Genomic DNA, 139094 nt, shown 5'->3' on the forward strand with positions numbered 1-139094 from the left:
AGGGCAAGCCCACACTGCTTTCATGCAGCTCCCCTTACGGATGCCAGACATGGAAGCCCACCTCTCTCTGCAGGGCAGAAGGATCATGTGAGCAAAGGGAGGGGAGTTTTCCTGCCACTGGTAAGATGGAGATTCAATAGGACTAATCGACTGTACATTTTACTGACAGTGTGTTCCCAGACAAGTGCATTAAGCAGGGAATTAAGCAGTGGCCACCCGAATAACAGACTTACTGGAGCCATTAAGAGGGGCACATGGCTAACAGATTGATTGTGCTGCTATCCCCTGACCCCGCCCCTACAGTGTTATGGTGGCTAGGCGCGTTCAGAAACTGGTGGGGGAGCTGGGCCCAGGAGAAAGCACCTCGTGTTTGTTACAGTGCCCAGGGGTCTGCTAAGGCCTGTCGCTGGGGCAGGTGGGAGAGGGCGCTTTAGAGGAGTCTAGCAGGAGCCAACCCCTCCCGCTCGCACAGTAAGGCAGCCCACAGAGCAGGTAACACAAAGTCCATTTGGTTTTTATTTCTAACCCAAATATTGCAAATATACAGAAAAATCCCAGTACAAAGTCATTCCCTAGCCCTGACTTCTCTCACCAACAGACGCTGGTCCAATAAAAGATCCCCTCCCCCCCTTGTCTCTCTAGTACAGTTATACCCCAGCCACACCCCTTCATCCCGTCCCCTGGACCCGCCCTTGGCCTGGACCCCTCAGATACTCTACATGGCAGGGCAGGGGCTCTGGCTTTAGTTACGTGGTGACATATCCTGGGCAGGGCACGTGGCACAGCATCCCTGTGTTGATCTGCCCTGCAGGCACGCTAGTAAGCCAAGGGTATTGGGGAAGCATTGGTGCTCAATGCCACGCGATAGCAGCCCCAGGGCAGTGCTCAGGCAGCCACCATTCTGCAGGGACCGGGATGCAGCAGCATCAGCGTTCTTTGCTCAGGGAGAGGAGGGCTGCCGTTGCACGGCCCAGGTCCATGGGGAAATGCACCGTTGCTCACCAGAACAATGACATTTGTCTCTCCCCAGGGATGCGTTGACCCCCTTGGTGCGCGAGCTTCCTGGGGGGCAGATGCTCTACCGTGTGCAGAGCGAACATCAAGGCTGCTGGGTTTGGGGGCAGGAAATGGGGCAGAGGGTGTGCAAAAGAGACCCACGGTTTACCAGCTTCCTCGACAGCCTGTAAACGAGGATTTGCCTTCAGAACAGGCTGGTATCAAGAGCCTGAGAAAGTGTAGCCAGTTTTACATTCATGCATCTGACCGTCCCATCCCCCAAATGCTCTGCTGCTGTTTCCCATCACAGGCTGCCGTCTGGAGCTCCAGTGACCGCTCTAGGATTAAGAGCCGTGGACGTCTGATTCTGCCCCAGATGGCTGTGCTGTGCAGTGCTTGAGACAGTCTGCAGGAGACTCCCAGAGACAGAGCAGCCGCCTTTCATTTATTCTTCAGCCTCTGGTCCCAGCTGGTGAGGAATGTGGACCCGGAGCTTCTCCTGGCGCTTTGGCCAGCTGCGGCTATTTGGCTGCTAGTCAAATTCTAAAGGAAAGCTCCTCAAAAGCTCATTCTTTAAAAAGAAATTTTGCTAAACCAAGTCTGGGAACCAGAAACTCTCCAGGCAAACAGGCTAAGCTACTTCATTCCTATTCTACATGACCAGCTGCGTAAACACCTGCTGGATACTGAGGGGACCAGGGTAGAGTTTGGCAATGTGTTGCCTAGGAAAAGGCACCCAGATCTGCCTTCACCACCAAGCAGCCTCTATCTTAGCCAGATCACATTCGCTCCCTTGCAATAGGCTACTCCAAAACAGCACAGCTTCGGAGAGCAGCTTTCCAGCTGTATCTGGGGAAACTGCGCCTTCTAGTGGCCACAGGAACAGCATGGCTCTTCCTGTACATTTTTAAAGGAAAGCCCCAGTGTAACAGGGGTTCGGTAGCTACAGCCAGATTTTTGTGAAGGTATTTAAGGGCTGCTCCACTCCTTGTTGCAAAACTTAACTGACTTAGGAGCCTAAGTCCTAGTGTCTTTCAGTGAGACTCGGGAGCCTAAGGGTATGTCTACACTGCAATGTAAGCCCAGGGTTCGAACTCAGGCTCAAGCCTAACCCCCCACCCCTTTCGTCTACACACAAATCATACTAACACAGGATTTGGACCCAGCGATCCAGGATCCCACAGGGTTGAGCATATGAGCCTGAGTCAAGCCAGGACCCAGGGTTCAAGCCCTATTGCTTTGCAGTGTAGATGCAGCTCCACGGGGCTCACACTCTGGGAGTCTGCAGAAAGCACCCACCATCCTGTGGGCCAAATTTCAGGGTTCAAGACTTCCGAACGTAGGGTTACAGATGAGTGTAGATGCTCAAGCCCTACGTCTGCCGGCTCGAGTTCCGCTAACCCAGGCAGTGTAGACAGAGCCCAAGCACTCTTGAAAATGACATTATGCTCCTAAGTCAGCTGGTGCTGCAACACTGAGCCCTGACAAGGCTGGGACTTAGCAACGTTAAGAGTCACAATAAATGGGTTTAAAGTGTCAAAGAAGAGTTAAGTCAAGGGGAAGCTGCTAATGGGACAGTGAGATGGACAATTCCAGGCAAGCCGTCTCAGATCAAATAAGCCAAGTTTGAAAAATACCAGTTCTTGAGACTTCTGTCTCCCGCGTGCCTGGGGTTGAACTGTGTTCCTTGCATCTTGGCCTACGCTGGTGCCTAACAACACACCGGACGAATGGCAGCCCGCTAGGACCCAGCCCTGGAGAACAAACACCAGTTATATCTGAAAAAAGAAGAACAGGAGTACTTGTGGCACCTTAGAGACTAACAAATTTATTAGAGCATAAGCTTTCGTGGACTACAGCCCACTTCTTCGGATGCATATAGAATGGAACATATATTGAGGAGATATATATACACACATACAGAGAGCATAAACAGGTGGGAGTTGTCTTACCAACTCTGAGAGGCCAATTAATTAAGAGAAAAAAGTTTTTTTTCCCCCTGAAAAAAGTTTTTTTTCTCTTAATTAATTGGCCTCTCAGAGTTGGTAAGACAACTCCCACCTGTTTATGCTCTCTGTATGTGTGTATATATATCTCCTCAATATATGTTCCATTCTATAAGCATCCGAAGAAGTGGGCTGTAGTCCACGAAAGCTTATGCTCTAATAAATTTGTTAGTCTCTAAGGTGCCACTAGTACTCCTGTTCTTCTTTTTGCGGATACAGACTAACACGGCTGCTACTCTGAAACCAGTTATATCTGAGAGACTGTTCTGTATGTTCACTTTTTATCACCCAGTCCTCCAAGTGCAAAGGCCAGCCAGGCATTGGCCTAGACACCCCCTCCGCAATCAGCAGGGCAGCATCTATTGCAGAGGACAACTAGACATTTAAAAAGGGACATGGACACATTGCAGTGTACTCAGCCGAGGGGAAATGCGCCTAGAGCAGCAGCTTACTGCTGTTTGTCAGGCGATATCACACTCAAAGGTGTTACCACTGGGAAGGGTGGGGCACTGAGGATCCTGGCCACATCAACAGCAGCTCTAGGAGCTACCAAGCAGCTGGTCTCCTATTGCTTTAGGGGGGAAAACAGGTGGATGTTCGAAAACTAGGAGCCTCTCTCTTCTGCCCCCTTAAGCGAAGCCATGGGCTCTTCGCCAGAGCACTGACATTTCCACCTGGAACATGCTTCTCACCATCCCGAAGAACACACCAAGAAGCAGGAGATTTATTCCTACTGAGTTTTCTGTTGCACTTATTCCTAGAACTAAAAATAACCCCTTTCCCTCCCCTCCTGCTGCTGCTGCCGGTGTTTGCAGACATGGTGCTTTCCCAGTTCAGTGCTTTGGTTCCACAAGGGCCAGTCCCAGCAGTTACTTCTGGCGCAGAGATGAACTCCACTTGATGCGCCGCGCTGGTTCCATCCAATCACTTCTCCTACGATGAAATCAAAGGCACTCCCCGCTCCTCCGTTTTAGCCCGTGGCCCTGCAGAGTGCTGGCTAAGCGACATGCCGTCCTGGCGGGGGCCCCGAGGCCTGCCCATGCTAGGTGAAGTGGTGGGGATAGGCCAGCGCCACCAGCAGCTTCGCCCAGCCGAGGTCATGCCAAGGCAGAGATGAGCCCCCCGAGGGGTGACGCTGGAGTTAAGAGCCTTCTCTCTGCAGCAGGGTGAATTGCACCTTCGTCATGATTAGTGCTCAGTGAAATGCTGGTTCCACCTTCCTATTTAGTCTTCCTTAAAAAACAACCAGCTGGAAAGAAATCTCATTAAAATAAAGTTAAATTACGCCCACGTCCCCCACTCCCCGGCCTCTGGGCCACCAGGTCGCTGCAGCAGCTCCCTGTCTCCTCCCCAGGTCAGCAGCGCTGCTGGCTCTGGACAATCTCAAGGGAAGTGACAGGAGCGTGGAGTCCCTCGGAAAGGGGTCAGGCAGCCACTGCGGAGAAACGTGGGCTGGAGGAGGCGTTTGCTGTTCTGCAGATCTGTGGCAGCGTCCAAACCCACTTGTCCAGTGCCAGCAAGCAGCGACGTGCCCCTACTCCAGGAGGTCCTGAGGAGAGAACATGAGTGCTCACCCTTCAGGGCAGACAGCGCCAGAGCCTCCCCCATCTCGGTCAGATCCCAGCCCAGGATCACTCCCCTCCTGCCCTGGGAATGGGAGAGAACGGGACACCACACCTGCTGCCGTCCCCCCATGCTCAGGAAGCCATGGGGCCACTGGGAACTCAGCACTACGTGAAGGTCTCAGCCTGTGTGATAGCTAGGATGATGGTGCCACCAGGACAGCACAAGCCCACTCCTCTGCCTAACAGCCCCAGGACTGAAGTCCTGTTATCGACAAGACAGGCCCCACCGCAGTGCAAGCTTCTCATATGCGCCATGCGGTTCCTGGCCCAGAAGGCTAAGTACATGGGGGTGGGGGCAGTGTCCGGGGCTCAGCCTGCTGGCACAGGGGGCCTGCTGCACTATTCTCTCAGACAGACCACCTAGGAACGGGACTGGGACTGACTTATTTCACGGAGGCCATTCAGCCCACGCGGGAGTGACTTTCAGAGACGCTTGGGAACTAGTCCGCCCCGCCAAGGCTGAGTGGGAGACCCAAGATCAAGTGTTCTCCAAGCCGCTGAAGACATTCCAGGCCTGTTTGCAGCTCACCAGCTGCCCCATTCAGAACCCACTGGCCTGCCCACCCGCCCCCCAAAGGCTCCTTCGGCTGGAGCTGCTCCCCGGCCCGGCTCAGGGCCTTCATTCTGCAAGCAGGCCAACCCCGGAAGTTCAGCCCCGACCGGCCTGGCCTTCTGCAGCTTGGGGATGACACTGAGTGGGAGGCAGGTTCTCCAGCGCCAGCCCTACTCTCCCTTTGCTGGTGGCTGTGGTCTGCACTCCACTAGGACTGCTCAAACAAAGGAGCAGTTTCAGATGGCCCTGACATTCAGTCCCCTCCCAGCACGGGAGCAGCAGCCATTCTTAACCCCATCCTTCCAGCATCCAACTCAAGCTCTGGTTCCCCAGGACACCGAGGAGGACATGCCATTCTCAGGTGCTGCTCTCTGCTGCATCTGCATCACCCTCCAATCACCTACCTCGTCAGAATCGTCATGGTAGCCCCCTTTATTAGCAGGGCTGGCTGCATCCAGAGCTTCAACCCCTTCCACCCCGTTCGCCTCTGCGTGCTGCTGCAGGACGGAATAGCGATGGACCAGGAACCTGGGGGTGGAGCAGACATGGGAGTCAGGGACATGCCACGCTGTCTATTGCACCTCTGGCATGTCAAACAGCAAGACCTTCTAATGCCCTAGGAGCTTGGGAAGGACGGCAGCCAGCGCTGGGGGAAGACTTCCAGATCTTTAAGATGCCCCGTACTATGCAGTGGAATTTACATTGTGCCTCTTTATATAACCTTGTGGTGGGTCTACCCACGTGTGACCTCTGTTTTCATGAAACTTTGTATCAAAGCCTCATATAGAAACCTTGTACTGGTGAGCCTTGGTATATGGAGACTTTGTATCAAAGCCTCATGTAGAAACTTTGCATTGCCCTTGATATAATATTATAGCCCCTAAGGACAGAATAAGATAGAAGAAAAATGTCTTTTTGCTAGCAGTAGAACAAGATTCCCCCGACTCTTAATCAATTGCCCTGTTGAATGAATGAAGTGTGGATGAGCAAGGCATGGAAGGCAGCACCTCCAGACAGCCTCAACCATTGGAGAGGGGCTGGGAGCCAGACCCAAGGACAATAAAACGTGTCAAGTGGGCTCATTAAAGACAAGCAGACATACTGACGGGTTAGAAGCAAGCACCTTCTTTTGGAAACACCCTCTTTGCAGCATTGGGACAACCCCCAGAAGGAAGCAGCACAAAGGACCAATGGACAGAGACACAGATTTTGAATCTGGTACAGATTTGCATGAGAGGGAAGCTGCTATAAAAGTGAGGTGTCTTGCAGAGGACCCCGGTTCTCGTCTTGTCAACATGGGAGCATGGATCCGGATCGGCAGAAGCCCAGCTCCATCCCCCTCCCCCATCTAACTCACCTGGCCAGTGCAGTTAAGGGGAGCAACTAATTGGTAACAACAAGACGGAGTGTGCTTGTGTGTGTGTGTGTGTGTGTGCGTGCGCACATGAGTGTAATATATATCATATGCATATAATACAGTGTTAATGAATACATGTATTACTAATAAATGTGGCGTTTTGCCTTATTCCCCTTGAAAAGATCCTGTGCAGTACTTTAAGTACAACACCATACTATGCAGTGGAATGGTTAGTGACTGTGGGGAGGATACAGGAGCTGCTAACCATCAATGACCTTCACTTAACTGAGCTGGGAGATTTCACAGCCATGTCAGGATATGCCTATGCCGCAGTCTGAGCAACACGAGCAGGTGCCCGGGATCTCGGACAGCCTGTGCTGAAGCTGTGCCACTGGGCTACACTGCTACTTTTGGCCAGGGTGCTGCACGTACACCTTAGATTGCAGCATGGACGTATCTGCTGAGGGGGCAGAAAACCTAACTGGCTTCAAGCCTGACCTTGATAAGTTTATAGAGGGGATGGTGCAATGAGACGGCCTACGATGGCATGTGGCCAAGCAGCGACAGCCAGTAGCAAAAATCCCAGTGACGGAACACTAGATGGGAAGGGCTCCAAGTTACTACAGAGAATTCCTTCCCAGGTGTCTGGCTGCTGGGTCTTGCCCACATGCTCAGGGTCTAGCTAATCACCAGATTTCGGGTTGGGAGGGAATTTTCCCCCAGCTCAGATTGGCAGAGACCCTGGGGTTTTTTCACCTTCCTCTGCAGCATGGGGCACGGGTCACTTGCAGGTTTAAACTAGTGTCAATGGTGGATTCTCTGTAACTTGATGGCTTTAAAGCATGATTTGAACACGTCAGTAACTCAGCCAGAGGTTAGGGGTCTGTTACAGGAGTGGCTGGGTGAGGTTTTGTGGCCTGTGACATGCAGGAGGTCAGACTAGATGATCACGATGGCCCCTTCTGGCCTTAAAATCTATGAGATGTGTAATACTTCAGCCAGAGCGACTGCGTGTGAAACCCCTCCCAAACCTCACCTGCCCCCACAGACGTATTTCTTAATGATCAGGACTCCAGCTATGATGGTGAGGAGCATCACGCCCACGACAGCCAGGATTATGGGAGCAGAGCTGGAGGCAGAGGACTGCAGAGAGAGAGAGAGAGAGAGAAAGGAAGCTTTGCTACATCCACAAAACATGAAATTTAAACCAAGACTGCTCCAGTTCCTGGCAGTTGTACAAGAACCTCACAGCCCAAGGATCCCAAGCACTTCACGCCCTGGTATTGGCTGGCTCCCCACACGTTTGCTATCACCTACCAGCTGGCTGGGGGTCAACAAGTTGCTTGTGCATTTCCTCTTCAGGTCCGTCACCTCACGGCTCGGACTCTTCCCACCGCTACATTTGTCTCCCGGGATCTTACGATACCTGGAATGTCAGGGAAGAAAGCGCCTGCAGGGCCTGATGATCAGGAGGGAGCTTCCCAGGCCAGCTCAGAGATTGCCTGGCCATTCCTGGAGATATCAAACCCCCCACCCCCACCCTGGGAGGGGCAGAAAGTGTGCAGAGCAATGTGGTTTCCTAGCCAGGATCCAAAAGCTACGCCCAGACCTGCTGGGAGATCTCCAGCCGCATCCTGCCAGGGGGCCAGAGGAACGGCCTCCTAAAGCTGGGTAGGCTCCCTTGAGGTCTGGCTCCATGATCAACTGCCCCCACAAACAGCACAGGGCCAGCAGCAGGGGTATCCACATCCATTCTGTGTGCCCAGCACTGGCCTCCAAGGACCAGAAGGGCAGTTTCCCACTTGAGTATGCTACAGCAGCACTTGTCCCAAAGCCATGGGGCAAAGCTGAGAAGTACCATCACTGCCCAGAGGGGAAATTGGTGACACAGCCTGGCACAGAACCCAGGTCCTCCTAATTCCCACCCTGTAGCCCTACCCACTGGTAGCAGCAAGATCTATCCCCCTGCTCCCAGGAGTCCCTGCCATGCTGCTCCTGCCCCTATCTGGGGCCAGTGTTTGCTGAGCGAATCCCTGTTAAAAAAAACACTTTACCCTCTAGTCGTCAGCAGCTCCTGCCTGCCATAGAGACAGAACTCCAGGTCATGGCCCTTCAGCTCCGGCTGCTCCACGCAGACAGACTGGTTTTCAGGGCGGAAATAGCCAAAATCGCTGCAGTGCAAGGATAAAAAGCAGAGACGGGTGTGAGAGACACACTGAGTGATGGCTCAGGGGTGAACTTCACCTAGCCCGCTAGAGCGCTATCACACAGACAGTCCTGGACCACCTGACGTGGACTCTTCTAGCCAAGCGGATACATGCTGTGCTAGGCTGTAGGTCAGATCTTGGCACGCCCACTTGCACCGTAGGGAAGTCAGTGTCTGGTTAGCGGTCCCCCCACCCCCTAGTTACAGCATGGCACCATGTGTGGTGCACTCTGAGCAGGTCTGCCTTCACCAGGCACTAGGAGTGGGATCCCTGACTCGCTGGGTGATGCTCTGAGCCGGTATGACAAACCCTACATGCCTACCGGGCTAGATGATCCACGCAAGCGGGTCCTACGCAAAGGCAGCTCCTATGCCACCACCTGAGCCCCAGACGAGAGTGCCACCTGATGCAGTGCCACTCTAGTAACCTTAGCAGATAGATATCACCCCTTGCCCAACTATGCCAGACCCCTCGCCATGCAAGGGGAGCAAGCCTTTGCTTGCCATACCAGAGGTAGTCCTCCAGCGTGCACGGGCAGACAGATGGCTGCTTCATCGTCACGTAATCCCGGCCATTCTGACAGACAGATGACTTGCGGAGACGCAGGTACTGCTCCTTATAGCCCAGAACACAGCCATCAGTGCGGCTGCCAGGCTCGCTGGAGTGAGCCAGCCAGATAGTATAGTCTTTGTCCTCACCTACGAGAGGAGAAAGGTGATCAGACTCCAGGCACAAGACGATGTAATTGAGAAGACAGGAACTGACCCTAGGCAACAGCTGCCAACCCCAGAGCTACAGGTCATGGGGCTGAAAACAAGAAAAGGAGTGTGGCCATTGCAGCCCAATCGCCTACAGAATCGGGCACAATGAAGCAGGACAGTCTGCCCGCCCACAGGAGAGGCAGTAATGGGTAATACCTGGGGGCACTGGGAGAAGGGGGAGGGATTTTACACCACCTGCTCTAGCCAGCATCAACCACATTCCTTTCCATCAATGCTAAACTCTGCCCTGAAAAACCCTAGCAACACCCGCAGGGCTTTGACTGCCCGGTGGAGTCATTTGCTGCCAGTGGGCTCCTCTCATTTACACAACCCTCAGGACAACTAAGTCCCCAAGATGTTACCATGGCAGTGTCCAGCAGAGGCTCTCAGTGGGGCTGTGCAGCATCCTTGCAGCTTGGGAACCAGGGGTCTGGGCCTTGCCCGAGGTCATACGACAACTTGCCCAGCCGCCTGCTCTAACCACTAGCAAGAGGCGGGCCCATTAGAACAAAGCCCCCTACATGTTCTCCACACTAAGCTGACACCCAAGGCTGTGCCCAGACTCCTGGGGCTCAGCACAGCTTTGGTCACGCTTCGGGAGTGAAGGCTTTTACTGAAGGAGGGCAGCGCAGAAGTGGGTGAAGAGCAAGTTCCGTTGTATGCTGCCCCTGCATTCTCAGCCACTAATTGCATCACGGAAGTGGTCGGGGTGAAGCTGGAGGTGCTAGTCACTGGTAATTGGGGCTTTTGATCCCGGGGGAGGTGTGGGAGCAGTTTGGGAGGGCAGATTAAGCACACTGCCTCAATGTTCCTGCAGTGACTAGCCGTACAGTGGTTAATGCAGGGGGAGGGATAGCTCAGTGGTTTGAGCATTGGCCTGCTAAACCCAGGGTTGTGAGTTCAATCCTTGAGGGGGCCATTTAGGGATCTGGGGCAAAAAATCTGTCTGGGGATTGGTCCTGCTTTGAGCAGAGGGTTGGACTAGATGACCTCCTGAGGTCCCTTCCAACCCTGATATTCTATGATTCTAATGACGACACTTCCAGCAGTCAGCTGTAGGTTCCAGTGTTCACACCCAGAGCTAGTCTCATGGCTGTTTGCAGACTCAAGCAGACACTGCAGAATTCCACACTCTGTTCACGGGTTTTGCCACAGAAACAAAAAGCTCTAAATGACCGCTCTGTGCTGGAGCACAATTCTACAGCAAGGGAGTCACAGCACAGGCACTGCCCCATCTGTAGCAGCAGCCTATGTTGGGGCTGCACAAGGAGCTTTTTAGCTATCTACAAACCAAAAGGGACATCCAGGAAATGGGGGGAGGGGCATGTCACTAAGGAGTAGACATGGGAATAGCACGAGTGTGTAGGGACAAAAATCAGGAAAACCCAGGCAAGGAAGAAGTTAAAACTGGCAAGAAACATTAGCGACAACAAGGAAGGTTCTACAAATACGTCAGACTAAAAAGACAGATCGGGGATAGTGTGGTCCCACTGCTCAATGGAGCTGGTAACAGATGATAAGAAGGCAGAGCTGCTCAATGCCTATTTTGCTTCAGTCTTCTCACAAAAAAATAACATGTGACCGGACAACTAACAAAGTTATGACAGACCACAAAGGGGAAGGGCTGCAGATTGGGATAAGTAAAGAACACGTCCGAGATCTTCTGACCAATTTGCATGAATTCAAGTCAGCAGGGCCGGATGCTATTCATCCCCACGGCGGTGAAGGAATTAGCTGAAGAAATCGCAGAGCCAATGGCAATAGTATTTGTAAACTCATGGATGACAGGAGAGGCCCCAGAAGACTGGAGAAGGGCGAACATTGTGCCCATCTTTTAAAAGGGGGAAAAGAAGGAACTGGGGAACTATAGATCAGTCAGCCTGACTTCGATACCTGGGAAGCTACTAGAGCAACGTATAAAACATTCCATTTCCAAATACCTGGAGGATGAAGAGGTGATCACTAGCAGCCAGCCTGGGTTTACCAAAAACAAATCATGCCAAACCAGCTTGATTTCCTTCTTTGACAGGATAACTGGTTTGGTGGATGGGGTAGTGCGGTGGACATAATATACCTGGACTTCACCAAGGATTTTGACAAGTCCCACGTGACATTCTGAGAGGTAAGCTGGAGAAATGTGGGCTTGATGGAATTACTATTAAGTGGATACATAATTGGTTAAAAGAACGGCAAACAAAGAGTAACTATTAATGGAATGATGTCAGATTGGAGGGAGGTCTCAAGTGGGGTTCCACAGGGATCTGTTTTGGGTCCGGTGTTGTTTAAACATCTTTTTTATTAATGACCTAGATGTAGGAATAGATCAAGTTTGCAGATAATACAAAACTGGCGGGGGGTGGGGGTGAAGAGAGAGAGACAAGGGGGGTTGCAAACACTTTGGAGGATAGAACTAAAATTCAGAGGGAATGTGATAAATTGGAGAACAAGGTTATAGACAACAAAATGAAATTCACCAAAGACATATGTGAGGTGCTACACTTAGGAAAGAAAAAAAAAATGCACAGATACAGAATGGGGGATAACCGGCTTGGCAGCAGCATTGCTGAGAAGGCTCTGGGAGCTATGGTGAATCACAACCTCAACACGAGTCAGCAATGTGATGCTGTCGCAAAAAAAGCAAATGCAATTTTAGGTTGCATTAACAGAGGTATAGCATGCAAGTCATGGGAGGCGATAGTCCCCATGCACTGCATCCGAGGGTGCTAAAGGAGTTGGCGGATGTGATTGCAGAGCCATTGGCCATTAGCTTTGAAAACTCATGGTGATTGGGGGAGGTCCCAGATGACTGGAAAAAGGCTAATGTAGTGCCCATCTTTAAAAAAGGGAAGGAGGAGGATCCGGGGAACTACAGGCCAGTCAGCCTCACCTCAGTCCCTGGAAAAATCATGGAGCAGGTCCTCAAGGAATCAATTCTGAAGCACTTCGAGGAGAGGAAAGTGATCAGGAACAGTCAGCATGGATTCACCAAGGGCAAGTCATGCCTGACTAACCTAATTGCCTTCTATGACAAAATAACTGGCTCTGTGGATGAGCGGAAAGCAGTGGACGTATTATTCCTTGACTTTAGCAAAGCTTTTGATACAGTCTCCCACAGTATTCTTGCCAGCAAGTTAAAGAAGTATGGGCTGGATGAATGGACTATAAGGTGGATAGAAAGCTGGCTAGATTGTTGGGCTCAACGGGTAGTAATCAATGGCTCCATGTCTAGTTGGCAGCTGGTATCAAGCGGAGTGCCCCAAGGGTCAGTCCTGGGGCCGGTTTTGTTCAAAATCTTCATTAATGATCTGGAGGATGGCGTGGATTGCACCCTCAGCAAGTTTGCAGATGACACTAAACTGGGAGGAATGGTAGATACACTGGAGGGTAGGTATAGGATACAGAGGGACCTAGACAAATTAGAGGATCGGGCCAAAAAGAAATCTGATGAGGTTCAACAAGGACAAGTGCAGAGTCCTGCACTTAGGACGGAAGAATCCCATGCACTGCTACAGACTAGGGACCGAATGGCTAGGCAGCAGTTCTGCAGAAAAGGACCTAGGGGTTACAGTACGAGAAGCTGGATATGAGTCAGCAGTGTGCCCTTGTTGCCAAGAAGGCTAACGGCATTTTGGGCTGTATAAGTAGGGGCATTGCCAGCTGACCAAGGGACGTGATCATTCCCCTCTATTCGGCATTGGTGAGGCCTCATCTGGAGTACTGTGTCCAGTTTTGGGCTGCACACTACAAGAAGGATGTGGAAAAATTGGAAAGAGTCCAGCGGAGGGCAACAAAAATGATTAGGGGGCTGGAACACATGATTTATGAGGAGAGGCTGAGGGAACTGGGATTGTTTAGTCTGCAGAAGAGAAGAATGAGGGGGGATTTGATAGCTGCTTTCAACTACCTGAAAGGGGGTTCCAAAGAGGATGGATCTAGACTGTTCTCAGTGGTACCACATGACAGAACAAGGAGTAATGGTCTCAAGTTGCAGTGGGGGATGTTTAGGTTGGATATTAGGAAAAACTTTTTCACTAGGAGGGTGGTGAAGCACTGGAATGGGTTACCTAGGGAGGTGGTGGAATCTCCATTCTTGGAGGTTTTTAAGGCCCGGCTTGACAAAGCCCTGGCTGGGATGATTTAGTTGGGGATTGGTCCTGCTTTGAGCAGGGGGTTGGACTAGATGGCCTCCTGAGGTCCCTTCCAACTCTGATATTCTATGATTCTATGATAGTACCGCTCTACTCGGCGCTGCTTAGGCCTCAGCTGGAGTACGGAGTCCAGTTTTGGTCACCAATGTCTAGAAAGGATGTAGAGAAACTGGAAAGGATCCAGAGGCCAGTGACAAAGATGATCAGAGGGATGGAACACAAGCCATATGAGTAAAGGCTGAAGGAACTGGCTATGTTTAGTTTGGAAAAGAGGAGATTAAGCGGGGACATGATAACGGTCTTCAGATACTTGAAAGGCTGCCATAAAAAGATGGAGAAAAGTTGTTCTTTCTGGCCATAGAGGGCAGGACAAGAGGTGATGGAGTCAAACTACAGCACAGCAGATTTAGATTAAACCTCAGGAAAAGCTCCCTAACCATAAAAACAACGAGGTAATGGGACAGATGCCTAGGGAGCTTGTGGAAGCTCCTTCACTGGAGGTTTTCAAAAGGAGGCTGGAGCCATCTGTCTGAGATGGGTTAGACCAGGTGGGCAAACTTTTTGGACCAAGGGCCACATCTTTTAATGTATGGAAATTGTATGGTGGGCCATGAATGCTCAAGAAATTGGGGGTTGGGGTGCGGGAGGGGATGATGGCTCCGGCTGGGGATGCGGGCTCTGGGGTGGGGCCAGAAATGAGGAGTTCAGGGTGCGGGAGGGGGATAAAGGCTGGGGAAGGGGGTTGGGGCGCTGGGGGAGGATCGGGGGGCAGGCTCCGGGTGGCACTTACCTCAAGCTCCTCCCGGAAGCAGCGGCATGTCCCCCCTCCAGCCCCTACGCGGCGGCTTGGCCAGGCAGCTCTGCACGCTGCCCCGTCCACAGGTACCGCCCCTGCAGCTTCCATTGGCCATGGTTGTCGGCCAATGGGAGATGTGGGGGCGGCGCTTGGGGTAGGGGCAGCATGTGGAGTCCCCTGGCAGCCCCTACGCGTAGGAGTCGGGGGGCGGGGGAGGAACACACATGCCGCTGCTTCCGGGAGCCGTGCAGAGCCACGGCACGTATGGAGCAGGGCAAGCCCCAGACCCTGCTCCTCGGCAGGAGCTCAAGGGCCAGATTAAAGCATCTGAAGGGCTGGATGCGGCCCCCAGGCCATAGTTTGCCCACCCCTGGGTTAGACACAAGTCCTGCATCTTGGCAGGGGGTTGGATTGGCTGACCTTTGCGGTCTCTTCTAACCCTATGATTCTAGATAGGACCAAACCGTAGGAAATCTGGGGTCGGGGGATTCCAATTGCTGCAGCTTAATTTGGATTCCTGCATGAAATCCCACAAGCAAGCCCAGATGTGAAAGGGAGCAGCAGTGGGATGTGTGCAGTCTACAGCAGAGAGGCACAGTCACTCTACAGTAGCCTCTCTGGAGAATATGTTCCACTGTTATGGGAGCATTCTGTATCCAGTCTGTAACCCTCAGTCCTACCGCGTCCATACTCATCTATTCAGATTGCTCCCCCACTTTGCCCCTCAGCCCTTCCGCACCCCCATCTCTGTATGGAAAGGAAGGAAGCAAGAGAAGCTCACAGTTCCTGCTGAGGAGATGACTGAAGTCAATGGTGTAGGAGACCCATTTGCGGGGCAAGACAGAGTCTCTGTAGCCCCAGAGGCTGACGTTCATAGATCTGGCTCCTGGCTCCGACGCCAGACCGGTGAAGTAAATGGGCTCCTTGGAGAAAGTATACTTGTGCCAGCACTGGCCTTCATCTGTCGAGAACCTAGACAGAAAAGGCTTACAGTGAGGAGCTGGGGTCACAATCAAGGAGAGACCAGGTGGAACCTTCTGTGACCCCATTACGTTCAAAGGTGAGGAGGTGTGGAAAGACAGCACAGGCCGCGCAGCTTCGCTTGTGCACAGGAGTGAAGGCCCAGAAGGGGGAGCTTACCAACAGAGCGCTAGGCACAAAGCAGTATCTGCCCAAAGGAGAGGGCTCCTTCCCCTCTGAACAGCCCCACTCCCCTAGAACATCCTTTGAGCAGCTGCAGAACAAGGGAGGGAGGGGAAATCCCAACACTGACAGCAGCCTAGTTTCTCCCTCAGCACCAATCTATATGGACAGAGCTCCGCTTACAGCTCACCAGAGCCTCCCGGAACCGGAGAACAGACCCACCCCCATCCCCTTTAGCAAGTGGAGCTCAGGCTTACTTAATCACATTGATCGGCTCGAGGCTGTGCTCAATGGCTACGATGATGCCCCCGGAGTCCAGGATGGCGTAGTGATGGGGTCCTTCCAGCACCCGTGCCCAGGTGTAGCCCCCATCATCAGATATGTAAACGTCTGGGCTCACCACAGAGATGGCATCCCCCACGCTGCCTGCAACACAGGGCCCAACACCACGGGGGTTAGAGCAAGTCCAGGAAGTGTCCCTTCCTCGGGGGCAGACAGACTTATTTCCTCTGACCTTCCCCTGCCCCCCAGCCTTGCTCTGTAGGAACGAGCAACTCAACCCAAATGGATTAAACCTGTCACTTGCCAGCCCAAGGCCCAGAGGATGGATCCTGAGAGTCCCCTCTGCCCCACCCACATAACCCCTCCACTTGCCCTCTCCCTGTGTTGATAGCAGTCGGGTTCGTTACCGTGAGCGATGACTATTCCCACCACATTGGGCTCGGACAGAGGCAGCATGGGCACATTGTGATTCAGGGAGATGCCGTACAATGCATAGATGTAAAGGCTACACTGTGAACAACACCAGAAAATCCAGGTTAGGAGACAAGACGACACATTGGGGGGAGAGGGGGGTGTCTTCCTGGCATGTTCCCACCAGCATCTCAGCAAAGCCCAGCTCAGGTTTGTGCCCACCCTGGGCCACTCAATTAATGTAGAGCCAGGGACCTTTACCTGCTTCTTTACCTTTACCTGCTTCTGCCATTTCCATATTGTGCGAGGCACAGACCAACCACACAGGAAAGGCAGCCGTCTGTCCCCAAAGATACCCCATAATAGCCTGGATTAACACATTGTTAAGTCTTGGCTGGTGTCGCTATTGAAGTTTACTTTATTACGCATCTCACTCACGCTGCAGGATGCAAATAAACTGAGCAGACAGTCGTCGCACACAGGCCTGATGCTGCAGTCTCTGGCCGCTAGCCCTGCCACGGGAATAGGTCCCCTTGGACTCGCGCATGGGAAGATGCAGTGGTCTTAAATAAAAGATTGCTTACAAAAAATGAACTATGGGGCCAAGTCTGCCCTGCCCGCGTCCCGACACATGGCAGTGCCCCACACCCGAGCCTGGCTGCCCTGGGATCCCAGACAGACAAACCTCCTCCTTGTTCTTTGCTGTGGAGTTACACTTTGCGTTGACAGGCGTCCTCAGTGGCAGCCACTCGCCACCTTGGTCGAACGTGATCACCGACTGGATGGAACGGTCTGGGGGGGGATGGGGGGAGGGGGAAACACTTTGTGTGAAACCCTCAGTGTTTTGTATTCCACTCAGCTCACTCCAACTCAGCCCTCCCGTTGAAGACAGCAATACAGTCTGTCTTGGTCCATCTAGCAGACATCCCACCCCCATGAAACAGGCAGCCTGGCTGCAGCAGAAGGAGACGAGTCGATTTCTCCCTGGCAGCTGACCCATGTATATTTCTGCTGCATGTTTTCCCAGTGTAGAGAGCTCCTGCTAGACTGCACCGAGGCAGTTTCTCTCCAGCTGCAATCACTGCACTGAGACTGTTCCAGTTCAGGACTTCAAGCCTAGTAGGACCCCAAGGATTGGTTCAGCCTAGTAGTTCAGTAATGGGCAATTAGAAAGCTCCCCAGTTACACCAGCAGGCTGTCCAGGAGACAGCAGAGGCAAAGAACCATCCTTGCAGACAAAGAAGGAACATGCAAGTTTCAAGGATTTTTTTAATCGTTATTAAGTTCCCTCCTGGCTCTGCCTTAGAAGGCAGAATGGACCTGCATGGCACAGTTAGTGCCGTTCACCATATTGGCTCATACTGCCATAGACTACTCGCCTCCCTTTGTACATCACTGCCCCGGTTCAACTGCAAATCCAGACACGCCAGTGAGAGTGCTGTGTTTCCTCCCAGCGACGCCCCCAGGTGTGCCTGCCTAGTGCCATAGCTTGCTGAGCAGCACAGAACCCCAGCAGGGCTCTGCCAACAACCTGATGCTTTCAAGCTCAATTAGTAGAGTCCTGTGTATAGAAAGGTCTAGGTCTCGCCCCCTGCCCCAGCCAGAATAAATCTGTCGAGGCTTTTGGAAGCCAGCCCAGGCTCTTCCCTGAAGACCTCCGGGTTGAACCCAAATGTGGCCATTTCCAGCCCCGCAGGAGACTCACACGTGAGCAGAGAAAGGGTGTTGGACTGAAAGTTGTTTTGCACCCAGGGGCCAGCCGCTACTTTACTCCTGTGAGCAGGCCCACCAGCATCAATGGGAGCAGGACTGGGCCCACTGACTTCAATGGGGCTACTCACATGAGCAAGGACTGCACGCTATCCAGTCCTGTAAGCCAGGCCCGAGCGAGCCCCACAGACAGCGTAAGGGTTGGACTCAAACAGGAGCAGGCAAAGGACAGCAGAGATACACCCCATCCTTCCTGGGCCTCGGTGCAGACCCCAGGAGAATCGCGCCCCCCAGGAACAGGGAGGGGCATTCAAGAGAAAGGTTCTGCCTCGACTGAAGCTTTAGCCCGGGCCCTTCCCCAGTGCCAGGGCTGAGGAGTTTGCTCTACCGCAGCCTCCTGCTGGGTGCAGCCCATCCCCCAAGAGCGAGCGCTTGCCTTCAGAGAGCACGCTGGTGATATAGACGCCCCGCAGTGAGGTCACATTGGTGAAGTCAGTTTCACTCCCAATGCCAGTATAGAGATGCCGTTCGAGGGACTTGGAGTAGATGAGGCCTCGATCGTCTGAGGTGTAAATTGTGCCACACCCAGTATCTGCAAGACAGACAGATGATACAGCTCTGGAAGAGGAGCAATCAGACACAGCTGGGCAATCAGATAGCGCCCACAGTATAATTGTGAAAGAGGTTACCAGGCCAGGGAAGTTTCCTGGTCACACCCGGACTCAAGCCTCCACATGCCAGAGTCACACCTTATGCTGCCAGTGCTGACGCAGCATTGCATCAGCAATTTATCCCTAGTTCACATGGCGGGGGTGGCGGGGGCAGAGAGAATCAGCAAGTCCCAGAGGAGAAGCAAAGATGGCCCATGAACTCCAGTGCTCATGTGGTGTGATGTTGCCAGATGCCAAATTCTTTGCTTCTACTTACAGCTGGCCTTGGAGACAGCACTTTCACCCTCTGCTTTGCCAGGAACGATGGCTCAGCAGTTAGGGTGCCAGACAGGGACTCTGGGCTTGATCACAGACCATGTGTATGCGGCACCCCAGGCAAGTCACTCAGTCTCTCTGGCTTCAGTTCCTCATTTGTACAACAGGGATAACAGCCCTGCCCCACAGGGGTGTGAGGATAAACCAATGACAGTACTCTGGTAACAAGGCCATCTGAGCAAAGGTCTCCCTCTGTCCAAAGCCCAGTACTGATCCCGAACCCCTTAGCTTTACCAAACCAAAACCAGTGCAACTGAAATGTCACAGGCATGATCATGTGCCGGGGACAGCTTTCCTGGCAAGTCTGAAGCCAGACAGTGGTGCAGAAGTGAGGATTACACTCAGCGTAACTCTGGGCGGTCATTAACTCTCAAAGCATGCAGCCTAGAAAGCAGAAATTTGGGTTAGTCTGCTGCTCTGGAAGCCTGGTGCCATGGAGGAGTTTGCTGGGAAGGGATTTGGGGGGATAATTTAAGGGCAGGGAGCTACATGGGGTGTCCAGTCTTTGAAAGGAAGACTCCACAAAGGGACTGGTCTGAGAAGGAGCAGGGCCATCTGCTGAAGTCTTAAAGAATATTCCCTAGCAAAATATTTCAGTCAGGGTTAAGACTGTAAAGATCAGTTACTCCCAGGAAAAGCCTCTGAAAGAATGTCACACTGTTTGGAACACTCCACAAGCATTAGAAAGCCTGGAAAGTCAGAGTTAAGGCTAGCCAGGTAACCTTAACTCTGCCCTTGTATCACTACTCACAAGGCACTCCTACTTTCCAGCAACAAACTTGTTGACTGCATCAGTGACTCTGAAAACTGACTTGTGATCTAACTGGTGTGCTTTGGTCTTGCTCCTAGTTTGCACTGGGGAATTTAAATTGAAGGGCACTTGTCTTTCCATCACTACAAGCTGCTCTTACCCTCCAAGACAATGAACAACTGCAGAGGAAATAAAGGAGACTGATGCACTTCTCTTCATCAAAGCAGGCTGGACTCAGGACCATAAGAGTCAAAGGACAGATTTTTCAAATGCCGTAAGTACCACAGTGAAAGATTTGGCACAGATAAAGGGCTAATTACAGGGTCGGCAACCTTTCAGGAGTGGTGTGCCGAGTCTTCATTTATTCACTCTAATTTAAGGTTTTGCGTGCCAGTAATATATTTTAACGTTTTTAGAAGGTCTCTTTCTAGAAGTCTACAATATATAACTAAACTATTGTTGTATTTAAAATAAATAAGGTTTTTAAAATGTTTAAGAAGCTTCGTTTAAAAATTAAATTAAAATGCAGAGCCTCCCAGACCGGTGGCCAGAACCCAGGCAGAGTGAGTGCCACTGAAAATCAGCTTGCGTGCCGCCTTCGGTACACGTGCCAGAGGTTGCCTACCCCTGGGCGAATACTTCTAAGGGAACAAACTTAAGTTGTGGACCAAAACTTAGGCAACTTAATTGATGGGGTGCAGGGTAGCGTGGAAACCACATGCATCTCAGACACGCAACGTACAAAACCATAGTGTATGTATGTGGCTATGGTATTCCCACAGCCATGGGCTACCAGGAATTAGAGTCCTTGCTGGACTCTCCTTCAGAATGCTGTCTCCTACATGGAAGGTGCAGTGAGTACACAAGGCAGGTCAGTGCAGAACAGGGCAAAGTTACAGTTGTTTCTGTACTTAGAACATACGGGCAGGGGAGTTACGTGAATTGTCAGCTTGGCTTTGCATTTCCTAGGGTTTGCAATCAGAAGACTACAGTGTTCTCTTGAGCAGAGATTTACAATCAGCTCCAGTTGGATGAAGCATTGGAACTGACATTTGGATCTATTCAGGCATGCATCGCCCACCTGCCCTCTATCACTCACCTCCAGGGTCATCCACATGCATGAACACCATGTCCTCGTTAGCTGCCAGGATGGAGAAGAACTGCTCCTGACCCACAGATGGAAGCTGGGCCATATTCCAGGTCTCCCCTTGGTCAGTCGAGACATGGATCCTCCTCGTATTGCCCTGGAAGGCAAGCACAACCTTTATGCACCACCAATGGCTATAGTACTCAAGTGTTCATCAGTGCCTATGCTCCGGGGGCCTAGACAGATCAGAGAGGATGACAGGGAAGAGAAGCAGGAGCGAGAACAGTCCCGGTACTAGATCAGGACACAGGAATCGGATGAACAACTCTGGACAGCCACATGCTCATTTATGCCCCTGCCTGTTCCCATCCCCTTAAGGCACAATCACATTCACACAGGCCCTGCACCCACAAATCCAAACCAGGACATCTATCCAAACCTGGGCCATGGCCTCCCACATGGAAACAAAAAAAGGCGGCGACTCCGTGGACTTGCAGAGCCATATGGAAGCCAGACGGAAAGGAGTAAAGCAAATCTCCTACCTGCTCCGTCACCACGGAAGTAAACAGGAAGCGACCTCCTAGGCCAAACGAGTAGATTTTGTTTCCTATGGTCTTGAAGCTTTTGCCAAAGTCATTGGTTTTCTTTAGCTCCAAAAACCCAAGATCAGTTTCTTAAGAGAAGGAAATGAGAATGAATATTGCTGCAGTAGAGGAGGGGACACTGAGGTGAGGTTGGTATAACTACGTCACTCAAGGGTGTGAAAAATCCACACCCCCTGAACAAAGTAGTTAAACCCCCAGTGTAGACAGGGCTAGATCAATGGGAGAATTCTCTGGCGGCCTAGCTATTGCCTCTTGAGGAGCTGAAGTACCCACGCTGGCAGGAGAAGCTCTCCCATCGGCATCAGTAGCATCTTCACTGAACCGCTTCAGTGTTTTAAGTATAGACAAACCCCGGGGTTGGGAAGTGCTGATCCCCCTTAAAGTCTGTTCCTGCCTCACCACAGCAGTTTCTCACCCAGCCCCTCACACACACTGGGCAGAACCTCATTCTGAAGCGTCAGTCAACTCTAAAGGCTCCTAGATTGTCTGTCACAGACTGCCACCCTGAAAGTGCCGACATCCTGCCATCAGCAGCTTAGCCTGAGCCTGCCCAGTGGCTAAAGGACACACCAGGCTGCCCCTGAAACCTCAGACAACCCTGGCTCTACTTCACAACACAGGCCTGTTCAGCTTCCTTTCCACCTTCTGTGCTCGCAGCCCTGGAACAGGACGGATTCATCTGCGCTCCGACATCACCCACAATCATTTCTCAAGCTGGCAGTGATTAAGTCTCTGAGAAGCCCTAAGGAGAGCATGATCTCCCCCCAGACATCCATCTCACCTCACTTCTCGACACCCAAACTCTCCCACAACACACTAAGGAGCTGTAGCATGAGCACTGTCAGCCTCCGTTCTCCCTCACCCACTCCCCAGCATCAAACCCATCGGTTTGCTTAGAGTTTTGTGAGGGTATTATGGCATCATGCTTTCGTGATCACTGGCGAGCACTTGGAGAATTCTGACCTGTGGGACTGCTACATTTAAACAGACTGGAGATGTAATTTACATAAATTGTTTAACCTGTAAATCCAGGCATCTAAGTCACCTTGTATGGTGCCTGGCAGGAGGGGGACACACACAGTTGACAGGTTTCAGAATCGCATGTTAAAATAGCCACTGATTAGCTTTATACAATCTCCAGAGCATTTGAGCTCAGGACCATTCACTGGCCTGTCCCTAGCTCCTTGGGCTAATGAGTCAATTGCTAACAGCTGATGATTTATTAAAGTGTTTTCAGACCATGGAGCTGAAGGGAAAAGGCTTGTGAAGTCTCTGGCTTCACACACACACACACACACACACAAAGTGGCTTTGATTCTCTGATACTGCACAACTATTAGTTGGAACCAGGGAGTACTTACTGCAGGAGTCATTCAGGTAGGTGGTGAAGAAGATGGTGGTGTCAGGGCCCCTAGAAACAGACAGGAGGGGGGGAAAAAAAAAAAAGAGTGCTTAGAAAGCGGATATAAGAAAAGCGGATCAACAGCTGTGTCTGGCTGCCTACACTGCAGTTAGAGGTGTAACTGCAGCTTGGGTAGGCAGATCTGTGCTAGCTTTCTTCTAACTAGCATTGCTCAAATAGCCATGAAGATGCAGCAGCACATACACCGGCGCAGGCTATACAAGCACACCCAGAACACGTTGCCAGAGTCCCTGCCAGCATGTCTTCTCTGCTCCTTTTAGCTGCACTAGTTATATTAAAACCAGCGCAGGCATGCCCACATAGGCAGCAGTCACACCCCCGATTGCACTGTAGACATACCCATAATTTTACACAACATGGGGACACAGGTGAAGCCAGACTCCTTGAGCAGGGACAGCTTCTATCCCAGTGGTATACTGGGATTCTACAACAAATGCACCAGTGAGGACTGCTACAGGGCCTTTCACAGAAGCGTGGGTCCTTTTACTCAAAAGTCTGGGGAGCATCCAAGGGGTTTGTGAACTGCAACCAGATAGCATCCATACCGCACACACTGGCCCTGTCCAGGTAGTCACTGAAGGACTAGTTTGACTAGATACAAGTAAGTTTGTGACGAAGCTTCTACCTACCAGAAGCAGGGCTGAGACCCAGCAAACTCATGGCACCCAAGCCCATGGTTCCTAAACTGTTCCAGTTTGAACTGAAAGCTATCGGATGCACGTGTCACCTTGGTATCTAGGACCAGAATGCTGAGTGGCATTGCTGACTCCAAGGGGTTCAAAATCCAGAGAGACTAAGGGTATGTCTACACTACGAAATTAGGTCGAATTTATAGAAGCCGGTTTTATAGAAATCGGTTGTATACAGCTGATTGTGTGTGTCCCCACATAAAATGCTCTAAGTGCATTAAGTCGGCGGACCGCGTCCACAGTACTGAGGCTAGCGTCGACTTCCGGAGCATTGCACTATGGGTAGCTATCCCATAGTTCCCGCAGTCTCCGCCGCCCATTGGAATTCTGGGTTGAGATCCCAATGCCTGAATGATGCAAAACAGTGTCGCGGGGGGTTCTGAGTACATGTCGTCAGGCCCCTCCCCCTCCGTCAGAGCAACGGCAGACAATCGATTCGCACCTTTTTACCTGGGTTACCTGTGCAGACAACATACCACGCCAAGCATGGAGCCTGCTCTTCTCAGCTCAGCTCACTGTCACTATCAGGGCCGGCTCCAGGCACCCAAACACATGCTTGGGGCGGCACCTGGTAAGGGGCGGCGGGGGGGAGCGCGGCGCGGCATTCCGCGGGGAGGGAGGAGCACTCCGGCAGTGCAGCAGTCGGCGGGGGGCGGGCTCCGGCGGCGCTCGGAAGGGGGGGGGGCTCCGGCGGCGCGACGCTCGGCGGGGGGGGGCAGCGCGGGGCTCGGCGCTCGGGGGGGGGGGGGTTCTGGCGGGGCTCGGTGCTCATCCGGCATGCGGCGCTCAGTGGGGGGGGCAGCGCGGGCGCGGCGCTGGAGGGGGGTTCCAGTGGTGCTCGGCAGGGGGCGGGCTCCGGCGGCACAGCACTGGGGGGGGGGGGCGGCGCTCTGGGGGGAGGTTCTGGCGGCGCTCGGCAGGGGGGCGGCGCGGCCCTCGGCTGCGGGGGGCGGCGCTTTTTTTTGCTGCTTGGGGCAGCAAAAAAGCTAGAGCCGGCCCTGGTCACTATATGTCATCTTGGTGCCGGCAGACGTGGTACTGCACTGCTACACAGCAACAGCTAATTGCCTTTTGGCAGTAGACGGTGCAGTATGTCTGGTAGCCTTCATCGGCGATCTGGGTGCTGGCAGACGTGGGGCTGGCAGACGTAGGGCTGCATTGCTACACAGCAGCAGCTCCCTGCCTTTTGGTAGAAGATGGTATATTACGACTGGTATCCGTCGTTGTCGTACTGCCTTCCCAATGACGATGATGGCTATCAGTCGTAGTATGCTCTTTTCTGCCAAGCGCCCAGAAGATGCCGAGGGCTATCAGTCATGCTGCACCGTCGCCTGCCAGCTTAAGATGTAAAAAATAGATTTGTTCTGTATTCATTTTCTTCCCCCTCCCTCCGTGAAATCAACGGCCTGCTAATCCCAGGGTTTTGAGTTCAATCTTTGGGGGGGCCATTCTGTGTGACAGTTGTTGGAGTTTCTCCCTGATGCACAGCCACCATTGTTGATTTTAATTCCCTATACCTGTATGCCATATCGTCACTCGCCCCTCCCTCCCTCCGTCTGTCAGATACTAGTTTTGCGCCTTTTTTCAGACCAGATGCCATAGCACTGGGATCATGGAGCCCGCTCAGATCACCGCGGCAATTATGAGCACGATTGCAGTGCAGCGACGAGAGTGATGAGGAAGTTGACATGGACATAGACCTCTCACAAGGAACAGGCCCCAGCAATGTGCAAATCATGGTGTTACTGGGGCAGGTTCATGCCATGGAACACCGATTCTGGGCCCGGGAAACAAGCACGGACTGGTGGGACCGCATCGTGTTGCAGGTATGGGACGATTCCCAGTGGCTGTGAAACTTTCGCATGCGTAAGGGCGCTTTCATGGAACTTTGTGACTTGCTTTCCCCTGCCCTGAAGCGCCAGAATACCAGGATGAGAGCAGCCCTCACAGTTGAGAAGCGAGTGGCGATAGCCCTGTGGAAGCTTGCAACGCCAGACAGCTACCGGTCAGTCGGGAATCAACTTGGAGTGGGCAAATCTACTGTGGGGGCTGCTTTGATCCAAGTTGTCAGGGCAATCAAAGATCTGGTGATATCAAGGGTAGTGACCCTGGGAAACGTGCAGGCCATCGTGGATGGCTTTGCTGCAATGGGATTCCCAAACTGTGGTGGGGTGATAGGGATATGGGTTCTGTCTATCTTGTCACTGGAGCACCAAGCCATCGAGTACATAAACCGCAAGGGGTACTTTTCAATGTTGCTGCAAGCCCTGGATCACAAGGGACGTTTCACCAACATCAACGTGGGATGGCCGGGAAAGGTACATGATGCTCGCGTCTTCAGGCACTCTGGTATGTTTCGGAAGCTGGAGGAAGGGACCAGAAAATAACCGTTGGGGATGTTGAAATGCCTATCGTGATCCTTGGGGAACCAGCCTACCCCTTAATGCCATGGCTCATGAAGCCGTACACAGACAGCCTGGACAGTAGTCAGGACCTGTTCAACTACAGGCTGAGCAAGTGCCAAATGGTGGTGGAATGTGCATTTGGACGTTTAAAAGCGCGCTGGCGCAGCTTACTGACTCGCTCAGACCTCAGCGAAAAGAATATCCCCATTGTTATTGCTGCTTGCTGTGCGCTCCACAATTTCTGTGAGAGTAAGGGGGAGACATTTATGGCAGGGTGGGAGGTTGAGGCAAATCGCCTGGCCACTGATTACGCGCAGCCAGACACCAGGGCGGTTAGAACAGCACAGCAGGGCGCGGTGCGCATCAGAGAAGCTTTGAAAACGAGTTTTGTGACTGGCCAGGCCACAGTGTGAAACTTCTGTTTGTTTCTCCTTGATGAACCCTCCGCCCCGCCCCCCCACCCGGGTCACTCTACTTCCCTGTAAACCAACCACCCCACCCTCCCCTCCTCCCCTCGAGCACCGCTTGCAAAGGCAATAAAGTCATTGTTACTTCACATTCATGCATTCTTTATTAATTCATCACACAACTAGGGGGATAATTGCCAAGGTAGCCCGGGATGGGTGGGGGAGGAGGGAAGGAAAAGGACACACTGCAGTTTAAAACTTTAACTCTTATTGAAGGCCAGACTTCTGATGCTCGGGCAATCATCTGGGGTGGAGTGACTGGGTGGCTGGAGGCCCCCCCACCGTGTTCTTGGGTGTGTGGGTGAGGAGGCTATGGAACTTAGGGAGGAGGGCTGTTGGTTACACAGGGGCTGTAGCGGCGGTCTCTGCTCCTGCTGCCTTTCCTGCAACTCAACCATACGCTGGAGCATATCAGTTTGATGCTCCAGCAGCCGGAGCATCAACTCTTGCCTTCTGGCTGCAAGCTGACGCCACCTATCATCTTCAGCCCGCCACTTGCTCTGTTCATCCCATGATTCAGCCCGCCACCTCTCCTCTCATTCATATTGTGCTTTTCTGTAGTCTGACATTGACTGCCTCCACGCATTCTGCTGTGCTCTGTCAGCGTGGGAGGGCATCTGGAGCTTCGAGAACATATCATCCCAAGTCCGCCGTTTTCTCCTTCTAATCTTCACTAGCCTCTGTGAAGGAAAACATTTGCAGCTGGTGGAGGAGAAGGGAGAGGTGGTTAAAAAAAAGACACATTTTAGAGAACAATGGGTACTCTCTTCCACGTTAAATTTTGCTGTTCACATTACACAGCACATGTGCTTTCGTTACAAGGTCGCATTTTTCCTCTTATATTGAGGGCCTGCCGGTTTGGTGTGAGAGATCACTCACACAGTGCCAGGCAACAGATTTCGGCTTGAAGGCAGCCATGGTAAGCCGCAGTCTTTTGGCTTTTTTAACCTTCTTAACATGTGGGAATGGTTTCAAACAGTAGCATCCTCATTTCCCATACCAAGCACCCGTTGGGTTGGCCATTTAAAATGGGTTTGCAATGTAAAAGGAGGGGCTGCGGTTTCCGGGTTAACATGCAGCACAAACCCAACTAACCCCCCTCCTCCGGGATGATCACTTCACCCCTCCCCCCACCGCGTGGCTAACAGCGGAGAACATTTCTGTTCAGCAGAGCAGGAACGGGCACCTCTGAATGTCCCCTTAATAAAGTCGCCCCATTTCAACCAGGTGACCGTGAATGATATCACTCTCCTGAGGATAACAGAGAGTGATAAGGAATGGATGTTGTCTGCATGCCAGCAAACACCGGGACCATACGCTGCCATGCTTTGTTATGCAATGATTCCAAACTACGTGCTACTGGCCTGGTGTGGTAAAGTGTCCTACCATGGCGGACGGGATAAGGCAGCCCTCCCCAGAAACCTTTTGCAAAGGCTTTGGGAGTACATGAAGGAGAGCTTTCTGGAGATGTCCCTGGAGGATTTCCGCTCCATCCCCATACACGTAACAGACTTTTCCAGTAGCTGTACTGGCCGTGATTGCTAGGGCAAATTAATCATTAATCATTAAACACGCTTGCTTTTAAACCATGTGTAATATTTACAAAGGTACACTCACCAGAGGTCCCCTGTGTGCCCTCAGGGTCTGGGAGCACGCCTTGGGTGAGTTCGGGAGTTACTGGTTCCAGGTCCAGGGTGATAAACATATCCTGGCTGTTGGGGAAACCGATTTCTCCGCTTCCTTGCTGCTGTGAGCTATGTACATTATCTTCATCCTCATCTTCCTTGTACCCCGAACCCTCTTCCTTGTGTGTTTCTCCATTGAAGGAGTCAAAGCACACGGTTGGGTAGTGGTGGCTGCACCCCCTAGCATGGCATGCAGCTCCGCATAGAAGCAGCATGTTTGCAGCTCTGCCCCGGACCTTCCGTTTGCCTCTCTGGCTTTGTGGTAGGCTTGCCTTAGCTCCTTAATTTTCACGCGGCACTGCTGTGCGTCCCTGTTATGGCCTCTGTCCTTCATGGCCTTTGAGATCTTTTCTAATATTTTGCCATTTCGTTTACTGCTACAGAGTTCAGCTAGCACTGATTCATCTCCCCATATGGCGAGCAGATCCCGTACCTCCCGTTCGGTCCATGATGGAGCTCTTTTGCGATCCTGGGACTCCATCATGGTTACCTGTGCTGATGAGCTCTGCGTGGTCACCTGTGCTCTCCACGCTGGGCAAACAGGAAATGAAATTCAAACATTTGCGGGGCTTTTCCTGTCTACCTGGTCAGTGCATCTGAGTTGAGAGTGCTGTCCAGAGCGGTCACAATGAAGCACTGTGGGATAGCTCCCGGAGGCCAATAACGTTGAATTCCGTTCACACTACCCCAATTCCGACCCGCTAAGGCCGATTTTATCGCTAATCCCCTCGTCGGAGGTGGAGTAAAGAAACTGGTTTAAAGGGCCCTTTAAGTCGAAAAAAGGGACTTAGCCGTGTGAACGTGTCCAGGCTTAATTTGATTTAACGCTGCTAAATTCGACCTAAACTCGTAGTGTAGACCAGGCCTAAGCAAACTGGGAATCAACTCCAAAAATCCAAGGTCCTCTCACCTTCTAAGTGCCCTCCCTCCCTCTGTAGCAGCCAAGAAGGAGGATTGTGGGCATCCATAGGCAGAATCTGACATGAGCGGGTACAGCACAGGCACAGTAGTTTATACACACATTAGAGACGTGAAGCAGCCAAGCAGGAACCGGAGTATTTATCAGACGGCCAAAGGTCTAAATGAAGTGTGTGATGAACAAAGACACTCAGATAACCCTAGTAAGGAAGGGTGGCTGGCCAGGGTACGGGGAGGCTCCAGAGCAGGCAGTTAGGCGATGCCAGTCAGGCAGGTTTCTAGATGAGTCCAGCCAGAGGCCCGTGGCTATGTGAAGAGTTCTAGACACTCCATGTGAAAAGAGTGGAGCCTTCCATTGAGGGAACACTCAGTCCATGCTTTCCCAACCCTCAGAGAGCAGTTTGCTGCTCCTCCTGATGGAAAAATCTGAGTCCAGGACACAGCATTATGGTAGGGAAGGCTCCCCAGCCCCCAGAGGGATGGGACACTTATTTCTAAATCAAAATGTATTAAACATGAGTGGCATGAGCCCCTCATGCTGTTGAGCTTCCTCTATGGGAAGAGAGAGGGGACAGAAAAAGAGTGCAGGAGAGTTGATGGAAGTGCCACAAGCAGTGTTGAGCAGCTCCTGCTTTCCTTTGGCGGGAGAGCTTAGAGCAGTGGACGCCGAGTTACCATTTGGCTACTCACCATTTTGCCAGACAAACAGCTTTGTGGATTTCTTCCCACTTCTCCCCAAAGTTCCTGGACACCCAGAGGCTGTTCTGAAAAGTTCAGTAGTCAGACAAGATTGCTGGTTACTGGCTGTGTTACCTCTAACACTTCAAATAGCATCTGGCCTAAAAAAAGGCAGAGCCAACCCTCTGAAATGGAACACACATCAGGGCTTCTAAATACAAGGCCACATAACACTCCCTGGAAAGTACCCACTGTATGTTTCAGACTCAGGAATAGAAGTTCATCCCCCAGAATCCTAAAGGGCTAAAGGACACAGCAGCTATGATTTGTCATTCTTCCCCTTGTGGGATGCTACCACCCGACCCCACCAGGTGTCACTACAGAACTCACTCCAGGACATCTCACATAGCTGCCAGTGTGCTCTGTAAGAAAGCAGAGACGAGAGGGAGTGGGATGCGTCGTGTCTCTTACTTCGGTGCTGAGGACCAGCAGGCTGTCGGAGTTCTGCGGGTGGTATATGACCTGACTCTGGGGCTGAAAGGGGAGATCTGTCTGAGCAAAGTTCTTAGCATAATCAGACGATCTAAAGATCTTTCCTCCATGAGTCCCTCCAGGCACAGGCATGTCCCCCGTCAGAATCACCTAGACAAGGCGCAAGAGGGAGACCAGGTCAGCGAGGGTGCACTTGCCTTCACCGCGACAGTCAGCCTCAGCCGCATCCCCCGCACCGGCTGTACTGACCTGCTCCAATACAAATGGGTTTTGTGTGGCTCACTCAGGCCCCATATCCCGGCAATGGGATCAGAACCTGCACTTCCTGGCAGTGGGGCTCCAAGGGCTTCACAGGCTCTGGCTAAGCCCAGAGAGATAGGCACTATCCCCGTTCTACAGACAGGGATACCGAGGCACAGAGCTGTGACGTGACTTCCCCTCAGTCTCCCAGCAGTTAAGTGGAGTGTTGGGAGCAGTACCCAGGAGCACACCACCACCTCTCCTCTGAACACCAGTCAGCACTGCCATGTGGAGAGGTGCATTTCAATGAACAGAAGTGCATTGCTATGCAGCATGAATGCAGCCTTCATGAAGGCCAGCTCCATCCCTGACTCAGGAGCAGTTCCAGGGAGTGCATGCTGTCCAAGAGCACATCAGCAGCTGTCTCCTACCTTCCCCGAGTTCTCTGGGCCGATGGCCATCCCAAGCTCCGTCCGGATGAAGGTGTGGTTAATGAGCTTTGTGATGTCTATGAAAGTTTTTCCATAGTCCTCGCTGAGAGGGAAGAAAGTAGATAATGACTCTTCTAGAGCAGTGGTTCTCAAGCAGGGGTCTGGGGCCTCCTGGGGGGCTGTGAGCAGGTTTCAGGGGGTCTGCCAAGCGGCACCAGTGTTAGACTCGCTGGGGCCCAGGGCAGAAAGCCGAAGTCCCACCACATGGGCCTGAAGCCTGGGGCCCTGAGCCCCACCACCCAGGGCTGAAGCAGAAGTCTGAGCAACATAGCTTCGCGGGGGCTCCTGTGGCGTGGGGCCCTGGGCAATTGCCCTGCTTGTTACCCTCTAATACTGGCCTGGCTTTTATATGCAGAAAACCAGTTGTTGAGGCACAGGTGGGCCATGGAGTTTTTATAGCACGTCAGGGGAGCCTCAGACAGAGAAAGGTTGAGAGTCCCTGGTCTAGGAGATGGGATGCAGCACAGGGGACAAGGTGTCACAGATGCTTCAGGGACAACTACTGGGATTAGAGAGCCTCAAAGAAGGAATGCGCTGGGCACCTCAGAGCAGCTGCTCAGTGCAGCCAGCAGACAAAGAACGGAAGCATTCCATGGCAAGTGGCTGCTTTTCCAACACTCGCGCTAGGGAGGAGCCAACCTGCAAGAGTTCCAATCACCCAGGACTGGCCCAAAAGGGAGTCACAAGACAACCAAGCCAGTCCCGTATTGCTCAGCTCTGGCCTACAAGGCTCCTCCCCCCCAAAAAAGGTGTTTACCCAGGACTGAGGATATTCCAGTCTCCAATGAGCCCCACAATCCTTTGCATCAGTGCAGAGGAGTCTGGGAAGCTGTGGGTACTGGTCACTCGTGCCCATGCGGAACCAGGGCATGATTTGGTAGAGGGAAGTGAGTGACCGGGCACCATGCGCCAGGTTCACCGAGTGCTAGCTCCTCACTGGTATGAAAACAGTCTCAGCGACTGAACACCCAGATTCCCAGAGCAGCCCAGAGCTGTTCTTGTCACCCTGCAGCACGCCCACCCCATTGGGCTGGGCAGAGTTTCTTTGCATTCCTCACACTCTCCCAGGCACATCAGAGGAAGAGGCAAGATACGCCCAAGCCCTTGGCAATTATTCCCACTCGAGGCATCTCCCATTCCTGTACGGCAGCCCAGCACCCGTCAGCTGAGGTGACCAGTTTAGAAGCCCTGCCTCCCACACCACACCCCAGGAGGCTGCCTGAGCCTGCTGGCAGCTCAGCCTCCCTCCAACTCCTCCCCCAGTGGCTACGCCACGCTTACGGCTGGCCTCCCGCGAGCGAGAGAGCGAGCTGCAGCATCAGGTCAGATAGCCAGACGATGCAGCTCGCCAATTCACTGAGTTAATCAAATCAGCTGCATGCATCAGGCACTGGGGGCCTCACCTCCTGTAGAGTTTGGACTGCTTGAAACTCACAAACAGCAGCGGTAACTTGAATGTGGTCAGGACAAGAATAACCTGGCCAAAGAAAAGACCAGAGCATCAATCTTGGGGAGCGCTCACTAGCAGCCCCTCCCCGAGGCAGCCTGCGAGTGCAGCCCTCAGCTCACCCCCTCCACTGGATTTACTGACCCTGAGAAGGGGTTTGACAGCCCCTTAAATACCCACCTCAGGACAGTCAGTTAGTGCTTTGACCAACCCTCCACCCCACTCTTACCCCTCTCATGTGGCTTCTCCCAGGGAGAACGGCTTTAACAAGACAGGGACTCGCTGGCCAAAAAGGTTTGTATTTGCCAGGGCAGGAAACGAGTCTGCTGGGGAGGTACCCCCAAATCGCAGGCTATCAGACAGTCATCTGGCCTCTAGCCAAATCCAGGGGCAGGTTATTGGCTCAACCCACCTTTCCTCAAGAAACAGCCAATCCCAATGTCTTTAAGGCAGCAAATGCCATGAGCTAGTATCCATGGATGGTCTTATAGGGGTATACGGCACCTTCACCTCCCAACATGCAGCCACTTCTAGGGTGGAAGGCACCAAGCTACGGACAGCACAATGCACAACACTGATTGGGGAGGAAGGGTTTGGCCAGGCTTTAGGACAAACCATTCCTCCCATGAGAAGGGCCAAGGGATCTTTGATGTCCACAGCCCAGACAAGACTTTGGGATGTAAGGTCCTGCCCAGCAGGCCCACACGTAGGGGTGGCAGAGGAGCTGAGCCAACTCTGCCAGGGCTTGAGCCAAGAACTTCAGATAGGGGCTTGAGCCTCCAAGCTGCTCTGCGAGAACCAGCCTTGTCTGGGACACAGCGGCCGTCTGATGAGGGTGAGGGAGGTTGGCTGCCTCAGCAGTTCTTTCCTGCAGGAGCCCACAGGAGTGTAGGTTGCCCTGCCTGATAAAGACAGCAGAGCCCTGCCCTGCCTGGAGCTGTAATTTAGAGGGTCAATTCCAGGGGTTGGAGGAGCAGCCGCCTTGCGATAGCTCTACAGACAAACCCTCCAATGGCAGCTGCTCAGCGAGCAGTCCTGGCTGTGAAGGTTTCCTAGCAGCAGCTCACTTGCTCCATGTTCAGACACTTCTAATGGGCATCAGTCACACAAGAGCACGGCTCAGCACCATTCCACTCCTCAAATGCCAGGAGCATCCATAGATCCCAAAGCCTGAAGGGACCACTGCAATGTTCCCGCTAATTTTTTACATCCATGTGCAGAATGAATTTTGTTCTGTGCACCAATATGGAGGTGATGAGTGGCGGGGGTGGGGCCGAGGGGTTTGGGGTATGGGGCCGAGGGGTTTGGGGTATGGGAGGGGGCTCAAGGCTGGGGCAAAGGGCTGGGATGTGGGGGAGTGAGGGCTCCTGCTGGGGGGTGCAGGCTCTGGGGCAGAGGGTTGGGATGCAGGAGGTGAGGGCTCTGGGGCTCAGGGCTGGGGCAGAGGGTTGGGATGCGGGAAGGGGTGAGGACTCTGGCTGGAGGTGAAGGCTCTGGGGTGGGGCCAGGGATAGGGCAGAAAGTTGGGGTGTGGGGAAGTGAGGGCTCTGGCTGGGGGTGCAGGCTCTGGGGCTCAGGGCTGGGGCAGAGGGTTGGGGTGTGCAGGCTCTGGGCTGGGGCCAGTGATGAGGGATTTGGGGTGCAGGCTGCCCTGGGGAGAAAGGACTCCCCCCAGCCCTCTCTTGCCACAGCAGCCCATGGCTGGGGGAGAGGCGCCTCCCCCCACCGCAGCCCTGCACGCCCCCTACCTCTCTCCTCTCCAGTATAGGCCCCTGTGGCTGCGCGCCTGCACAGCCCTGGGGAACTTAGGACCACTGTGATCATCCAGTCTGACCTCCTGCATAACCCAGGCCAGAGACCTGCCCCACAATCATTCCTAGAGCCCATCTTTTAGACAAACTTCCCATCTGGATTTAAAGATGGGCAGTGACGGAGAATCCACCATGCCCCTCGGTCAGTTCTCTCACCATTACAAATTTACACCTTATTTCCAGTCTGAATTTGTCTAGCTTCAACTTCCAATTCACACTGCAAATAAGGCATCTATTTTGGAAGCTGGGCTCTCGGAGATGCTGGGACTTCAAGATGGATTTAGCACCAATGGGCCACGGGCCGTCTCTCAGAGCAGCAAATGAAGGAAGAGGCAGCACCTATCCCTGCCCCACCCCCAAGGCTAACAATGGGGCAGCGTAAACCCTCCATCCCTAGTTCAAGAGGAATGAGCCCCATTGGCCTGCTGGTCATTTCTTACCAGAGCAAAAGGGTGCAGCTCCCCCAGCCCGTCAGGGTCATACAATACAATGCTCCCATTCTAATCTGTATCAACCCTTGTGCTGCCATCACCCCTGGGTATCTTCCACCAATGTCTGCTGCCTGCGGTTTCTCCTCTCTCCAGAGGGGAGGGGGTGTGTGGTAGAGTTTAGATGGGGGGGTTGTTAATTTTAAAATGTTTATTTTTATTTCTATGTATTTAAATGTTGGGCCCCCCGGAGCAAGACAGAGTTAGATACAGCAGCCAATGAGCAGCGGACCCTGCTGGCATGATGGCAGCCGTGGCCTCCAGCAGCCTCTGTAGAAGGGATCTCGGGCTGGTCTACATGCAGGTTTGTACTGATTTAACAAATTCGCTTGGAAACAGATAGTTAAAAGCAATGCAACCCTCCGGGGTGGCACAGACACATCAGGATAAAGGTGTTCTATCGGCGTAGCTCATTCCGGGAACTGGACCTAAATAAGCGATACCAGTTTAAGCACTGTTCTACCAGCATAACTGCACCCCTGCTGTAGGTTATGTAGATTCGTGCCATTTTAACTATAGTGGCTTCTACAGTGATCTAGCTGGAGTGTTAGACCAGCCCCCACTGGGGACCTTCCCAGGCAGGATTAAATGTCTGGGCGCGCAGAACACTGGGAGTGTCCAATACTCAGGAATGCTTGTGCTCAAGGTGAACACTGCTTCCAGGAAGTGAAGTTGTGCTTCCCAGCTGCCTCTCCGGCTTACCCACCCCCACTGCTGCCCCGTCATTTAGAAGGGTTACCTTTTAAAGCCCGTTCAGATCAAATGCACTACTTACTCCAGTGCTGTCTCCAACCCAGGAGAGTGATACAGTGCCGCTGAAGTCATCAAAGACATACTGCAAGGAAAAAGATTGGAGTCACATCCAAACTTCTGCACTCCACACCCCAGATCAGGCAACAAGCCCCTCTACCTTCTGTCACCAGAGGGGAGAGGATCAGGAGGAATTTGATCTGCATGGTGGAGTACCTCCCAGTTACACACACCATCCCAAGGCAGTAATAACCACCCAGCTGCCAGCCAAGATTTGTCTGGCTCACTGGCATTTCCCCCCACTCTCACCACAGGTCGCTAGGGATTTCCTGTGCAGTCTATTGCTGAACCAGTAAAGCCAGGAGACACCCCAGCAGGGGCTTTTTCCCCAGCTTCATGCTCCCTCAGGTGGCTTCCTTCACTGACCCCCACACATCCCCTTACATGGGATGTTGCTGAAATGCCCAGTGGATTCTTGCCACACACCCTACGTGTGACAACTCAGAGTTTGTCTCCTTGGCAGATCTCATGGGCAGGTGTCCCGAGTCCTCTCTCTCAATACCATCTTGCCCCTTCGGTAGTTCAGGGAACACTGGGCGGCTTGTGCTGGGCAGGCAGAGCGAAGCAGAACTCAAGCTTTGTGGGTCAAAGGTGCTAAGTTCAACCCCCACTGACCACCTCTCCAAGGGGCTGACATGCTCACGTTTGAACTACAGAGCCATCTTGTCTCTACCCCAAAGCTTTGCAGGGGCCTGGGGCTTTTCCCCTTAGCACTTGATACTCATCAGTGAGTTATTGTAATACGGAAAAAGCGTAGTCAGGTTCCCCTTGTGTCTGCCCTTGAACACACGTGCACAACAGAAGCTCTGCTAGGGGAAGCCGATTTCACTTTTGGTTCTGCTGAAGTGCAGATGCTTGCCCGGTGTGGTCACCCTCACCTAATGGGGCTTCATTGCTAAACCAGGAGCCAGAGCCCCACAAGTGTCATCATGAGGCCTGCGACTGTTTCTAATCCAGTCCTGGGAGAACACAAGAGTGAGCAGCACAGACTGCTCCCAGATCTCACACCCTCATGAGTTAACAACGCCTCTCGTATCAGGGAGCTCCCCAGCAGCCAGTTGGCATCGAGAAGGATCCCCACCCAGAGGGCCAGTAATGGCTGAAAGTTAAGCAGAGCTGGACTCTTCTCCCGTTGGACATAACTAGTCACCCGTAAGAGCAGCACCATGCCGACAAGAAACACTCTGGTGCGTTCGTTTGGCCTTGCAGAGCAGTAAAACTGGGCTGTGCACTTTATCACGAGCACTAGAGTAAACAGCGCAGCCCTGCCACCCTGCAAAGGCATCTGTCTCCAGATAATATTTTCCACAGCTCCTACTGCGTGCCAGGCAGGACCACAGCAAAAGGTGCACAGAACGCTCCCATTAAGCAAGGAGACAAACTGGACCTGGCCTGAAGAGCCCAGAGGGATACGAGAGAGACGAAGCCAGCAGAGCAGCGATACTGGGATTTGGCTAGCTAGCGCCGTGTTAGTGCCAAGGAGGAACCTGGCAATGCAAACAGTCCCCTGAGCAAAACCATGAATGCCATCAGTGCCCTGCCCTGCAGTCTCAAAGGTTGCCTCATAATCTGTTCACAATCTCACTACATTTTGAGGCTCTCCATGTTACAGCTTAGCCAGCACTTTCACCATAAAAATCCTAGATCAATGGCTGAGCTGGACAGGACATAAACCGAGATCTGGGTTGCAGGCAGAGAAACCTTTCCCCCTCCCAGAGCAGTGACTCTGATATACGTGTGCATCTGAGAACAGGAATCCCAGCATTCTACAGGCAAGACCTGGGAGATGGCCAGACAGTCACCATGGAAATACACCTGGGACCTTGTAATGCTCTGTTGTGAGAGGCCCTGAATACCTTGACTGCGACAGGGGAAGCACTACCAGTTTCAACCCCAAGTGTCCAGTTACCTTTGCCGGAGGGAAGCAGAGACCCAGGGAATACCTGGGGGAGAGTGCAGAATGCTGTTTCTTCACAGCCATGGGCACCTTGTGGCCTCAGTAGTGCAGGGGTGGGGGGGTGCCAACACGGTTACTGAGCTATGCCAGACCTGTGCAAAAGGCAGGCTCCTGGGGAGATCAGAAGGAAGACAAAAGGAGACAGGGAGGCCGTGGAGAAGGCTCTTGCACCAAGAATGAGGATGGCATGAAGGACCAGAGAGCTGATGCTATACAAACAAGGAGAGGAGTAGACAGAAAATCCAAGAAGTGGGCTGGAGCGAGCCCTTGGAGAGTCACTAGCCTGGGTGACTCTGAAATGGACCCAAAAACAAGTGTGGAGTTTGATGCAGTCTCACCGTTTGGAGTGTGCAGGAAGTGGCTGATGATGTGCTTGAGTACAGGGAACTGGGACTTTGGGAGACAGGGGAGGGATTTTCAGCAGACAAGGAGAGAGGCATGGAGACACAGGTGGGACTTGCCACAGCCAGGGATTGGCAGCAGCCTACACCAGCCGCACGAGGCAGGTGAAGGAGGAAAGTTCTGGATGAGAGGGGGAGGCAGAGGGACTTTCCAAGCAAAGGAAGGAAAGAGGAAATGACATACATGGCATACAGCGACACGTCGGTGTCAGAGTGGTGGGTATGGTACAGTGCAGACAAAGAGCAGAACCTGTGAGCTGCAGAAAGGGGAAGAGAAGTCAGGGCAGCTGTGCCTCTCCCCCCGGGAGCCAATGCAGCATTATCAGATTTATCTGAGAGACGCCTATTAGCATCTCATTTGAAAAATGGAAAAAATGTAAATTATCTGCTTGCATGACAGATAGGATGGGGGATACCAGCGGAGGTTACAGACATGCCCAAGTGAATGTAATCCAGACAACACAGGGGCTTCGAGTGTGAGGAAACCCACGGGGGAAATTTACAAATGGTTGGCAAAAAACTGCCCGCTACCAGCCACCTCCAAACACGGAGGTGGACTTTGCATTACTGTCCTAGCCATCCCCAACCCCAGGCAAATCCACCTCCTCGCTCCCCTCCTCCCAGGAGGGAACAGTTACATAAAGATTCTGCTTTGACGCAAGAAGGGGAACGTTTCTGCTGAGAGCACTGAGTCACTCCCATGGCACATGGCTCACTCACCCAACAATCCCAACAGGTTTTCTAAACCCACCTCCATTTCAGCCAAGCGAGATCGGGAAGATTCTGCTTCTCTAGGAACTAAGCTGTGCTTTAATTTCGCCAGGCCTCATGCTATGAGGCCATCAAATCAGCCATGTGACAGACAGGAGGCCACTCTGCTATACAGCAGTGTAAAAGACCTCGTGCTTTTGGCCTACCAGTCCATCAGTAGCCAAGCTTCATGGTAGCGTAGCCCCCGCTGCTCAGTCTCTGTTAATAAAGGATGATTTTAACGGCTCCTCTTCATGCAGAAATGGAAAAGATGGGCTTAGCATTTAATCACAGGTACATTGCAATAAGTTCTTACAGATAGAAGGGGCTCTGTGGATAGCAGCCCTCCCACCTCCTATGAGAAGACGTTTGGGCCCACGGCAGGGGTGCAGGTGCTGAACTAGGAACTCTAGGAGTGGCATCTGCAGCAGCACAAAGGTGGCAACAGAGTTTGCTGTCTAAATGCAGGAGGAGCTGTCTGCATGAGAGAGGCTGGCATACCCAGGAACATCACCATGCTAGAAGGCTAGTGGGCGGATTCAGGGCTTACTTGACTAGAAGCAGGATAGACACTCTTCTTAAGCAGTCAAAACTTGCTTACTCACATAGCTCCTTAGCACAGATGCTGGCAACTCAAATGTATTTCCCCTCAGCACTGACTATCCCTCCCTCAGGGAGGCAGAAGGAAAGCTACTTTGCACTTTATAAGTGATCACAGAGTGTTTAACAGCTAAGCTTCAACACAACAGTGTACAGGTAAGGGGCATGAAGAGATCTCTTCCCAGGGCACTGAAATGCAGCCACCTTTGGGATGGAACATGGCAGACGTTTTTTTATTATTTGCATTACGGTAGCATCTGGAGAACTCAACCAACATCAGCATCTCATTTTGCTAAGCACCACACAAACAGCCCCTGCCATGCAGAGCTCACACAACAGCACCAGAGAAAAGGCAGAGGTCAAGGCATAAAAGGTCGTGCAATCCAACTGCAATTAGAGGAAGGCTTTAGGGAGCTAGGACAGCAGTTCTCAAACTAGGGTCCGTGGACCTCTGGGGGTCTGCGAGTCATGTCCGGGGCCGCCAGCCCCACTGATCAACTCCTTCCCCTTCCCTCCCAGCGCCTCCTGCACGCTGCTGGACAGCTGTTCCGCAGTGTGCAGGATGCACTGGGAGGGAACAGGAGGAGTAGGGACAGGGCGTGCTCAGGGGAGGGCAGAGGCAGGGAAGAGGAGTGGCAGGGGTGGAGCAGGAGTGGGAAGAGGTGGGGCCTTGGGGGAAGAGGTGGGGCCTGGGGCTGAGTGGGAGTTGAGCACCCCTGGGGAAAAACAGAAGCTGACTTGGGGGTCCATGAAAATTTTGAAATCAAAATGGGGGTCTTCGGGTTGCTAACGTTTGCAAACCGCTAAGCTAGGAGCTAGCCACATCAGTTGGGAACTGACCAGGACACACAGGGGTTACAGACAGACAGACAGGCTTTGTTGTGCTTTTTTAAAAAAGCGGAAGTGTCCATTTGATCAGCTCTTCTATTATCAACAGTGCTTAGAGACGGAGATTACAGTGACAGGAGCCTGAGCCGTGCTGCTTAGGAGGCATCAGTAGCATGCTCTGGCTAAGCATGCCACGTGTGCGGGGAACGATTTCGTGTGTAGAAGCTTGAAGAGAATCTCTGGCAAAACTAGTATGAAAAATGCCCTTGTGTTTAATATTTCACATCTTATTAGAGAGGACTTGACCCTATTATGTTCATAAGAGCATAGCTAAAAATAAAGGCCCAGATGTGCTGTGCATCTTCACAACCCACAACGTCAAATACGACATCTAGTGAAATAGGGACATTTTCCAAAGCCGTGAGAATGCCCATCGCTTCCACTTGTCACAGGAAAGGTTAACGACTTGTGTCCGACAGCTCCCCCACTGGACGAGGAGGCTGAGCCAAGGGGAAAAGCCCCCAGTGAAAATGGAGCTATCCTCAGGAACAGCCGAGGGAGCAGTCCAGGAAAGCTCCAGTATTAGAGTGCCCCTTCGGACTGCAGCACCACTTCCTGTGACCCTACCACATCCCTGTGCAGACTGGAGAATGGGACTGGGAATAAGGACTCCTGGGCCCTATTTTCAGCTCTCCCCAATCTCTAGAAAGGATCTCAAAAGGAGAGATAGTCACTGATGTTCAAGCTGCTTTGAGATCCTTCAGTGACCAGCACTACAGAAATGCCAAGTATCCATATTAAGAAAACATTAACCCAGTTTTCACTCCTTCCCACCCATTTCCCCCCCCCCCGCCCCTACCAGCCAACCTTTCCCTTGTTTCTTTCCTGGGAGACAAGCTGGGACAATGGTAAGCACCCAGCACGGGCCCCGGCTGCTCCCACAGGGCCAGCTGGCGTAGAGCAGCCATGTGTACTCATCCCGTCCGAGGATGGGGATTGTATGCCGGCACACATGCAGCCCAAGCATCCCTTCCCTCAGATCACAGCTGAGGGAACAGGGGAACTCAGGGCTAGTCTACATTGGCAGCGCTTTAACAGCGCAGTGCTGGGAGAGAGCTCTCCCAGAGCTCTAAAAACCCACTTCCACCAGGGACGCAGCTCCCAGCGCTGGGGCACTGTTTACACAGGCGCTTTACAGCGCTGAAACTTGCTGCGCTCAGGGGGGTGTTTTTTCACACACCTGAGCGAGAAAGTTGCAGCGCTGTAAAGTGCCAGTGTAGACAAGTCCTCACGTGGCTCACTCGGTCACAGATTCCAAGGCTGATAGGAACTTGGGGATCAACTAGAGAGCATCCATCTAGCACTAAACGCTAGGCATGGACGAGATCTGTCAGGTACTCTCCGCTCTGTGCCTTGACAGTGCTCACTTCCTCCAGTAAACGATCAGCGGTGCAAAGACTTTAAATCCTCATTTGTGGTAGGAGAGAAAAGCCCAGCAGGCATCGGAGGCCTTTGCAATACGCTTGAGCACGAGCAGACAGTGCGTATTAGCGCAGGAGGCAACAAATCACACCATGTGGAGAGCTAGGCTGGGTTCAGGTTCAGCATATATCGATGCCATCAAATCCTGGAGCAGTGGTTGAACGGGCGGGACCTTGACCCCTTCCCTGGGAAGGGCAGAGGGAAAAAAAGTCACCCCTATGGTGAACCAAACCGTGCGAAGTATAGGTTACTTATGTCACTGCGACCTTTTATGAAGAGCCTTTGACACATCAGGCCCCCTCCATCAGCGCAGCAGGAAGGTAGATCTGGCAGAGAGCACAGGGGTCTCAAGTGTCCAATGACTGAGCTAAGATTTGCTTTTTGGAAGAGAAGAGCCCCTCTTCTGTCCTTCCTGACCCGGAATCTTGACAGGGATCATGCTTTGAAATGCAGCTGTCAGCACACCGGGATTCTGAGACTCTGAGATTAGCATCTGTTCCCAGCTTCTGCAGTCTGGCATCACCATTACTCAGCGCTCTGCCAAGGTTTAAGGGTTTTCTGAAAGCTACACAGCCACATTCTGACATATATCCCAGCACGCCCACGCCACATGTGCTAACAGGAGACTGTGCAATACATCTAGAGAGAGAAGCAGCTTTCCACCCAGTCACCTGGGAGACATGATGTTCCCCTACACATAAACAAGCCACCCAGCTCCTGAAATGCAAAATACAGGACGGGGGGCAGTAGAGTATATCCAGTACAGTAATACAGGGGATAGTAATGCCCGAGACCTGCCAACAGCCAACGAAACTCACCAGGCTGACCTACTGGATCAGTCTGAATCTAGAGGACCCTGTCCGTCTAACCACAGCCCACATCTACCCCACGGGCTCAGATTGTGCTGTAGCTGGATAAGAAACATCCTTGATGAAAATCCAGATGCTATAGGAGCCATTTTTCTGATACGATATCCAAGGTACCTAGATGGCCCCACTGCCATTATCTGGGCACCTTCCAATCTTCCTCAGTGATTATTATCCCCATTGCACAGATGAGGAACTGAGCACAAAGTGAGGCTAAGTGACTTGCCCCAGCTCACACAGGGAGTCTGTGGCAGAGCTGGGAATCGGACCCAGGTCTCTCAAGTCCTAGGCCAGAGCCCTAACCACTGGACCATCCTTCCTCTCTGGAAAGATCTAAATGCAAGGGCCTGACTACCTATGGTCACAAGAGACCCCCAAGTTCTTTTCCTCAAGAGTAGAATCTTTAACCTCAGTGTTCTCATCCAATCCCAGCACCCACTACATTGTTAGATACAAGGTTCTCCATTGCTTTCCCAAACCGTGGAGCAGCGTGGCTGTTTGGCAGCTGCTGGGCTTCACCCCAGAAGCAGCCAACGCAATTTCTACAAAGCACTCTGGAAGCGTCAGAATGGGAGCACTACATCCCTGCTGGGTATTCATTACCACCTGTTTAAATTCCATTTGGGAGGTCGATAAGGAGAAGGCGGAATGCTACGAATTTTATTTTAAGCCTTTCCTTATCCAGGTGCCCTGTCCCTTGCCATTGAAGAGGTCCGGCACTCAGCAAAGCCACCTCTTCAGCTTAATTACACAGCAAGCGTGGCTGGTTGCATCTGCAGCCCTTGATCATGCAAAACAACATCCCTCACTGGAAACCAGAGGAGTTCAGAACTTGACTTTCCCAGCCTCTCATCACAGCATCGTGTATTCCCAAACCAAGAGGCAGTGGGGCAGAAAACGCCACCCAGCCCTGCATGGCTCAAACTCAGACAAGAGTGCAAAAGGCTGACAGTGCAGCAGGGGCCAAGCAGAACAGCAGAGAGTTCTCCCACTTTCCCACCGTCAGAGCAGCATTTGTGCCGCTGGTCAACACAGTCTCTATAAACTGGAAATTCAGGCTCTGCTGGGAAACGCTTGGGCGATTGCTGCTCTGAACACAAAATAAATGAAATGTCCTCAAGCATGAGCAGAGCTGGAGCAGGGCCCACTTCTGCTGCCAGCAAGTCCCTTTTCTTCACATTGAACTGGGACCTCAACCTGTTTAGAGGGAAAGAATTGTTTTATTTCAGAGAAAAGCTGTTTGCCAGGTTGCCAACGAGCAACCCAAAATACCACCGAGTAGGTAAGAGATTGCAGGCAGAAAGCGTCCCAAATCCAGGACAAATCGCTCTGAGAACTTCCCCTCTAGTTTAACATTCCCCAGCTGTTTAACACTTTCTATTTTCAAATTGCTTGTCAAGCATCAATGATTTTTCCATATCCCTCCCTAATGGTAGAGGTAGCCTCCCATTTTACAGTAGAGAAACTGAGGCGCAGAGGCTAAGCAGCTTTACTCAGTGTTGCTCCAGGGACAGCAATGGCATGAAGCGACTGGCCATCTCACTTGTCCCCACAGCCACATGGTTTCTGACAAAACCATTGCGATGCATCAGCATGCAGCACAGCTCCCTTCTATGATGTCCGGGCCACAGCTTTCAGAGAAGCTCAAGCGTCACTCCCTTACTGCCCCCAAATACTGTTGTGTTTAGACATGGAAGTGTAGTAAGGTAGAAGCATTGCAAGCAGTGGGTTTTTTTTTGCAACACTTTCAGTTGGCTTACACAAGGCATAAACCAATGTAGTGTCCGAGCTAGAATGGAAACCCCAGAGCTGCTGTCTCGCCGTCCCATGCGTAGCCCCCTAGGCCACACTGCCTCTTACATAGACGGCAACAAAACACTTCAGACCCAAACAGGTCTGCCCATATGGCATGTTTAACCCAGAGGAAATGCCTGCAAAGGGAGGAGGAGTTGCTATTATTCCACAAGCCAGCTGGCAGGTGCTATGCATTAACTTGGCGGCTAAGGCAGGAGAGCACACTGGCTGATGCTAGCCTCACCCTCACCCTGGATTTGCAGATGTACTCCTGAGCTAGGAAGTTTTCAAACCCTTCAGGAGGCAGTCACGTGTGGGCACACATTTCAGCATCTGATCAGAGAAGGAAACCCCAGCAACCAACAGAATTAAACCCACTGGCCCTCTCCTCACCCCTACGGCTGCTTGGAAGCTTTGGAACTGACATCCCAGTATAGCGAGAATCCCAGGAAGAAGCGTTGCTGTGAGACAGAGCTGTTTACCCAGGCAGCAATTGGCAGAGGGTTTGGGAAGTTACCTTAGCTGGCCTGTGCAAGGAGGGGATGGAAGGAGTGTCTCGTGTCATCTGATTTGGCCAACTAGGGAGCAGCACTTCAGTTGCTCCAGCCAGGCCTCCCTGGACTGAAGATTGACAGATCCTTTCCCCTCCATGGGGAATGGAGAACAGACTATATTCCCCACAGACACACACACAGTCATAGCTGAGATGTTGGGCCCCTCAAGCATAAAGCAGAGACTCTGGGAGGAGAGGAGCTTCAAGGGCTTGGGGAGAGCAAACTAAACAAAAACAGGCTGAGAGCTGTGTAAGAAGATACCAGATTTCACTCCCTCTTCAGGAGTCCAGAGGCCCATAATAAAAACGTAAGAGCTATGGCTTGCTCTCTTGTCTCCAGCAGACACGATCTGTTCTATCGCAGATGTCTAGGACAAAACACTGCCAGTCCTAGCAAACAAATGCTCATATTCTTCTCTGTGCTGAGACACCATGTTATTCACCAACACTGATTTCTGACACAGCCTGTTTCTTTTAGACACTAAGTGCTTTTTACATGCCCACAGAAGCTATGCGCTGAAGGAGAGAGAGGATGGGATTGTGGGTTAAGACAAAAAAACAGGAATCAGGATATATGGGCTCTGTTCTCAGCTCTGTCATATACTGGCTTTGGGCAAGACACTAGCCCTCTCTAAGCCTCAATTTCTCAACTGTAAAATGGGACAAAACTGCCTGTGTTACAGGGAGGTTGGGATGCTAAACTCAGTGTTAGTAAAGGGCTTTGCGATCCCTGGAAGGAAGCCAGAGGTTTTTAAGTCTCAACTCCATACACAATAGGATGACAGCAGATACACTGCAGAATACTATTATACCATAGGGCCCATCCACCACAAAGGCAGGATAAAGCACCCACAGACAATGTAACATTACACTGGGACTAAATACCTCCAACATGTCAGGAAGAGTAAGCAAATGAATCCCAACTTTTTATCCTACATCAGGTACAGAAGAGGCTGCTAGACATGGGGGGAAGGGATAGCTCAGTGGTTTGAGCATCAGCCTGCTAAACCTGGGGTTGTGAGTTCAATCCTTGAGGGGGCCGCTTAGGGATCTGGGGCAAAAATCTGTCTGGGGTTGGTCCTGCTTTGAGCAGGGGGTTGGACTAGATGACCTTCTGAAGTCCCTTCCAACCCATATATTCTATGATTGCATGAAATGGGCTTAAAACCCAATTACCCAAGGCAAGTCAGTTTACTAGTGAGTGACAGGCTTTGCTACAGAATCTAAGGTTTTGGTACTTATGACTGCAAAGAAAACCTTCCCAAATATGAATTCCATGTAAATCAATGCAATGCCTATGTTCCCAAGTCTGCAGACAATGCCTCTGCTTCTGCTCATAGCTTTGCCAAGCAAAAGCATGAAATTAACAAGAGCAGTTGAGATTAACAATAGCACTGAGAATGCTGTGGCCAGTAGGCAAAACTGACCAGGATCATCAATTCTGGCCTTAGAATCTGTCTCTTTCTCCCAGCACCTGCTAATTTGGAAAGCTAAAAGCAGAGGCAGACACTGGAGCTGCTCCTGGGGGAGAAGAGGAATAATAGTCACACTCCCTCCCCGGCTTGCTGCAGCCCAGGGGCTCTGTGGGATGAGTAGAGGAAACCTCTGCCCTTCCAAGCAGTCAGGAAGCTCACCTATTTGAGGCAGGCGTAGGGGTGCATGTGTGTGTATGGGTGTGATAGTACAATAAGAAGAGTCCCAGGACCCTTCCCAGTTGCTATATTATAGTAGCAACCAGGAACCCCCATCAAAGACCAGGATTCCATTGTGCTAAGTGCTGGACAGATAAGTAACTACGACGACACTCCCTCCCCCACAGAGTTACAATCTAGGTGTCAGGCAGGATGCCACAAGCAAGCAGGATGGGGGGAGTTGGGAGCATGAGGTAACAATAAAACAGAGTATTTACACAAAAGCAGAAGGCAGCTGGGGCTTCCAGTGCAGTAGCTCTAGATCTTTCTGGGGTTAAGATCTCCTTTTTTCTACCAGCCCCTGGCTAGTAAGCAACTGGTAAAGTGGCTGGGCAGGGGGCAGTGTTTTGGGGAGGCCTGTACTAGGAGAGAGAAGACTAACCCATTTAGCTTTTGTGGGGGTAGGTGACTGAAGTTTAAGCTGTCCTTGCAAATGGGAAATAACCAGGACATTAGATTTTAGGTCTACCAAACCTGGCAGCATCTCCTTAATCTTCCACCTCATTCTTTCAATCACTGTAATAAGAAGCTACTGCATTCAGGTGAAGTGCTGGCACACCACATCTTCTGTGGGAATAACATCTCAGCTATTACTTAAAAGTTTAAAATATAAAAATGCAGAAAGAGAAGCCACTGCCACAAATGTTAACTCAGACTCTACCCAGCTAAAAGACCCCATCCCAGAGGAAAGGGGGATAAGCCTGCCAGACACAGTTCTGCCTCTCAGGGGATCCCCAAAACTGTACATACATCTCAGGTACAGAATTAAACCACAAAGAAAAACAACAAGAGTGAAACAAACATCTGCTAAAGCCATAAAGGGAATAGGGAGAGGCAGAAGAGATACAGAAGGAACAAAATAATAGGATTTTCTACAGCAGATTATTAATGCAACAGCAGCTCTGAATTGCCCTGCTATAGTTAAGGGCCTGTTACAGTTTTTATTATATGCCCCTATGCTCATTGTCAGTGGAGCACAGGTTCCTGCAGTACACATACAGGTGCAATCTTTGGAGCCATTGCACTCTACCAAGTCAGTGAATTGTGGCTAACAGATGACTGGGGAGGGTTTTTTTAGAGACATATCATTCAACACCTGCTGCAGTGTTCCAAAGATGCACCAAGGTGCAACAAGACTCAGCGCCTCAGATGCTTGACAATCTCACGGGAGCATCAGCAGAGTGACCAGTTTTCAGTCTCACTTTGAAAGTCAGGGAGAAGTTACAATGCTGTTCAGGTGAAGGCACACCGAGGTGTTTAACACAACGTTAAAGGGTTCTCTGTGGGCCTGCAATAGCGCCATTAAGATTCTGCCCTTCGCTGACACATGCAGGTAAACCAAGTGCTCGGATATTAAAGATAACTCTCTAAATAACTCCAGGCAAAATGGGTTCCATTATCCCCATTCAGCAGATGGGGAAACAGAGGCACCAACCTAGGAAGTGACTTACCAAAGGTCACATTGACATTTGCCATAATTGACATTCACGTGGCAGGAACCTGCTCTATACAAACTTAATCCCCTCGGCTCCTGGCTGTGCACTGCAGGCAAAGACCAGCCGCCCCCCGCCCCAATACCTATTGTATGCAGAGATTTCTTGAAGGCACTGGCAACTAGTGCTAGAAAACAAGGTGGGAGGGCCAGCTTTAGCACTCCCGGGGCCCAAGACAAGGCGTCCCTCCCTGCAAGAGGGGGAAGGCGAATTGCTGTCCTTGGGGCTCTGCTAGGAGGCAAAGACTAAGACAGCTTGGGAGCCCCCCCCAAAACCAGGCAGGCATGGCTGGCATAGGGCAATTCTGGGCACGGCAAGACCATCAGCGGCGGCAGGGGGGAAGGGGATCTGTCGGTCGGTCTGTCCCACCCCCGCGACCGGGGTCTGTCTGTCCGCCCCGGGTCCCGGCCCCGCACCTGGTAGGTGTTGTTGCCCAGGATGGGCTCGAACCCGCGCAGCTCCCCGCAGCCCAGCTCCACCGCCCGCCGCCTCCGCAGCGGCCCGCCGCGGGCTCCCTCCAGCCAGTCGGGTCCCGGCGACAGCAGCAGCAGGATCCCCCACAACGCAACCTCCCGCAGCCCCATCGCCTCTAACCAACCTAGCCCCTGCCAGCGCCCGGACCCCGGCTTCGCCGCGCCCCGCCTATAGCCACCCCATTGGGCAGCACGCACCCATCTGCCATTCTCATTGGTTAAAGGAAACGCCAATCTCCGTTCCAGGAAACCAGTCCCGCCCTCCCTGAGAGCTCTTTCCCCGTTCGTGTGGCCGCGCGAGCCTCACAATTCTAATTGGCTTCATGAGCTGTCCATCTCTACCTAGTAAGCACTCGCACCGTCCCCCTAGCAAAGTAACATGGGCCAAACCTGACCAGACCCTTTACCTTCTGATTAGGTTCCTTCCTTGTCAATCATGCATCCCAAGCACCACCTTCTTCCAGAAACGCCTCGCTCATTGGCTGACCTCGCATAAAGTGATTGGCTAGACACACCGTTAATCTTATTTCCCCTCAATCCTAATCTACCCCGCGACCGTTCTCTGATTGGCTAGTGGATGCGCAGAGCAGGTTGTTGTTTTTTTAATTGGTTGAATTTAACAGACACTATTTTGCAACCTGGAAATGTTGTGTCTGCAAGTCCCGCTCCCCAGAGCATTTAAAGGCGCAGGGCCCTTAGGAAGCATGGTCTCTCCGCGCTCCCACCACTACCCCACGCGTACAACCCCTTACACCCTACTCGATCCGGGCCCCATAGCTGAGACCAGAACCCAGCCATCCTGGGTTACAAGCTCCCCCCCCCCCCCACAATCCATACAGGTTTAGTGGTTTAAGTATTGGCCTGCTAAACCTAGGGTTGTGAGCTCAATCCTTGAGGAGGCCATTGAGGGAACTGGGGTAAAAATCTGTTCTGGGGATTAGTCCTGCTTTGAGCAGTGGGTTGGACTAGATGACGTCCCTTCCAACCCTGATATTCTAGGATTCTACATTAATAATAGACTTAGATGGAGCCTGCCAGCAGGGCTAGCTTTATTATCATTCACCTGACCGTGTTTTTCTTACAGCTCCAGCGGAAGTCCAGGTAAATGTGTGAGACTCAATCAAGTAGTTTTAAAAGTTTCTAACCATCCTGCCTTTGGACAAAGTTGAAAGCGGGATCCAGAGCATACTCTCAAGGCTTAAAAATCAGAAGGTCCGTTTTTTTTTAAAATGTATTTTTAAAGTCTTTGGTTTAAAAATCACATCTCAAGCTTTTTGAGTGCTTCATGGTAGCAGTGCTAGGGGTAGTTGGCCCACTGAGCAATGCAAAGCCATGGTAAATTGGGCAAGAACAATAGTAACCCCCAATTCCAACCCAGGATGGGCTCGAACCCCCAGTGACACCATGGCATGAGTGGAAAGCAGCTTCTAGTTACAGGTGAGGATTTAGTATGATTAAACAGATGGCTGCTTGCAAAGGTTGGAAAACATAAATCATCTAGAATCCCAAATTCACCTGATGCTTTACGACACATGCCCTTCGCCAGTGGACTTCACCCTCTATAACAAGACAAGACATTGCAGGGATCTTAGGGACGTCTGAGAAGAAATTGCTGGAGAATTAGACTGAAAGGGAGAGAGAGAGAGGGAGCTTGGCGACTGATCCAGGCCTAGGCACGTAGTGTGACAGAGACATGAAGCCAAAAACAGGAGGCAAAAGGATCAGTACAATAAGAAGATGGAGAAAAACAAACCTAGTGAGAAAGGGGACATGAGAGCACAAATGATATGAGGTGCGAGATTAGTAAAACAATGAGTTTGAATTAGATGGAGTAAGAGATGAGGATGCAATATAGCACTTCATAGAAGCAATGTAAAAAGATACTTTTAGTAGGTAGGATGGAAAAGATGTTCAGCTTCTCTGCCTCCTCCATCAGTGAATGGACCTGCACGTTTAACTGGTTTCTCTTCAATGCTTTATAAGCCCTCTTCTAGCATAAACATCCTGAAATGTTTTTCATTCTGGGCTATAATTATGCCCTTACAAATCCACATTTAAAATATTATGCAAGGTAGTTGGACCATGGCCACACACATACGCAGTCTCAGAATCCTAGCAAGGAGACCAAACCCCAGCTCCCACAGTGCAATGCTGCTGTTTGAAGAGTGCAGCTCCATCCCCGCACAGTGAAACTTTAAGTGCTTTTTGATGGTAAAGAGCAGTTTTGTAACAAATTAAGCTCCAACTCCATGGCAGGGGTCATGGGGAAAGTAAGACCATTCAGAAACCACCACTGGAATCAAAGAGATAAAAGCTCCCCCTTCAGCCCAAGGCAGGTATGGAGTTTGCGCCTTCCCTTAATCTGAATATCTGTAAAGGAGAAAGTTCCTAACCCAACTGTATAACACTCACCATCTTGAAAGCTTTACTGTGACTATGCCTCATAACTATGCGGAAGCGAGATAGCTTATCTCACTTTGGCAGATATGTAGAAGACAGGTTAAGTGACTTTGCTTTGCCCAAAGCCACAGATTAAGTCAGCAGGCAAATAGATTAAAAAATCAGAAGTTTCTGACTCATTTTGTTCTCATTCCATGCTCCTTAGCAAATGAGAGGGGGACTGCAGGCAAGAAAAGAGATTAATTTTAGATCAGTCTCATCCCCTCCACAGATGCTATTTTTCCATGCATTCATTTGGATTTCATGTTTGAAAAATATAAGGACAAATATCTGACATTTCTACAACTGCCTAAACAGGCATTGCATATCACCTGAGTAGTACTGTAGGAAGGCATCAAAAAGAGCCCAGATGAAACTCATTTGAGTGGGATGTGGCAAGAGAGCAAAATCTATTATTCCAAGATGCCCTACTTGTATTTGACTTGTTGGCTGACTTGCAACAACTTCAAGTGTTTCTCCCTAGAACTGAGGGATCAGAGATCAGCACACAAAGCCTTGATTTAGTTAGAATACCATGGCAGGATTACATGATAGTTGGTACCAGTAAACAGGTGATTAGGATAGGATATAAAGGACATTTCTTTGTTTTGAGTCTCACCCAGGGAAGATGTGTTTATTGTATTTTGTTTCCTAGAAAAGGAAAGTCAAAGGAACAGCACCATCTCCTGGAACAGCAGGATTCTTCTGGTCAGGTACCATGACTAATTGTACAACAGTTGAGAACCAGAGAAGAATGGTGCTATAAAGGCAACGTGCTGCTGTGCATCATATTAATCCAAGCCATGGAAACACTAGCATTGACCTCCAGATATCTGAATCCCACATTTCTTTTTAATGGGCAAGTTTCAGTGGCACTGACCTTTGAGATTATAGGTCTGCCAACAAGGCCCATGAGGAATATGCACGGAGGCAGAGTGGGATCGGGAGTCAAAAGACCTAGATTCTATTCCTGGCTCTGCCACTGGCTGTGAGCTGGGGCAAGTCACTTCACTTCTGTACCTCATTTTCCCCATCTGTAAAATGGAGCTGAGACTTACTTTTCATCCGTAGATTTTAGTAAGCGTCAGGGATTATAATACTCAGGTCAATGAAGCACATACCTTGTGATGGCATATAAGGGCAACTAGTGTGGTATAAGTAGTCATTGGCCAATCACTATGCTTATGGTAGATGAGGCTTTTCAGCTCAGCTCGGCAGCTCACCTAGGAGAAAGACAACTCCGAATACAAATCTTGCACGCACGACAGCTGCCATGCTTGTGGCATTTATTGCACCAGCGCAGCAACAGCTGCTTGGGTGAGCATGGGAAAGGCTCTGCGCAAGCCTCTCTCACTTAAACCCATTCATAGTGTTGGTTGTTCAGCCAAACTCATTCAAATGCTGTGGTGATGGGGACAGGCAGAGGATGCTGCTGGCAGTCCTTAATCACAACTCTGCACACAGGTAGCCTTACGGCAATGGTCATTCTCCACAGACTAGGGCAGATATGGAGCTCATATCCTCCTGAGGTGACAGAGCAGGCCTTTTTGGAGACTTTAATGCTCGTGTGGGAGCCAGTTCTGACATGGGGAATAGAGTGCTAGGCCATCACAGCAGTGGAAGGTCAAACTCCAGCAGCCAACTACTTCTGCCCAAGTGTGCCGAGCTCAATCTCACCATTACCAAGTAGGGTGACCAGATCACCCAAGTCAAATATCGGGACGCGGGGGTGGGGTGGGGGGGCAAACAAAAAATCACCCTTCCTCCGCAAGCGCTGGAGGGAGGCCCGGGAGACTCAGGGGAAGCGCGGGGCCAGGGTGAGTAAGAGTCCGGCCTGGTCCCGAGCAGGCAGGAACTCAGTTGGGTGGTAGGGAGAGGAGGGGGGCGGCCCGCGGTGCCAGGCAGCGGCTGTTCTCCCCCCCAGGCAGCGGGACTCGGGAGCAGCCGCTGCTGCAGCTCCCACTGCCGCGGGGGAGGAAGCGGCCATGGCGCTTGGCGGCTGCGGCTCTGGCGCCCCCGAACCCGGGCCTGCTGCGGGGACCCAGCAGCGCGCACACTGCGCCCAGCCCCTGGCCAGTCGCGTCTGGGCTGCTGCCCAGCTGGTACTATCCCGCGGCGACCCCGGAGTGGGGGCAGCAGGCCCCAGCCCCCAAGTCCCGCTCGGGTCCCGCAGAGGAACAAACGGGGCTGGGCTGCCGATGCCTCCGCCCCGGGGATAGTACCAGCTGCGGCAGCAGCCCAGACGCAACTGGCCAGGGGCTGGGCCCAGCGTGTGCGCTGCTGGGTCCCCGCAGCAGGCCCAGGTTCAGGGGCGCCGCAGCTGCCGAGCGCCATGGCCGCTTCCTCCCCCCGCGGCAGTGGGAGCTACAGCAGCGGCTGCTCCCGAGTCCCGCTGCCCAGGGGGGGAGAACAGCCGCCGCCTGGCCCCACGGGCCGCCCCCCTCCTCTCCCTACCACCCAACTGAGTCGTTCCTGCTCGGGGCCAGGCCGGACTCTTACTCACCCCGGCCCCGCGCTTCCTCTGAGTCTCCCGGGCCTCCCTCCAGCGCTTGTGGAGGGAGGAGGAATGGTGAGCCCGGGGAAGAGGCGGGGATTCGGGGAGGGAGCCAATCGGGGGAGGAGAGGGTGGAGTCGGGGCGGGGGAGGGGTGCGAGCACTTCCGGGCTCCAGGCTCCGGCACATTTCCTTGTTTGTCCAGTGTCCCGACCGCACGTCGGGACAAACAAGGAAATATCGGGACAGTCCCGATAAAATCGGGACGTCTGGTCACCCTATTACCAACACAGTCTTCCAACATGCCAAGACAATATGGATGCATCCCAGATCAAAACAGGCACATGATGGATTACATAATTGTACGGTTTAAAGACATTAAAGATGTGCACGTCACCCACGCTGTTAGAAGAGCCGAATGCTGGTCAGACCATCAGCTTGTGAGAAGCATGTTGATACACTTCTCAGAGTGCCCTAGAAGACACCACAAACCACCAAAGAAGATCAATGAGCTGCCATGAAATACCCCAGGAAACAAGCAAAGTTGGAACAGACACCAGAGACTGCGTTAGCTGAGTTCCCAGAGAACTCCACAGACATTGATGCAACCAGGCAGAAGCTCAGATATGTTACATCCAAGGTTCTTGGCTTTGTAAGGCAGAAACACCAAGACTGGTTCAATGAGAGTGACCATAAAATAGACCGGCTAGAGGAGACTATGCACACCACACACAAATCCTACATTTTGGATAAGAAATCAGCAAGGAAGGCCTGGTAGCATCAGGCCAAACCCTGCAAACCTGATGAAGAACCAGTGGTGGGAGCAGAAGGCTCTAGAACTGCAGGAAGCTGCTGACAAGCATGACATGAAGACTTTCTATGAAGGTCTCCGTGCTGTGTATGGCCCAAAATCCAGTGGTACAGTCGCTGTCCTCACAGCCAACGGTAACCGGTTGCTCACAGACAAAGGCAATATTCTTTCCTCGCTGGGCAAAGTACGTTGATTGTCTCTTGAATTATGTCTGACAATGCCATTGACTCACTCCCGCAGTGTCCTGGCCTGGAGGAGCTGCCCATGTACCTTTCTTTAGGCTAAGTTAAAGGCAGCTGTCCACAGGCAAGTCACCACGCCCTGATAGCGTCGCGTCAACCTGAAGTGTACAAAAGTGGAGGTGCTCACCTAATCAGGAAACCCACCAGCCTTTTCAAGGTTCTATAGGAACAGGGTATGGTGCGACAGGAGTATAAGGATGCTTTCATAGTCCATCTCTACAAGAGGAAGGGAAGCACATCTAGCTGTGTCAACTATCGCAGAATCTCACTGCTGTCTGATCCTTGCTCAGCTTGTCCTCAACAGGCTTGTCTCTCACCTACTTGACTCCGTCACAGTGTGGCTTTGGTGCTGGCTGTGGCACCATGGACATTATTTTTTCAGCCTGGCAAACACAAGAGAAGGCCCGTGAACAAAACAAGGACCTGTACATAGTGTTTGCTGACTTGACCAAGGCCTTCAACATGGTGAATCACGAGGGCCTATGGAAACGCCTTCTTAAATTTGGCTGCACAGAGAAGGTGATTGCTAACGTCTGCTCATTTCACGGTGGCACAATGGCCAGGGTGATGGAGTGTGGTGACTCATCAGAAGCCTTCCCTGTCACCAATGGCACCAAACAAGGGTGCAGAATGGCTCCCATTGTCTTTTCAGCCATGCTCTTGTTCGCATTCCAGGACTTTGATGGAGGGAGAAGTACACATCCAGTTCAGATTGGATGGGGGTGGAGGATGGGTCTATTCAATCTACAGTGATTCAGGGCCCGCATCAAACAACTATTAGGACAGCTCCTGTTTGCTGACAACTGTGCCCTCATTGCACACACGCCCAAGGACAATCAGCTTACCGTGAACTGCTTTGCCTATGCCTTAAAATGCTTTGGTTTTACAATCAGCCTGTACCTGCCAGCACCAGACCACTGGCATCATGAGCACAATGATCCCATTGTCACAATTAACAATACACCCTTCAACTCAGGCAGGAAATTCTGCTACCTGGGTAGCACACTTTCCAGCAATGCCGTGTTGGATTAGGAGATCACTCATCACCTGGTGAAGGAAACTTGGCATTTGGCAGGCTCACCCACAGGCTCCTCCAAAGGGAGCATGGAGTCTACCTCAGAACCAAGATAATCTACCACGCTGTTGTACGCAGCCAACTCCTCCATGGCTGCGACACATGGACATTGTACCAATGCCATATCAAACAAGTGGAGAGCGTCCACTTTCGCTGCCTAAGATCCATCTGCAACATCAAGGAGCAGGACAGGAGCCCCGACACTTAAGTCCTTGAGAGGTGTCAAATCTCTGCCACTGAGAGCATGCTCATCCAGGTTCAGCTTTGCTGGTTTTGGCACCTGGTCTGCATGGAGGTTTCCTATATACCAAAAGCGGTGCTCTGCTGCCAATAGAGCACAGGAACCCACTCTAAGGGTCAACCTATCCTTCGATATAAAGACACCTCAAAGCATGCTAGACACTGAAACATAGGAACTTGTTGCACTGGACAGACCTAGATGAAGAGGTCAGTGCCATGAGGCTCTCTCTCTACTTTAGAGAAGTAGAGTGAGAGCTCTCTGCAGGAGAAGAGAGCAAGTCAGAAGACCAATGCTTCAAACTCTCCCCTCAACAGCCACTACACTCGCAAGACATGCAACCGTATTTGCAAATCCAGGATCAAACTCGCTTCCCATGAGCGAAGCCGTAAAACCAAATAAACGCAGCGCTTAAGTCAACACCAGCTGAACACTTGTCCATCAAAGCAATGAGAGAATCCAACATACAATTACTCTAGTACCGGATATGAGAGAGCCTCCATGAACAGTAGGTACAGGTACAAAGCAATAAAAATGATTAGGGTTATGGAATAGCTTCCATACAAGGAGAACTTAAACAGACTGGAACTGTTCAAGTTAGAAAAGTGATAACTAAGGAGGGATATGATAGGGATCTATAAAATCATGACTGGTGTGGAGAAATTGCCCTGTTCTGCTCATTCCCTCTGAAGCATCTGGCACTGGGCATGGTCAGAAGACAGGATACTTGGCTAGATGGTCCATTGGTCTGACCCAGTATGACTGGTTTTTTTGTATTTTTTTTTTTTTAAGGTCCACAGACAATTGGCTGGTAAAGTCCAGCCTCCCCCTCTTGCTACTAGAAAGAGATGATGCTGGGATTCCTATAAGGATGCTTTCTGGACATTGCTTTGGGGTCACGTTATGTGTCTACTGGTGTTTGATTTGAAACTTTCATGCTCCTAGCAGCTGGAAGGCTGAGTTTTCCCTCTGCCTAGCCTTCCGGAAGGCAGTGGAGGGCTCTGCTATTCTAATCTTACCCAGCCTCCACTATGAGGTCTTCCTCCTGGCTTTAACAGCCCCCTTGCCTCCCTTTGCTGCTGCTCAGACCATTCCCAAGCAACAGCAAAAGAAAACTGACCCAATTCTTGGTGTTCAGACTTCCACAAGATAAGGAATAGCAACAGTGAAACTTATCAGGCTTGTCAATTTCATGCTGCTGCTTGAAAAAGCTAAAAGCAACTATGAAATTAATGCTGGAGACAGAAACAGCTTCTACTTCAGATTCGCAGTGGAAGGGTTTTTTTCAGAGGCGTAAGAATACTAGTTTTCTGTTTCAGTAAATTCTGCAGAAATCGATGTCTTAAGCATTCCCATTTGCCAGAGCAAGTTTTATCTTCTCTGCACTACTCAGAGTCTCTCAATGCCTGTATTAAAAAATGCTACCTCGGTTGCTTATTTCACAAAAAAAAAAGTTCTAATTTCTTCATTTATTAAACTGTTTAATTTTTCAAAATAAGAAAGACAAGGTGAAACTTCAGGTAGCTCCACCCTCAATCGTATGCAAGAGTTTAAAGAGCCACCCACTCAACAGAAATGTAGTCATAGGTCTCTACTGGCAGGAACCACCATGTAGCTAATTTCCTAAATTCTGAAATAGCATTAGTAAAATAAGACCTTGATTTCACAGGAACAAACTTTTTTGGTTTGATGATTAAGCAGAACTTCCTTTTACTTTTAACAATCCAGCACACATTGATCTCAATCCCCAGTACCCAGATCGTGCAGTAAAAGTTACAGCTCCTCTGGTTAGAGAAACTAATGCTGTGCGTTACTCAACTGGGAACAAAAGAGAGACAAGTAATGGGATAAGATTCACACTAGATAAGCAAAAAGGACACTGATCTAAATGAGAATCACTAGAGATAAATGACACTAGGCTGATTGTTAACAGGACAATACTGCACCCATACATCTCAAAGCAATTACACATCTGGAAAAAGAGTCACTCTCTAAAAATTAACTATGAAAATAAAGTCACAGGACTTTGGTACATTAAAATTCATTTCCAGTTAAGGGTATAAGTATCCTACCATGCTCTTTGGTCCTACTTTTAAGGCTCCTGTTAAGAAAGAATGTAAAATCCAGTTATTGATTTCACAACCTTCAACAGAAGTCAAAACTACAGGCAAGACTTGGACATATGAAGGAGAATGGGCGAGATGAATCTGGATGAGCAGGGGGTCTTTTTGATGCACTGGATACACAAAGGGGGATCTGTCTCGGGGTATGTCTACACTACAAAATTAGGTCGAATTTATAGAAGCCGGTTTTATAGAAATCAGTTGTATACAGCCGATTGTGTGTGTCCCCACATAAAATGCTCTAAGTGCATTAAGTCGGTGGACCGCATCCACAGTACCGAGGCTAGCGTCGACTTCCGGAGCGTTGCACTATGGGTGGCTATCCCACAGTTCCTGCAGTCTCCGCCACCCATTGGAATTCTGGGTTGAGATCCCAATGCTTGAATGATGCAAAACAGTGTCACGGGGGGTTCTGGGTACATATCATCAGGCCCCTCCCCCTCCGTCAGAGCAACGGCAGACAATCGATTCGCAACTTTTTACCTGGGTTACCTGTGCAGACAACATACCACGCCAAGCATGGAGCCCGCTCAGCTCAGCTCACCGTCACCATATGTCATCTGGGTGCCAGCAGACGTGGTACTGCATTGCTACACAGCAGCAGCTAATTGCCTTTTGGCAGTAGACAGTGCAGTATGACTGGTAGCCTTCATCAGCTATCTGGGTGCTGGCAGACGTGGGGCTGCATTGCTACACAGCAGCAGCCCCTTGCCTTTTGGTAGAAGATGGTATATTATGACTGGTATCCATTGTCGTCGTACTGCCTTCCCAATGATGATGATGGCTATCAGTCGTAGTATGCTATTTTCTGCCAAGCACCCAGAAGATGCCGAGGGCTATCAGTCATGCTACACTGTCGTCTGCCAGCTTAAGATGTAAAAAATAGATTTGTTTTGTATTCATTTGCTTCCCCCTCCCTCCGTGAAATCAACAGCCTGCTAAACCCAGGGTTTTGAGTTCAATCTTTGGAGGGGCCATTCTGTGTGACAGTTGTTTGTGTTTCTCCCTGATGCACAGCCACCTTTGTTGATTTTAATTCCCTATACCTGTACGCCAGGTCGTCACTCGCCCCTCCCTCCCTCCCTCCGTCAGATACTAGTTTCGCGCCTTTTTTCAGACCAGACGCCATAGCACTGGGATCATGGAGCCCGCTCAGATCACCGCGGCAATTATGAGCACTATGAACACCACGCGCATTGTCCTGGAGTATATGCAGAGCCAGGACATGCCAAAGCAAAACCAGGACCAGCCGAGGAGGCGATTGCAGTGCGGCAACGAGAGCGATGAGGAAATTGATGTGGACATAGACCTCTCACAAGGAACAGGCCCCAGCAATGTGCAAATTATGGTGTTACTGAGGCAGGTTCATGCCATGGAACGCCGATTCTGGGCCCGGGAAACAAGCATAGACTGGTGGGACCGCATCGTGTTGCATGTGTGGGACGATTCCCAGTGGCTGCGAAACTTTCGCATGCGTAAGGGCGCTTCCATGGAACTTTGTGACTTGCTTTCCCCTGCCCTGAGGCGCCAGAATACCAGGATGAGAGCAGCCCTCACAGTTGAGAAGCGAGTGCCGATAGCCCTGTGGAAGCTTGCAACGCCAGACAGCTACCGGTCAGTCGGGAATCAATTTGGAGTGGGCAAATCTACTGTGGGGGCTGCTGTGATCCAAGTTGCCAGGGCAATCAAAGACCTGCTGATATCAAGAGTAGTGACTCTGGGAAACATGCAGGCCATAGTGGATGGCTTTGCTGCAATGGGATTCCCAAACTGTGGTGGGGCGATGGTGGCACCAAGCCACCGAGTACATAAACCGCAAGGGGTACTTTTCAATGCTGCTGCAAGCCCCGGTGGATCACAAGGGACGTTTCACCAACATCAATGTGGGATGGCCAGGAAAGGTACCTGATGCTCGCATCTTCAGGCACTCTGGTCTGTTTCGGAAGCTGGAGGAAGGGACCAGAAAATAACCATTGGGGATGTTGAAATGCCTATCGTGATCCTTGGGGACCCAGCCTACCCCTTAATGCCATGGTTCATGAAGCCGTACAAAGACAGCCTGGACAGTAGTCAGGACCTGTTCAACTACAGGCTGAGCAAGTGCCGAATGGTGGTGGAATGTGTATTTGGACATTTAAAAGCGCGCTGGCGCAGCTTACTGACTCGCTCAGACCTCAGCGAAAAGAATATCCCCATTGTTATTGCTGCTTGCTGTGCGCTCCACAATATCTGTGAGAGTAAGGGGGACACATTTATGGCGGGGTGGGAGGTTGAAGCAAATCGCCTAGCCGCTGATTACGCGCAGCCAGACCCCAGGGCAGTTAGAAGAGCACAGCAGGACGCGGTGCACATCAGAGAAGCTTTGAAAACGAGTTTTGTGATTGGCCAGGCCACAGTGTGAAACTTCTGTTTGTTTCTCCTTGATGAACCCTCTGCCCCTCCCCCCAACCCGGTTCACTCTACTTCCCTGTAAACCAACCACCCCATCCTCCCCTCCCGCCCTCGAGCACCGCTTGCAGAGGCAATAAAGTCATTGTTACTTCACATTCATGCATTCTTTATTAATTCATCACACAACTAGGGGGATAATTACCAAAGGTAGCCTGGGATGGGTGGGGGAGGAGGGAAGGAAAAGGACACACTGCAGTTTAAAACTTTAACTCTTATTGAAGGCCAGCCTTCTGATGCTCGGGCAATCATCTGGGGTGGAGTGACTGGGTGGCCGGAGGCCCCCCCACCGTGTTCTTGGGCGTCTGGGTGAGGAAGCTATGGAACTTGGGGAGGAGGGCTGTTGGTTACACAGGGGCTGTAGCAGCGGTCTCTGCTCCTGGTGCCTTTCCTGCAGCTCAACCATACGCTGGAGCATATCAGTTTGATGCTCCAGCAGCCGGAGCATTGACTCTTGCCTTCTGTCTGCAACCTGACGCCACCTATCATCTTCAGCCCGCCACTTGCTCTGTTCATCCCATGATTCAGCCCGCCACCTCTCCTCTCGTTCATATTGTGCTTTTCTGTAGTCTGACATTGACTGCCTCCACACATTCTGCTGTGTTCTGTCAGCGTGGGAGGACATCTGGAGCTCCATGAACATATCATCCCGAGTCCGCCGTTTTCTCCTTCTAATCTTCACTAGCCTCTGTGAAGGAGAAACATTTGCAGCTGGTGTGGAGAAGGGAGAGGTGGTTAAAAAAACACAAACGACATTTTAGAGAACAATGGGTACACTCTTTCACGTTAAATTTTGCTGTTCACATTACACAGCACATGTGCTTTCGTTACAAGGTCGCATTTTTCCTCTTATATTGAGGGCCTGCCGGTTTGGTAAGAGAGATCACTCACGCAGTGCCAGGCAACAGATTTCGGCTTGCAGGCAGCCATGGTATGCCAGTCTTTTGGCTTTTTTAACTTTCTTAACATGTGGGAATGGTTTCAAACAGTAGCATCCTCATTTCCCATACCAAGCACCCGTTGGGTTGGCCATTTAAAATGGGTTTGCAATGTAAAAGGAGGGACTGCGGTTCCCGGGTTAACATGCAGCACAAACCCAACTAACCCCCCTCTTCCCCCACACCCAATTCTCTGGGATGATCACTTCACCCCTCCCCCCCACCGCGTGGCTAACAGCGGGGAACATTTCTGTTCAGCAGAGCAGGAACAGGCATCTCTGAATGTCCCCTTAATAAAGTCGCCCCATTTCAACCAGGTGACCGTGAATGATATCACTCTCCTGAGGATAACAGAGAGCGATAAGGAATGGATGTTGTCTGCATGCCAGCAAACACCGGGACCATACGCTGCCATGCTTTGTTATGCAATGATTCCAAACTACGTGCTACTGGCCTGGTGTGGTAAAGTGTCCTACCATGGCGGACGGGATAAGGCAGCCCTCCCCAGAAACCTTTTGCAAAGGCTTTGGGAGTACATGAAGGAGAGCTTTCTGGAGATGTCCCTGGAGGATTTCCGCTCCATCCCCATACACGTAACAGACTTTTCCAGTAGCTGTACTGGCCGTGATTGCTAGGGCAAATTAATCATTAAACACGCTTGCTTTTAAACCATGTGTAATATTTACAAAGGTACACTCACCAGAGGTCCCCTGTGTGCCCTCAGGGTCTGGGAGCACGCCTTGGGTGAGTTCGGGAGTTACTGGTTCCAGGTCCAGGGTGATAAACATATCCTGGCTGTTGGGGAAACCGGTTTCTCCGCTTCCTTGCTGCTGTGAGCTATCTACATTATCTTCATCCTCATCTTCCTCGTACCCCGAACCCTCTTCCCTGTGTGTTTCTCCATTGAAGGAGTCAAAGCACACGGTTGGGTAGTGGTGGCTGCACCCCCTAGCATGGCATGCAGCTCCGCATAGAAGCGGCATGTTTGCAGCTCTGCCCCGGACCTTCCGTTTGCCTCTCTGGCTTTGTGGTAGGCTTGCCTTAGCTCCTTAATTTTCACGCGGCACTGCTGTGCGTCCCTGTTATGGCCTCTGTCCTTCATGGCCTTTGAGATCTTTTCTAATATTTTGCCATTTCGTTTACTGCTACAGAGTTCAGCTAGCACTGATTCATCTCCCCATATGGCGAGCAGATCCCGTACCTCCCGTTCGGTCCATGATGGAGCTCTTTTGCGATCCTGGGACTCCATCATGGTTACCTGTGCTGATGAGCTCTGCGTGGTCACCTGTGCTCTCCACGCTGGGCAAACAGGAAATGAAATTCAAACATTCGCGGGGCTTTTCCTGTCTACTTGGTCAGTGCATCAGAGTTGAGAGTGCTGTCCAGAGCGGTCAGAATGAAGCACTGTGGGATAGCTCCCGGAGGCCAATAATGTCGAATTCCGTTCACACTACCCCAATTCCGACCCGCTAAGGCCGATTTTATCGCTAATCCCCTCGTCGGAGGTGGAGTAAAGAAACTGGTTTAAAGGGCCATTTAAGTCGAAAAAAGGGACTTAGCTGTGTGAACGTGTCCAGGCTTAATTCAATTTAACGCTGCTAAATTCGATCTAAACTCTTAGTGTAGACCAGGCCTCAGATAAGTGACATTGGAGCAGATGTTTCATTAGATAGTATGCTACAGCATTCTCCACAAGAGGGAGCTTTGCCATTGGAGTTGCCAGAAAGGATCGTCGTCCCCAGAGTGGGTGCTGGAGGTCGTGCCATGTCTGGGAACACCAGACAATACTGTTCAGAAAAGCAGTGTGCATAGCAGGGCAGGGAGAGCAGCTTTATTAGGGATGCCGGATTGCAGAATATACATTAGATGCAGGGCTTACCTTGCAGCAGTTTAACAGCAGAGGTCATTCTATATCTGCTCCGCATCTCCCCCCACCCCAGAACTTCATTAGAAGAGAATCAAGATAGAGTAACAAAAGGATTTATTCTCATTTTCTTATTGTAGATTGTTTATGTACAGAACCTGTAAAAAAAACCATTAGAGCCTTCTACAAAGAGCAAGCACATAACGCTGCTGGAAATAAAATCACGGGCACTCAAAGCAAACTGACTTCTTTCAGTTCACTTAGACCAGGGAATGAGGCTTTTAAGGGAGTCTCTCTCTCAATCTCCGTGTTTTTCAGATATCCTTGATGACTTCTTCAAGCTCTTCTTTCGTATACATGTGAAACTTCATTCCGGGCTCCACCGTTGCAAGCTGGAAGGAGAAGAAGAAAGGATTCAGTGTAACTGTTTGCCTGCATACGTGAGGAAATGACAGCATAGGGCATGGAACAGAGAAACTGCCAGAGATGGAGCAGCTGTTCCTTCTCGGTTGCCTGATCCGCCAGCCCAGCAAGATCGTTCCAGCCTGTAACATGTTCTTTGATTCCCAAAAATAGCTGCCTGCCGCAGAAATAGCTTCTAATTGACTCAATCTCCTCATAGTAGCAGCAGCTCAAGGAAACATCTACTGGGAACGCTCAGATTCAGCTGCAGGGAGAGACCGGTTAGCACTAATTCTTCAGCAGACACTCAAGGGCGGGGGGGAGAGACAAGCTGCAGTTCAGCCCAGTCCCATTTCTAATCAGACCCAGGCAAACATCTTTTGATGTTTAGGGAGCCAGCTGCCCTCTTCTATAACAACCAGGGTTACAAGCCCTGTCCTGTTACACAGGCATTCTAAAAATGAGGCTATAACAACTCAAATCATTAGGGAACAATTTGTTAATACTGAGCTTGAGTATCTTTGGGAAATTGGTAACCAAAGAGGCAATTTGCATCTAAGTCATTACTTCAAATACAGACCTGGTCAGTAGCGAACATAAGTCACTGCCATTTATCAATCAGTTGTTCGGTGGCTCACATGGAGATAGCAAAAGGGCCAGGGATTCAAGGGGACGTGGGCTGAGAGGGAGTTCACTCTCCTGGAAGTGACCCCAGGAGAACAGGACAGAGGCACATTATCAAGGCAGGGCATGGATTTTCTGATCATAGAATATCAGGGTTGGAAGGGACCTCAGGAGGTCATCTAGTCCAACTCCCTGCTCAAAACAGGACCAATTCCCAACTAAATTATCCCAGCCAGGGCTTTGTCAAGCCGGGCCTTAAAAACCTCCAAGGAAGGAGATTCCACCACCTCCCTAGGTAACGCATTCCAGTGCTTCACCACTCTCCTAGTGAAATAGTGTTTCCTAATATCCAACCTAGACCTCCCCCACTGCAACTTGAGACCATTGCTCCTTGTTCTGTCATCTGCCACCACTGAGGACAGCCGAGCTCCATCCTCTTTGGAACGTCCCTTCAGGTAGTTGAAAGCAGCTATCAAATCCCCCCTCATTCTTCTCTTCTGCAGACTAAACAATCCCAGTTCCCTCAGCCTCTCCTCATAAGTCTGTGCTCCAGCCCCCTAATCATTTTTGTTGCCCTTTGCTGGACTCTTTCCAATATTTCCACATCCTTCTTGTAGTGTGGGGCCCAAAACTGGACACAGTACTCCAGATGAGGCCTCACCAATGTCAAATAGAGGGGAATGATCACGTCCCTCGATCTGCTGGCAATGCCTCTACTTATACAGCCCAAAATGCCATTAGCCTTCTTGGCAACAAGAGCACACTGTTGACTCATATCCAGCTTTTCATCCACTGTGACCCCTAGGTCCTTTTCTGCAGAACTGCTACCTAGCCATTCAGTCCCTAGTCTGTAGCAGTGCATAGGATTCTTCCATCCTAAGTGCAGGACTCTGCACTTGTCCTTATTGAACCTCATCAGGTTTTTTTTGGCCCAATCCTCAAATTTGTCTAGGTCCCTCTGTATCTGATCCCTACCCTCCAGGGTATCTACCACGCCTCCCAGTTTAGTGTCATCTGCACACTTGCTGAGTGTGCAGTCCACACCATCCTCCAGATCATTAATAAAGATATTAAACAAAACTGGCCCCAGGACCAACCCTTGGGGCACTCCGCTTGAAACCGGCTCCCAACTAGACATGGAGCCATTGATCACTACCCGTTGAGCCCGACGATCTAGCCAGCTTTCTATCCACCTTACAGTCCGTTCATCCAGCCCATACTTCTTTAACTTGGCGGCAAGAATACTGTGGGAGACCGAATCAAAAGTTTTGCTAAAGTCAAGGAACAACACATCCACTGCTTTCCCCTCATCCACAGAGCCAGTTATCTCATCATAGAAGGCAATTAGGTTAGTCAGGCATGACTTCCCCTTGGTGATGTCTGTTTGGTTTTGTTTGCTGTTTGGATCAGAGGAATTCAGTTTCTAGGGCAGACTGCCTGGAACCTTCATGGACCAAGCACCAAAATATTAAGAAGAAATTAGGAAATGAGCAACAGAACATTTGAAGAGCCATTTAATGGGGCTGACATGGGAAGATAGCAGTAAAGAACAGAAGCAGTGGCAGCTGACAAGGGGCCCTCGGGAGCACCTGTGGCTGCTAGCGTGTGTGGCACAGAACCTTCATTCCTTGGACCACCCTGGAATGTACCGAGTTCTGGAAGTGGGGCAGAAGTCTTCACTTTCTAGGGAATGGGGAGTATGCTGCTGCCACACATCAATGGAAGAGGAAGGACTGGGCACAGAAGTGCATGTCCTGGAGCTTCCATTGAGCCTCACTGGCGCTGCTTTGTGGTCACCCACAGACACCACCAGGGGAGCAAAGAACGTCAAAGATGTACAAAGTGAAGAGTATAAAAATAGGTCAAGAACTTTTAAGGCCAACATTTTCTAAATGACGAGTGTTCTGAGTGTCCAATATGGGACATCTTAACCAGGCCTGGCTTTCAGATGGCAGGCGCTTGGCACTTTCTGAAAGACAGCTGTTTAAGGAGTCTCATGTTGGGCACCTAAAATCACTAACTGCTTTTGATAGTTTTGGCCTGAGATACTGGACCCACTGTGACTGGGTAACCCTTTAAGCACGACTCTACCCATGCCCCCAAAGCACTATTCAAAGACACTAATGAACGACTCAAATTTGTCCAAACTCTAGGCCAGTGGTTCGCAACCTATTTACCACCGTGGGCTGTACATGCCGCTGTGTGTGTGTTATATGGGCCACAGCCACACAACATATACTACCTGTATGGCCCTGAGGATGTCACATGGGCTGCAGCTGTGTGCTGACGGGGCCCCAAGCATGAGAACCACTGCTCTAGATTTTAAAGACTTGTCTGTAAAGAGGTTAAATAAAGGGAAACTGTCACATTGAAAAAGCGAATTGAGAGACGTTTCGGGTGCTGCACTGGCTCTTGAGCCCTGCTGTCAACGTATATTTTTAACTGTTCCTTTACCACATTTTCATGTTGTTTTTCTACACCCCACTTCTATGTGAAAAAAACCCAAACACAATGTTGTCAAATGTAAAAAACAACCCCAAACCTTAACTCTCTCTTCAGTTTGCCTTCTAGCCTTTCAGATATAGTAACTAAGTCAAACATTCTCAACTAGAAGGGTGATTTCAGTCTACAGTGCCCCTTTAATCCTCAGCACACTATTCTCACACTTAAACCTGATAGTGATTCCTCAACGCATACAGAGCTATGCTGAGGACAGCTAAGCCCTGTTAAATGAGGACCTGACATAAGTATACTGTATACATTACTCTGCATTGATTGCGTCACACACTGTACTACAAAAAGAACAGGAGTACTTGTGGCACCTTAGAGACTAACAAATTTATTAGAGCATAAGCTTTCGTGGGCTACAGCCCACTTCTTCGGATGCGTACTACAAGTCACTCATCCAGAAGAAAGCTTTACTGACCAAGATACTGATTTGTAAGATAGTAATAATGAGCAAACATGCTTGTAAATGTGTGGCCCCTTACTGGGCACCCCACTGTAGCCTCATGGCAGCCCTGCAAGTGGCCCCCTGCTTCAGTTTCCCTCTATTCCTCAAATAAACTCAGTACAGCCTTTGGAATACATAAGTAGCCATTTCTGCAGTTTTAGTTTATTTCCAGAAGTCCCGCTACCTACCATAAACCAAGATGCCCCCAGCACAGTCCAAATAGCACATTCGTCCCAACAGTCCAACACCAAGTACAGCTCTGGCATTTCTCAACATGCCCCAGCTCAGTGCCCCTAGCTGGGGATTCTCTCCACCCTTGTTCCTTTTCAGGTATAGTTCCAGCTCTTGCCTGAGACATCAGCAGGCTCACCCATCTGTCCCTTCAGCCCTCTCTGGCCTTCCAGCTTCAGCTCTCCAGTTCACAGGCATCACCCTCTGCTGCTCTCAGCCTTCAGCACTCTCTGGCCTGGGGAAGTTTGTAGGTGCCCCACCTCCGACTGCCTTCTTGCCTTCTGCTTTCCTCAGCCTGATCTGGCTTCAGGGGCATCTCCTCCCTGAGCTCTCAGCCCAGCTCTGCTCTTCCTCTGAGCTCCTTACTCTCAAGCCTCTGGACTCTCTTCCATTCTAAACTGTACCTCAGGATTCTGAGCTCTTGTTTATAACTCCTGGGGCAGCCTTACCCTCATTACACTTAACTAGAACACACCTGGACTGAAAAAGGAGAGCTGAGCCCAATTTCATTTAAGGGGCTGGCTACCCTGTTAAAATGCTCATGACATAGTCCTTGCTAATTGGAACATTTCTGGGGATGGCACAAGATTGTGCTCTGAGTGTGCAAACCTGGCATGTCCTCTTCCATCTCTCCTCTCCAGGACAGCTCAGTTTATCATCTCAGAAGGGCTCACTAGCAGCATTTAATATTAGACACAAGCGGCACAGCTAGCGTCAGATGCCTATTGCTAGTAGCTTTTGTTGCTCAAACGGGTGCTAGTATCTAATGCTGTCATTAGACTTCTCTCCTATTGCTGGTACTGTTCAGTAACAGTGCTTAGGGAAGTTTACTGGACTTCAGAGCATTTATACTGGACCCAAAGTATTTCTGTGCTTTAGTAGGTTGTGCATACAAAAATGTAAAATCACATCATTCTGACCATCATCTTGCTTCGCTTCCCCACCTCAAATCCATTATAATTTCAGCAACTGATCTTTCGCAGACTGCCAGAGCTAAGGCACCTGCAGCTCACAACTCTGAGAGGTCAGGCCCCAGACATCTCAGGGTGGTCAGTCAAAATCAGAGGCACCCAAAATTAGAGTGTGTGCCTATTAGTTTCAGCTTGAAAGTTACCAGTTAGACAGAGCAGCTGTTGAAATCACATCAGTAACTGAAGAGACAGAAGAGCAAGTTACTAGTCAGAATGACATGATTTTAAGGTTCAGTTATCTTGTAAACTGGCAGAAATAGAAACAAATGTTATACACCAGCCTTGCTTTAAAAAAAAAAAAAAAAAAAAAAAAAAAAAAATCTATTCACCTACCCTTTACCAAGAGGGAAACAATTATTTTTATTTGCCCCCCCCCCAAAAAAGCATTAGCATGTCTGAACCAAATTACATTTGGTAAGGCTGCTGCTCATCACTGGGAAGTGGAGGTTAACAGACTCTACATATTCTTTCCCAGAGATTTGAAGTCTGGGAAACCCATCTCTTTGGTCTTGTTATCTAACAGGGATTTTTGCACTGACACAAGACTAAGAATAGCAAGTCCTGAAGCTGTATAATTTTCATTCCTTGGAAGTGCCAAGAAAGGATGGCAGTGGGAAACCCTAAAAAAATTGCCCAGCTGGCATGACATGTCCACTCTGGCAACTCTTGAGATCTTGTGTCAGTGCTCTCAGCAGGGCCTCCCACTTCAAGGTTTTGGAGAGCAATACAAAGTCAAGTCTAACCACATTCAGGGAGTGTTGCAGAATTCAGATAAGCACTCAGACAAGCATTCTCCAATTAGCAGGGCAGAAGAGCACAACAATACTTTCCCAAGAGCCCACATCAAGAGAAAGATTGAGGATTTCATTCTTACTTCAAGTATGCCACACGGAGTTATGTGGCAACACACTGATATTGTGGCAATGAGCACATTAGAAATATATAGATGTTGAAACAGACAAGAATCACCACCTCAGGAAGAGATTGAAGCTTAAGAGTTGCAGATTGGCCCTTGTTTTAAAGTTCCCTCACCCCAGTCATTGCTATTTTGACAAATATCTAAAACCAACCCTGACTTAGTATCAGGTGAGACACCATAAGGGGACACACTTGCAGTGCAACCACAGAGACTTGGACCAGGGAAGCAGAGAATATAAACAGGATAGACTTTTCTTGTAGTCCAAATGCTGAAAGCTCCTACAGCATTTATACAAGGAAGAACAGTACAGCAGCACGTACCTCAATGTTAGTTGCATTCAGTTTCTCCTCCATAACTTGCTTTAGGATGATGAGGGATGACTTGATTGCTTCTTTCAGTGTCATTGACTGTTAAATAAAACAAACCACAAAAAAGTTAGCCACTCAGTTTCATTGCTTAGCTTCTCATGCACACCCCTCTAACCAGTCCTCTGAAAAAAGAAAATCACATCCTCTCCAAAAGTCGTGTCCTCCCTCTATCCTGCTCCAAAATATCATATCAAGCTATTTGGCAGCAAATCAAAACGTCGCCAAATTATGTATATTACCAACACTGCAGTAGTGAGGAATGTAGTTCAGGCACGGTAATAACTAAATTACTGCGTATATGTTTTAACAATTCTGAAAAATTGGCCTCCGTAGTCACAGATGTCTTCATGTTCTAACATGTGAGTCCCCCGTCCCCCGTCCCCCCCCATGAGCCAATGTCCAGAGCCAGTGATTTATGTGATACCCAAGAATGGATGACTACCTGTTATCAGTTGTTGGCTGCATGTGTGTTGTACTGTACTGGCTCCGACCAGATCGATCAAGGTCTGCGGTATGGGTTAACGTCCCAAGAAGATCACAGACTCGGTTCAGTGGCAAAGGCGTTCTGCCAGGTTTATTGTTTACGAAGCACGGTCCTAGTGCCCAGGAGACTCTATAGCAGCGTTTCTCAAATGCTGCCACAAGCGGATTTTTTTTCAGCCACAACAGCCTCGAAAGCATAGATGGAGTGGGGGGCGGGGGGGGGTGAAGCGCGGCAAAGCAATGGCCTTTACCTGCAGCATCCAGATTTTGCTCCTGAATAGCTGTTACCAAAAGCAGAGATGCACTGCCTTGGTGTTTGTGCTGGTGCCGCCAGAAGGGATCTGCGCCCTGCACTCCTCAGGGGCTCCGGGCAGCGGCTCTGGAGACACATGGGGCTGGTGTGCGTGGCGCCAGAGGTGGCTGCAGTGTTCGGTTGCTGGGGTGCTCCCCTGGGCAGCTCCCCCGCTCCTGCCCGGGCAAGGCAAAGGGAGCCTGGGACTCCGCAAATGGCTGGTGAGTTCCCGACCCACCTGCCTGAGGCAGGCTCACACTGAAGGGTTGTGGGAGGCAGGGACAGAGAACCTGGTTTGTCAGAGCAGCCACCAGCAAGAGTTGGTGGCCACACTCTGAGGCCACCAAAATATTTGTTGTGAGAACCCGTTCTATGGGGACACCCAACACATGTATATCCATTACAATGGCCGCAGCTCAGTGAGCAGTTATGACCTTCTGCTCCCTTCTAGTCCAGACAGACACACCCCCTCGGCAACCCCTCTTTTATACACCGATACAAACAAGTTACATATTGCCTCTCTGACCATGGTTAGTTACCACCCTTTAACTTGTACCTGTTGGTTCGATCAAAACATCTCTATCCATCACGCTGTCATCCTGACCTTATCCTTAGGAGGGGTCAGTGTGTCCGTATCATCTTTGGGGAGTGTGTTTATACCATAACTTGGTATTGGGGTGTTCTGGTACTACCCTTCTGGATTTAGCCCCTGTACCTAGTTTCCCCACCCACAAAGTGGGGGTAATACCTACTTCCCAGGGCACTGCAAACATCAGCTAGCTAATCAGCAGGTGTAATTCTGAACTCATTCCATTACCTTGTGATAAACCTCTTGCAGGGAGCTCTGTGCACCTTCTGAGGCAGACCCAATTGCTTTGGCATCGCACTGCACAAATGTCCCAGAAGGGTCCATGTGAAACCTGCCAGGAATACAGATAAGAGTGTCTTATGCCATTGCATTGCAAAGGATTTCCCCAGAAGATTCACAATAATGAAACGTTCTCTGCAGAGCCCATTTTACAGCTGGAAGCTAAGGACTCTTCGGGTGAAATTTAGAGAGTGGCAGCTTGCCTGACATCCTGAGGCAGAGGCTCAGGGTACATGATACATGGCTAAAGCCAGCATCATCCTGTATGGCAGATTTGAGGGGTTGCTGAGACAAGACACACCAGCAGCAGGTAACTCCTGCTGGCATTTGGAGGGCAAGAGGAAATTCAGACCAAGATTCCAAAGGGGCTGAAGGGTCAAGAAATGCCCTGAAGCAAATGCCAAACCCAACAGACAATGAGGGTATCCAAACTAAAATTAGAGTTGCACCCCTTTCTGTCACTATCATTCGCAACCCTAGCGGAAGCATTTCACATGAACAGGATTTTTCATTATTCTGATAGGGACTGAGGCCATGGTTACCCAGAAAGACAGACCTTCAGCTAGAGATTCTTCTGGCTGAGCTGTTCCTCCCACTGCATTCATGGAGTTTCCACACCCCCACCACTCCAGGAAGGTCTGGATCTTGGAAGCACATTGAGTTTCTGGTTACAAGTGCTCCCACCCCCTCCCTAAGGAATGGTATAGCAGACTCCAGATATTATGTTACGAGTGGTTCTGCTAGTTCTCTGGGGAAGGTAAGAAAGATCTCCCCTTCTCACTTAAAAAAAGTTGAGAATAAAATAAGACTTAAAATCAGGATTTACTGCAAGCATCATATTCTGTTCAAAACTGAACAGGCAACCACTGCAGCTTGTTGCATCCCAGACACATACTGAGATAAGTCCAAGATGTTGATTTCTATGCAATTCCCTATTTTTTGTCTAATAAGACTATCTTGTGCTGCTTCAGGTAGAAGCCCCACCTCTTCCCAAGAAGAGCATGAATCAGTGAGAGAGTTGAACTTACAGTTGGGGTCCTTTTTCATCGACTCCTCCGAACAACAGTGCTACACCAAATGGACGAGACTGTAACAAAACCACAGGAGGGTTGAGAGAGACCAGTACTGTTAAGGCAGAGGAAATCCAATGGTTTTACACTCAGAAAATGTCCTGTGCCAGCACCTACTTACCATAGCACCAGGATCAGCATCCTCCTCTCCAAACTGCAGGGCTAGGTTGGATACGGCCTGCGTCACACTCTCTACTGTCATGATTTCATTGTATGTAAACCAGTGATTCTAGGAGAAGATAATACAAGGGCTTGAACTACCCATCCCTTTCCAAAAGCCAGTTCTTGCACGTGATCCTCGACAGGACACATACACAAGCCAATGCTCTGATGGAATAAAAGAGTCTCAAAGATAATGGGCCTGCCATGTAGCTTTGTGATGCTGCCATACGGAAGACTCATAAGAACGGCCATACTGCGTCAGACCAAAGGTCCATCTAGCCCTGTACCCTGTCTTCTGACAGTGGCCAATGCCAGGTGCCCCAAAGGGAATGAACAGAACAGGTAATCACCGAGTGATCCATCCCCTGTCACCCATTCCCAGCTTCGGGACTCCAGTTCCATTCCCTGACCTGGCAGGGGCTTGGAGCATTACAAGGGCAGTACATTCAATTATAAGATGGAGATAATGCAAGGAACGTTCTGTATTGCTCAGAAGTGACATCCCAAGCTAAAGGACGTGTGTCTGTGACATGGGCCTCTCAGAAGAAGGGTATCTTCGTGGCCTGGTTTGGGATGGGAAAAACCCAGTAATTTGGAAATAATACCAAGTCATGAGGGCTTCTTTCAGAAGTAGTGGATTGGTCCCTTTACTAGTTTGCTGCCCCCTTAGGGAAGCCTGAGATCCTGGGCCACTAACAGGGTGATTGCAAAGTCAGGGCATCTTAGAACTACACTCAGCTGAAAGGAGAGAAGGATTCATGTTACTCCAAAAGGGGAGGAGCAGTGCTGATGTGCCTTTATCCACCCATACCAGCTGTGAGTCCCCCAGGAAAAGCCCCTCTACAACAGAATTTAATGCAGTTCCTTCTTCATACCAAGCTCTCACTACTAAAAAGACCAAAACAAACAACAAGTGAGAGTGAGAGTCAGTTCTGCCAAACACCTGTGAAATTTCAGCTGCTGGGCTTGGCTCCAAGTTTCTCCTCCTGCTCAGCATTGTTTCTCTTTGCTACCCAGGTCTGCAAGTGCCGGGACCATCCAATTGGCCACAAAAATAATCTATTCTCAGAATCAGGTCATTGTTTTGCAGAGGGGGAAATAACAGAGGAAGCTTTACCTGTGTCTCCACTCTTGCTTTATCAATTAAAGTCTTTGCATCAGCTATTAATCCGCTCATGGCACAGCCTGAAACAAAGGTGAGAGAGTGTGACAAATAACTTCATTTATTAAGTTATCTACCACTTTTGTCCCCCAAATCCCCAAAGCACTGTAGTGGGGTGACATAAGTACTCCTTCACCCACTGGGCCAAATGTGGCTGCTGTGTAACAGCATTCAGTAACACTATACAATAGTTTAGGTCAGAAAGTGAAGCACTGGATGCAAATAGAATTGTGAGACAGGTGAGGGTCTACTACTCAGCTAGATGGCTAAAGCTATGGCTTATCAGGGCAAAAAAAACACCACTGCAATGAATTGACAAAGGAACCGAATCTGGAACCTTGGAAGCGTATCCAAGACACTAGCCAAACCCACTGGAAAGAATAAAGTTATCCTCCCCTGAAAAGAGGGCTGGCTGCTTCTCTATTAGCTGGCACTGGCACAGTAAGAGGTCTGAGACAGCAATCAGGCTCCACAGGGAGCCACCAGCTTCCTGAACACAGGTGGCATAATGTAAGGGTGAATTAATTAGTGGCTGGGTAGCACAAAGCAGCCAGAATTCAGGCTGGGGACCTACTACACATGTGAGAGTGAAGGGTTGGAATGGGAGGACCTGTGGAGCTATTGACCAAAAATCTAAGTATTTTAAGAGTCACCTTTCTTCCTGACAGTATTTGATATACCCACAGAAAGTTGCACATTTGTGGCTGTGTAGTGGGGTGGCTGCCCACTCCTGAAGAAGAGGGGTTAAAAGCAGCCCTGGAGAGGGCTGCAGCTGTGAAAGGCTAGGCTGAGTGGGGAAAGAGCCACGCCCCAATCAGGCTACAGCTGGCCCTATAAAAGGACTGTGAGCCAGGAGCTCAGAGAGAGTTTCCCTCTAGCTGTAGAGAGAGAAGAACCTGGCTACCTGGGAGCTGAGCAGGGTACCTAGAGTGAAGTGGGGTTGGGGGAAGGCCAGAGAAGCTGGGGAGCTCCAGCCTGAAAACCCCCCAGGCTGCAGGCCTTGCTAAAGGCCAGGAAAGGTACTGGGGCTACAGAAGTGTAGCCTGGGAATAGGCAGAGGCCCAACCCCCCCCTTGCCGATGATGGGTGGTTTATAGACTGCAGTCTGCCCCAGTGAGCAGGGGCTAGATGGTGAATGGTAGTAGCCACTGAAGCAAGGTGGGGATAGAGTGTTGGGGGGTTCACCTGGGTAGGGAGACCCAGATTGTGGGTTACTGCTGCGGGCAGAACCCCTGACATAGAGGGGCACCAGGGTCCAGGAGGGACACAGGGGCCAGCGGCAGGCAAGACTCTGGCCTGCAGAGGGCGCTCCAGGATGGAAGAGCTAATTCCCAGGACGACCAGCAGGAGGTGCCGCATCAGTGAATCTTCACCTCACTATAAGCTGGCTGAAATAAGCGGCTATAAATAAATAGATTTGTTCAACCTGTAATACCACATGGCTGCTGGTAGCTGTGGAAAGGGCTGTACTATAAGAAAGCAGAGGAGAAAGGCTAGATTCCCAGAAAAAAACCTGTCTCTTCACAAGCAGCACAGCCCACACCAATTCTCATCACTTACAAGAGTAGTGCTTTGGAGAGCTCTAATTTTTTTAAGCTGACATATTTGGCAATCAGTCTTCCTTGGGCCCTCTGCAGCCAGAGTAAGCTGCCTTGAGCACAGAGGAACAGGCTAACATTAGTGATCCAATCAGTGAGCTCCCAGCACAGATGCTGGCCTGGGATCAAACCTTTACATTGCAATAATTCCCTGCCTGCCCAGATCTAAATTTGGGGATGAGCTTTCATTAGGGGGGTCAAAGAGGAGGAGCATTTCAGCTGCTGCTTCCTGCTCCTGCAACTATGTCCTGCTGGCCTGGAGCCTGGAAAACCAGTAACCGGCACCCAGTATTTGCTGGGAGTTGCTTGTTCGTTCCCACCCAAGAAAGCCACGTGAGGGCCTGAGAGCTGATTTCAGAAGCCATGTTTCAAGACAAGTCTCTCATGAAACTCTTCTGGAGGAGAGGCTTTCATTACACGTCCAGGGCTGGAAGGATGCAACAGGCCTTATCATGAGAAGGAACAAACCTGCATTACTCTTACCTATATGAGAATCTATTTCTACGATTTTCTCAATACTGCTGGGTTCCATAAGTGAGGAGGTGATTCTCTTCTCCACTGCCAGGCAAACACCTTCTGATGTCTGAATCCCAATGGCTGTGGAGCCAAGCTAAGAACACACACACAGTTATCACCATCATACATAATCTACAACATCACTAGGGCGCCTACACTTTGGTATCTAATCTACACAAAATGAGGATGCTCATCTTGACCTACATCATTTGTAATATCGCTACCCCCCCCAGAATGATGCCATTACTGTACTACAACATCAGTAGCAGAAACAGATTCTGCATATACTAATGCAGGGGTTCTAAACTGTGGGTCAGGACCCCACAGTGGGTTGCAACCCCGTTTTAATGCGATTGCCAGGGCTGGCATTATACTTGCTGGGGCCTGGGGCCAAAGCCCGAGGGCTTCAGCCCTGGGCAGCAGGGCTCAGGCTTCAGTTTCAGCCCTGAGCAACAGAAATCAGATTACAGGCCCCCTGCCTGGGGCGGGGCTTGGGCTTTGCTCCCCTCCCCCGGCTGGGGTGGCAGGGCTCAGGTTTCGGTCCCCCTCCTGGGGTTGTGTAGTAATTTCTTTTGTCAGAAGGGAGTTGTGGTGCTATGAAGTTTGAGAACCACTGCACTAATGTATCTACAATTATGTACCTTCACAACAAATACAGGATAATGCACAGTGAGAGCTAAACTAAGAGGTCAGAATTTGATCTGGGAACCAGAGAAAGTTAAACTGTTCAGGATGTGCAGTTTGAAAGTTCATCAAGATCCAGAAACCCTCTTGCAGATTAGTAGTTAATCTCTTCCCTGAGCTATACCATAATCTCTCCGATTTTTTTTAATTTTACAGATTAAAAAGAGCCTTGTGAATTTTCTTTTGCAGAACAAAATTAAAGTTAGATGCATTGATTTCCATGGAGGCCTTAAAACAGGATATAACTAATATTTGCAGATTAATTTTATTAGTTTAGTCACTTTTATTCTTTCCTTTGCTGTGAAATCCCCTACCATCTGCAGAATTTAGTTAGGAGTCTTCACCAAGTGTACAAGTGAAAGAGAGGTACTTCGCACTCACACCACATACCGCTTTTCATGCCTTAATTACTGCATCCTCAACTCCCCTCCGACATAATTAAGTATTACACTCCTCTTAGAGATAGGGAAATGGGTATAATGAAGTGAGGTGACCAACAAAGGCCACACAGAGCATTAGAACTGGGATTAAATACTTGGCTATCAGTTGCCTGCTCATAACTCTAAGAGCTTGTCTACACAAGGAAGTTTACTTGTATAACTATATTAGTAAATTTCCCCATGTAGACAAGCCCTAAATCATGCCACTGTCAAATGCACACAAGAATTCCCTAATTCTGGAAGTCGCATCATATTCATCTGCACGTTTCTCAATGACTGAACCACCTGGATCCCTTATTAAGTATATATCTTGCCTGAACCATATTCAAAGCTTCGGCTGTAATTACGAAACAAAATATTATTGTTCGAGGTACTGCAAAGATTGTATTACCAACTGCCCCAATTTAGTTCCCTGTAAACTGAAGGACCTCCCTGTATTCCCGATACATGGAATAATGTACCAAACATTTTAAAGGCAATATTTGAGTGGCATAAATTTAATTCATTTCCAGGCTTATTGGTGGAACTGACAATAAAGACAAGCAAGTTTATCCTATGGATTAGATTTCAGCTTTATTGTATGTATTTTCTGAGCAATATGAATGCATCAGCACACTGACAAGGATGCATTTAAGAGTTCTTGCTTCCAAAAACTCGATGAAAATGAATAGTTGCACCTTGCCTGCTCCTTGTGGCCAAAGTGTTTGAGTGGGCAATAGTAACAGAGAAGATATTTATCTACGGGGACCCTTAACATTAATCCCTAAATAGAGGCCATCGAGGAACCTATACAAAAAGGTTTCTTTCTTCAACGCCACTTACACTAAAACCCTCTGCATCAAATTTGGGGAGAAACTGTTGGTTTCTTTACATATTAGAAAAAAATACACCTCCATCTCTCAATTCATTTAAAACACATCTTGTGCATGTGCAATGAGACAACTGCATCACTTGCAACAGAAAGAACATTCCCAACCATTATAAACAGGTGCTGCCAAACTTCACAAACCCCAGGTTACTTTGGCAATTAGCCAAGAAAATAAAGGTCACCTAGTTAACATAGAATAGTGTAGTTATAAAATGGTAATCTTTGAGAGAGGCAGTATGTGGAAGCTATACATCCCAGAATGCAATGCTCCATTAGCTCAAGAAGATTCAGGGCATCAAGTGAATATTTTTAATTGAAGCTATAGGGAGGCATTTAAGGAGGTAGAATGTAATTACTCAAATTAGAATTTGGTTTGTACGTTGGAGCTAACACCAAGTCTCAAAAATGCCATGGGATCTTTAATAATCTCAGGTGGCTGGGACCCCCCATCTAACAACATTTGGCAGTATGTTAGCATTCAGTAGTTTCCCCAAACTTTTGCTGACTGTGTAGTTTTGGGGAAGAGGTCTTTCCCATTCCCCCACTCCAGGCTGTGGTGTTCCTAAGTGTTAACTGACATTCAATTCAATTGATTATACAATGGATTTTGCTTATTAGCAACCTCTTGGTTCCCAGTAAAAATTGCTGCTGTCCAGAAGTTGCCAATAAGCAGAAGGGCTGCAGCCAGGGAACAAGCACTAGGACAGCCCGAGCCCCCCGGTGCCAGGACAGGACATAGCCAGGAAAGTGCAGGGAGAGGTATTGTGCAGCCTTGTTGGACCTCAGCACCTACGCTCTCCATGGAAAACCCCAGCATCTGGGCTGCAGTCTCCTTCCCTATCGCTGCCCAGCCCACAGCCTCCCCTTCCAGCCCATAGTGCCAGGGACGTGGGCACCCCAGGCCACTATGGATGTGGATGGTAGTTCCTGGTCACAGGCAGGTTTGTGGGCCTGCAGCCAGAGAAGGAAGCACTGGACGTGCTGAGCCCAGGCACTAGTGCTAGTGCAAGACACAGCATAGAGACGTACTATGCAGCCTCAAGCGCTTCCTTTCCTTGCTGTAGCCCTGCAAACCTGCCTGCAGCTGGGGTCTTTCCTCCAGAAAAAGTTGTTAATAAGTGGCATGCCTGTTGCCAGTATCCAAAGCCCATGAACATCAATGGAACGGGATTGGCTCTCAACTGCAATATTTCATCAGGATTGCTATTAACCAGCATCACTGTATGCACACAAGAGCTCCACCAGGTGTGTGTGTACAAAAAGGGAACAATAAATAATGATAGGGCACTGGTTCAGTCCTCACTTCAAATGAAGCATGTCAACTACTGAAATGAACAACGGGACTTTTCTTAAGAGCTCTCCCATCCTTAGTGACTAAACCCAATCACAATTAGAAGCATTTGGGCTACAGATTGCAATGTATCAACAATGGCTGAGGTTTGCAATACCTTAATAGCCTCGATGGCATATTCCACCTGGAACAACCGTCCCTCTGGAGAAAAGGTATTCACACCCCTGCAATGAAGAAAACAAAATCAGAGCTAGAGAAAAGGCCAAAAACATAAGGACAAACATCAGAGAAAATAGTTCCTGTTTCAACTCCACAGAGGGACATAATGGCACTAAGTCAAGTCAGCTGGTAATGCAGGAGTGCATTAAAGTCAGTGACTGGATAAGTTATAGAGGTACATTCCTCATCCAGCAGCATGCCACCTGTATATTCAGAAAGCGAACACCAACATGGCAGATATTGACTAGAGGGATGTAGATCCACAAGTTTTAAAAAGAGGAAGGAGTGAAAAAGCAACAGGGACTGGACAAAGCAGCAGCAGATGCCCTAGAATTCCAGTGGGTCCAATTATAAATGTAGGGAGAAATGCTTCAAGGGATCTTCCACAAGCAGATGCTAGAATAGCCACTGGACTCTAAACAGTATATGCTTCTATTGGCTCAGAAAAGCTATTGCCTTGCTTATATTTAGCACAAGTTTTTCCCACCTAAAGAGCTACCACCTCTTGCGGAGGCAGGAGTTAACAACCCGACAGGAGATCTCTCCCCCGTTGGCTTAGAGCAATCGTTTTCAAACTTTTTTCCTCATGACCCATTTGAAGAAAATTGTTGAAGCCCGTAACCCAACATAATTATATCTTTTGACTAGAGTTTTCATAAAATCATAATATTGCAAAACATTCCAGCTTAACCCACTTTATATAACTAACACTAGACACTAGCCTTAGTAAGCCTATCGTAAGGAGTGTGGGAGGTGGCCCAGGGTAGGGCAGAGGGTGGCATGTGGGGGTGAGGGCTCTAGGGTGGAGCTGGGGTTGAGGGGTTCAGGGTGCTGGAGGGGGCTCAGGGCTGGGGCAGAGGGTTGGGATGCAGGGGGGGGGGTGAGGGCACTGGCTGGGGATGCGGGCTCTGGGGTGGGGCCAGAGGACTCCCCCCAGCCCTCTCCCCACCGGCAGCAGCTAGATCCGGGGGAGGGGCCTCTGTCCCCCCTGCCAGCAGCTCCGGGGGAAGGCTCTGCACCGAGCTCTAGGGGAAGGGTCCCTCTCTTCCGGCCAGCAGCAGCAAGCTCCAGAGGGCCAGGGGAGATGTCCACAGCAGCCCTGCAAGCCCCAACTTGCTCCCCTCCCCAGTTCCCACCCACCCCCTTTCTCTCTCCTCTCCAGGTCCCTTTAGAGCTGCTGCACAGCAACAATCATTATAATTTGAATCAGCAAGGTGACCCAGGGCCTGACCTATACTTTGAAAAACATTGGCTTAGAGTGTCTCCACCACAAGCGCTGCATCCGTGCAGCTGCACCACTGTAAGTTCTGTAGTGCAGATGTAGCCTATTTGAATGCAATGCCACCACCAAATGCCCCACTAGCATCCAGAAATCTGTGGGGACTCTGGGAGATTTCTTAACACGTGACTTCTGCCTTACATTGGAAGACAGTTTCATTTTAAATATAACTGTATGAAGCCTCATACTCAGTACAGCACAGTGCCCCAGCTGACTGGTCCAGATACTGGTGCCCAGGGCACAGACAGCCACTGGCATATGCCAGGAACTCATTCCATGCCACCACCGCTACCCACAAAAAATCTTAGACTACTCTAGCAATACTGCATATATCCCTTCTTCATAAAAGAGACTTAATTGGTATTTTGGGTTGGGCTGTTAGAAAGAGGAGCAACACCACACTAAAGAAATGAACCTATTGGTGGAAAGGGATGAAGGGAATATCTATTTAAACCTTTGTGGGGGACTGGGAAGGAGAAGGAAGTGCCATATTGATATGTGGAAAGGGGGAGAGAAAGAAGAGACACTCCTGCGAATGCTTGAGAAGGAATCCAAGCAGCCTTGTCCCACCAACTGCCCAAAATCTAGAGCTAGAAGGGCTGTGTGCCTGTTCAATCTTGCTCTGGATCCACAATTTGCAGGCAAACTTACATTAGGAATTGCTGTTGAATGAGCCCCCCAGCTGCTCCCATGAAGATGATCATCATGCAAGGGATGGGCAAAATAGATACTGGTTCCCACCCCCAAAAGAGATATTGAAGAGGGTAGAATGATCAAGCTGCTGACAACTGAAGAGACTTCAGATGGGAAGAAATAGCTCGATGGGAAACCAAGACAACTCGCAACAGCAGCAACAAGCTACATTTTGAGGCTACTCTCTTCCTAACTACCCCCACCACACTGCCAGTCCGAAGTTGCCCTGCAGCACATAAAGCTATTTTCCCCACAGTGTTTTAATGATATAGAAATGTGAGATGTATATAGTATTGTTACAGTACATCAAAGAAGATGTAAATATTTTCCTGCTAACTCTCTTTCAGGGTCACTCAGATTTTTATTTTTATTTGCTGCAACAGAATTCTGGATTATACCCTACCTCGCAAAAGGATCTACCCTGAGGCCTCAAATCTGCAATGAGTTCCATATGGAGAGACTCTCGCACCTGCATGGGGCTCTGTGGGCGGATCTGCAAATGCACAAAGCCTCAGTGACTTCAGTGGGGCTCAGCCCACACAAGTTTCCTTGCAGGATCAGGACCTTATACATCTGAATTATATATACACAACAAAACCATAAAAAGATAGAAGTATTAGCTGCAACTCAGCCCTTTATCAAAGTTAATTAACTTTGCATTTTTCTCAGCAATAAGTCTCAAATCAATGAAAAACTGTCTCACCATGATTTCTATATTCCTGTGTTGTTTTTGTACTCAGTGACTTTGCTGCATATCAGTATATATTGCAATAGTTTGGGAATACAATTGCAAGTTTGTATTAGGATTTGTAACTGTATGAGGAACAATTAGCTATGTTTTTAATTTAAAAGTTATTATTTGAACATTCCAAATACATTGAAAGTGCAAAGGTGCATATGCAAATTCACATTTGTCAGATCCCCACAAAAGCTTAGCTCATGATTACATAGTCACCCAAACTTTCTGAGAGTAGTTTTTATTTATTTGCTTTGATGGCAGTTTTATAACCATGCAAAACATAGCGTTCAGTCCAACTAAAAATGAAACCAAAAGCCTAAAAACTCAGAGTCACTCTGTGACTAACCCAGCCTGCTTCTTAGGCCCTGCCTACACTATAGTTCTGAAGTTGCAAGCCAGACAGTAGGAGGCCTAACATGAGTAGGCCTCATCTATTCAGATCAGGGAACACTTTGCTAACAACCACCATATTTAAAGCAGATTGAGCCATGGCATAGACAGGGCCCAAGTGTTTGAGAACAGCAGTTAAACTACAATACAAAGGCACAATATGTTGAATTAGGGACAAGGCTCCAACTACCCTACAACTACCTCTCTCCAATATGCCTGTTTCTTGTAATGAAGCCTACAGCCACCTGTAATTGTAGTGTGGACAGAGCCAAAATGGTCTTGCTAACTTGGACTCCACTTGGTTACTGCTGCTTTACATCAGACTTTTAGCCATACTGCAGCACTTTTGGTATTTAATCACAAGAGACTTCAGGGAGAGTTGGGTGCCATGAGTGGAAAAGGAAAATACTGTAGTGGAATAATCTGATAGCGTTCCTTTGACTTTAGCGCTTTAACGTGGCTTGTGTAGTCGTGGTATAGCACTAGGAGAGAGCTCTCCCAGCGCTATAAAAAAAATCACCCCCATGAGGGGAGTAGCTCCCAGCGCTGGTGCACTGGCACTTTACAGCGCTCAGAGGGGTGTAAAATGCCAGTATAGACAAACCCCAAGTTTCCTACTTCAGAGACATTAAGACTGAGACATTCTTTCCCATTGCCCAGGACCTCCAAATGTGGGCCACCACCAGCTTGCTGTTAATCAGAGGTGTAGTCTACAGACCCTTCCAGAGTGATGATGTAGTGGGGTCTGTACTCCCCCACTAAGGAGGCCCAGTTCAGGGCCAAGAGGAAGGTAATGGGAACAACCAAGGGGAATCATTGGAAGCATGCCTCATTCTCATCCCCACTGACAGCACCAGGGAAGAGGCCCAAGGCCAGGGTCTGGAAGGGGGGATTTCCCCACCAAGAGACAGTTGGAAAGCTGGGGGAGGAAAAAGAAAACGGAATTGGGAGGCTCATGGGGGCCGATTTCCCTAGTAAGAGGGGCGGGCGATGGGGGGGGGGTCGATCCCCAGACAGGGGGGCAGGGCCTGGGGGGTCGATCCCTCAGGCGGGGGGGCGGGACGCTAAGGGGATCCGCCGCACTCCGGGGACACCACGGCGAGGCTGAGAGAGGCTCAGCGGGAGGGGCTGTGGAGGGGTCTCGGAGGCTGGGCCGCCCCCGGCGTGACCCGGCCCCAGGCCCGGCCAAGCTCCATGACGAGGCAGATCCTGGGCCTGGGCCGAGGCCCGCGCGGGCCCGCCCTCGCTCGCTCACCTGTCGTATTCGGAGCGGGTGAGGAACATGGCAGCGACGGGCGCGGGGCTGAAGGCCGGTGCGTGCGAGACAGGGAAACGCCGAGTCCGGATCCAAGTCCCACACCAGGCCCGATACCTGCAGCGAGCGGCCCTGTCAGCAACCGGCTCCGCACTGCGCCTGCGCAGCCCCACCCCTACCGCTACCCAATTGGTGAAGCACCCTGACACGTCACCGTGCCCTCGCCAATAGGCATCCGAGGCGGGATCCAGTCTTGCCTCTCTGCTATTGGTCAAAAGCTACCTTGCCAAGCCTTGATTGGCTGCTGGTTGCCAGGGTCTAAGGCGTATGGGGATCCCGCCCCCCTTTTCAATCCTTCCGATGGGGGAAGAACCCAGATGGTAATAAGGGGGGAGGGGCGGACGGCACAGGCCGCTCGAGGGAGGCTGGGCCCAGCAGGGAGAAAGAGGCGGGATGTGGGAGGAGTGGGCCCAGCAGGGAGGAGATGGGGCAGGTGCAGTAGAAGGGGCTAAAGCCAGCAAGTCCTGAGTTCTGTTGCTCCTGCTCCCAGTGGGGCACCAGGTCCAGCGTAACCAGACCAGGGTGGCAGTAACATCTGCCCCCACCACTCACTACTGGTTGGTTGGTCACTGGGCACAACTGGTGACTTCATGACAAGTCTCACAACGGTTGTGTTTTTTTGTTAAAACCCCACCTGCAGAGATCAGGAGATTGCACGAGACTCCCAGCTTTCATTTTAAAAAAGGATTCTCCCCCCCCTTGTTGCAGCAAAAATCTTCAAATCACAAAGTGAATGCACCCTAGCAGCTCTAAAAGGAAAAGAAAAAATGTATTATTTTTTACAATATTTTTTTAAAAATCATGATTTTTACATTAATCGTGATTTTAGGGGGCCCCAGTCATGATTTTTGCATGCTTGAGATTGGCAATATTGCAACTGTACCACAAACACCAGCATCCATGAAAACATTGCTGCAGCTACACCACTGTGCAGCTACACCAGTATATAGGCACTGCCTGCTGCTGTACTCACCCTCTTCTATTGTGCACACTGACTCCTCACACTGTGCAGGTTGATCTGTACACACAAAACTGGCCTCATGTTCTAACTCACACTGGTTTCTCAGGTGCTGTGGATTCCAGACCACACAGCTTTATGTCCTAACACCTTACCACCTGGGGACACACTCGTCCCACCATCTTCACCTCTCCCACCGTAGCACCTTGGCTGCTCCACATCTAATCTCCCATCTGCAGAGCTTGGATTGCTCCAAACTCCTTGTGGACTGCTCCAAACCAGTCAAGAGTGAGATGTTCACTAGAATTTAGCGCAAAGATTCATCATTAAGAAAGGAGGAGGGGTAGCCTTTATGGACATCTGTGATGCTGTACAGAATAAATAATGAAGTACAAATCACAAACTCTGAATTACCAGCACTGCTGGTAAACCACCTTCAGACCTCTATAAATCTCAGACTTGCTGCTTTGCAAACACTCAGTAAACATTATAGGTTTAATGGTTTAGAAACTGATTGAAAACTGAAATCCACTTGTGAAATCATCTTCTCCTGAACGTACGTACAAGTCCCTGGACTTTACACCTATGAGATGTTAACTCATGGCTAAGGCCCTATCAAATTCATGATCCATTTTGGTCAATTTCACAGTCATAGGATTTTTTAAAAATGGTCATTTCACTGTTTCAAATATTTAAATCTGAAATTTCACACTATTGTAACGGTGGGGGTCTCAACCCAAAAGAGTGTCATGGTGGGATTGCAAGGCTATTGTATGGGGGTTGAGGTATTGCCACCCTTATTTCTGCATTGCTGCCTTCAGAGCTGGCTGGCCAGAGGACCGCAGCTGGCCATGCACCCAGCTCTGAAGGCAGCACCACCGCCAGCAGCAGCACAGAAGTGAGGGTGGCATGGTATTGGGGGGGGAGGTCGTCACTTTTGGAGGGGACAGAGCCAGCCTTATGGGTGGGTGATGTGGGTGACTGCCCAAAGCCCTATGATCAGCAGGGTGCCATGGTTCCCCGCTTCCCCCATAGCCAGTCCAAGGCCCCTTTAACTCCTGAGAGCTGGATCCAGAGCTGGGGAGGGACAGGGCTGGGGCGCCCCAGCTGGTGGCTCCTACCATGCGCTAGGCTCCAGCTGCTAGTCCTGGCTGGGCTGCTGCTGTCAGTGATGCTACCTTCAGAGCTGGGCTCCCAGCAGGGCCGGCTCCAGCATTTATGCCGCCCCAAGTGGCGGGTGGGGGGGAAGAGGGGGGAAAGCCACGATCGGCTTCATTCTTCAGTGGCAATGCGACAGCAGGTCCTTCCCTCCGAGAGGGACTGAGGGACCCGCTGCCGAATTACCGTCAAAAAGCCGGACCTGCCGCCCTTCTCCGTTGGCTGCCCCAAGCACCTGCTTGCTGCGCTGGTGCCTGGAGCCGGCCCTGGCTCCCAGCCAGTAGCCGCGGAGCTTCCTACAATCGGGGTAGATTCCTGGGAGCAGCCTGTGCAGGCTAAGAGGAAGTCCCAGCCCAGCTAGGGAGGGCAGGAGCCTGGTGCATGGTAGGAGCCCCCAGCTGGGCATCCCTGCCCCTCCCACACTCTGAGTACATGGGTTAAAGGGGCCTTGGGCTGGCTGTGTGTGTAGGGAGGATGACAGCGCCCCCCTGACCAAGTGGCCCTGGGCAGTCGCCCACTCACCCACCCGTAAAGCTGTCCCTCCAAAAGTGATGACCCCACCATATGATGTGACTCTCACTTCTACACTGTTGCTGGTGCCCAGCCAGCAGCCACCGCTCTCCAGCTGCCCAGATCTGAAGGCAGCGCTGCTACCAGCAGCAGCACAGAAGTGAGGCTGCCATTGTATAGTATTGCCACCCTTACTTCTGCGCTGCTGCTTGCAGTGGTGCTGCCTTCAGAGCTCTGGAGCTTCCTGCAGCTGGGGAAGGTTCCTGGAGGTGGGTCTGACCCAGCCCCGGGAATGGCCCGAGCAAGGGAAGAGGAAGTCCTGTCCCTCCCCAGCCTGTCCAGAACTAGCAGTTGAAGCTCAGTGCACAGTAGGAGCCCCAATCCACCCCCTCCCCTACAATAGCCAGATTTCACAGTGGTAGATCAGATTTCACAGTCCATGACAGGTTTTTCATGGTCATGAATTTGGTAGGGCCCTACTTATGGCTTGTGTTATACCAGGGCCCTCCAGCACAATTGAGTCAGCATCTTCTCTTATTTTCAGGGGGTCTTAGTCCATGATCTTTAATGCTAGACATAAAATCTCCCTTCCCCTTTAAGTCTGGACTATCCTGAGGACTCTTCTCCTTTTACTCCTGATTATTTTTGTATGTGGTACTGTGGACCTAAGTTCCCTCTAAGCTGCATGGCCGCGCGGCCACACAGCAGCCTATTAAGCGCTGCGCAGGCACTCAGGGCTGTGGCAGGAGAGATGCCCCTCCTCCAGTTCCAGCCCTGCTGCGGCAGGGAGTGATGCCCCTCCCCTGGCCCTAAACCAGTCCGGACAGTACCAGGTTTATAATGGCGGCAGGCCCACGCTCAGCAGGGGTCCTGGTGGCCCATCCTGTTCTCTCCTCTCGGATTCCTCTAGGCCAGTGGTTCCCAAACTGGAGTTCGTGAACCCCTGGGGGTTCACAAAATGTTACAAGGGGTTCTCAGGAAAAAATTCCCTAATGGCGGACAGAACTATCCATAAGGACCCTGGGCAGCACGGGCCAGCAGCCCGGAGCCTTGGGGACATCCAAGAGCTAAGCAGTTCAAAGCAAGCATATCTATCACGCTGAGGAGATTTAAACTTCAAGTCTCCTTTTACGAAATAGAAAGGGAGGTGGATTTTTTTTTTGCTGTTTTTAAAATTAAATAGGCTGCTACTGTTGTTTTTAAATTATTATGAAGAACAAGTTTAAGCTTTGTTGTAACGTGCGTTGTTTGCCTGAACTGCTCAAGACCTGAATGCTTGTGTAGGAGGAACTCTTTGAGTTGGCTTCTTAAATACCTTCATGCTGTTTCACATCTGATACTCTTTGATGAAACATAGGAGCCAGAGGCGCCAGTATGGGGGGTGATGAGGGTCACATGACGCCCCCACATCAGCACGCCTCCCTGTGGATCCCTGCCCTTTTTTTCCGGTGGCCTCCCTGGGCCCCTCACTTTTCTGGCAGTGCCCCCCCCAGTCCCTGTGGTGCATGGGGGCTTTGCTCCCTCACCCCTTTTTTCTACTGGCACCTCTGATAGGAGCCTTGTCTTATAACAGGCTTAATCAAAAGTGATACAAGCTACAGAAGTGAGATCTTGGAAGAATGTTGTCATTTTCATAACATAATAAAAATACTGTAATGATAAATAATAATTAATAGTGTGTAATAAGCATGTCATAAAAACAAGTTTTATATGTCCAAGATCAATGCTTTTGTAATTTATGCTGAGGTAAGGGAGAAAATCCATGGAAATGTTCATTTTTAGGAGGGGGTTCACGAGACTTGACATTTTAGTGAAAGGGGTTCGCAGGTTGTTAAAGTTTGGGAACTACTGCTCTAGGCCCATTGGCCCAGGGCTTCTCTCCTCCCCACCCTCCGCCCACTCGCTCCTCTGAGGGCTCCTCTCTCCACCCCCTCCGTCTGTCACTGACAGACAGCAGCCGCCAGCTGCCTGCCAGTGAGGGGGGTGGGGGGGAGGAGGGGATGGAAAGGAGCCCCCAGACACAGCCACTGTTGCTGGTGACGGATGGTCCGCCACTTTGGGCTCCCCTGGGGAGCCCGAAGCTGCAGACTGTCACCGGCAGCCCAGACTGCAGACGGACCTGCTGCGGTTGGGGAAGAGGTGCCCCTCCTCAAGCACCAGCCTGGCCTGGCCCTGCCGCGGCCGGGGAGAGGCACCTCTTCCGCGGCCCAGCCCCGGAGATGCCACAGCGGGAAGAGGCGCCTCTCCCCACCCAGACCAGGTGCTGCTGTAGGGAGAGAGAGCTGGGGGGAGTCCTGCCTCCCAAACCCCTAATCCTCAGCCCCGCTCCAGAGCCCACGCCCCCAGCCGCGGTCCTCATCCCCCTGCACCCCAACCCTCTGCCTTAGACTTGAGCCCCCTCCTACATGCCAAACCACTTGGCTCCACCCCCGCCACATGAATTTTGTTCACATGAATGTGTCACACATCACCTCCATATTGGTGCACATAACAAAATTCATTCCACACATGCGTGGGAAAAATTAGAGGGGACACTGCTGTGGACTGTACTTTTGGGGCCAGATTCAACTCAGATTTATGCTAGATTTTGTCAACACAAATGCAGGCGTAGGGTCCCCAAAGTCAATGGCAAATCCATTGGGGAGGAGATTGCCATGGCAGAAAGTGGCCCCAACCTCCCCTTCTCCATTGTAACCCAAAGCATGAGCAGTCTTGGTTGGGAAGGGGACATGTGCAAGGGACCCGAGGGATGCACAGAAATAGCCTCTGCAAGCAAAGATCCTTTGGAGCCCCTGGCTGGAATCAAAACTGCAGTGATGGGTGGAATTAACCCAGTGGGTAAATTCCTCCCAGGGCTGGGGGAGGAGGTGCAGGTTGGTGCAGGGAGCTGTCATTTGCACCTTTCTAAGCTAGCTTCAGTGAATCTGTCCTTGGTGTTTTACATATAATTAGAATATTATAATTTGATATATTTAAATATTATAGTTAGAGGTAACTGTGATGATGAAAAAAATATTTGCTCACGCCTTCTGCTAAGGAGTTTCATATGTCTACACCAGCAGTTTGCACCACTCTCAGCTTGTGTTATTTTATTTATAAAGCTACAGAGGATCAGGAACAGGGGAACAGTTGGACTTGAGGCAGGAAGATGCCTTTGAATGGAAATCCATCCCCGGGTGTTTATCTGAGGCATCATTGCCTTCCCAAAGTAGTTATTTTGTTGTGTCTCACCGTCACAACAAAGGGGAAGGGGTAAATCCAACCAGCGGGGTTTATCTCAGCAGAGACTTAGCACTTCCAAAGCCAGTGGAGTATCTCCTGCATGACAGGACCGTCTGCCTGCATCTGCAAAGTGCCCGGCAATGCAACAATCACACAGACATGTTTGAGATGGAAAAGGCCCCTGAGATTATCTAGCCTCAATCCCCCACGCCCAGCCAATGCAAGAATTTTTCCCTACAATGTATTGTACACTATACAGATGTGTTGTATTCTGCAAACATAATTGGGTGAAATTTAAGCAACCAGCCACTATAGTTTTAGATACAGTGCTAGAGCGGGATAATAAATAGTAGGGATGGCAGGATATAGAACAGGGATCTCAAACTCAAATCACCATGAGGGCCACATGAGGACTAGTATATTGGTGCGAGGGCCACATCACTGACACCTTTCCATACAAAGATACAAAAGCCCCCACTTCTTCCCCCGGTCCCGCCCCCACTCCACCCCTTCCATGAGGCCCCGCCCCTGCCCCATCTCTTCCCACCCCTTCCCCGCCCCCATTCCAGCCCCTTCCCCAAAGTCCCCACCCCAACTCTGTTCCCTCCCTGCCCCTATCCCAACTCCTTCCCCAAATCCCTGCCCCAGCCCCGCCTCTTCTCCACCTCCTCCCCTGAGCATGCAATCCCCACTCCTCCCCCCTCCCTCCTGGAAAGTCCTGAGTGCCGCCAAACAGCTGTTTGGCGGCGGGAAGCGCTGGGAGGTGGGCAGAGGAGTGGGGACGTGGCACGCTCGGGGGGGGGCACAGGCGGGGGGTGAGGGGAGCTATGGCAAGCCACAGGAAATAACTCCGCGGGCCGCGTGTTTGAGACCCCTGGTATTTAGACACAGGTTGAAAGTTGAGAAGGACTTTATGGCTTGCAATAAATCAGTGGCCGTCCAGCTCTTCACATTTGTCATTATATGGTGCACTGTAGCCCCTTTACTGGTTCAGCAGTGTTAGAACTCAAATCTTTCTGCTCCAAAAACAAAGGCCCCCTAACATGTGAGATAAGGGAAAAGCTTCATAAACTATTCAATCTTTCAGCCTAGTAAATGCATAGTTGAACAGTTCTGATCCTGTCCAGCAGAAGGCAATGATTAGACGTTATACACAGTTGCCATTATGTTTCAATGTGATCGACTAGGCAAGACCTCATTAGAGAAAACCAGGCAATGTGAGTTAAAATCAAGGCCCTAGAATACCATGTCTACACTTACATTAGGTTGCTGCTGTTGCCATAAGAAGAGGAAAATGACAATCTTGCTGGATTCCTAGAATCTGTTGGGCAAGATTTTGAAAGCGAATAGAGACTCTGATGTTTAAAAGGGAATCTGTCATGTTAAGGCTGAGGTCCCTTCGCAGCAATGCAGCTGTCAGGGGCCAGCCTGCAGCAAAGCCAGTCTCCTGACAAACTGAGCGCAGTTGGCCCTGATAGTAGTTGTCTGATTGACTGAGCCACCTGATAGGCTGCAGGAGTCAGCAGGCTGCTACTTAAGCTCAGTAGTAGCAACATTCTAGTGGCTGCTCCGCGTGCTCCTTGCCTGTGGCTGCACTTGGTCCTGTCCCTTTCTGCAGTCCTGCTCCTGGCCCAGCACCCCACACCATCCTAGCTTCTGAGTCTCGTCTCTGATCCTCGGCTATGCCTCTTGACTGTGACTCTAGCTAATCCTTCAGCTTTGGCTTCTGGCTCCAATTCTTGGCTATGCCTTCGGCTTACTCTTGGGCTTAGGGTTTGGCTTCTGACTCGTGGCTCTCACTTTTGGCTTCACTCCAGCACCCCGTCCCAGCTGAATTCAGCTTTATCTGGTAGGCTGGACTGTTGCTCCAACCATTAGGCTAACCTGCCTGCAACTCAGTCATTGAGAGTTTGAGCAGCCCAGAAGACTGAACAAGGGTAGGCAAGGGGCCGGACTGCCCTTCAGATGGATTCCATAAAGGCAGCCCTGCAGGACATTGTGGCAATTCTGCAAACCCCACAGGCTCAGGTTATGGTCCTGCAGGTACAAATTGCAGTCCTACAGGCTCCAGCCATCCCACCGGTGTTTGCTGCCCCAGCTTCTAGGGAGCCAGAGATTCCAGTGCTGAATAAGTTTGGTGTGGATCTTGGAAAGTTCTGTAGTTTCATGAACCCGTGCCAGCTCCTGTTCATGCTATGGCCCCAATCATTCTGTGTTGACCAGACCTGAGTAGGACTTTGTATTAGCCTACTAAGTGTGTAGGCCCTGGCCTGGGCATCTCCTGTCCTAGAGACTTCTAACCCCCTAATGGGGTAATTTGAAGAGTTCATCTGAGCCATGGTGATTGTGTTTGACTATCCAAATTGTGTGCAGTCTTCCAAGAATGCACTTCGGGCTGCATCAGGGAAACAGGTCAGTCACTATGTTTGCCGCAGAGTTCCAGCGCCCAGCAGCAGATGCTGAATGGAAGGAGGCAATGCAGTGCTACTGCTTCTGACATGCCGTAAGCAAGGAAATCAAGGATGAGCTGGCATGGGTGGAGCTGCTGTCTGTCCTGGACGTGTTGGTCAAGCTGTGTGTCAGCATTGACAACTGCCTGACTGAACGCTGCCTGGGGAGAGAGTCAAGTTCCTGGCATGTTCCACATTCTCATCACAGGAGCCCAGGCAGATCAGCCAGTTTGGCTTTGCCTCTCTGACATTGTGAAGGGCTGGTGTCATGCTTCAGGCTTATGCCTGTACTGTGCGGAATCTGGACACTATGACATGGGATGCTCTGGTCAAAATCGGGCTCCATGCCTCAGCCTCAATAAGAGGGTCTGGACTGAGACTGTGTTCCCCTCCTTACTCCAGAATCTTAACCGCCCTGTGTTTATTGGTACCTTTGCTATGAATGGACACCATGCCATCACCCTCCAACTGCCACTATGGCTACAGCATCCCACCATGGCAGAGGGTAGAGCTGAGGGCACTCAGACTCGGGGCCCTCCAACAATTTCATGGACTTAGACTTTGCCCAGATTCACAATATTCCATCTCAGCACAAGAGCAACGCTGGTTTGGTGGAGTCTCTTGATGGATTCTCCCCTCTCCTCCAGCCTGGTTACCCATTAAATGGTGCCCTTGATTGTTACCATGCTCCAGAATACCAGGGAGGTTCTACAGTTTGGTCTGATCTGTAAACCTCACTCCCCCGTCATCCTTAGCTTGCCACCCATGATCCACTCATCTGCTGGGGTCCAGGAACGATACGCTTCACATCAAGACTTTGTTGTCAGCTTTGCCTCCCCAAACCATGTTCTGGACCAGAAATGCCCTGTGATCTTGTGAATTCAGAGACCGCAGGAGATACTCTGAGGGCAACTGTTGCTATTCCTGTGACCCCTTCAGTAGCTTTAGGAATCCTGGTGAAATATTGGAATTATGCTAATGTTTTCGATAAAAAGAGAACTGATACCTTGTCATGCTCCAATCTTCTTCAGGGTGAACAAGGATGATTCCTTGAGTCTCTGCATTGACTACTGAGCTCTGAACAAAGTGACAGTCTGAAATTGCTACCTCCTTCCACTTATTAATGAACTCTGAGTCCACTCAGCCAATATTTTTATTGTTGGACCTTCATGGGGCCTACAACCTGGTCTGAATCAGCGAGGGTGATGAGTGAAAGACTGTTTTCTTCACTCGATATGGACATTTTGTATATCTAGTTATGCCTTTTGGATTTGTTATGCTGCGGTGACATTTCAGCATTTTATCAACAATATCTTCTGGGACATATTGGACTGGTTTGTGGTTATTTATTTGGATGATATTCTTGTTTTTTTTTTTTCTGAAAACCAGACCCTGCACAAGCAACATGTATGCCATGTTCTCAAGAGGTTCCACCTAAGCCATCTCTATGCTTCACTGGAGAAATGCGAGTTCGCCAAAGGCACAGTTGAGTTCCTCAGGTATATCATTTGCCCCAAAGAGCTAACAATGGTCACCCAAAAGGTTTCTGCCCTCTCTGGGTGGAATACCCTGAAGGATATAGGAGGTGATCAGGGGTTTCTCAGTTTTGCCAGTTTCTACATGCATTTTATCAAAGGATTCTCTCACTTAGTAACCCTGATAACCGTGCTTCTCCAAAAGGGGGTCCACTTCTTCTGGTCAGTAGATGCAAACTGTGCAGCTGATCAGCTAAAGAATTTGTGTACACCCAGATCTTGCCAAGCTCTTCACCAGAGGCAGATGCTTCAAGACATGTCTCCCTTAGCTACCATTTTATGCCCATCTAATTTTATTAGAGGGACAACACACAGAGACGTGATGCCCCTGCTTCCCCAAGACCTCCAGGCTACTAAGATCTGTCAGACCCTAAATGCTCCTAGTATTCTGTCCAGTTTGGGGTTTCATTTGAAGGAGGGCCTACTTTATCACGGAAGGTATCTTTTACATCCCAGAGGGCCATCCCCGACTCAAGGTGTAAAAGATGGTTCCTTGGTATTCTTGAATTTCACTTTAGAGTTACCTCGCTCCCAGGATTGCACTGTCACCCTTGTCCCCATTGAGCTCCTCACTAATATGGTGCATTTCATTTCCATTTGTTCTCTCCCAACCAACCAGCCATGCCACCCTTTCTACATTATATTTTTCAGCTCCATGGGATGTTGACTGGAAGAGTCTCAGATGGAGGTCCACAATTCACTTCCCATTTCTGGTGCAAACTCTTGGGAATGGAACTGCTTACCTCCCCAGCCTATCACCCACAGAAAAAGGGGCTGACAGAACAGTTGGACAGGCCCTCGAACAAAACCTCCATTGTTTTCTCAATTCTTGTCCAGATGATTGGGTCACTTTCCAGCTATACACAGAGTTTGCCTACAACAGCTGCACCCATGCATCCACTCAACATAATCCTTTCTATGCAAACTATGGTTTTCACCCTTGCTTTCATTCAGCCACACCTACAGCCTCTGCAGTCCGCCACAGCAGATCTAGTTGCCCATGTTCATTGGGTCCATCAAGAGCGTACTGAACACCTGGAAGCTGCCAAGCAGGTATACAAACATCATGCAGAGCAAAATCACCAAGCCACACTGACTGTCTGGCTGACCTCCAAACACTTCAAATCCACCCATCCCTCAGCCAAACTGGACCACCAGTTTTTGACCTATTTAAGATCACAGAACAAATAAACCCTGTAGCATTTAGGCTCCAGTTGCCAGAATCCTTGAAGGTCCACTCAGTTTTTTATGTGTCCCTTCTCAAACCCTAGGAGAGAAATTCCTGTCCTGGCTGCTCTGCACCAACCCCACCTCCCATAGATGTCCTGGGCCAAGAGGAGTAGGAGGTCCATGAGATCCTAGACTTCAAACAAGTTTGAGGCAAACCCTATTATCTGGTGGATTGGGAGGGTTATGGATCAGAAGAGTGATCATGGGAGCTGGTAGAAAACATCTAGGCCCCAGAACTCATGTATCTTTGACCAGAAATACCCCCTGAAACCAGGTCCAATGGCCTCTAGGAGGCATCTTGAAGGGGGATACTGTCAGGGGCCTGCAGCTGAGCCATTCTCCTGACAACCTAATGAGTCTAGCTGGCCCTGATAGAAGCGGTCTGACTGAGCCACCTGATTGGCAGTAGGAGTCAGCATGCTGATACTTAAGGTCAGTAGTAGTAGCAGCAGCACTCCAGTAGGTGCTCAATGTGCTCCTTGCCTGCAGCTGCCCTTGGCCCCGTCTCTCTCTCTAGCCCTGCCCTAATTCCAACTAGTACCTGCTTTTGCCTCAGCACCCCACTCTGATCCTCGGCTACACCTCTTGACTGTGACTCCAGCTTACTGTTTGGCTTAGGTGTTGGCTTCTGACTCTTGGCTCTGACCTTTGACTTCACTCCAGGACTCTCCCCGGCTGGATTCAGCTCTAAATAGTAGGCTGGACTGTTGCTCCAACCATTAGGCTAGACTGCCCATGACTTGGTTGCTGACAGCAGCCTTCTCACCTCCAGCACTTTCTGCCTTGGGGATGCTGCATCTAGATATTAATACTGAACTGAATCTGGCTTCAAAACAAAGCCATCTACAAAAACTATCTGGAATAGGACAAAAATCTCAGCACATTCCAAATGTTGAGCTAGATTCTGAGCCATGCCTCTCAGGAGCCATACCTCAGGAGGTGCAGCAAGTACTTATACACCTCCTAAATTCTGGGCTAGGCTGAGGGCCTGCCTGGGACGTAGCATCAATTAGAGTAGCCCAGACCCTGTTAACATCCACCTAGATCTCTGGCTAGCTGCACCTTCCATTTCAGTGATCAGCGCTTGTGGTATTCCAAAGCTACCTTTGGGAGGTTATAGACTTACAACCAGCAAGAAGGGGCACCAGATCAGCCAGCGTGTGGGACATTTCATCCACTAGATAGAACCCCAGAAGAACATGATTTTCCTTTCATGTCACCCCACTAATTGATGAAAGTTTTGAGTTCACTTTCCCATTATCCAGGCCTGAACAATGGCAGCAGCATAAGAACCAACTGCATCCTCATCTCCACTTCAGGAAGGATGCTGTAGGGACACTGAATGAGACAACCCAAGACTCCTACTCTGCACCTTCTGGATTCTTCACAATCCTCACAGAGTGAGTTTGCCATAAATATTATGGGGTAGAAGGCCTAGCCAAGGGAGAAGGCCCATAACATAGGCAAGTTATCCCCACTGCTTTGAAGTAACAAGTTTAGCTGGATTCAAACTGGCAGAGTCTGCTAACCATTCCCTGCACCATCCAGATCTCCTCTTTGCAATGATTCTTCTTATATGAAGAGAGCTGTTAGCAGTCGACAGACAACTCAGCCAAAATCCAGCAGACAGAAGAGCTGTCATAGCCCCACTTTCAGAGCTTAGCTGCAGCAGGTTTGTCTACACTAGGAAATTAACCTCTTGCTGACCCTGGACTTCCTCAGTAGATATAACTGAACAATATTTAATCCTGTTTATGCTGGCAGTTAAACTGTGTTCAGCACCAGTTCTGCTGTACCACTATCAATAGCAGGTAAATTTCCCAGTGTAAACAAGACTTAGGAGAAGGTACTGCAAGCAGTGAGACAGGATGGAACTGCTATTTAGGGAGCCTGATAATCTTTTCTTTCACAGCTTATGCCTGTTAAAAATTGCCTTCATAAAAAAGAAAGTTGGGAAGATGAGAGTCTTATTTCTCACTACATAGTATTGTTGGCGAAACCTGCTGATAAGAACAAGCAGGTTTAATATGGTGCCATTCATCTCAAAGCACTGTACAAATCATGTACATACACCACTGAAAAGCAGCCATCTAGGGTTGCCAGGCATCCGGTTTTTGGCCTGGTCGAAAAGGGACACTGGCGACTCTGGTCAGCACCACTGACTGGGCCAGTAAAAGTTGGGTCAGCAGTGCAGTGGGGCTAAGGCAGGCTCCCTGCCTGCCTTGGCTCCGCGTGGTTCCCAGAAGCGGCCAATGGGAGCTGCGGGGGCAGCATCTGCAGGAATGGGCAGTGCGCAGAGCCCCCTCGCCCCTCCACTTAGGAGGGAGTTGCCTGAGGTAAATGCCACCAGGCCGGAGCCCGCACCCTGAACCCCATCCTGCATCCCAACCCCCTGCCCCAGGTCAGAACCCACTCTCTCACCCAACCCCCTCCTGGAACCTGCACCCCCTCCTACACCCTGACCCCATGCCCCAGCCCCCTCTTGCACCCCAAACCCCTTATCCCCGGCCATACCCCAGAGCCTGCACCCCCAGCCAGAGCCTTCACCCCCTTCCACAGCCAAACCCCCGCCCCAGCCTTATGAAAGTGAGTGAGGATGGGGGAGAGCGAGCGACAGAGGGAGGGGGGATGGAGTGAGCAGGAGGCAGGGCCTCAGAGAAGGGACGGGGCCTCAGGACAAGGGCATTTAGTTTTGTGCGATTAGAAAGTTGGCAATCCTACAGCCATCTCTAGTGTGGAGAACCACCGCCAGCCAGTACACAGCACCCCAGAAGAGGAAGAGGAAATTTTAATTGAGGCTGTCAGGCCAATCCCCTATTCTTCCAATCAGTGCAATATATTATTGTCACCCACACAGAGCAGACAAGGCCAGAGAATCAAAGGTCTCATCTAAAACTCAGCATAACTCCGTTGGAAGGAATGAGTTATTTGCGCTGGACTTTGACCCTGTAGCTTCTAGGAATGTTGATAGTCCCTATGCACTGCTTAGCCCACTATCCTGGTATAAAGCCTGCACCTGGTCAGAAAGTGGGTTGGTGGGACACCTACTATGTTTGAGGAAGGATATAGTCCAGCACTTTGTCCTAAAGCATAGGGTGTGGCAGGCCTTTAGAGTTCCTGCTCTGCCAGAGACTTCCTGTCTTACCACGGGCAAGTTACTTACCCACTCTGTGCCTCAGTTTCCCCATTGTAAAATGTCACTTCTATACCTCACAAGGGATGCTATAAAGATAAAGATTATAAAGTGCTTGCATATTACAGGAATGGGGGTTATATAAGCTTGACCTTAGATGGATCAAGCAACCAGAGTGACATTCAACCCTAGGCAGAGGACCAATGCAAGGTCTATGTATCATTATTTAAATCCTACTTATGCCCTCAAAAGAAGACTTTACATATGCTAGCCCTTCTGATGGCCCTCTGCACAGGGGTGGCTTTCACCCCACAGTAAGCAGAAACATTTCAGAAACTGAGCTGAATCCAGAGACCAGATCACCAACTGGAGTTTTGGATTCATAGCCTCACTGCCTGTGGCTGAATTTCTGAGACAGCAACCAGACCAGATATAGATAAAGGCTTTTCTAATGATGATTGCCAATTGTGAGGGAAAGTAAAGGCAATCTGTGCTCTGCTTGTGCTTAGTTGGTGTCTTGAGACTGCATCTATTAATGAGTCAATCTGAAATGCATCCAGAAAGGCACCAGCACTGAAACACCAGTTCCTGATCTGCTTATCGTTCCTTAAAGAAGATGAGTGGTTAGCTAGTTACTGTTCAGATGTGTGGCTGCTATACTGACATGGAATGAACACAGCCAGGCAGAGTGCAGGGATGTGCTGCTATTAAACTTTGGATGGTAGCGTCTGCTAAAGGCAAGTCCCAGAACTCTGATTACTGCCTTGGAAATATATCAGTCATGTGGGTGCCCACAACAAACATGGCTGCCTCAGCATCTCTCATTTCACCCAGCTGACAAAACAAGGGGAAACTTCTAGAGCCAAAGTCAGCCTTGGCATGAGTAGGAACAATTTTGATTGACTTCATTTGGAGTTGGGGATACTCAGCCCCTCCAAAAAATCAGGGAAAAATACCTCAGGTGGGCACCCAAAAAAATCAGTGGCCCCATAGGAAAATGGACAAGTCACTACGATTAAGGCTGTGTATCTTCACAGAAGTCACGGATTCCATGACTTTCTGTGACCTCCGTGACTTCTGCAGCGGCCAGGCAGCCCCTGAGCTGACAGCAGCAGTTTAGGTGTGTGGGAGGCGGCTTGAGGCAGGAAGTTGGGGTGTGGGGCAGTGTTCACCTCAGCATGGGGGAGCTCCCCAGCTCCCACTGGCATGTCCCTGCAGCTCCTAGGCGGAGGAGCCAGGGGGCTCTGCGCGCTGCTCGCACCTTCAGGTACCACCTCCACAGCTCCAATTGGCTGCAGTTCCCGGCCAATGGGAGCTGCGGAGCCGGTGCTTGTGGCTGGAGCAGCATGCAAAGCCCCCCCTTGTTGCCCCTCCCTCTAGGAGCTGCAGGGACATGCTACTTGGAGCCAGGTAGGGAGCCTGACCGCCCCTCCCCCTCACCACAGGGGTCCCGGGCTGCCCTCCCCAGAGCACCCCCAGCCCCCCAGCCCAAGTTTTAGTTAGAGGTATATAGTAAAAGTCATGGACAGGTCACAGGCCGTGAATTTTTGTTTACTGCCCATGACCTGTCCATGAGTTTTACTAAAAATACCCGTGACTAAAATGTAGCCTTAACTATGACCAACAAGGTCACACAGCAAGTGGCCCAATTAGGATTAGAACTCAGAATTTCCTAAGGAGTTTGACACAGAACAGAAAGCTTTAATAAGAAGCCTGGGAGGTGACTGGATCACAATCTGCAAGTCCCTACATGAGGAGGAGTAGAGGACTCTTTAATCTAACCAACAAAGACATGACAAGAACCAGTGGCTGGAAGCTGAAGCTAGACAAATTCAAACTGGTAACAACTGACCTACAGATGTGGTGGTTTCTCTATCATTTGAGTCTTTGGATCAAATAGGATGTCCTAATAGATCTGTTCCAGCCCAGCCAGAAGTTATTGGGCTAGATGCAGGATCTATCTGCTGAAATTCTCTAGCCTGTGTTGTGTAGCAAGGCAGACTAGATCATAATAGTCTCTTCTGGCCTTCAAATCTATGACTCTCTGATATGATTGCTTCCTGTTGTAGACGTGAAAACTGGATCCTGGAGTAGCCTTTGGCCTCAGAACTTTTTGGTCCAGAATACAGTTATTAATAAGTTAATTCGACACAGCTTTATGCATTTACTTATTATTGCAATGGGCTTTCATCCTATCACCTCAGGGCTCTGATTGTGTTGTATGGAAGGCAGTAGCCAATCAGAATACAAGGATTTGCATAGTCTGAGTATAATCACAGTATTATTTTCTGGCTCATAGAAAGATCCTGGATGCTTCTCAGGGACATAGTAAGTCCCACCACAAAGAGTGGGTGATTAAAATTCTAGATGTGACACAGTAAGTGGGGGGTAACAAACCCTGCAGAGGTGATGAGGTGAGGAAGGTTTTGGCTGCATGTTGCCATCGGTGCCAGAATGGGCACTGGCATGTTCTGTTGGTCTGTTCAGATGGTTCATTTGTGACCAGAACCACCCAGATAGATAGTTATTGAAAAATACAGGTATAGGTGTTCCCCAAATACCTGTACTCTGATTAGCAGAGGACTACTACAAGGATTTCCATGCTGCATGACTACTGAAAAATAAGTGTGACATAATTAGAATCAGAATCTCTCTGCCACTCAGACTCCTGGGAACTACATAATTGAGAAGTAAGGGTGCAATTATGTGCTAGTTACTACATGGCATCCCTGCACTCTGGCTGGCTGAGAAAATTCTCAATTCTTTATGGTACGCCATACATAGGAAGTATCTTTTAAATTATGGGAGGAGAGTTTTAAAACAAAGACTTATCCTGGCTCTGCCACTGATTTGTTGTATGATACTGCTGATTCACTTCACATTTTTGTGCCTCTGTTTGCCCATCTGTAAGACTTACCTTATCAGGGAATTGTGAAGCTTATAGAGCCTGGAGATCTTTGGACAGAAGGTTCTATAGGAATAGAACATACTATTCGCTAAGTAACTGTTTGGAGTTATATGGTGCTGACACTTCACACAGCATGAAATTTACCATAGCACAAAGTTTACACCCCCCTAAGGCTAGGTCTACACTACCCGCCTGAATTGGCGGGTAGAAATCGATCTCTCGGGGATTGAATTATCGCGTCTCGTCGGGACGCGACAATCGATCCCCGAATTGACGCTCTTACTCCACCAGCAGAGGTGGGAGTAAGCGCCATCGACAGGGAGCCGCGGAGGTCGATTTTGCCGCCGTCCTCACAGCGGGGTAAGTCGGCTCCGATAGGTCAAATTCAGCTACGCTATTCGCGTAGCTGAATTTGCGTATATTAAATCGACCCCCCCCGTAGTGAAGACCTACCCTAAATCCCATGTAGGCAACTGTAACGGTGCGGGACTCACCCCTGCGGCGCCTCCTGTTGGTGTCCTGGGAATTAGCTCATTTTCCAGCCTTGGAGCACCCTCTGCAGGTCGGTGTCCCATTGCCACTGGGCCCCCACATCCCTTCCAGGACTCCAGTGGCCCATTATCTGGGGTGCTGCCCCCTGCCACTAACCCCTCACTCTCAGGGTCTCCCCTCCCCAGGGAACCCCACCCACTATCCCCAGCTCACCTCAGTCATAGGCTACTGCCAGTCACCAACTAGCCCCTGCTCCCTGGGGCAGATTGCAGTATAAGCCTACTCATCACAGGCAAGGTTGGGTTTGGACCTGCTGCCTCTGCCTAGCCTTGGGCTGGCCCCTGCAACCCCAGTACCTGTTTGGCCTTATATTAGGCCACAGCCAGGGGGGTTTCCAGGCCAGAGCTCCCCAGCTTCCTTGGCCTTCCCCCAGCCCTGCTCCACTCCAGGTACCTTCTGTAGCTCCCCAGCAGCCAGGTCCATCTCCCTCCACAGCTAGAGGAGACTGTGTGTCTGCTCCTGGCTTCCCTGGCCTTTATAGGGCCAGCTGGGTCTGTTCGGGACGTGGCCACAGCTGAGGCTGCCTCCCCAGTCAGCCCAGCCTAAGGCTCCCAGCCCCAGCCCTCTCCAAGGGCTGGCTTTTAACCCCTTTCAGACCAGGAGCGGGTGACCACCCTGCTACAGTAACCCTGCTTAAATGGGAATCAATGGATTTAAAGCCAGAAGGGACCATTATCATCATCCGCATAGGGGTTAATTTTACTGACACACAATAGGAGTCACTTGGAATAAGCGGATGAGCCAGCTGTCAGATATTATGAAGCGCCTAAACATGGCTTCCTGTGAATGAGGGATGCATGTAGCCTTCACTCTCAAGATATTATGCTTGATCTCATCTACTCAGAAACAGCGTATCTATCGTTTACACGTGTTTATGTTGCAACATTCTGATCTCATCCCCCTGCCCCAGACACAGCGGAAGGTAGATTTATATGTTGTATCTGGATGTTGCTTTTGTTGTCACACTTGTTTGTGAAATGACATTTATTTCATCATGTCTGATCCAAAGCCCAACTTAAGTCAATAGAAAGACTCTCATTGACTTCAGTGGACTTTGAATCAGGCCCTTACACATATGATCCTCAGACCACTACCTCCACTAGTAATAACTACTGAGTAAATCTGCATTCCCGAACTTTTAAACAAGACAAAGTTATTTAAAAACAGTGGAGACATGCTGATTCTAACCTTGTCACCGAAACCTTCCTATAAATATTTATTTATTACCCTCCAGACCCAAATTCAGCTGGACCACACACTAAGCCATATTTAATATTAAGGGCCTGATTGTGTATTCTTCATGCACCCAACATTCTCATAAGAACAGCCAGACTGGGTCAGACCAAAGGTCCATCTAGTCCTGTACCCTGTCTTCCGACAGTGGCCAAAGCCATGTGCCCCAAAGGGAATGAACAGAATAGGTAGTCATCAAGTGATCCATCCCCTGTTGCCCATTCCCAGCGTCTGGCAAACAGAGGCTAGGGATACCATCCCTGCCCATCCTGGCTAATAGCCATTACTAGCCATGAACTTATCTTGTTCTTTTTTGAACCCTGTTATAGTCTTGGCCTTCACAACATCCTCTGGCAAGGAGTTCCACAGGTTGACTGTGCGTTGTGTGAAGAAATGCTTCCTTTTTTGTTTGTTTTAAACCTGCTGCCTATTAATTTAATCAGGTCACCCCTTGTTTTTTTGTTATGCGAAGGAGTAAATAACGCTTTCTTATTTACTTTCTCCACATGAGTCATGATTTTATAGACTTCTATCATATCCCCCCTTTGTTGTCTCTTTTCCAAGCTGAAAGGTCCCAGTCTTATTAATCTCTTCTCATATGGAAGCCGTTCCATAACCCTAATAATTTTTGTTGCCCTTTTCTGAACCTTTTCCAATTCCAATACAATGCTTCAATGGGAGATTAGGGAATGCCAGAATTGGAGGATCTGGCCCTGAATGATTGGTTTTATTTTGGCTACCCACTTGTTCTTCATAGTCATTTTTTGTCTATCTTTTTGTTATTGTTTAAAAAGGGCATCACAGTACTTCACGAATATTTATTTATTCATTTCCCCCCACCCCTCCATTATAAATATTTTGTCTCAGTGTTTAATAAGGCTAATGAGGAGCTTAGGGATAATGGTAGGATGACAAATGAGGATATGGAGGTAGATATTACCGCATCTGAGGTAGAAGCCAAACTTGAACAGCTTAATGGGACTAAATTGGGGGGCCCAGATAATCTTCATCCAAGAATATTAAAGGAACTGGCACATGAAATTGCAAGCCCATTAGCAAGAATTTTTAATGAATCAGTAAACTCAGGGGTTGTACCGTATGACTGGAGAATTGTTAACATAGTTCCTATTTTTAAGAAAGGGAAAAAAAGTGATCCGAGTAACTATAGGCCCGTTAGTTTGACATCTGTCATATGCAAGGTCTTGGGAAAAATTTTGAAGGAGAAAGTAGTTAAGGACATTGAGGTCAAGTGGGAATGTGCTAATAAAGTCTGCGGATGACACAAAGCTGGGAGGTATTGCTAATACAGAGAAGGACCGGGATATCATACAGGAAGATCTGGATGACCTTGTAAACTGGAGTAATAGTAATAGGATGAAATTTAATAGTGAAAAGTGCAAGATCATGCATTTAGGGATTAATAACAGGAATTTTGGTTATAAATTGGGGACACATCAGTTGGAAGTAACAGAGGAGGAGAAGGACCTCGGAGTATTGGTTGATCACAGGATGACTATGAGCAGCCTGTCACGGAGTGTGGGGGGACACAAGGCCCTGCACCCCCGGCTTCCTTGGATTCACCATGACTCTCAGCCAGCCAGTAAAGCAGAAGGTTTATTTAGACGACAGGAACACAGTCCAAGACAGGTCTTGCAGGCACAGACAACAGGAGCCCCTCAATTTGGTCCATCTTGGGGTCCCAGGGGCACCACAGCCCCGTTGGGGGGGTCAGAGCCCAGTCTGGGCTCTCCTCCATTACCAGCCAACTCCTGACCAACCTCCACTTCCTCCAGCATCCCTTCCCCCAGCCTTTGTTCAGTTTCCTGGGCAGAGGTGTCACCTGGCCTCTAACTCCTTCCTGGGTTCTCATGTTACATGCTCAGGTATTCTCCCTCACGGCCAGTCTCCCATCCCCCAATGCAGACCATCCTAGCCACACTCCCCTGCAACCTTCCAAGGCCAACACTCCCCACTCAGCATTCAAAGATCACATACCGCATTAAGAACAGTCCCAGTTCATCACACAGCCAATGTGATATGGCCGTTAAAAAAGCTAATGCGGTCTTAGGATGCATCAGGCGAGGTATTTCCAGTAGAGATAAGGAGGTGTTAGTACCGTTATACAAGGCACTGGTGAGACCTCATCTGGAATATTGTGTGCAGTTCTGGTCTCCCATGTTTAAGAAGGATGAATTCAAACTGGAACAGGTACAGAGAAGGGCTACTAGGATGATCTGAGGAATGGAAAACCTGTCTTATAAAAGGAGACTCAAAGAGCTTGGCTTGTTTAGCCTAATCAAAAGAAGGCTGAGGGGAGATATGATTGCTCTTTATAAATATATCAGAGGGATAAATATCAGGGAGGGAGAGGAATTATTTAAGCTTAGTACCAATGTGGACACAAGAACAAATGGATATAAACTGGACATTAGGAAGTTTAGACTTGAAATTAGATGAAGGTTTCTAACCATTAGAGGAGTGAAGTTCTGTAACAGCCTTCCAAGGGGAGTAGTGGGGGCAAAAGACATATCTGGCTTCAAGACTAAGCTTGATAAGTTTATGGAGGGGATGGTATGATGGGGTAGCCTAATTTTGGCAATTAATTGATCTTTGATTATTAGCAGGTAAATATGCCCAATGGTCTGTGATGCGATGTTAGATGGGGTGGGATCTGAGTTACTACAGAGAATTCTTTCCTGGGTGCTGGCTGGTGAGTCTTGCCCACATGCTCAGGGTTTAGCTGATCGCCATTTTTGGGGTCGGGAAGGAATTTTCCTTCAGGGCAGATTGGCAGAGGCCCTGGAGGTTTTTCACCTTCCTCTGCAGCATGGGGCACGGGTCACTTGCTGGAGGATTCTCTGCACCTTGAGGTCTTTAAATCACGATTTGAGGACTTCAATAACTCAGGCATAGGTTAGAGGTTTGTTACAGGAGTGGGTGGATGCGATTCTGTGGCCTGCATTGTGCAGGAGGTCAGACTACATGATCATAACGGTCCCTTCTGACCTTAAAGTCTATGAGTATGAGTCTATTATTATTATTGTCACCATTTTACAAATGGGGTAAACTGAGGTGCAGAGAAGGGAAGGGACTTGCATGAAGTCAGAGAGCAAGATTCAGGAAGAGAACCCAAAAATCTTAACTCCAAGTTCCCTGCTCTAACCACTAGACCACATTGGGGGTAGAACCCAGGACTCCTATTGCCAGAGTGCTGCTCTACCCACTAGACCACATTCCCAGCTTGGATGAGTTTAATGCTCTAAGGTGACATTGGTTAAGCTATAGAGAGTGAGCCGTCTGATTTGATCAAAGACTCAATTCCTTACTCCTGGCAGCACCATCGAGGCTTTTAAGTTCTGTTTCACCCCCAGCTGTGCCGTCTATATAGCAAGAGAACTTCATAAAAAGCCTCTTTCCCTATCATCAGTTTCTGCTTGTATAGACTGCTGAGCCCACCCTCCCCACTTGATTCATGCCAGCTCAAAACTAGTAGACACCTTACCTTCTTGAAGATCCTAGCTTCATCTGCTTAGCTATTCGAAAGCTGCTAGTGAAACAGTATATTCCAAAATACTGTATATGACAGATGCACATGTCCACCTTTGCATACATGGAAATTTTATGGCTAAGAAACTATAACTACATCCCAGGTGCTCAGATATCAAGATGATGAGTGTGGTATAAAGCCTCCATAGATAGATTAGTCTAGACAACATCAGTATTTCATAAAACCAAATGTACTTTAACTGCCCATGTGGTGTACAGATGCAACCTTTTGCCATTCCACTTGGCTACAGTGTGGAAGCCATCTGCATTCAAAGCTAGCCTTATGCCTCCCACACAGATGGCTGTAACAAATGTGTGGGGAGGAAGGGGGGAGGTCGGATGCTGTGATAATTATTTAATTATCATGCCAAAATATTAAGCCCTATTTTTTATGCAATGGATTTAAAAGCAGGAGCAAAGACACAGAGCTAGTTAAATATAAGCACACTTGTGGAATGATTGTGCAATATTACCACTTATACGATATATAATACAACTCCATTATAGATTCAGAGACCTTTCTACCTAATGAACATATGAATTTTGCACTTGCCTGGCTTGGATAGTTTACCCTCTCGAGAAGGGTTTGGGATTCAGGACTTGGACTAACCTCTCACTTGCACCAGTTTTACACCAACAAGAGAGATCAGAGTGAGATTCCCAGCACATGGTGAGAGATCAGGCCTTCAGATCATCCTATTATTATGTACAGAACAGCTAATTTAGAGCGTGTTTAGAGATCTGTTCACTCACTAGACAGCCCCCCAACCTGAAGCAAACTCTCACCAGCAACTACACACCACACAACAAAAACACCAACCCAGGAACCATACCCTCCTACAAACCCAGTGCCAACTCTGTCCACATATCTATTCAAGGGACACCATCATAGGACCTAACCACATCAGCGGGTCAGTCACCTGCACATCTACCAATGTGATATATGCCATCATGTGCCAGCAATGCCCCTCTAGCATGTACATTGGCTAAACCAGACACTCTCTACGCAAAAGAATAAATGGACACAAATCTGACATCAGGAATCATAACATTCAAAAACCAGTAGGAGAACACTTCAGTCTCTCTGGTCACTCAATAACAGACCTCAAAGTGGCAATTCTTCAACAAAAAAACTTCAAAAACAGACTCCAACGTGAAGCTGCAGAATTGGAATTAATTTGCAAACTGGACACCATCAGACTAGGCCTGAATAAAGACTGGGAGTGGTTGGGTCATTACAAAACCTAAACTTAATTTCCCCAACACTAATTTCTCCCTACTGTTACTCACACCTTCTTGTCAACTGTCTGTAATGGGCCATTCTCTTACCACTTCAAAAGTTATTTTTCCTCCCTTGGTATCCTGCTGTTAATTGATTTATCTCCTTAGACTGACCTCACACTTGGTAAAGCAACCCCCATCCTTTCATGTATTTATACCTGCTCCTGTTTTTTTCACTTCATGCATCCGATGAAGTGGGTTCTAGCCCACGAAAGCTTATGCCCAAATAAAATTGTTAGTCTCTAAGGTGCCACAAGGACTCCTCGTTGTTTTCACTAGTTTGAATTGCTCTCTGCTTTTTAAGGAGGAAATATGCACAAATGATAGCATCACCTGGAAGTTCCAAGTTATTTTGTATTTCCCAGTAATACACAGTGGACTAATCTGAAGATTTAATTAATGAGAGAATAACATTCAGTCCCCAAAGCGAATCTGAGACCACCTCACTCCCACTTCATGACTCCATGCCCTTTCTCAATGTCTTCTCTGACTCTCCTCTCTCTGATCACCTTCTTCCCCTTGCTAGGAAACTCCATTGATGTCACCCTTTGGAGAGCTCCTACTTCATTTTAAAACAGCTGCTCCACTGGGACGCTGATACCAGCTGCCTGTTTTTTTAATCTTTCCCCTCCTCCCACCAGCAATTGCAACTGCAATTTCTGAACTCCACTATCCCAGCTGCTTCCTCATATCCCGTTGGCTCCACCCCCTCACCACAGTCACACTTTGGGGAAAGTGGAAGAGGGAAATAGCAAGCAGAAACAAATATCGATAGTATTTAGGAAGTGCCCATCACTGTATGGAATCTAGGCACTGCTGGAGACAGCAAATGATTGGTTGGCTCAGAAATCATGACATTAAGGCCCACACTTGCAAAAGCGGCCTCTCATTTTGGGTGCATCATTTTTGGGAGCCCAGCTTGACACTTAGAGACGGATTTTCATTCATGCTGGGTTCGCACAGCTCTTACTGACTTCATCTGGAGTTGTGGAGCTTGGGCAGCTCTGAAAATTAGGTTCATAGGATGAAAGCCTCACCCACCCCATCAAAGTAAATGGGAGTTTGCCATTGATTTCAATAGGGCCAGGATTTCACCCAAGGTAGCTAAAGTTGAACATTGGAGATCACTGGCTCTAATTGCCTTTTAAATTTCAGATCCTGGATTTTGTGAAATCATTTCCGCAAATCTCTGTAGATCTCTGCTTTTCACTTCCTGTCCCTAACTTTTTAACAAATCAGATCTCAGATATAGATTTAAACAAATAAGCCAGGCCTTTTCTGTGCGGCAGATAGGGGAAGTTATTCTACATCATCAGTAAGAAAGGGACTCTCTGAGACAGACTAAGCACAGATCTGCCAAGTCTCACTGATTGGGGGGAATCTAATTCTAGCTGGTTTTAATTTTTCCTTTGTATGTCTCATTGGATTTTACTAATTTGCAGCCACATGTTCAAATCCATTTGTGTGCAAATCCCCATGGGCTAGATTGTATCAGCAGGAAGAGGGGGAAAAGCCTTTTCTGAGAGGCTATGGGAAGGGGAACTGTTGTCTTTGTGGCATTGTATTGTTCCCAATACCTCAGGCTTTGGCGAAGCCCCATTGCAAGAATTTGGATTTGCAGCTGAGGAGATGGCAGGGGTAGGAAATGAACCCTCCCCATGCCTCGTCCCCCATGCAAAATCTAATTTAATCTTTCATGTCACCATAATCCCACTTCAGTTAATGCTACCATCAATTAATGCAGGCGCTGCACTTCTCCATGCCATGGGGCCAGGGCCAGCTCCAGCTTTTTTGATGCCCCAAGTGGCGGGAAAAAAAATAGAAAAAAGCCCAATTGAGCTCCCACCAAAGTGCCGCCGAAGAAAAAGAGATGGAATGAAGGACCCACCACCGAACTGCCACCGAAGAGTAACGTGGAGAGCTTGATAAGCCGCCAATTTGCCGGTGAAGACCCGGACGTGCTACCCCAGCAACGGATGGAGTGCCGCCCCTTTCTATTGGCCGCCCCAGACACCTGCTTCATTCGCTGGTGCCTGGAGCTGGCCCTGCATGGGGCTTCCTTTAGAAGAACCTCTGAGAGTGCATATTGACAGGGGAGTGTTCTATTGGACCCATGTTGCTCTTTAGCCAGGAGATGACCAGAGGGGTCTAAGAGTCGGTGTAGAACAGTGGTTTTCAAACTTTTTGTATTGCTGACCCCCAGGGCTGGTGCAACCCATTAGGCGACCTAGGCGGTTGCCTAGGACACTACAATTTGGGGGGCAGTGACCGCAGCAGTATTTCGGCGGCAGGACCTTCCGCCGCCTCTGTGGGGGACAGCATTTCGGGGCGGGACCTTCCGCCGCCTAGGGCAGCAGAAAAGCTGGTGGCGCTCCTGTACACAGTGTTCTTCCAGTCAATCCCAGAGGAACCCTCCCTGATATAACTTTGGGTTTCATGGTCTCTCCTGGTCAGTTTATTAACAGTGAGCTGCTGGGTGGTATCAGAGCAGCGACAGTCAACCGGAAACCCTGCAGACTCCATTCAAGACCTGCAGCGTGCCAGAGTTGTACAAGGAGCTTTGCCAATATTTGAAGGACATGGTCCAGGGCCGGTACAACCCATTAGGAGACCTAGGCAGTCGTCTAGGGTGCTAGCATTTGGGGGGCGGCATTTTGGGTCCTTCGGCGGCGGCTGGATCTTCAGCCGTCCCGGTTGTTGTCGGCATTTAGGCGGAGGGAGCTGGGGCAGGGGGGCGCAGGGAGGGCCTCCTGCAGCAAGTAAGGAGGGGGGGGCGGCATGCAGGGGAACTCCCCGCCCCAGCTTACCTCTGCTCTGCCTCCTCCCCTGAGCACGCCGTCCCGCTCTGCTTCTCTTCCTCCCAGGCTTGCAGCGCCAAACAGCTGATTGGCGCCTCAAGCCTGGGAGGCGGGAGAAGTGGAGCAGCGACAGTGTGTTTGGGGAGGAGGCGGAGCAGAGGTGAGCTGGAGCGGGGAGCTGCCGCACGGCTTCCCGGGCTGGGGGGAGCTGCCGCGGGCGGGCGCCTCAGGGCGGAGGGGGGGAGCTGCTGCGGGGCAGGCACCTTATGGTGGGGGCAGGGGGACGGAGAGCTGCCACAGGGCTCGGGAGAGGTGGGGCGCAAGGTGGAAGTTTCACCTAGGGCGTGAAACATCCTTACACTCGCCCTGCTGACCCCTTTCACACAGCAAGCCTCTGAGTGTGACCCCCCCTTCCCCTTAAAAATTAAAAACACATTTTTTATATTTAACACTAGTTTAAATGCTAGAGTTATAACTTTATGGTTTTAAAATTAATTTACCTTTTCTCTTTTAAATTAAGACTACACACATTTTTATCAAATTATTGTTATAAGCAGAAAAGTTATTTTTTAAAATTGTTACTGTTTAATACTGGAGCATGCGAAGAAACTTTGTCAGTATCGCTTTTCACAGCAGACTTAGCGTCCCATTGCCACCCATTGCTTACTTCTGCACCGCTGCTGGCAGCAACGCAGCCTTCACAGCTGGGCAGCTCGGGACTCCCACATAAATATGTGCAACCCCAGTTTGAGAACCCCTGGTGTAGAGGCACAGGGCCTCGGGGAGGCTGGATCTGCTTTGGGGAGGATGGCATTGCATTAGTGAAGGTCTGTTTCTGAAAACCTAGGAAGTCACCCCTGTGCCGACAGCCAGACTATTTTGAAGACTTAAGTGATGCATAGCCCTGGCTTGTACTGGCCCTGCATTTCACTCTGAGGCTAACCCATTATGCCATGCTAGGCTTCCCCAGCTCACAAAGGGAAGCTTCGACAAGCCTTAAGGGGATGATGACATTCTTGAATTAAAGACAAAGAGCTGGGCTTGGCTTAGAACAGCCTTTCCTAGCAACAGGCGAGATGGATTCTGGGGCAAACAGCAGAAGCTGTCAGCTCCACAGTCAAGTAGGAACAGGGACACTGCAACTGGCACATAAAGAAACCACTACTAGCCTCCACCCTTTGTGACCTCCATTTCCTATCCCATGGTAGCATAGCTTCCTGTTGCTGGGTCTGCACAAGCACTAGAGTCAATCCTTTATTCTCATCTGTCTCTCTCTTTCTCTAACCAGCTCTGGTCTGACTGTGCCTATCAGCCAGATCTGTTACTAGTGAGGGAACAAGTTCAGATCCACCAACCTGGGAGACAACAAAGCCTCTAGACTGGGGAGAAGAATGGCCAAGAGGTGCCCACCACCCCAGCAGTGCCAAGGTAGGCTCAGTAGGGACTGCAGGCCATGGGATTCTCTGCTGGTACAGAAGAAACCTTCTGGTGTTCAATGAACTGGGGCATAGTGACCTGCCATTAGAGGGGGCAACCCCCTGTCATTCCATGGGGGAGGAGAACAGCGCACCAGAGAAACAAGGCTGGCAAAACTCCATGACGTTCTAGGCCCCTGTGCAGCATATTCATATGTAGAAGACAGTTGGATCGCCAGCATAAATCATGGAACTGGGAAATAAGCAAAAAAGGAAGCAAGGTATAGTGATTAAATCAGGGACCTGGGAAGCAGCAGAGCTAGGGGTGCTAAATGGGTTATTAACCAGGAGCTCACAAACAGGTTTGATGGGGTCACACCCATCCATGCTTTCTTTATGGATAAATGGGAGGAGCATCTTGAAAATATTTTCTGAGGTAACATGTGTCCTAGTATGGAAGAGCCTGAGTACTACTGGTCTCTCTAATTTGGCTTCCATGCCCATCCCCATAGTATCAGGGCACCTGACTGCAAGGCCGCCCGGGGGGGGGAGGGGGGAGGGAAATGTGGCAATTTGCCCCCATGAGAATATAGTATTCTATAGTATTGCAACTTTTTTTTTATGGAAGGGGCCCTCGAAATTGCTTTGCCCCAGGCCCCCTGAATCCTCTGGGTGGCCCTGCCTGACTGTTCTTGGCTGTACAGATTTGCTGAGTGATGTTGGGCAAGTCATTTCCTCCCTTCCTGTCTCAGTTTCCTCATGTGTAAAAACAGGGATAAAAATGGTCCTGACCCCACTCAGGGAGGTAAGAATATATAGACAAGAGGGTTCATTTGTTAATTCACTGACAAAAAACTTTGTTAACACAGAGTTCAGGGAGACATTCCCCTGGTGTTATCTGGACCGGTGATCTCCTAGGTCACTCCAATCCTCGACTCTGGGAGCCAGCCTTACCCTGCTCTGCTGTGAGAACCCCCACTCCTGGGCTGTTCATGCACAGCCTCTGGCATGTAAGCCGCTCCCAGCTACGTGAGTGAGCACTTTTGGCCAACTGCTGCTTGGATTGTGCAACCGAATGACACTAGCCAATATCTCCAGTCCCAGACACAACCCTAGGAACCTCCATTTTGCAGTGTCCAGTTATGCCGGCTGGATGCTGTAAGCTTATATGAGTTTGTCAATTTAACAAAGAAATTGATATGTACCAGGCTTGTTATCCCAAAGGGAGTCTCTGACATGCTTCAAACCAAATGCACTGCTTCAGGTAGAATAAACAAACAAATGTATTAATTACAAAAGATAGATTTTAAGTGATTATAAGTCAAAGCATAACAAGTCAGATTTGGTCAAATGAAATAAAAGCAAAACTCATTCTAAGCTGATCTTAACACTTTCAGTGTCCTTACAAACTTAGATGCTTCTCACCACAGGCTGGCTGATTGCCCTTCAGCCAGGCTCTCCCCTTTCTCTCAGCGCTTCAGTCACTTGGTGGTGATGTCTGTAGATAGAGGTGGAAGAGAGAGGAAGAGCATGGCAAACGTCTCTCCCTTTTATCATGTTCTTTCTTCCCTCTTGGCTTTGCCCCCCCCCCCCTTCGGGGTCAGGTGAGCATTACTTCATCGTAGTCCCAAACTGACCAAGGGAAGTGGGGTGACTCACTCGAGAGTCCAAGAGATCCTTTGTTGCTGCCTAGGCCAGTGAGGCTGGGCTGGGTTTGTCCCATACATGCCCTGATGAGGTGTGAACTGCCCCTCTGCTCCTGGAGTGTTTTGCCTGGGCTTGTTTTAAGCCACGAGGACACATTTTCAGCCTCATAACTATATACATTAAATTACAGCCTATAACATCACTGTAACAACAATGCTTAGTGCATCAATGAGCCTTCCAAAGACACCTGACATGACCAACTTTGCATTGCATACCACATAATCATATTATAAGGATGAACATGGGGTTTCAGGGTCTTCCCCCGAGGTACAGAGCGTCACATTCAGGTAGCTGGGTTCCAGAATGTCAAGTTCAGTGACACTCAACCCTCTGAAACCTAGGGTGACCAGATGTCCCGATTTTATAGGGACAGTCCCGATTTTTGGGTCTTTTTCTTATATAGGCTCCTATTACCCCCCACCCCCTGTCCCGATTTTTCACATTTGCTGTCTGGTCACCCTACTGAAACCCAGGAAATGAAGAGTTTAGGTATACACCAACACAACCTTAACTCTGCCCCCTTGGAGCTGGCAAAAGCCACTGGGAATTACCTGTTTGGCCTACAGCTGCATTCCCTGTTTGAAGTGTAGCTGTACTGAATGGTGGAAGCATTAGTTGGAGCAACTTGACTGAGCTCTGATTGTGAAATGAGGAGATCAGGGAGGCCTAAGCTCCGCCCACCCCCGTGTGTGTGACAAAAGGAAAGAGGTGCATGTGTACCTTAAGGCAGGGGTTCTCAATCTTTTTCTCTCTGAGACTCTGCCAACAAACTATAAAAACTCCATGGCCTGCCTCTGCCAGAACAACTGGTTTTCTGCATATAAAAGCCAGGGGCAGCATTAGGGGGTAGCAAGCACGGCAACTGCCCAGGCCCCATGGCATACGGGGCCCTGCAAAGCTACATTGATCAGGCTTCAGCTTCAGCTTCAACCCTGGGTGGCAGGGCTCAGGGCCCCGGGCTTCAGCCCCATGCGGTGGGCCTTCAGCTTTCTGCTCTGGTCCCCAGCAAATCTAATGCCGGCCCTGCTTGGCAGCCCCTCTGAAACCTGCTCATAGACCCCCCCAGGGGGCCCCATTCCCCTGGTTGAGAACCACTGCCTTAAGGGATCCAGTATACCCCATGTCAGCACACAGTTCTATAGGTTATGTCAGCAGTAGTGCACAAGGGTCTTCTTGTCATGGGATTGTAAGCAGAAAGGAGGAATATGAGAGTGGTCTGTGGGTTTAATGATGGATAACTGAAAATACGGTGTTAGATGGACTCCTGGGAGTACAGGTGAATGGATTGTAAAAGGAAGTGAAAGGGCTGTAAAACTTAACAAGTATGGGGTTGTTTCTGGGGAGTAGGCTTGGCGTTTGAGTGTAGAACAGTTGTAGGTAACGCTCCTGATCAGCACTGCTCACCTAAACTCAAGTTTTGCCTTAGCAAAGAGAAGGTGCTTGACTCTGTGCTACAGCTGTCATGTGCCCTTATTCCTTGAATGATATGCACTATCTGCAAAGGCAGAGTACAAATAGAGTACAAATATGGCTGTTATGGGCATACTCATCATCACTCAAGGAGGGTAGCATTAAGGTTATGTGGACATGTGCCTCAAAGCCTGTATTTCCTGGTTTTCAGAAGTTTATGCTTCAAATACCTTAATTCTTGAGTTACTGGTTTTGAGAGGTTTGAGTTTTGCTGAACTCGATGTTCTGGAAGGCCTAAAGAGCAATATGAACTCTGTATGAATGATGTTTTTGTCAGTGAATTTGCTAGGTTTTTTTAATAGAAAGAGAAGTGTTTGTTGTAGGAGTCTTTTGGTAGTTGTAGTTATCAGGTAGGTTTGTAGTTGGTATGCTTCTGTGGCTAGGTAATAATTATACCTAGCTCTTATATAGCACTTTTCATCAGTAGATCTGAAAGCATTTTACATCATTATCCCTATTTTACAGATGGGGAAACTGAGGAACAGAAAGGTGAAGTGACAGGAATAGTCCCAGTCCAGTGGTCTCTCCAGTAGGCCATAGTTGCTGTGTGAGTCCTAAGTGCTCTTCTCCACTCCCATATGTGTACACTTTTTTATAGTGCATTGAAGATAATGATCATTCTTTTAAATGTTTGCAGTGTATAGTTGCTGAGAGAAATCACAGATGTGGTCTATATCCTACATTTTTTGAGAGTTTTATCATGTGGTGGTTACAGTAACTTTAAGCCTGTGAGAGGAAAGTGGTGCGTTTCTTCTTTACTATCCCTTCCTCCCCCATTCTCCTCTCCTCCTGCCCATTCCCATTTAGCCTTCTCCCTTCCTGCAGACCCAAACCCCTTTTCCCACCCACTCTTCTGCCTCTAGTTCCTGCTTCCCTCCACCAACCATTCACATAGTTTGAGTGCCTTCTGAATTATCTGATCTGCTCAGATTACATTTCTCCAAAACAATAATAATGATTAAAAAACAAAGGAACAACCCTGGAGAGATGTGAATTTCACTCTGAGATTTCTGATAAGAGTAGATTTCAAACTTAAAGTGCCTGCATGTTAGTCAGTTTTCAATGGCCATGCTCCCTGAGGCTATATGAAGGCTAGCAGCTCTCTTGGCTAGTCTTTCTTCACATGTGCACTGTAATCTGTTCAGCATGTGAGTGTTAGGTTCTCGCCTATCCAGTGAGTTTAACTCCTTTTTTGAATAATGTTTTCAATATTGCTTCCCCAAAGGGGCTGTGAATGCCATGCACTAGCTGGGATGAATGTTGATCCTGAGATCATTTTGAGCCCCAGGTCTGAGCAAAAAATGGCAGAATGTGTCAACCTTAAGAAATACTTTTGTGTAGGGGTGTGCTGTATCTTGGGAACCCCATTCTCAAATGAGCCCAATTTTGGAGCAGTTGATTCTACCCTGCGGTCCCACGAAGCACGCCAAATTACAAGGCAATGCGAGTAAGCATGCAGATTTTAGAGCATTTAGAAGAGTTGTCCTTTAAACAGTAAGGGCTCCTGAACCTGAACAATGGCAGAGCTAGCGTTTGGCCCTAGGTAAAGGCACCGGAGACCCTCCTCTGGAACTTCGAAGGTGCTCAGACTGCAGTGGTAGGGTAGGCATGTAGCAGGCAGCTAGATGAGCGATACAGGAAAGCTGGAAAGTACTGCTAACTGGTATTAATGAATTTAGAATTCCTGTGTGTCCAGCACCAGGTGAGTATGTGCACAAGGGGCTTGAGGGTGACAAATGCACTTGCAAACTACCTGGGGGTCGGTGGGGAAACTTTACCATGTGTTTGCTTTAGTGCCCAGCCCCTAGGAGAGGTGGGGAGAGACAGAACCATGGCGCTGCTTGTATCTATTCGGGGTGGCTATTCATGCTGGTTAAACCAGCCTGGTTTGCTACGCTAAATTCACTAATAATCGATTATTAATTATTGTGCATTAGAGAAAATGGTTCATCCTAGCTCATGGGTTCGTGCCTGTCCCTGATTTTCATTAGTTATCGGGGGAATTTAGGGCAAGGGACCCCACCCCCCATCCTTAGCCGCGTGCTCCTGGCGTCAGCCCCCCAGCCTGGCAATGTCCCGGACACTCCGGCAGTGCCGCGGCTGCGGACAGGGGGCGCCGGTGCCCCCAGCATAGGGACAGGCGGGGGCTGGGTTTTGGTCTCCACGTGACTCCGCGAAGTTTCGCTGCGAGTTTGACAGAAGTTTGAATCGCGGGTTTGTGCAGGGCGAAGCGCAGGAGGCAGCAGCCGCCGGCGGCAGCCCCGGAGCAGCGCCCCCCGGACAGCCCCCTCTGCGCCTGGGCTCACCCCCAGCCCTCCTCCCCGCAGCCCATCGCCCTGAAAGGGTGCGTTCCGCCTGGCGACACACGCATCGGCCAGCCCTGTCCGCAGCCTGAACATGTCCGAGCCCACCGCCTCGGCTGGCGACAAGGAGCCCGGGCAGCAGGTACCGCCCACTCCCTCTCCTGTCCCCTTTCTCTGCCTCTCCCTACTCCTCCCGGGGCTTGGCTGACCGTGGCTCCCCGCCCTTGTCTCTCCCCTGCAGGGCCGGCGGCTCTTCGGGCTGCGCTGGGGCCGCCTGGAGGAGCCCCTGGGCTTCATTAAGGTGCTGCAGTGGGTGAGTTTGCTATAGAGGCTCTTTCTATTTCGGTACCAGTGAGTGACGTTCCCGCAAAGCAACGCAGCGCTCGCTGGCTGGCTGCACTGGGGGGGGGGTGCTCTTTTCGGGGGCGAGTTCTTGGTGAGTGGGGTATGGGGTAGGGTAGGGTTAGAGGAGGGAAGGAGCTGGGCATGCGGTGCCCCTCCCAGGCAGCCCTTCTATGTGCAAGGAAGGCCTGCGTTTATGGGGAGGGGTATGGGAACTGGCCTTAGCCCTGCTCACGTTTCACTCTGGGGGGGGGGGGGGGGAAAGCTGGCTGCAGTGGTTTAACCTTTCCAGAGCTCTGATCCTGCACATACCAGGCCTCCGCGGTCCCCCAGCTCACTTGAACTCTCCTCTCCTGCCTCCCGTGGGAGAGATTGGAGTCCTGCACATATTTGGACCCCAGTACTTGGGGCTGAGTGTGTGGGAACCCCCATCCCCTCTCGGAATAGATCTGTTATAGAACAGCCTTCTGCCACTTTCTCCGATCACCGAATCAGGTGGTAATAGCTGGAATTGTCTGCTACAGCACTGTTGAAAGAACCTGTGTTCCCAGGGCAAAGTTACAATTGTTTTATAGCAGGGGTTCTCAAATGGGGTTGGGACCCCCCAGGGGGTTGTGAGGTTATTACATGGGGGCTCACGAGCTGCCAGCCTCCATCCCAAACCCTGCTTTGCCTCCAGCATTTATAATGGTGTTAAATACACAAAAAGGTGTTTTTTAATTTATAAGGAGGGGGTCACACTCAGAGGCTTGCTATGTGAAAGGGGTCACCAATACAGAAGTTTGAGAACCACTGTTTTATAGGTCGGAGTCAGGCTCCACTCTGAATGTGTAAGGCATTGTCAAGAGAGCTTTATATGTACTGACATTGTTAAAGGAAAGAACTGTTGTCTAGGGCAGGATGCTGAGAGCCAGGACTCCTGGGTTCTATTCCTACTGACTCTCATGTGATCTTGGGCAAGTCATTTCACCCCCCATGAGCCTCAACATACCCATCCATCCAGTGAAGATATGCACCCCCTTCTCAGCAGCGTTTCGCCAAGGCCATTGTGAAGTAATCAGGCCATAGAAGAATGCAGTGTTGGTGTTCTGAATACCACCAATTATGATTATAAAGTTTGGAAAGGGAACTGTTTAAAAGGCCTTCTGTCTGAATGAGGAACTGCAGCACTAGCGTATCTCATGGCACATCAAGGGTACTGCATTTGTTTCATGCCTCCATGTAGTGACGGAACTGTTCAGCAAGTGTTCGTGGTGGGCAGGTCACACTCTTGATCTGCCAGGATCCAGGGGAGCCTGTACTTGGTATATGGTGTGCCATGTATTCAGCATTCGGCTCGCCTGTAGCTCTCTTCATCCGGAAATCACTTCACAAAGATAAGGGAGTGTCATGACCCCTGTTTTACAGCTGGGGAGAGTGAACCAGACAGGGGAGGTGATTTGCCCAAGGTCACTGGCAGGGCTAGGAATAGACCCACATTGCTTGTCCCGCCCCACATCCCAGCCCCTCACCCACACATCCTCTGAGAAGCTGTTTGTGACTCTGTTTACTTTGGGTGCACACCTCTAGGCTCACACCTTCCCAAAGTAGCTCCGGTTTTGGATCCCTCTGTTTTTGGAAGCCTAACCTGAGACACTGGGAGCCGGATTTTCAGAGGTGCTGAGTGCCTGCAGTCCCGACTAAAGTCAACGGGAGCTGCTAGTGCGCAGCACCTCTGAAAATTCAACATGTCTCAAGTCAAACACCCTGAAATAGAGGCATCCAAAATCAGTGGCCGGTCTCTCAAACATTGGCCTCGCTTCTCACTTAGCCACATCTGAGAGGTGCTGAGTATCCGGAATTCTCATGGAAATCAATTGGAATGGAAAGTGCTTCAGCATGCTGCAGAATCAGGCCTCCAACCAATAGTAGCAAAAGGGTTTAAATCCCAGGGAGGGAAAGAAATTATACAGAGCGGTTCGAAGGGGCATAACTAGGAGGAACACTCTAACACTGAACAAAGAAACTTAAGCTGAATGCAGGAAAACAAGGGGTAACAAAGGCCAAGATCCTCAAAGGTATTTACGCTGTCAGTGGAAGTTAGGAGCCTAAATACCTTTGAGCATCTGGCTCAAAGAGTTCTTTGTGGTATAAAGTCTCAAGTAAAATGGTGGGAGACACATTTAAAATTAGGCTGGGCAAAGTACTTGGGACTATACAGAACGGAACAGTCCCGCACTGGCTGAGAATGGACAAGGCGATACAAGTCCTCCTCTGCCCTGACTGCTGTGATTCTCTGTCTGTTCAGGATTTGGTTACATAGATCATCTATAAAGGACTGAAGTGGGAACCCTTCAGTCTGTTCAGCCTATGTTTTCATTCTCCTTCCCGTACACACACACACAGAGAGTTGTTTTCTCTTCCTGTCGCTCATGGGAGCCAGAGTTCAGGGTGCATGAACTTAACCAGAGCTGAGTGTTTCTGCATGAGTTACCAGAAAACTATTCAGAAGCCACATTCATCTTTCCCCCACCATGCCAGTGGAAGAGAAAGAGAAATTCAACTCAGAACCAAGAACAGGAAATGTCATTTGAGACTCGTAACCGTTTCCTGCATGGATGAATTACTCTCATTACAGGGGGCGGGGAGGCAAAGAAAACAAGACATCAGTTTATTGGTCCTGTAATTGAAAACTGATTTTGGTTTAGAGGCATAAAGGCCCTTGACCATCATCAGCCCCAGAAAGCGAATTAAAAGGTGCTTTAAAGGAAAAAGATCCTACCGGAGGCTCAGGCCCTCAGCTTCACAGTTCTGAGAGAGACATTCGGGTATTGGGCTGCATCTTGCAATGAGGCTGGAAGTTTGAGGTTCTTGTGAAAACACAGATTTTTCTTTTAAGGGATTCTCTGCTTCTGCCCATGCCACCTGCCTGCATGTCTCCACATCAGCCGTTCTGGAAACACAAGATTCTCCGGGAGGTTTCTGAACTGCTGATTCTGGGCTTTAGGGCACAGGTGGCCCTGCGGTGAAACTCTTCCAAAGATACCAAGGAGCCTGCTCAACCATCCGCATGGGCAGGTAATCCCCACTGAGGCCAATGGGGTGGGGAAGAACCGTGTGCAGCTTTAGGTCTCGTGGGACAGCATCCAGGTCCCTTCTCTGCCTGTGGCAGTTCCCTTCCACACACCCCCAAGCCCATTGTGCACCTCCCTCTGCCAAGCGAGTGCAGAGAGCCTCATGGAGTGCACACAAGCTGGCCTGCTCACTGGGGGCCAGTGAGCGATGTGGGGAAAGGAGCCAGTAAGAAGAGATCTTTGGGATGGTGCCTGGCCAGCCTGTGTTGCTGGCACAGATGGGTAGGGATGGAACAGAGGAGCTCAGCAGGGAGGAGGAATCACTGAGAGCGTGGGCTGTCTATCAGCTGTGCTGGACGGTTACTAATGCTGTCAGCTGTTCAGTGGTGGGGATCAGACCCCATGGAGCCCCCACAGGAAGCGCTGGTGTGACAGATCTTTGGAACGGGGAAGCTTAATGAGCCAGTGACGTGTTCACTGCCTTGTGCGCTCAGGTGTCCTGATGCTGTGCTGCAGTCAGTGGGGCCTGTCTGCCCGTGCGGCACAGTGTCTTCTTTGTGAGCAGAGCCCCGGGTGCCATGAGGTGCCCCAGGGGGAGGCATCAGTCCCATTGTCTCCAGCAGTGGGACAGCTCTTGCTGTCTTTAAGCCATGATGCCTATGTCAGTCGCTGCAGCTATTCTCTGCCCTTACCTACTGGTTTCTAAGTGATTCTTAGAGCAGCTAGTAGTTGGAGGTGGGTGTGGTGCAAAGCAGAAACGGATGCTGTGTAAATACCTCTGCCAACCTGGCATGTTGCCCATTAGGGTTTCTTCCTGTGCTGACCCCCCTCAGCCCCGGAACCTGCAAAAGGCCTTGTTAGAAAGGAGAGTTATAGGAGTCATCCTGGCAGTGCTGTTGTTCCCTTCCCTGGGGCTGGTGCAGCTGGGAGGTGCTGGGATCTGCTAGAGCCGGGGGCAGGGAGTTAAGACACTGGGGTTCTATTTCCAGCACTGCTACTACCTGCCTTTGTGCTCCTGGGCAAGTCACTTCCCTGCTCTGGGCCTCATCTCTGTCTTCAGTAGGAATCAATGGGCCTGCTCCACAGCTGCTGTAAACTGCTGTAGTTCTGCTGAAATGAGAGCACCAGTCTGGGGGCACATAACAGTGGCGGGGAACATGCATCCTGAGAGAGGTTGTAGTCTGAGATCGCACCTCTCATTGTCCCTGCAAACGTGTCTGGTTCTCTCTGAGGAAGGTATGTACTGAGTTCGTATGCAACATAGCAAGTAGAATCCCAACCAACCGAACTGGGAAGAGAGGCTGGCTCAGACGATTCCTGGGATCTAGAGAACTTTCACTGCTAGGCTGCCAGCTTCGCCAGCTCCCGGTCAGGGGAGCAATGACTGAGAGCTCTGGTGATGGCTCTCCAGTGGTGGTCTCAGCTCAATTCCATATCACAGAACCTCCATCCCAGTTGGCACTGACTGTCCCCCTTACTGGGCCTTAGCCAGAATGGACTACGGAGACAGCTTCCGTCTCTGTCTGGGTCATAGCACTGCCTGGTCTTCTGTGAGGAAGAGATTGACTCCAGCTCCGCTCTTTCCTCCCCTTGCACTGCTGCTCAGGGGAGTGCTCTAAGAGCAGTTGCTTGGGAGACAGGGGTGCTCAGAAGCCCTGGGTTCTGGTTCTCCATGTTTTGCTTGCGTCGGCCTGTTCTGATTTCTTGTTACAAACATTATCACTCAAGGAAAAGACCTTGCTGACTGGGTTTTCTGCTGGGTCCTTGCACCAGGTGACAGGGATATCATATGACCATGGCATTACATTGCAACTGTTGAGGATGTTGCCTTGATGATGATGTGTGGATCCGCCATTGTTATATTGTGATGATGCCCCAAATAAACGCAGGACTATTTACCTGTGAACACTGAGGCTATCTTGTAAATTTCAGGAGGCGTGGTGAGCCAAGAAGAGCCTGTTGCATGTTGTTAGTTCACTGTCACCAGCTGGAGTCCCTCTGACTCCAAAACCTTTTGCTTTTCTCTTCCAGCTCTTCGCCATTTTTGCCTTTGGATCTTGCGGCTCTTTCAGTGGGGAGACAGGGGCTACTGTGAAATGCAATGATGACCTGAAAGAGATGACTGCCATCTCTGTCCAGTTTGGATACCCTTTCAGGTAATGGGGGACTTTGCTGGGACTAACCCAGAGGATGCTTCCTCTCCAGAATTACATGCCACTGGAGATGGTAATCAATCCATCTGAATAGACAGACTGTCCTGACAACAATACTTGACTCAATGGAGAGAGGTCTGTGAAGGCACCAGAACCCATATCCTACCCCCAGCTTCCCAGATGAGTGCTTTTCCCAAACGAGTACACTCTGACTTGCTTTTATTACCATTTTCAAAACGGAAATACTTTTTGAGGCAATGTATTGTTAACCAGTGGAACTCACTGCTGCATGATATTTCTTACAGAACAGGACTCTCACTGCAGGTTTTTCTTTAATTTTAATGCTACCTAAACAGATTGAACTTAGTCTGGGAGTTGAAGGGTGGCTGTTTAACTGCTCCTATTGAAAAATGACTCCCATTTGGGCTCTCCTTTGGGTTTTGAAATCCCCTTCTGCAATGGGTGTGGGCAAAGGAAGGGGAGAGGGCAGGCTGGTATAGATCTTAATTACCCCCAAACTAACTGCAAATAGGAAGCCGCGAAGGAACGGATCCAAAGAAATGACCTTTGGATGCCTGAAGAGTGGGGGCAAGTGGGCACAAGATGGACACTGCCTGATCCTATGGTGTGGCAGGGAAGTTGGTTCCTATGCCAGCTTAGTTGCAAAGAGAACAAGGCATTTTTAAATAAACAAGTGGGGAGAGCCAGCGAGAGGAGCTACCAGCCTTCTCCATGCTCTACCGAAGCCCTGTCTACGCAAGGCTCCTATGGCCACTGAAGCACTGTAACTCAGACCGATTCACACCAACTGAGGATCTGTCTCCACTGAAGTCAGTGGAGCTGCGTCCTTTGACATCAGCATGTCTTAGACCTGCTCTGAGGAGTAAATGGTGCTTAAAATGGTGCCAGCTGTCTCCCTAAGGCTCCCAGCATTGCTGCTGCCGGTGGAGCTGAGCTGGGGTTAGCAATGTTTGAAAAACTCCCTTTGTGTAGAAAAGGGAGCTGCAGTCAGGCCACAAGATGTAAATAAGGTTATGGCCAATGGAGAAACCACCCCCTCAGCCCAGCCCAGATCTCCTCTCGCCTCAGCAGAGCAGACCCCGCTCCTCAGGCTAGAGTTGGGCCATGCTTTCTCACGTGAGTGCCTGCAGGTCGTGTGTTTTGTTTATTATATTTTTTTCTTTCTCCCCTGAAACATGTTTTGTCCAGTAACATAGACACCCACTCACTGGGGATTTACTCAGGAATGCAGTGTTCTGTATGGGCCCATCTTCTCGGCCCTCTGCTAGGTGACGTAGGGACCTTGAAAGCAGGGTTAATCAATGCTTGAATAGCTTTGACTGCATCGTATTTAAAGGTGTATCCTCTCTGAGCATCTCCTGGAGACAGTATCAGAGGGGTAGCCGTGTTAGTCTGAATCTGTAAAAAGCAACAGAGGGTCCTGTGGCACCTTTGAGACTAACAGAAGTACTGGGAGCATATCCTGGAGACAGAATACCCAAGGGAGAGCCAGTCCATTATGGACAGATCTGTTCTGAGCCCTTTGCTCTTCATCCAGGAGAGCATTTCAAACACAGACCCCAGAGCATAGGGAATCTTTTGCCCAAGACAAGCTAGGGAGGCTGTATGACTGAGGTGAAACCTTTTGGATATCTTCAGGCTGCATTGTATGGGTGAATGCATGAACAGACCCGGTATCAGTTCCCACAAGAGAGGAATTCGTGCCACTATTATCTGAGGCAAATAGCATAGCAAAGCTTCAAAGAATGATTAGATATTTGTATGAATAAGATCAGCACCTTCAGTTATAGTAGCTCTGATAATAACCGGAAGGGCTTTTAGTCCTCATGCTTCAGGGCATATGCTGATCACCAGCTGGGTCAGGAAGAAATTCTTCTTCCCCCTGCCCTGCCCCCCGGTACGGCATTTAAAACAAGGTATTTTTCTTAAAGCATCTTGCACTGGTCACTATTAAGAGATGAGATGCTAAATAAACCATTGATCTGTTCAGTCAAGCAGTTTCTCTGCTCAATTCTCTGTAGGTTGGAGGGCTCTGAGATCCTCCTTAATCAGCTAATGTGGGTGTATGGAGAAAACCGTCATAATTCAGAGGTGACTGCTTTAACCCCTTGTAGCTCACAGGTGTCAATGTCACATCTGTGAATTCTGAGTGCTATGCTATAGACTGGCTGCACGCCTGACCCCCTCGCTGGTGTCGCTGAATGTGCCCCTTCAGGTGTCAGGCCTCATGCCTTTACTTCCCTGGGGGTGGAATTACATGATTCTCTCACTCTTAAACTGGGCCCTGTGCTTCAGCACCTTGTGTATCTACCGTGCTTACCCCGACAGGTCCGAGTGGGTTCAGCACCAGTGGGTCATCCCTTCGGGAGCTTGTGAGCAGTGGTTAGTACAAAGAACCAGAGAGCCTTCTTACACCAAAGCATTGTTTAGCCTTAACAGTAGGAGCCTAGGCATAACATGAGAGAAAGATTAAACAAGAAACAGTCTGCACTCATATCTCTTAACTAAGGTCCACCACTCCCTAGGAAGTCTAGAAGGCCTGATTTCTTCAGTTCCCTCAAATAGGTGTCTGTGTCTATCTGCCCCTCCCTGACAAGGGAGAGAGAGACTTTTTAACTGTTTGATTTCTGTTTCGTTGGTTGGCTCCCAGTACTGGCAGAGCAAGTCTTGTAACTTGGCTGGAGCCTGGAAATAGCAACTTCACAGCAAATAGCTCAGGCATCTTCTTTTAATGAGTGTCTGGTTGCTTATCTGCAGCCATTGTGTTGCCTTCCTACTTTTTCCTAGTCAGTCCTACTATTAAACTAAACCAACTCGTACAGAGACAGTGAATGTCCCAACAACCCACCATAGCCAACAACCAGGTCACATACAGTGTTCATACATCATCACCCGCTCCTCCCCCCATCCTGCACAGCTGTTCCTTTACTCCATTGGCTGTAAACTTGCAAAAGGGGCAGCAGGCCTTGGAAAATATCCCCCAGTCACCTGTTTGGAGGTGCAGTAGGGAGAGGGAATATACTGCAGGATCCATCACCCCCATTCCTGATTGCTGCTGAGGTCAGGAGGCAAGTTGCTGCAGATTTCAGCTCATGTTTCAGGTATAGGCCACTGCTGGGTACTGGCATTGATGAGCCAATGGTCTGTTCCATTATGGCTGGCATTTGTTAATCCCTCAGCCACCCCAAAGCCAGAAAGGTTGTCAAGCAGCAAGGAAGTCAAAGCGAGCACAGGAATAGTCCCGTTTGTTAGGGATCAGCAAAAAGGCCTTTCGGGTGAGCAGAAAAGAGGCCAGAATTAGATTGAAATCCAGCCTGTGAAGCTAAACGTATGAAAAGTGTGAACATGGCTATATCTATCCACACATCTCGGCCTGCCTGCCAACATTTGATAGCTATAAATAGAGGCACACCTCTGATCTGAACTGAAATGCATCTGACTAGGAGCACTGCTAGGAGGCTCAGAGAGGGGGGAAATGGAGAACTGTGCTACTGAAATAACAGTGACTGTCCCTGCTCAATAGGGACAGGTGGCAAGAAGGCGTGGTGAGGCCTTGGGCATATCTCCGTTCCTCCTTAACAAGTGCTCGCACCATCAGAGCTCCTCTAGGGACCTCCAACATATGCAAGACTCCTGCCCAGCTCCGAACACAAGATGGAAGAGTAGAGTTCTCATCCCAGTCTGCTAAGGGCGCGTCACCAAACTCACACCCTGAGATGATGAACACAGGGAGAGTTTTAAGCATCTAGCGAACATGTCCCCCTTTTGACAGTCCCTGTTTGCTTGATACATTTCACTGAATGGAAAGCAGGCTGCTCAGTTTCACTGTCCAGGTCAGATCCTCATCCTCCATCCTGAGGTACACAGGCCGAGCGAAGTGGAGCGTTGCTCATTTAGACCTGTTCTGACCTGGCTCTAGTTCCAGCTGTAGTTTCCAGCTGTAGTTTCCAGCTGTAGTTCTTGGGTACTAGGCTGGTGCTGTTGTATTCAGCTGCATGAGAGTGAAGGGAGAGGATCGGGTCGAAGAGAAAATCCCTCTTTTCCTTTAAAGTCAAACTTGGTGGGTGGGATGATTGGGCCAGAAAGTTTTTCACCCCTCGGTGGCTGTGTCATATTCAGCGTCGGAAGGTGGTGACAGAAAGTTACCTGTTTATGTATGGGGCTTGACTGCCATGGACAAAGGAGATCTCACTGTCTGGGCAGGGTGCAGTCTAATCAGAGCGTACAGAATTGGAATGCTGGTGCCATCTGATGGATCTTAGCAGCCTGGGTGAAATGAGTGGGTGGGTGTCATACCAGAACTGAAGTGACAAGTCACAAAATCCTTTCTGTTACTGGCATGAATCAGCCCCACTGCTGGTAGCCTTAGCAGAGAGGTGGTTGGATACCATGGTGGTGGGCAACCTTATGGAAACCCAGATAGACAGAGTGGCCAAGGACTGACTGCTGTGGAATCTGAACTCACTCCTAGAGTATGTCTACACTATCAAATCATCCAGGGGTAGCACAAGTGTAGACCAGACACCGGCATTTATACAGCCATGGGCAGGGCTACTGGTGTAGGTCAAGCCCCAGAAGGGATGAGGCATGTTGGTAGGCTGAAGTGTGGGGATCTTACCCTGCCACTGCCCGTGCTGTCCTTGCTCTGTGGGTAACTCCCGCCCATGACCCCCCAGCCCCAAGACCACACTATCAACCTCCTGCAGAGACAGGCCAAGACAGCTGTCCATCTGTCCAGGAGGAAGAAGTAGGACAGGGGTTTCTCTGTGACTATGAGACCTTTTTTCAGGCCCTTGTCCATTCACACATCCAGGCAGGGTTTCTATGGGTGCCATCCACTAACTCCTTGGACTGCTGGGCAGCAGGTGCTCTGTAGGGTTCTCTGCTCAGTGTCTCCCTCTGCATCGCTGGTTTTATCCCATGACCTGCACCACCAATCCTGTTGGCTTTTGTCCCCCATACTCAGTCCACCCCATCTGAGGGGGTAGGCCTTCCAAGGCTCTGCCCACCAATCCCAGCCTTCAGATAGGCTGGCTCCTTTTACCCAAGAGGGCCGATGGAGGTCTCACCTTCCTCCCTGCTAAATGCGTCTCTCTCCCCACCCCTTTCTCTGTGGGCAGGTTATCCAGGATTCCCTTTGAGATGCCTGTCTGCGAGGGCAACACCACTAAAAGGACTCTGCATCTCATGGGGGACTTCTCGGCCCCCTCCGAGTTCTTCGTGACCCTGGGAGTCTTCTCCTTCCTCTACAGTATGGCAGCCCTGGTGATCTACCTGCGATTTCACTCCCTTTACACAGAGAACAAGAGGCTTCCCTTTGCGGTGAGATCCCTGCTGTAGCCCCCAGGGCTGGGGTTTGTTTGGTGGCTCTTACAGCTGCAGGGCTTGCTCTAAAGAACCTGTGCCAGAGCACAGGGCTGGGAGTTAGGTTTCCTGGGTCTGATTTCTGGCTCCTCCACTGACTCGCCATGGGGCCTTGGGCAAGTCACTTCCCATTTCTCGGGAAGGGAAGTCTGGGAAGGCAGAGCTGAGCATCTGAGGGCTTCCGCCACCACCGAGCTATCATTCTGTCCCCGCAACCCCTTCCAGCCTGGGAGCTCTCTCCCTGTGGTGCTGTCACGGAGCTGACCCATAGCAGGCACCTTCCCCCTAATCCCAGACAGGGTCAGCAGCCAAGTGATTGAGCCTTCAGCTCTGGGTGCTAGGTGCGAAGGCTGAAGGCAGTTTCAGAGCTGGGGCTCGCAGATGAAGGCTGCAAGTCCTGCGCTGGGATGTAGCAGGATGTCTGTTTGGTGCCTGGGGCTTCAGGTCAAGAAAGGGAGGCATTAGATGCAGGCAGCAAGGGCAGACTGAAGCTGTGAAGTGCAAGCCAGGCGGTCCTAAACCCCTTTGCTTATCAAAGATCAGGGGAGGGGCTGGGACACTTGTGGGACCCTCCGGGGAATTTAGGGGCCTTTCTGGAGCATTGGGCCTAGATCTTTTGGAGTCTGCCCTAGTCTGCCAGCCAGAGGGGCTGGGGCAGAGCTGGGGGGTTGGTCCCTGGGCAGGTGATGTTGGGAGGCAGCATAGGCCAGGTGGGCTGGAGGTCCTGGAGCCAGAATAGCGTTCCCATCTCCATGCCTGGGGCTGGGGAGAGTGAGAGGAGCCCTGCTGCGCACAGTGCCAGAACCAGCATGACGTTTCCTTCCTTCCGCCCCCAGGATTTCTGCGTGAGCGTCTCCTTCACCTTCTTCTGGCTGGTGGCAGCTGCAGCCTGGGGCAAAGGCCTGTCAGATGTGAAGGGGGCCACGCGGCCGTCCAGTCTCATCGCCGCCATGTCCGTGTGCCATCTCAAGCAGGCGGTGTGCAACGCCGGGGCCACGCCAGCCATGGGGCTGGCCAACATCTCCGTGGTAAGAGCCCGCAGCGAAGCCAGCACCACAGCTGTGTGCAGGCAAAGGGGGCAGGGGACCCATTCGGCCAGATTTACACCTGGTGTAAATGGGCTGTGCTCTGTTGAAATGAACGGCCCATTTACACCAGCTCAGCATTTGGTCCACAAGCTGCAAAGCCTGTGACCACAAAACTGGAGTAGAGCGCTGGTGGAGACTCCTCTTGGGCTATGCCATGCCCTGGGTGGGGTAGGAGGCGTTATCAGCACTGGGGTTTGATCCAGGGACTATGAGCTGCTACTGGCTGAGCTCCAGCACACAGCTCTGTGAGCCAGAGCTGGACCAGGCCCATCGGCCTCTGTACATGGACTGCCTGCACCTAGGGGAGATGGATGGCCACATGGTGCTGTAGCTTAACCAGTGCACCAAGGGCAGTCAGGGTGCCAGGAACTGCTCAGACACCCTGGTGTCAGTGGTGCATTGGGTGCTGTCTCTGTACTGAGTGAATTGCCCTGAGAGGCAGTCATTGGGAGTGAATGTGTGCGCTCTGAGTGACTTGGCTACTTCTTCAGCACCGGAACAGGGGCAGAGGCAGCAGTTGAAGAGTTGAGGGGATTTTGCCAAGTCTGCATAGCCTCTAGGCCTCTGTGAGCTGTAGCAGTAGGCAGCCTTATATCCTTTGAGCCACCGGGGGGCCATGCAGCAGATAGCCGAGCCATTCTGATTCCACCCAGTAGCAGGGTGTGCACGGCCGGACGCACGCACCCGCCTGAGGCTGGGAGGCCTTGCTGTGAGTGCATTGATGGTAATTGTGCCTTTGCTCTCTCTGACTCTCCCCTAGCTCTTTGGCTTCATCAATTTTATCCTGTGGGCTGGAAACTGCTGGTTTGTGTTTAAAGAGACCTCATGGCATGCGCAGACCACCAACAAGGAGAACTCTGCTGAACAGGGAGCCATCGACAAGCAATAAAGACCCTCTCAGCCTGCCCGCCCCCCTCGAGACCTCCTCCCATCCTGGACAGCCGGTACCTTGTCACATACATGCCTTCATCCCAGCGCTGTGGGACTGCGTTCTGTGCAAGCTCCATCTTCATGTTGGCATCTCTCCTGAGCATTCTGGGATGCCCGCCTATGAGTGACTGGCAGGCGGGAGTCCTGGCTCGGTCCCAGGTATACATAACTCGTTGCAGACTCCAAGGTTCTGGTAGCAGGGTTTATTAATTTTGTTAATAAGTGTAATTTATTTGATTCTGCGTTCCTGGCCCCCGAGCCTGCGACTGTGTGGAATTGCTCTTCACAGTTGCTGTGATGAGCCTAAACCAATCAGGAGTTTAGAAGCCACAAGATGGGGTATGGAGTCACTTGCAGGTGAGAGTGGATGCTCTGGGGAGACCTGAGACTGGGGCACTACAGGACCACCCCTCATGCAAGAGCACCCCCTACTGCCCAACCATGGAAAGGCAGAGGCTGTCTCAGACCTATCCCCTACTTGACTAGGAACAAGGGAGACAGACTAAGATGCAGAAAGGGAAGGTGGAGAATATGCTGTTTCTTGCTCCTGGGAGGAGAAGGCCGGTATATTTCTCCTCTTCCCTTCTGCCTGCAGCATTGGGTATGTCCTGGAGGAAGCTGATGGAGGGTTTTCAGCTGCTCTTGAACTCCAGTTTGGCTCAGTGGGAGACCACGCATTAGGCCAGATAATCTAGTGTAACTGCAACTTGACACGGGGGTGTGATCCTGCCTTTGCCGGACAGTGCTCTAGGAGAGCTTTCCCATCTCTGATCGCACACACGGGCAATGCAGGGGGTGGGCGATTCCTTACTCAGATCTCCAGATCGTTCCTCTGCCCAAGGCAGCCCTTTTAGCAGCTCTTGGTGCTCGTCCCCTCCATGTCCTACAGCTGAGGAGCAGCCCCAGATTCCTCCGATCCCTCCTTATAAAACCTCCGAGTGTATGTGAGTGTCTGCTCCATCAGCTCCCCGAGGGGCAGCAGCAGGGGACTGACCCTCTCCAGTGCCCTGAGCCAGAGAGCTTTGCTTGGCTCCTAGGAGACTTTTCTCGCAGCCTAGTGGAGGATCCACTAGCCGAGTTCATGACCTTAGGTCCTAGGCGGAAGGACCCAGGGCTGAGCTGTGCTGACACCGGCACAAGCAGAAGGGAAGCTTTGTCCAAACAGAGTGTTCAGATCATCGTCAGTCTCCTTGCCTGCAGTAGTAATGCTGTCCCCTTACCCCACTGGCACTACACCAGCTGCTCCTACTAGTCCTGTCCCTGGAGCCCGGCAACACTGATTGGTGACAGAACCCCTGAACAGTACTATCATCCCCCCGGCCACTGGGGCACTAGGCAGCTGGCCCCGAGCCCGTTGGCATTGTAATCTCTGACCCCCCAAGGTGCTCTGTGCTACCGGAGCCGCTGGGCAGAATGGTAGCGTAGCATCCCTGGTCCCAAAGACAGCCCTGCTTTGTTCTCGGAGAAGGGGCTTGTTCAGCAGGTGCCTGAGTGCCCTGAACTCTGTAAACCCCTCTGAGCCTCAGGGCATTGCTCTGTTGCAAAGGGCTCACTGCCTCCCCTAGAGACAGGCGAGAGCTTTGGTTCAGGGGCCCGGGGAATCCAGGCTCCTCGCTGACTCTTCTGGTCTTACTCTCTCCCTCTCCTCCTCCGCCCCCACGATGGGGGTGCCTCCCTTCTGCTGAAGGAGAGACTGGTGTTAATGGTGCTTTGTTAGCTGGGGACCTTCTGTTCAGCAAAGACCCAATTCCTGCATATTTTGTACATTTCCCCTCGCCAGCACCTCTCGCCTCTCTACAGCAGCCAGGCTCTGGCCAGTTGTAGGGAGCCCTCTGGTGTCTCTGCCCCAGAACCGCAGGGGACTGAGCCCCACACAGCTGCGATACCCAGTTCCCTGCATCACAGCCCCAGTGCCACATGCTCTGATCCTTATTGTGGCCACGGGATGCCCTGCAGGACAAGAGAATCGACCAATCTGTTGCTGGACGGCTTCCCCTTCCCCTTCCCCACCCAGGCTTCCAGTCCAGCCGGCCCTCAGCTGACTTCTCCTGTCCTTGAGTTCCTAGAGGTAGGTATAAACCCTCATGTTTCTGGGCATAAACCACCACTAGCAGCCAAGGGTCAGGAAGAAGCTTCCCCTGTGGCCAGGCTATTCTTTAATTGTCCAGTATGGGTTTTCTTGCACCTTCCTCTGAAGCAGCTGGTGCTGGATCCCAGACTAGGCGGACCACTGGTCTGATAACTTCTACGCTCCCATGGTGGCTCTGAGGGTACCAGGACAACCAACCCACCAAAGCGCCACCACCGCATTTGGTTCCTTCTGCTTTGCCTGTGTCCCTGTTTCCTAATTTGGGGGGATAGTTGAAGCCAATCCTCAGCTGCTAGGCTCCGTTAAAGTCAGGAAGTGACGCTGCTTTACGCTAGCTGAGGGTCTGGCCTCTTTGTGGATAAGCCACCGCAGGGACTGAGGCTGCTCAGATCTTCCAAGAGTCCAGCGGTGGAATGGCCTGGTCTTTATTTTGCTTATCAGTTAATTAGTAATAATGGCTCCAGAACCTGAGGGGAAGGAGAGGGCACTTCTCTGCATTTTGTAACCTCAGCCCTCGGGGGGGAAGCGGGGACTGGGAACCATTTCGACTGTGAGGCTTGTTGTGTTCTGTCTGTGTTTATTTATTTGAAAGGGGAGAGAGAAAATATTACTTGTTTTTTTTTTTTGCTTTGGTGCTAAGGTTGGCACCTGCCCCTTTGCCCAGCACTAGGAGCAGCTCCAATGGCAGCCTGCAGTCCTCCTGCATGGATAACCCCTGCCCAGCTCAGGCGGCAGGCTCCAGGCCAGAGATGTGCTCTCCTCACTGGGCCCTGCCCCATGACAGAGATCCCAGAGGAGGGATCCTGGGGTTAGGCGGAGCGGGAGGGACCAACCTTAGCTGTGCTGGCTTTGCGTTTTCCTGTAGAATCTCTTGACTGGAGGTGGAGGTAGGCCTGGTGCCAGCAAAGGGCCCTGAATGTGTGTGACTCTGCAGGGAGAGGGGTCACGGGGCGGGGGAGGAGGCAATTGCTCTTTAACCCTTTTGGACACTGTTAAAGCAACCAATTGCAGCAGGAGTTGAGAAGGGGGGCAGTGGCCCAATCCCGAGCTCTGCTGTGTGTGCCCTGGCACTGACTGGCTGCTTTCCAGCAGCCCCTTCGGCCTCCCCTGGCCAGGCCCGGCCCGGGATTACATTGCATGGTTTTCTGGTGCTTGTTGTTATGACTCTGAATAAAAGTGCCGTGAGGGTTTGCTACAACAAGGTGCCACTCCGGGCCGGTTTCCTTTGCGCTCCCCACCCATCTCCAACAGCCGCTCTCTACCCTGCTTTGTGTCACGGTACTAGCAAGCCACTTCTCGGCTCCTACAGCCGTCACGCTTGCAACGTGTGGTGAGCCTTGAGGAGCTAGTCCAGATAGATAACAGCCTTCTATTACTGCCAGCCGATGCTCCCCTAGCTGGAGAGCTGCAGGCCTGTGCTGTTGGATCTGAGGGCCGTGGGTTCAAACTCCTGAAAGGGGAGTTGTTAGCACAAGCAAGCTGTTGCCTGCACTTGGCTCTCTCTCTCTCCCCCCTGAATCGGAGGAGAGCAAATTCAGACCTTGTTCCACCCAGCGGCTTGGGAGGTGCTGGCACTAGGCCACTGAGGACACAAAGCCATGTTTGCATCAGCAGCTAGGACCCAGCTTGACATCCACTCAGCAGCAGGTGCTGATGATAGCCTGTGGCCCCCACATCTCCCAGGGTGGGGTGGAGTGCAGTGGCCATACCTGTGATGGGCCCTGCATTACTCCAGGGAAGGGGTGGGTATGCTGCTGGGCTGGCTGCCTCCCTTGCCCCAAGGGAACATGCCTGCACTCGCCTCCAGGGCAGGTGCTTAGGTAACCTAATACAGCTTTGCTATTTGTTGCAGCAGTGTCATCTCTGCATCTCTGATCAGTGTCTCCCCGCTGACTCTACCCCCTGAACGCCACTTGTTCTATTGCCCATAGCATCCAGGCAGGGAGGGCATATTGTACGCAGCCATAGCCACCCGTATGCCAGAGTCGCACCATCCCCACTGACCTGGCCTGGGAATACACTGCCATCTCACCCATCACAACATGTCCCAAGGATCAAGGGGGGAAAGCCCTTGCTTTGATTGTTATGTCTGACCAATCATGTTAGCAGAACCATACAACCAGGAACGCCCCAGAAAGGGAAAATCACCATCTGTTAAGGGCAGAGCAAATCCCACGAGGCAGATAGGTTGGGGTCATATTAGCCCCAACAAGCTGCTGCACCATTCTTTGCCCACAGGCAAGTGCCAATCAGGCAGGGCAAAATGCTTCCCTGCCTTTGAAAACATGGGAGAAAATGCTTCTGGGCTGATCCCAGCCTCAGGGCGCCCCACGGCTCAGCGTGAGCACCAAGGGAAAAGGCTGTGAGGGTGGGATGGTCATTGCTTCATCATGTTACTATGTACATCTCAGCAGTGTACATGGCACCTAGAAAGAGGAGCAGCTGGATTGTGATCTAGGTTATACTGGAAAAAATCCACAGGAACTCCACCGACTTGGACAGAGTCACTTTGGATTTACACCAGTGTAATTTAGATCAGAAACTGGCCCAAGCTCTTTGTTGCCAGGATCTTTGGGTGTAGTGTTAGGCTGAAGCCAGGATGAAAGGGTGCTAGACACAGAGGGGATGGGTGTGGCAGTGCTAAAGAAGGGGATGCGGTCTCCTGTGGAAATTGAGTGCTAAAAGCACAGCGGCTTTCTTGTGGAGCATCCTTCCAAACAAGGCTCAGGGCTCACACCCAAATTCCTCCCTCTAAATCGTATTCAGTGCTGGTGTAGGTTGCTGCCCTGCAACCAGTGAGAGTTGGGCCTTACAGCCTTGGCTCCATGTGCAGTAGGGACTCTGCAGTCAGTGACTGCCATGTGGATTCATTTTAAGGGCATTTGCAATGGCCCTCGCTCTCTGCCTGATCTACTAGGGTTCTAGTGCAACAACACCCCAAATCTCCCTCAATTACTAGTGCTTAAGAGGCTCATCTTTGAACACAGAGGAAATGAACCTTCGTGGAGGCATTTTTTTTAAAGCGCTGCTGCTCCGCGACCACACAAGGCACGTTAAAGCACTGCCGTGGCAGCGCTTTAGCGTTGCCAGTGTAGACCAGCCCTGAGCTGTGCAGGATAATGAACTATGCAAAGTGCTAATGATGCAAGAGGCTGTGATTACAGCTAGGAGAATCTGGTCTCTGCACAGCTCCCACTGTCTTAGGCTATGTCTGCACTACAGCCTATGTCAGCAGAACTTATGTCACCCAGGAGGGTGAATAAATCACCCCCCGAGCGATATACGTTACACCGACAAGTGCTCGTGTGCACAGCGCTATGCCAGCAGGAGAGTTGCTTCTGCCGTTCGTGGAAGTGGTTTTATTATGCCAAGGGGAGAGCTCTCCCCCATTGGCATAGAGTGTCTTAACTGGATGCGCTGCAGCAGCGCAGCTGCATTGGTAGAGCTGGGCCATGCACTGCTGTTCATGTAGACATGTCCTTAGTTTAACCTGGTACCCCCAGTGCTGCAGTGGGGCCCTTTCTCCCCCCCAGCCCTGAGATTTCCAACCCCTAGGCGTATTCCCAGAGCCTGAATCCTCTCCAGGCCTTCAGACCAAATGCTGAACTAAAGCAGGTGGGCAGAACCCCAGTGAGACTGACTTTTATCTCTGTAATCTGATGGGAAGGGGCAGGGTTCTGGGGGAAGGAGGATCTGGACACTGTGATTACAGCCCCACCACAGCCTGCTAAGAGGAGTGACAGATTCCGGAGAAATATCGCCGTTTGGAGACTTAGCAACAGCCCTTATAGGAGAGAAAATATTCATTAGAAAAGGAGCAAAAGTGATGGATGAACTCATTCTGCAGGCTGGGCTGGCGGATGCCGGCTGGCTGGCTGTATTGATTTCCATGTGGAAGGGGGAGAAATGGATCAGCACAGGCACTGTAACAGACAAAAGCTTTCAGGGCCCCAGCGGGCCCCCTTGGCTGCAGTCCTCGCTGACCCCAGGGAGTCTCTGTCACCATGACAGGAGAGTCAGGCCAGCTCTGCTGGAGTTTCTCAGGCATATTGGTGCAGGCTTCTTACGGCCTCATCCTAGGCGGTGGGGTGAGGCTGCAGCGGTTCTGTCACCCCAGTATCCTGATGGATGGTTACTGCTAGACCCTGTATCTCGGGTCATTACCTTCTGCCTCCCTCAATTCCCCCTGGCAGTTTTCAGTGATACAGGATACTTCTTCACTTCCTGTCCGAACCTGTTGGGTGGTGTTTTCTACTGAGGAAAACAGAAAGGAGCATAAACTTTGGCCAGCCAAGTGTAGAAGTATAATTAGGCAGGGCAAAAAGAATTTGAAGAGCAACTAGCAAAAGACTCAAAAACTAACAGCAAAAAAATGTTTAAGTACATCAGAAGTGGGCACTGGAAGATCAAGGATGATAAGGCCTCTGCAGGGAAACTAAATGAATTCTTTGAATCGGTCTTCACTGCGTAAGATGTGAGGGAGGTTCCCAAACCTGAGCCATTCTTTTTAGGTGACAAATCTGAGGAACTGTCTCAGATTGAGGTGTCAATAGATTCGGTTTTGGAACAAATTGATACATTAAACAGTAAGTCTCCAGGCCCAGAAGGAACTCAAATATGAAATTGCAGAATTAACTGTGGTATGTAACCTATCGCTTAAATCAGCCTCTGCACCAGATGACTGGAGGATAGCTAATGTGATGCCAATTTTTTAAAAAGACTCCACAGGTGATCCCAGCAATTAGAGGCTGATAAGCCTAATTTCAGTACCAGGCAAATTGGTTGAAACTTTAGTAAAGAACAGAATTATCACACAAGTAGATGAACGTGATTTGTTGGGGAAGAGTCAAAACAGCTTTTGCAAAGGGAAATCGTGTCTCACCAATCCATTAGAATTCTTTGAGGGGGTCAACAAGCATGTGGATGAAGGAGGTCCAGTAGATATAGTATACTTGGAGTTTTAGAAAGCCTTGACAAGGTCCCTCCCCAAAGGTTCATAAGCAAAGTCAGCAGTCATGGGATAAGAGGGAAGATCCTCTCCTGGACCAGTAACTGGTAACAAAAATAGCAGGAAACAAAGAGTAGGAATAAACAGTCAGTTTTTGCAGTGGAGAGGTAAATAGTAGCGTTCCCCAAGGATCTATACTGGAACCAGTGTTGTTTGATATATTCATAAGTGATCTAGAAAAAATGTAAACAGTGAGGTGGCAAAGTTTGCAGATGATTCAAAATTACTTGAGACAATTAAGGCCAAAGCAGACTGCGAAGAGTTACAAAGGGATCTCACAAAACTGGGCAAGAAAATGGCAGATGAAATTCAATGTTGATGAATACAAAGTAATGCACATTGGAAACCATAATCCTAACTATACATATAAAATGATGGGGTCTAAATTAACTGTTACTACTCAAGAAAGAGATATTGGCATCATCATGGATAGTTCTCTGAAAACATCCACTCAATGTGCAGCGGCAGTCAAAAAAGCAAACAGAATTAGGAAAGGGATAGATAACAAGTAGGGCCCTACCAAATTCATGGTCCATTTTGGTCAAGTTCATGGTCATCGGATTTTAAAAATTGTAAATTTCATGATTTCAGATATTTAAATCTGAAATTTCACAGTGTTGTAATTGTAGGGGTCCTAATCCAAAAAGGAGTTGTGTGTGTGGGAGGGGGTCGCAAGGTTATTGTTGGGGGGTTGTGGTACTGCTACCCTTACTGCACTGCTGCTGGTGGTGGCGCTGCCTTCAGAGCTGAGCAGCTGGAGAGCAGCAGCTGTTGTCTGGGAGCCCAGCTCTGAAGGCAGCGCCACCGCCAGCAGCAGCGCAGAAGTAAGAATGGCATATGGTATTGCCACCCTTAGTTCTGCGCTGCTGCTGGTGGGGCGCTACCTTCAGAGCTGGGCTCCTGGACAACAGCCACCGCTCTCCAGCTGCCCAGCTCTGAAGGCAGTGCAGAAGTAAGGGTGGCAATACCACGGCCCCCCTAAAATAACCTTGTGAGCCCCCCACAACTCCCTTTTGGGTCAAGACCCCCAATCTGAGAAATGCTGTTCTCCCCCATGAAATTTGTATAATCTAGGGTAAAACTTATACAGATTTCATGGTCCATGATGTGTTTTTCATGGCCATGAATTTGGTAGGGCCATAATAACAAGATAGTAAATATCATGATGTCACTATATAAATCCATGGTACTCTCACACCTTGAACAGTGCATGCAGTTCTGATCACCCCATCTCAAAAAAGGTATATTAGAACTGGAAAAAGTACAGAGAACGGCAACAAAAATGATTAGGGATGTGGAAAACAGCTTCCATATGAGGCAAGATTAAAATGACTGTGACTTCAGTTTGGAAAAGAGATGACTAAGGGGGGATATGTTAGAAATCTATAAAATCATCACTGGTGTGGAGAAAGTGAACAGGGAAGTGTTATTTATTCCTCATAACACAAGAACCAGGGGTCATCCAATGAAATTCATAGGCAGCAGGTTTAAAACAAACAAAAGGAAGTATTTTTTCACACAACACACAGTCAACCTGTGAAACTCTTTGCCAGGGGATTTTGTGAAGGCCAAAAGTATAACTGCATTCAGAAAAGAGCTAGATAGATACTGGGCCAGATGGGCTATTGGTCTGACCCACTCTGTCCATTCTTATGTGTTGCTCTGCAGTGTTAGACAGCTGCTGTGCTCTGTGCCTAGGATGACCAGACAGCAAATGTGAAAAATCGGGACGGGGGTGGGGAGTAATAGGAGCCTATATAAGAAAAAGACCCCAAAATCGGGACTGTCCCTATAAAATCGGGACATCTGGTTATCCTAGCTGTGCCATAACCCCCTGCACTTCAGAGGTAGGTGAGGAATCACTCCCTCCCCCCCAGTAGAAACAGTCTGTACAGCATCAGTGATCCTTGTGCTATGTAAGGCCCTATGGAAACCCCAGAGGCTATTACGACTCTCTAGATAACTTTTGTGCTGTAGAAATGTTGAGGGTGAAACTCCCTCCAGTGGAGGGAGCCCAGGCAGAGCTGGACACAGAATAGGGTGACCAGCTGTCCTGATTTTATAGGGACAGTC

The 139094-nt window shown here is 50.1% G+C and overlaps 4 protein-coding genes across 4 annotated transcripts; 1 reads left to right on the forward strand and 3 right to left on the reverse strand.

Moving 5' to 3' along the window:
- Nucleotides 1-3166: 3166 nt before the first annotated feature.
- SORT1 (sortilin 1) lies at nucleotides 3167-48487 on the reverse strand. Its single transcript, XM_054027109.1, has 20 exons — nucleotides 48300-48487; nucleotides 35434-35493; nucleotides 32316-32389; nucleotides 30853-30955; nucleotides 30161-30331; nucleotides 29702-29775; nucleotides 22786-22835; nucleotides 21362-21492; nucleotides 20832-20976; nucleotides 18432-18587; nucleotides 16971-17077; nucleotides 16282-16384; nucleotides 15850-16018; nucleotides 15231-15421; nucleotides 9253-9442; nucleotides 8592-8708; nucleotides 7855-7963; nucleotides 7574-7680; nucleotides 5585-5708; nucleotides 3167-4551 (listed from the first exon to the last, which is right to left on the reverse strand). The coding sequence occupies exons 1-20, from the start codon at nucleotides 48465-48467 to the stop codon at nucleotides 4537-4539; spliced, it is 2364 nt and encodes a 787-aa protein (XP_053883084.1). The 5' UTR covers nucleotides 48468-48487; the 3' UTR covers nucleotides 3167-4536.
- An 11887-nt stretch (nucleotides 48488-60374) lies between these two features.
- LOC128837136 (uncharacterized) lies at nucleotides 60375-63032 on the reverse strand. The gene is made up of 2 exons (XM_054028045.1): nucleotides 61864-63032; nucleotides 60375-60936 (listed from the first exon to the last, which is right to left on the reverse strand). Exons 1-2 carry the CDS (start codon nucleotides 62144-62146, stop codon nucleotides 60434-60436), a joined length of 786 nt encoding a protein of 261 aa, XP_053884020.1. The 5' UTR covers nucleotides 62147-63032; the 3' UTR covers nucleotides 60375-60433.
- A 95-nt stretch (nucleotides 63033-63127) lies between these two features.
- PSMA5 (proteasome 20S subunit alpha 5) lies at nucleotides 63128-83660 on the reverse strand. Its single transcript, XM_054028046.1, has 9 exons — nucleotides 83505-83660; nucleotides 79087-79153; nucleotides 75614-75740; nucleotides 73488-73555; nucleotides 72330-72437; nucleotides 72167-72225; nucleotides 71088-71190; nucleotides 69448-69534; nucleotides 63128-63419 (listed from the first exon to the last, which is right to left on the reverse strand). Exons 1-9 carry the CDS (start codon nucleotides 83531-83533, stop codon nucleotides 63342-63344), a joined length of 726 nt encoding a protein of 241 aa, XP_053884021.1. The 5' UTR covers nucleotides 83534-83660; the 3' UTR covers nucleotides 63128-63341.
- A 33226-nt stretch (nucleotides 83661-116886) lies between these two features.
- Nucleotides 116887-133208, forward strand: SYPL2 (synaptophysin like 2). The gene is made up of 6 exons (XM_054026266.1): nucleotides 116887-117115; nucleotides 117215-117286; nucleotides 122400-122524; nucleotides 127663-127864; nucleotides 128743-128934; nucleotides 129755-133208. The coding sequence occupies exons 1-6, from the start codon at nucleotides 117068-117070 to the stop codon at nucleotides 129881-129883; spliced, it is 768 nt and encodes a 255-aa protein (XP_053882241.1). The 5' UTR covers nucleotides 116887-117067; the 3' UTR covers nucleotides 129884-133208.
- Nucleotides 133209-139094: the final 5886 nt, after the last annotated feature.

This window comes from Malaclemys terrapin, chromosome 4 (genome assembly GCF_027887155.1).
Source record: "Malaclemys terrapin pileata isolate rMalTer1 chromosome 4, rMalTer1.hap1, whole genome shotgun sequence".
NCBI lineage: Eukaryota > Metazoa > Chordata > Testudines > Emydidae > Malaclemys > Malaclemys terrapin.

What these genes read in the sequence shown, in the direction of transcription:
- SORT1 (XM_054027109.1), bottom strand. Translation starts at nt 48,467, where the DNA reads ATGGGGCTGCGGGAGGTTGCGTTGTGGGGGATCCTGCTGCTGCTGTCG. An exon ending in CTACCTGAATGACTCCTGCA is followed by an intron (nt 21,493 to 22,785) that starts GTAAGTACTCCC and finishes CCTTCTCTTAAG; the next exon opens with AAACTGATCTTGGGTTTTTG. An exon ending in TCATCTCCTCAGCAGGAACT is followed by an intron (nt 9,443 to 15,230) that starts GTGAGCTTCTCT and finishes CTCCTCTCGTAG; the next exon opens with GTGAGGACAAAGACTATACT.
- LOC128837136 (XM_054028045.1), bottom strand. Translation starts at nt 62,146, where the DNA reads ATGCCGCTTCTATGCGGAGCTGCATGCCATGCTAGGGGGTGCAGCCAC. An exon ending in GGGCACACAGGGGACCTCTG is followed by an intron (nt 60,937 to 61,863) that starts GTGAGTGTACCT and finishes TCTCCACACCAG; the next exon opens with CTGCAAATGTTTCTCCTTCA.
- PSMA5 (XM_054028046.1), bottom strand. Translation starts at nt 83,533, where the DNA reads ATGTTCCTCACCCGCTCCGAATACGACAG. An exon ending in AGAAATAGATTCTCATATAG is followed by an intron (nt 73,556 to 75,613) that starts GTAAGAGTAATG and finishes CCTTTGTTTCAG; the next exon opens with GCTGTGCCATGAGCGGATTA. An exon ending in GATGAAAAAGGACCCCAACT is followed by an intron (nt 71,191 to 72,166) that starts GTAAGTTCAACT and finishes TATTCCTGGCAG; the next exon opens with GTTTCACATGGACCCTTCTG.
- SYPL2 (XM_054026266.1), top strand. Translation starts at nt 117,068, where the DNA reads ATGTCCGAGCCCACCGCCTCGGCTGGCGACAAGGAGCCCGGGCAGCAG. An exon ending in CAGTTTGGATACCCTTTCAG is followed by an intron (nt 122,525 to 127,662) that starts GTAATGGGGGAC and finishes CTCTGTGGGCAG; the next exon opens with GTTATCCAGGATTCCCTTTG. An exon ending in GGCTGGCCAACATCTCCGTG is followed by an intron (nt 128,935 to 129,754) that starts GTAAGAGCCCGC and finishes ACTCTCCCCTAG; the next exon opens with CTCTTTGGCTTCATCAATTT.